The sequence below is a fragment of the Aplidium turbinatum genome, chromosome 1 (assembly GCF_918807975.1).
Source record: "Aplidium turbinatum chromosome 1, kaAplTurb1.1, whole genome shotgun sequence".
NCBI lineage: Eukaryota > Metazoa > Chordata > Ascidiacea > Aplousobranchia > Polyclinidae > Aplidium > Aplidium turbinatum.
This window is the reverse complement of record NC_137472.1, coordinates 45,588,156-45,730,050: the sequence shown is the minus strand read 5'-3', so window position 1 is coordinate 45,730,050 and position 141,895 is coordinate 45,588,156. Positions and strand designations below refer to the sequence as shown.

General features: G+C 37.2%; 6 protein-coding genes across 7 annotated transcripts; 4 read left to right on the top strand and 2 right to left on the bottom strand.

The window, feature by feature from the left end:
• The first annotated feature begins 20,017 nt into the window (after positions 1 to 20,017).
• On the top strand, positions 20,018 to 34,043 carry LOC145780978 (putative E3 SUMO-protein ligase RNF212). Its single transcript, XM_082592670.1, has 14 exons — positions 20,018 to 20,179; positions 20,642 to 20,703; positions 21,086 to 21,169; positions 22,872 to 22,928; positions 23,180 to 23,259; positions 24,110 to 24,172; positions 24,874 to 24,911; positions 26,026 to 26,131; positions 26,352 to 26,394; positions 26,524 to 26,599; positions 30,730 to 30,811; positions 31,117 to 31,169; positions 31,681 to 31,732; positions 32,732 to 34,043. Exons 1-14 carry the CDS (start codon positions 20,068 to 20,070, stop codon positions 32,808 to 32,810), a joined length of 987 nt encoding a protein of 328 aa, XP_082448796.1. The 5' UTR covers positions 20,018 to 20,067; the 3' UTR covers positions 32,811 to 34,043.
• An 8,016-nt stretch (positions 34,044 to 42,059) lies between these two features.
• LOC145766343 (low-density lipoprotein receptor-related protein 2-like) lies at positions 42,060 to 67,432 on the top strand. Its single transcript, XM_082578038.1, has 24 exons — positions 42,060 to 42,141; positions 43,275 to 43,492; positions 46,182 to 46,369; positions 46,678 to 46,909; positions 48,122 to 48,175; positions 48,875 to 49,054; positions 49,468 to 49,670; positions 50,195 to 50,335; positions 50,919 to 51,057; positions 51,421 to 51,583; positions 51,851 to 52,026; positions 52,289 to 52,469; positions 53,632 to 53,794; positions 54,154 to 54,308; positions 55,354 to 55,451; positions 55,611 to 55,821; positions 56,232 to 56,369; positions 56,848 to 56,990; positions 57,443 to 57,554; positions 58,023 to 58,150; positions 58,647 to 58,731; positions 59,240 to 59,278; positions 61,212 to 61,317; positions 63,305 to 67,432. The coding sequence occupies exons 1-24, from the start codon at positions 42,060 to 42,062 to the stop codon at positions 63,393 to 63,395; spliced, it is 3,426 nt and encodes a 1,141-aa protein (XP_082434164.1). The 3' UTR covers positions 63,396 to 67,432.
• A 6,274-nt stretch (positions 67,433 to 73,706) lies between these two features.
• On the top strand, positions 73,707 to 103,266 carry LOC145778596 (fibrinogen-like protein 1). 2 transcript variants are annotated; one of them, XM_082590120.1, is made up of 10 exons: positions 73,707 to 73,820; positions 85,152 to 85,201; positions 85,817 to 85,958; positions 87,933 to 88,026; positions 89,148 to 89,207; positions 90,237 to 90,400; positions 94,695 to 94,794; positions 97,667 to 97,766; positions 102,604 to 102,671; positions 102,981 to 103,266. In XM_082590120.1, the coding sequence occupies exons 3-10, from the start codon at positions 85,833 to 85,835 to the stop codon at positions 103,241 to 103,243; spliced, it is 975 nt and encodes a 324-aa protein (XP_082446246.1). In that variant the 5' UTR covers positions 73,707 to 73,820; positions 85,152 to 85,201; positions 85,817 to 85,832; the 3' UTR covers positions 103,244 to 103,266. The 2 variants fall into 2 exon arrangements, with proteins under 2 accessions (XP_082446246.1, XP_082446254.1); XM_082590128.1 differs by having other exon boundaries at positions 85,152 to 85,253.
• Positions 103,267 to 104,087: 821 nt separating this feature from the next.
• On the bottom strand, positions 104,088 to 113,820 carry LOC145780613 (sonic hedgehog protein-like). The gene is made up of 4 exons (XM_082592242.1): positions 113,455 to 113,820; positions 109,148 to 109,274; positions 108,474 to 108,608; positions 104,088 to 105,332 (listed from the first exon to the last, which is right to left on the bottom strand). The coding sequence occupies exons 1-4, from the start codon at positions 113,755 to 113,757 to the stop codon at positions 104,656 to 104,658; spliced, it is 1,242 nt and encodes a 413-aa protein (XP_082448368.1). The 5' UTR covers positions 113,758 to 113,820; the 3' UTR covers positions 104,088 to 104,655.
• Positions 113,821 to 117,958: 4,138 nt separating this feature from the next.
• Positions 117,959 to 124,625, top strand: LOC145774513 (spermatogenesis-associated protein 17-like). Its single transcript, XM_082585771.1, has 5 exons — positions 117,959 to 118,148; positions 118,443 to 118,540; positions 119,994 to 120,098; positions 121,394 to 121,581; positions 123,303 to 124,625. Exons 3-5 carry the CDS (start codon positions 120,024 to 120,026, stop codon positions 124,225 to 124,227), a joined length of 1,188 nt encoding a protein of 395 aa, XP_082441897.1. The 5' UTR covers positions 117,959 to 118,148; positions 118,443 to 118,540; positions 119,994 to 120,023; the 3' UTR covers positions 124,228 to 124,625.
• A 5,082-nt stretch (positions 124,626 to 129,707) lies between these two features.
• LOC145766326 (matrix metalloproteinase-21-like) lies at positions 129,708 to 140,101 on the bottom strand. Its single transcript, XM_082578016.1, has 10 exons — positions 139,971 to 140,101; positions 139,290 to 139,637; positions 137,016 to 137,253; positions 136,236 to 136,401; positions 134,116 to 134,312; positions 133,683 to 133,830; positions 131,607 to 131,736; positions 130,976 to 131,127; positions 130,444 to 130,616; positions 129,708 to 130,345 (listed from the first exon to the last, which is right to left on the bottom strand). Exons 1-10 carry the CDS (start codon positions 140,078 to 140,080, stop codon positions 130,025 to 130,027), a joined length of 1,983 nt encoding a protein of 660 aa, XP_082434142.1. The 5' UTR covers positions 140,081 to 140,101; the 3' UTR covers positions 129,708 to 130,024.
• Between the last annotated feature and the right edge of the window lie 1,794 nt (positions 140,102 to 141,895).

Genomic DNA, 141,895 nt, shown 5'->3' with positions numbered 1-141,895 from the left:
GCTTTCACCTTTGATTCGTGACATTGACTTTCAGACTGAAAATATGACTTTGCCATCAGCGAAGACATTGGGTTGTGTGTGGCAAACCGAGTCTGACGAGATGCGTATCGCATGTTCCTTAAAGCCCTTAGCTAAACACACGCGCCGAAGTATGCTCAGTCAGCTTGGACAAAATTTTGACCTGCTAGGCTTTGGAGCGCCATTTTTTCTAAAAGCACGCCTTATACTTCAGCAATTGGCGATAGACAAGTTTGATTGGGACACCGAGGTCCCTGATAGCTTTGTTAAAGAATGGGAGTCGTGGCTTCGCTCTTTGGACCTGCTTAAGGATTTTTCGTTACCGAGATGGTATTTTGCAAACTCTGGTGTGTGCAGTCCGGATGATATTGTTTCATATCAATTGCATGGGTTTAGTGATGCTTCGAATCAAGCTTTCTCTTCTGTTGTTTACTTACGTAGACTGGTTAACGGAGTTCCGAGTGTGTCTTTCGTTCTGGGTAAATCTACCATTGTTGTAAAAAATCAGTTTTCTTGGCCGATAGCTAGGAAAGAGCTTGTTGCCGCTTTGAATACAGCAAGACTCGTGAAGCAGGCCTACGAGGCATTGAAGATGCCTGACTGCCTTAAGTATTTTTGGTGTGATTCTCGTACTGTGTTGCAGTGGGTTAAAAACCCTGATTTACGTTTGAATAAGTTTATTACGCGTCGAGTTGAGCATATTTTATTGTTGTCTGGAGCCCAGGATTGGCGTTTTTGCCCTACCGATATGAACCCAGCTGATGTTGGCACAAGGCCAAATCTTATTACAAAGAAAGAATTTCGAGAGTTGTGGTTAAATGGTTCTAGTCTTCTCTACCAGTGTGAGGAAATTCCATCTGTAGAAAATGCCACTCCAGTACCTGTCCATAGCCTATATCTTCGTGACGAAGAGGAGTCGCTTGACGTTGGACAGGGTGGTCTACACAGATTGATCGAGGCCGCACCTTCTTTGTATGTTATGAAAAAGAGAATCGCTTATTTGGTTGCTTTTGTTGAATTTTTGTGCTGTAAAACGAGAAAGCGTAGCTTTGTGAAGCCAAAACTGGATGCATCTTATCTTAACAGTGCTTCAGAGTTGGCTGTGAAGTTTGTTCAGAAGAGCGTGTATGGCGATGTGGTACATTTAATGACCAAACGATCGCCGGATGCCCTTGAGGAAGTGATAAAGCGAGGTAGTGTTGGCGCTTCGCAACGTGAGAAGGAACAGTTGAAAGAATTACGTTCACTTAAAAAGTACAGACCTTGTGTAGATGACGCTGGTGTAATCCGCATTGAAGGGCGCTTAAGTAATTCTCCCGAGATCTCTCTTGAAGCAAAGCATCCGATTGTTTTGCCTTCGAAGCACCCCTTCACTAGGCTTGTTGTACTGTCGCATCATAATGGAAATGCGCACTGTGGAGTACAGCACACTTTGTTGTCTACGCGACAGAAGTTTTGGATCGCTAATGGTAATGCCTCCGTGAAGAGGTATCTTAATGACTGTGGTGTATGCGCGATTGAGAAAGCTCGACCAATAAGGCAGCTCATGTCTGATTTACCTTTGTCTCGCACAACTGCGCATAGGAAACCCTTTTTTGATTGCGGCTTAGACTATCTTGGACCTTTAACTTTCGTTGAAGGTAGAAGTCACAAAAAAGCTTGGGGACTCTTGTTCACATGTATGGCATCTCGCGCTATTCATGTTGAGCTGGTTACGTCATTGTCGCTGAGTGATTTTTTACTTGCCTTTACAAGGTTTACAGATTTACGTGGGCAGGTTAATGCTATCTATTCCGACAATGGAAGTACCTTTCAGGCAGCATCTAAGAAGTTACCCGAGTTGATAGAATCAGCTGAATTTCACAATGCCCTGAGACAGAGAGAGATAAACTGGGAATTTATACCTCCGTATGCTCCGGCGCAAGGTGGCGCCTGGGAGGCAATGGTTAAACAATTTAAAATCGCATTTTTTCACATTTTGGACTCTTCAATACGTAAGCCCAGTTTTATTGAACTGCTTACGTACACAGGCAGTGCCGTTCGGATCGTGAACGAACGCCCTTTGGTACCTTTGAGTGACGACCCTAGGGATTTTACTGTCATCACCCCTGCCTCACTTTTGACCCCATACTTAGACCCATACTGTGCTGTTGGGCAACCACATGATCGTGACCAATTAAGAAGGGATTATCGGTTCAATTTGTCACTTTCTCATCAGTTTTGGAGTAAATGGATCGATTTTTACTTGCCAGGTCTTCAGGGCCGGAAAAAATGGCTAAAAATGGCCGAGAATTTGGAGCCTGGTCAACTTGTAGTGGTAGGTTCTCTCCAGGACATTGATAAACGTGGGAAGTATCAACTTGGGAGGGTGCATGAGGTAGTTCCACAAATTAGGAAAGGGAAACCTGTGGTTCGTAGAGCCAAAGTTGCCGTCTGCAACTATGATGAGAGTACGGGGAAAGTGAAAGTAGACTATGTGTTGAAGGATATTTCGTGCCTCGCCCCCGTAAAGAACACCTAAGTGTTAGGGTTTGAGCCTGGTTTTGTCTGCGGTGGCCGACACTTGTCTGAGCCCAGAACAGTCGGTTATTATCGCAACCATGGTATATAGCGTCATTTTTTGCGTGTACCTACTACCTATGGTACCAATTTCATGTATCGTCGTGTTTATTTTTATTGCTGTTCATTCTTTGCATGCCCTTTGTATTTGCGTATTAACTTAAACGTGAGTGATTCAAACAATTTGTGTATCATGTGTTTTTATTCATTGGCTCACAATTGTCGTCAATTCTTTTTTAGTTATGCCATGTCAGACTGTCATAACTAGGGGCCGCTATGTTACAGACGGTTGTTCGCCTGGTCAAACGTCATGTAGAAACCGTTCGGGTCTACTGAATATTACGTCATGGAAATTCCTAAAACATGAGCCAAAATTGCACCATCGTCCGTAAGACTCGTGTCAGACCGGTTCAAACCCGTTTCAGTTTGAGACCTGTTTGGACATGAAATATTGCGTCACGAACTGCTCTCTTGCCTTTGAGTTATCACAAATTTTTCTGATTCATTCTCGAAGTTGTTTGTTGGATGTCGGTCGCACATTTAACTGGTTTATTTGGTGCTTGCTAGCTGGACAAATTCTCCGTCTTTTATCCAAGTAATCTGTATCGTAGTGACAGTTTTAGAGGTGTAGGCATTGCACCAGTCATTTCGATAGCCGCGGGCTAATTTTACTGGAATACACTTTGAATAGACGTTTCGAAGGTGTGTTTATTTTTCGGTCATTACGTACAGACAAACGGATCCGGGAACTTTATGTTACAATTTTCCCACGAAGAATTATGGTTTACCGTTGTGACCACTGGTACAAGCTAAGCTCTCTACCAAGGCTCAAACATATCATCTTGTTAAAACATACCGTAATCAACATAGGCGCCGACTTTTCAAAAAACCTTGGGGGGCGAGAAAGGTGATGACGTCATAAACATAACGCTATTTTACTCAATTAAAATAGTCTTTTATTAAGCTTACTGTCTTGTTTATTGACACCTAGGTCGCCAACCGAAATTATTAGAACCGCTGCTTGAAACGATTAATTAGTTTTACGCATGTAGTACGCCTATAGTCGTAAAAATTTTGATATTGTTAGCTCATAATTGAAACAGTTAGAAAACAAGCCGATTCATTTCCTTTTCATGCGAGTGAATAACAACGATCAAGACAGTGAAGTTATCGAAATAAAACGCAAAAAATCATGATCTAAAGCAGAGTGGAAACCCGCTATCAGTTTTATTAACCTCGTTTCGCTCGTTTTGCTAATTACTTATCTTCAAAGCGCTAACAACGGCGAAGTGTTTTCTCTTCTGTTTTTTATCGAAAGTCGTCACAGTCTTTTATATACTCGAGCATAGGTCGAGATGTTCGCAAGTGATTTTCACCTCAAAAAGACAGGTTCAACTTATACACGGGACAAGCTGTTGTCTCCAGCTCGGCAGTTTTCAAAATGAACGCATTTTTGCTGCGGCAAAATCATTGCCGACGTAGATTACGGAGTTTGAAATGGCGTCGTCCTAAGTAAAAGTTTTCAATACGTTTATTTACAGTGATTTCAAATTTAATGATTTCTTGTCAATTCTAAACTTTATGCACTTGTTGAGCAATATGCTAAGCTCACCAGACAAAACAGCGGAAAGAGCTGTTTTAAGAGATCGATTTTTTTTATTTTTGCGTGTAGCGTATGATTGATTGATTGATTGATTGAATCTTTATCCTCGGACTGGGAAAGCTTCTTGCAGAGCTTAATCCTGGCAGTTTCGCATACTTGTAGAGGCTTCGGATCACTGACGCAGGCCCGGTCGCGAAATTTTTTTTCCCACGAGATTTCTGTATCATTGATTCTAGTCACTTTAAAAGTAAGATTTTCCGAAAGTGTTAAGAGATTGGTTGATTCAGATTGCGAAATAACTATTTACCAATCAAATTCTGCAATGATAATAAAATATAAGCTTTCCCTAACCCTACTTTTTTTGAAAAGCTCTTGTGCACCGCAAAAATTAATTTAAAGAAGAAAAAAAGTTTGACTTCGTCGGGAGTCGAACCCTCGTTCTCACGATCACTAGGCGAGGATGAAACCACTGAACCAACCGTGCCAACGAAAAAATGTTGCATTCACACGGTTTTAATCCAAACTTTTACCAACATATGTAAATGAGACAGAAATCTCGTGGGAAAAAATTTTTCGCGGCCCGGTCACCGAGATTGACAGAGTGAAGTTTCGATTGTTGAAGTCTTGTTGCCGGGGAACTATTCCATCCATTAGATGCCGCTGAATGGAGAGCAGTCCTTAACGTGCGTTGCTCAATCGTTCTTATTACGTAACATTCCATGATCGTTGAAGTCGATGTCAAACCTAAGCGGCCGCATAAAACAGTGATGTCAGGCGTGGACGTCGCTATAACATGCTATTATGCGACGTCCACGTGTCAGGTTAGCTAGGTGATAATAGCGGTAAGAGACGTCGTTAATGCAGGCAATATCTGCGTCCAAGACCATTTAAACACTTTTTCTTTTATTGGTTTTCAATTTAATTCTCACACATTGCGAACTAAACAATGCATTCTGTTGAATCATAATTGATCTCACAGCGGGAAGACCTCGTTGAAAATAGCGCGTCTAGTTTAGCTGGTTTACTTACTATTGCAGTGAATACTAGTTACGTGACTATTCCAGCAGCGTAAGTTACTCTACCATCTACTTTGTAATTTCCATACGGTATGAGAAAGCCATGCGATCAGCTGTTGTTTTGCGGGCAAGAGCAACGTAGGCTGTTTTTTCGTTTTCGGCATTCTTAAAGTCCGTTTAAATGATCTAAATGTCTTTCGCAAAGTGTTTTATCTTTGAAACATCACTTGTAATAACCATTTTTGTTGCCCCTCAACCATAAGTTTATGGGGGGCGCCGCCCCCCAGCCCCCCCGGAAGTCGGCGCGTATGGTAATCAAGTCAATCATCTGACTAATCCTAATCCCTGTCCTAACCTTTATTCATTAACTTTTGCATTCACCACATGCCCAGCACTAGCAGAGGTGAACGCAAAAAAACACTTTTTTGACTCCGGCTTCGCTCCTACTCCGAAAGTATTCTCCGGCTTCTGCTCTAACTCCGAAATTCATTTTGAAGTGAAATAAGCGTGAAACTACCTTTGTCAAATAGTTTTTAAAAAACACAAAAAACACCCGGGCTTTTTGCATGAGTTTTTCTCAAACCTGCTTTTGCTACACCAGGACACTATGCCCCTCTTCGGACATTTTTGCACGTAAAGCATTAAGTTACTACTTTGGGCCCCTAATTTGCTCGCAAAGCACTCGATTACCTTTCTGGGCCTTTTTGCTAGGTTACGGCTACGGGCCCCCCAGGACTAAAGAATAACAAATTTTATGCTTGAAATCAGTCGTTTAGGATGGTTTTAACCAAACATTTTTGCGCTTAAACTATAAAACCACAATTTCGGGGGCCCCCAACAAACACAGGCCTGGGCCCTCAAGGGTACGCCGTACCCACCGTACCCCCTTCGCATAGGCCTTGATCATTACTATAATATACTGTAATGTTCAAATAATAATTACCGTAGTGTATATTCCTGAACCCATTAGTCATCGATTCCTGTTTTAAAACTACACCACCGTCGTTGCTGCGAACAGTTCATTTTATTTACAAACGAAACACTGTATATAGTTTTTTGTATAAGCTTACTGTACGTTTATAAAATGCTCGTATTTTTGATTTTTTTTTTTTGTATTGGTTGTGAGATTCAGTCGTCCCCACATGGCTTCATCAACTGCCACACCTCCAGTTGCTTTAGATATGTTTGTTTTTCATATCTTTATCCTGCATTGCGGGAAAGCGGACGAGCGCTATGCATCGGTGTACGCCTTTCCACGTACACGACCTGACCCACGCTGCAGCCGACGATAGCTTTGCTTAATTTACATCGCATGCACGTTTGTAGTTCTGTGGTTTTGCGCCGTTTCCTTCTATTGGTTTGTTCCCGTAAACTATTAGTAACTTTATCATTGCTAATGTTTTCCGACAAAGAAAAATAAATTGAATTGAATAGAAGTCAAGTGTGTCATGATTTGGAATTTGGAGCGCTAGCTAGGTATTTGAATGCTTCTTAGGAATGTGGAACGCTAACTTATAAATTGAACACATTCTTGCAGTCGGTAGTTTGATACATATATACGTAGTTTGATGTATTTTTAGCGTTGTGCATCTGCTGCATGCGATAGTGCGTTTGTGTGTTGTGATTAAGTGCAACTCTTAGAGCATTCATCCTCACTGGGTTTTCTCTTAAACCAACGTGTCTAAGGTTGAAATTTTGTTATTATGATTTTTTTCAGTCATTGAGTCGTGGCATCTTTCTGTCAGTATACCACGTTTTATTTGCAGTTATGGAAGCAGCGAACATCTTTGCGTCTGCCAATAACCTAAAGACGCCTGTGGCGCACGAGAGCTAATTTACTCTGACGCAGAGCGCGTCACTTCTATGATGTTGCTATTTCCAAGCTTATAGAAGGATCCCCGAGTGAGAAAAACTCCAGCAAGATTTCAAAACACAAAGAAATCGGATGCTTGTCTGCTGGAGAAGGAGCGTAGACACGGCAATACATCAAAGCCCTTGATTTGGTTCAAGCTGAGCTTGATCGAAGATTCGACCAGGCTGTTCTGCTTACAGCAGCCAAAGAGAGAAGGCCCTTCTGAGCTGTGCAAACGGTAAGGAAAAATCTGATACTGACATCAGCTTACCCGATGCCATCAGAAAAGATCGCCAAAAAACAGAACTTGCCTTGCTCAGCGATGTTGTACAGTAGAAGTAGAAAAACCACAAACTCCATTCAAACGGTTGCTGAGACACTATCGCAACTAAACCTTCAAACACTAGACCTTTTTAAAGAAATGTAAAATTTTGTGGAGCTCTGCCTTTGTCTCCCGGTTTCAGCTCATCATCAGAGCGTTCATTTTCTGCTCTAAAACGCTTGAAAACGAGGTTAAAAAGCTCAACGACAAAAAAAAGACTTACTCATCTTGCGTTGATGCATGTCCACAAAAAATATTTTGGACACTGTCAATGTCAAACTCATGACACAGTTCATAGAGAAAACACCTGAGCGAAAAGCAGTCTTCGGAAGCGTGTGAGAACTCATTTCCACAAGCTGTCGTTTTTCATATCACTGCTTTGTTGTTGCCGTTTTTCATTTGCTACAATTTACAAAGTGTGTTGATTTGGCGTCATTTTTGACACAATAGGGAATCCAACGCTTACTGCCAGTTTTAAATGTTTCCCCACAAGGGGGGTCTGGGGGCGAAGCCCCCCTGAAGCTGACAACACTACGGCAGCTTCAACCCCCCTGGAGAAAAATAGTTCCCGCGCCACTGGTTACGAGTCATGATTTGATTCGGTTTATTACGTTCTGTTAGTTAGGCATTTGTTGGTTGCAACCCCGTTAGCTCAGTGGCTGCGCACCCGGCTCATGATCACCCGGTGCAAGTTCGACTCTCGGGGTTTGCGCTTGAGCTACGCATTTCAGGCCTGCTCTCCATTCAGCGGCACCTAGTGAATGGAATAAATCCTTGGCAACAACACTTCAACAATTGGAAAACTTCACTCTGCCAATCTCGGTGACCGGCCCTGTGTCAAGAGTCTCTACAAGTAGCTTATGCCGCTATGCGAAACTATCAGAAATAACCAATCAAGGCTTTGTCAGTCCGAGGATAAAGATTCGTAATCATAACCAACCAACCAACCTTTTAACTTAATGCGTCTTGACTCTTGATGGTTTGAAGGTTTGTTTTCTGCAATAAACTCGTACCGTTAGGCTACATGTAGACATCCAGACATCATTCTCGGATCATCCCTACCACCGATGTGCTCGGCGTGTTGATGCAATAATTTGTATCTATATTTATATTCATATTCATGATACATTTCTGGCAAAATTTATGTGAGCTCTAAGAAACGTCAAACTGAACATGATAGCTTGATCTAGGCCTAATTTGGACTTGTCGTGCATTTCTCTTGAATAGGCTATACAACTTTGTTTATTTGACAGCGCCAGAAAATAAAGCAAATATAAGAGTACGGTAGGTTAAATAACGTAATGAAAGGCAAAATCAGGGTGGGGGCAAAGGAACAAAGCGGTCATCGACATCGAGTCAGCCACAATCTCCATAACATTATCTATATTACCGGTAGCCTACTAGGGCAAAGTAGGGCGTGTTGTCACAATTTTTACAAATCAGCATATATCTCGTTCTGTACCAATGGTATCGAAATGCTAGATAGTGCAATTGAAAGAGGTATCATTCGGCTTCTTTTAGCTACAGTTAAAGTTTTTCTGGATTATTTCGTTTTTACGTAAATGCATGTTTAATGCAAGTGAATGGACTGTGACAACACGCCCCACCCCGGGGCGTGTTGTCACAAAATTTCTGCACATGCTTTATGACTAAAATATGACAGAAACCAACAAAAAATGGTTTTAATACAGGCTGAACGAATAAAAAATATGCGAAATGCAAAAAAATTTAATTTACAACATATTGGTAAAAATTTTATGCCCATTATCAAAAACAATAAAAATGTCATCTTGAGAATTATGTGTCACTATCGAATTTATGTGTGTATCATTATCTAATATTAATTTTTATTTCCTAAAAAAGCGTTGGATTTTAGCAAATACGCATATTACCTCGTTGTATAAGCACAAATAATTTTTTTATGTTTCTTAATATTAAAAATGCACACCTCGGGGCGTGTAGTCACAGCTGTGACAACACGCCCCGTGGTATGAAATCAGGTGGTTTCAACAAACATGTGTACATTTCTACTTGCGTGTCTTATCTGTTTGGTATGATGAAAAGAGCAGGCTTAAAGCTAACGAATGATATCTTTTCTGATCAGTTATGATCATACCTTAGTTTTCCAGACCATTTTTAGTTTAGTTATAAAACCTGATTTTGCCCAAAATTCAATGGCACTCCTCATAATTTCTGCTGTGGTGACAAATTTATTAATCTTCACTGCTTGTAGGAAAGAGAACTAAAAACTATGCCTTCCATTGAAAACTCGTGGTTGTACGCTTGGGTTATCACATGGAAATCGTGCTGTGACAACACGCCCCTGTGACAACACGCCCCACTTTGCCCTACATAGCCTACACACTCATAGCCTACTAAAGTTCCACCAACTACCATAGGGCTGTTTGAAACAAACTTTTTCAAGTCGAAACGAAATATTTTACATCTAATAGGTTAAGCCTATATTGCTTTAGATGTCAACAGGCAATTTTAAACATCCTTTTTTGCAAACAAAAGTGTGGCATTAAGAATTTTCTCACTTTCTTAGTTAGCCTACAAGTAAGTTTATCATCAAACCTTTGAAAAACATGATGCAAAATTTACTTTGAAGTGTGAGTGTTTGCCACGTTTTCAATCTCCAAATTCTTGCCTATGTTTTGTTTCGAACGCAGAACGAAACGCAAAATTCTTCACTCGATCAGACATCATTTCAAAACAAAACGAAACGGAATTAAGACGAAGAATTTCGCTTTGAAACGAAATATTTTAAAATACTTTTGTTTCGAACAGCCTTACCAACTACATAGCTTCAGTTCAATTAGCCTACATTACAATTCCACCAACAAAATGTTTAATTGCATTACAATTAAGTTACATTGTTATGAATTTTTTACTAAATCTTTATCCTAGGACTGACAAAGCCTTTGGTATGTTCTTTCTGGTAGTTTTTCTTACTTGTAACCTAGAGGTTTTCTACTGCAGACCCTCTACTGCAGCCCCTCTACTGCAGACGTTACTCCAACTAAAAAGTAGCGCCGCTACCGCTACTTTTACCAAAAAAGTAGCGGCGCTATAAAAGTAGCGCGCTATTGCCCACCTCTGCCTACAGTAAAGCAAAGGCGTAAGAGCAGCGACGGCTCTCTTTACCAGACAGGGATACACTTGTGCCAGGAACACCAGAATTTTTTAAGATTTTTCGAGTTGAATTCACTTCATAGCATTTGATTCAATTGAACTTTAAATTTAATCTGAAATCTAGATTCGCGTTAAATTGCTCGTTTAACCAATATTGTCTTGTTTCATCCAAAGTTTACTTGTGTGCTGCCATAAAATTGAAATACATCTGGCAACACTTTTTCTGTGTTGTCTGCTCTGCTCCGCTGTTGTAGACTTGGTCTTGTCTTGTGGATATGTCAAGTTGCAAGTTCCCAAGGCTTCCACTGGTGAAGAAATTAGAAAATTGAGAGTTTTGAATCTTTATCCTTGGACTGACAAGCCTTGATAGCTTATTCCACTTACTTTCGTATACCTGTAAAGGCTTTTGGTGCTGGGCCGGTTACCAAGATTGACAGAGTAAAGTTTCCGATTGTTAAAATGTTGTTGCCGAAGAATTATTCCATCCATTAGGTGCCGCTGAATGGAGAGCAGTCTTCAGAATGCGTTGCTCTGGCGCACACCCCGAGAATCAAACCAGAACCGTTTAATCTTGAAGCTTCTTTGTTTACAAAGTCAGGTGCTGGTTTAGGATCGGCCGCCTTGGTTAGTGACGTCACAAAAATCTGTGACGTCATGCAAAAAAACGCAACTACTTGTAGGAAGGGTGCAAAAACGCGGAATAGAAGTAAAAGCGGAAAGCCTATTGATTTTTAAATATTTGTAGGCATTATTATTGATCTAGCGCTAACTTAAACTGTTACTATTTTGTACCAATTTTTACAATAAAAATACTTGCTTTATTAACGTAACAACTTTCATCGTGGTTCAGTATAAGCCGCCCACAGTTTGCTGTGATCGATGAACACTGCCTCCACCAAATATGCTGTAGCTTTCTCATTTCTGCTTGGATTCTAACAATTTTACTATCGTTGGATGGCATTATGATTCATCTACTCGAATGGATTAATTGCCAGTCTAAAGTAGGCATTACATTTATGTAGCGCTAACTTAAACTTTACTATTTTGTACCAATTCTCAGCAATTCATTTTTTACAATAAAAATACCAAACCAACACAAATTAAAAGAGTATGTCTTGGTTTATTCATATGTTAACTTTCACATTTATATCTAATCCACAAAACGAGCAATCGTTGTTCAAACGTAACCGCTCGACGAAGCTTTTTACCAAAACAATGCAAACACAAAGCGATCAGTTTCGAGTGTTCATTACAAGCCGCCCACAGTTTGCTGTGATCGGTGAATAGTGCCTCCACCAAATATCCTGTAGCTTTCTCATTTCTGCTCGGATTTTAACAATTTTACTATCGTTGGAAAGCACGATACTGCATCTATCCGAATTAATTGGTTGCAAGTTTAAAGTAGGCATTATATTGATCTAGCGCTAACTTAAACTTTACTATTTTGTACCAATTCTAAGCAATTCAATTTTTTACAATAAAAATACCAAACCAACACAAATTAAAAGAGTATGTCTTGGTTTATTCATATGTTAACTTTCACATTTATATCTAATCAACAAAACGAGCAATCGTTGTTCAAACGTAACCGCTCGACGAAGCTTTTTTCCAATGCATTTTTCAAGGCGATTCGATCGTGGTTCAGTATAAGCCGCCACAGTTTGCTGTGATCGATGAATACTGCCTCCACCAAATATGCTGTAGCTTTCTCATTTCTGCTCGGATTCTAACAATTTTACTATCGTTGGATGGCATTATGCTTCATCTACCCGAATGGATTAATTGCCAATCTAAAGTATGCATTGTATTTATGTAGCATTAACTTAAACTTTACTATTTTGTACCAATTCTCCGCAATTTATTTTTTACAATAAAAATACCAAACCAACACAAATTAAAAGAGTATGTCTTGGTTTATTAACCTAACAACTTTCACGTTTATATTATATCTAAAAAACGAGAAATCGTTGTTCAAACGTAACCGCTCGACGAAGCTTCTTTCCAATTCATTTTTCAAGGCGATTCGATTGTGGTTCAATATAAGCCGCCCACAGTTTGCTGTGATCGATGAATACTGCCTCCACCAAATATGCTGTAGCTTTCTTATTTCTGCTCGGATTTTAATAATTTTACTATCGTTGGATGGCATTATGCTTCATCTACCCGAATGGATTAATTGCCAGTCTAAAGTAGGCATTACATTTATGTAGCGTTAACTTAAACTTTACTATTTTGTACCAATTCTTAGCAATTCATTTTTTACAATAAAAGTACCAAACCAACACAAATTAAAAGAGTATGTCTTGGTTTATTCATATGTTAACTTTCACATTTATACCTAATCCACAAAACGAGCAATCGTTTTTCAAACGTAACCGCTCGACGAAGCTTTTTTCCAATGCATTTTTCAAATCGATTCGATCGTGGTTCAGTATGAGCCGCCCACGGTTTGCTGTGATCGATGAATACTGCCTCCACCAAATATGCTGTAGCTTTCTCATTTCTGCTCGGATTCTAACAATTTTACCATCGTTGGAAAGCACGATACTGCATCTATCCGAATTAATTGGTTGCAAGTTTAAAGTAGGCATTATATTGATCTAGCGCTAACTTAAACTTTACTATTTTGTACCAATTCTAAGCAATTCAATTTTTTACAATAAAAATACCAAACCAACACAAATTAAAAGAGTATGTCTTGGTTTATTCATATGTTAACTTTCACATTTATATCTAATCAACAAAACGAGCAATCGTTGTTCAAACGTAACCGCTCGACGAAGCTTCTTTCCAATTCATTTTTCAAGGCGATTCGATTGTGGTTCAATATAAGCCGCCCACAGTTTGCTGTGATCGATGAATACTGCCTCCACCAAATATGCTGTAGCTTTCTTATTTCTGCTCGGATTTTAATAATTTTACTATCGTTGGATGGCATTATGCTTCATCTACCCGAATGGATTAATTGCCAGTCTAAAGTAGGCATTACATTTATGTAGCGTTAACTTAAACTTTACTATTTTGTACCAATTCTTAGCAATTCATTTTTTACAATAAAAGTACCAAACCAACACAAATTAAAAGAGTATGTCTTGGTTTATTCATATGTTAACTTTCACATTTATATCTAATCAACAAAACGAGCAATCGTTGTTCAAACGTAACCGCTCGACGAAGCTTTTTTCCAATGCATTTTTCAAGGCGATTCGATCGTGGTTCAGTATAAGCCGCCACAGTTTGCTGTGATCGATGAATACTGCCTCCACCAAATATGCTGTAGCTTTCTCATTTCTGCTCGGATTCTAACAATTTTACTATCGTTGGATGGCATTATGCTTCATCTACCCGAATGGATTAATTGCCAATCTAAAGTATGCATTGTATTTATGTAGCATTAACTTAAACTTTACTATTTTGTACCAATTCTCCGCAATTTATTTTTTACAATAAAAATACCAAACCAACACAAATTAAAAGAGTATGTCTTGGTTTATTAACCTAACAACTTTCACGTTTATATTATATCTAAAAAACGAGAAATCGTTGTTCAAACGTAGCCGCTCGACGAAGCTTTTTTGACAATTTTACCATCGTTGAAAAGCACGATACTGCATCTACCCGAATCAATTGGTTGCATGTCCAAGGTATACAGTAGCCTACATTTATCTAACGCTAATTTAAACTTTACTATTAAAACATCGATTACTCCAAAAGTGATAGGCCTATGACATTTGGACAACACCATGAACTCCAAACAGACTTAAGCTATGATATCCATAAGCAGACAATAGGCAAAAAGTGTTTACTAATTCCCTTTAATTGAATCTTGCTTGAACATTTTTAATTATTCCAGACTTGTTGGATGAATGTGCTTGGCCTACGCAGTTTTTGAAGTCAAGATTCAGTTGGTCAAGCAAAAATAGTAGGCTACACATTTAGCCAAACGCAGCAGCACCACTTTTCAAGATTGAACAATAGAAACCCTTTAATGATGCAGAAATCAGTAGTCTTAACAGCATCAAATTTTACGTCTTGAAGCAGTTTAATATCGCCTATCTTAATACGAGAAGTAGAATGGGGTGACTTTGGTCCAGTTATGAGACACCGCTTACTTTAATTTTACAATGGTTCTGGGAGAAAACTTTAGTTTACCCATATTGAGGGCTATCAAGAGCCCTTACATGTTACCAAGTTTGAAGTCATTTGGTCCATGCGTAGAGTTTAAAAAAAAAAAAAAACTATTAGTAGTTTTCACTCCAGTGTTTTAAAAAAACTATAAGCAGTAATCTTTTTTCAAGACATGCTCATTGCCAACCCCAAAAAGGGGTGTCACTGGCCTCTTTCAGAGTTTTTAAAATACTTTGGTTTGGTATTTTTATTGTAAAAAATGAATTGCGGAGAATTGGTACAAAATAGTAAAGTTTAAGTTAACGCTACATACATATAATGCCTACTTTGGATTGGCAATTAATCCATTCGGGTAGATGAAGCATAATACCATCCAACGATAGTAAAATTGTTAGAATCCGAGCAGAAATGAGAAAGCTACAGCATATTTGGTGGAGGCAGTATTCATCGATCACAGCAAACTGTGGGCGGCTCATACTGAACCACGATCGAATCGATTTGAAAAATGCATTGGAAAAAAGCTTCGTCGAGCGGTTACGTTTGAAAAACGATTGCTCGTTTTGTGGATTAGGTATAAATGTGAAAGTTAACATATGAATAAACCAAGACATACTCTTTTAATTTGTGTTGGTTTGGTATTTTTATTGTAAAAAATTGAATTGCTTAGAATTGGTACAAAATAGTAAAGTTTAAGTTAGCGCTAGATCAATATAATGCCTACTTTAAACTTGCAACCAATTAATTCGGATAGATGCAGTATCGTGCTTTCCAACGATGGTAAAACTGTTAAAGTCCGAGCAGAAATGAGAAAGCTACAGCATATTTGGTGGAGGCAGTATTCATCGATCACAGCAAACTGTGGGCGGCTCATACTGAACCACGATCGAATCGATTTGAAAAATGCATTGGAAAAAAGCTTCGTCGAGCGGTTACGTTTGAAAAACGATTGCTCGTTTTGTGGATTAGGTATAAATGTGAAAGTTAACATATGAATAAACCAAGACATACTCTTTTAATTTGTGTTGGTTTGGTACTTTTATTGTAAAAAATGAATTGCTAAGAATTGGTACAAAATAGTAAAGTTTAAGTTAACGCTACATAAATGTAATGCCTACTTTAGACTGGCAATTAATCCATTCGGGTAGATGAAGCATAATGCCATCCAACGATAGTAAAATTATTAAAATCCGAGCAGAAATAAGAAAGCTACAGCATATTTGGTGGAGGCAGTATTCATCGATCACAGCAAACTGTGGGCGGCTTATATTGAACCACAATCGAATCGCCTTGAAAAATGAATTGGAAAGAAGCTTCGTCGAGCGGTTACGTTTGAACAACGATTGCTCGTTTTGTTGATTAGATATAAATGTGAAAGTTAACATATGAATAAACCAAGACATACTCTTTTAATTTGTGTTGGTTTGGTATTTTTATTGTAAAAAATTGAATTGCTTAGAATTGGTACAAAATAGTAAAGTTTAAGTTAGCGCTAGATCAATATAATGCCTACTTTAAACTTGCAACCAATTAATTCGGATAGATGCAGTATCGTGCTTTCCAACGATGGTAAAACTGTTAAAGTCCGAGCAGAAATGAGAAAGCTACAGCATATTTGGTGGAGGCAGTATTCATCGATCACAGCAAACTGTGGGCGGCTCATACTGAACCACGATCGAATCGATTTGAAAAATGCATTGGAAAGAAGCTTCGTCGAGCGGTTACGTTTGAACAACGATTGCTCGTTTTGTGGATTAGATATAAATGTGAAAGTTAACATATGAATAAACCAAGACATACTCTTTTAATTTGTGTTGGTTTGGTATTTTTATTGTAAAAAATGAATTGCGGAGAGTTGGTACAAAATAGTAAAGTTTAAGTTAACGCTACATACATATAATGCCTACTTTGGATTGGCAATTAATCCATTCGGGTAGATGAAGCATAATACCATCCAACGATAGTAAAATTGTTAGAATCCGAGCAGAAATGAGAAAGCTACAGCATATTTGGTGGAGGCAGTATTCATCGATCACAGCAAACTGTGGGCGGCTCATACTGAACCACGATCGAATCGATTTGAAAAATGCATTGGAAAAAAGCTTCGTCGAGCGGTTACGTTCTAACAACGATTGCTCGTTTTGTTGATTAGATATAAATGTGAAAGTTAACATATGAATAAACCAAGACATACTCTTTTAATTTGTGTTGGTTTGGTACTTTTATTGTAAAAAATGAATTGCTAAGAATTGGTACAAAATAGTAAAGTTTAAGTTAGCGCTAGGTCAATGTAATGCCTACTTTAAACTTGCAACCAATTTAATCGGATAGATGCAGTATCGTGCTTTCCAACGATGGTAAAACTGTTAAAGTCCGAGCAGAAATGAGAAAGCTACAACACATTTGGTGGAGGCAGTATTCATCGATCACTGCAAACAGTGGGCGGCTTATAGGCTACTGAACCACGATCGAATCGCCTTGAAAAATGCATTGGAAAAAAGCTTCGTCGAGCGGTTACGTTTGAACAACGATTGCTCGTTTTGTGGATTAGATATAAATGTGAAAGTTAACATATGAATAAACCAAGACATAATCTTTTAATTTGTGTTGGTTTGGTATTTTTATTGTAAAAAATGAATTGCGGAGAATTGGTACAAAATAGTAAAGTTTAAGTTAACGCTACATAAATGTAATGCCTACTTTAGACTGGCAATTAATCCATTCGGGTAGATGAGGCATTATGCTTTCCAACGATAGGAAAATTGTTAAAGTCCGAGCAGAAATGAGAAAGCTAGGAGGCACTATTCACTACAAATATTAAAAAATCAATAGCCTTTCCGCTTTTACTTCTGTTCCGCGTTTTTGCACCCTTTTTAAAAGTAGTTGCGTTTTTTTGCATGACGTCACACATTTTAATGACGTCACTGACCAAGGCGGCCGATGCTAAACCAGCACCCAAAGTCATGCGCTAACCAACTGAGCTATCGGGGTGGTGTGCTGTAACAATATGAGTTTCTCGCAAGCAATAAAGTTGTGTGAGTAGAGCTTAAAAGTCATGTAAACATTGATGAGTATTTTCAGATTTTTTAAACACCTTTAGGGTGAATGTTATCCTTTCAAAACTGTAAAGAAAAGCTTACGATACCGTACTGTAATTGTTAATTTATAATTAAAAGTTCAAAAATGCATTGTAGGCCGCACTAAAATGGGTCTGCTACTATTCGGCGAGTTCCCTATTCGACGATTTTTTGAAAATCCAACAACTCCTTCTAAAAATCCAACAATTGAATATTATTCAATATTCAGACATTGAATCAATGTAAATACGAACTGTTAGGCTAATTGGGTTCTTTGAATCCTACGTCACTGTCTGCATGCAAACTTAGAATATATTAGTTATTTTTGTCATCAAATTACCTAACTACCGTATAGTTTTAGAAGTAGTGCTGCCAGACCTTTTTATTTTTTGTACTAAAATTCGTATCATCAAAACTACTTTACTTCTGTAGCTTTAATATTTTATACAAATTGTTGCAACTATAATAATCTTTCTCTTTAGTTTGCTTTTGACTACAATTTTTTTTGCATTTTTATCACTATCTTTGGTGAAAATACAGTATAATTACATTTAAATCGCCATAAAATTATTTCATTTGTAACTTTTGTAAAACTTTTGAAAAGTGAAATTGATTGAACAACGTTTATTTGAACAGAAGTAGGCTAGTATGTCTGTATTTTATTATATTTAATTATATCTCTATTGTTATTTACTTTTTTCTGAATCTGCATGGTCACACCGAGTCGGTTTCCTGCAATTTTTATTTTTCTGAGTCTTTTATGACGTCACAACCAAGTTTTTGAATGCGAGACTCTCAAAGTAAAAACTTTGGGAAACTTGTCACTTTTTGAATTTCTTTTGTGTTAAATCGCTTTTTTGCTCTTGCAAGTGTTACTGTTAATTGTAGGTGTATTTTACAATTGACGAAATAAAAGTTTTCTTATTTCGCTTTCTTTTCTAGGTTTGGTGGCTGTGCATTTTTGAGATTATGTTTTTCAAACAATGTTTCATTGATGCATATTTTAAACCATTTGGTTTTGTCATCTTTTCCTTTTGTTATAGGCCAACTGGGTGATTCAATGTATTTAGATGTAGAATCATGTAAAAATAAACTGTTAGGCTAACTGGGTTCTTGGATCAAATCGAAGGGCTTTTGTGAATGATTCTCAGTTTCAACGTATCCTAGTCAGCAAAAGTTTCCTTTTCTACACGATTTCAATGTTTAGCAACGTTAAAACGATGCAGCAATTTTTGCTGGTTGGGATAACTAGGCTACGGTACCCAACAATTTCCTTTCAATCCAAGCTGTAGGCCACACATTCGGTTAGCCTTTTCATTCTGTTGCTAAGCTTTGGCACAAAAAATAAACCATGGTTTTCAAATTGAAATATTTTGTTGATCCAAACTAATCATTTTAACTAATCAAAAGTACTAACTCATAGGCTGTGTTTTAAAAATTCAGGACAAAATGACATAAACATGACAAATGACGCATGAGCAAGCAAACATTTTAATTTAATAGTTCAAACATTTTTCGCTAAGTTTCATTTATTTTTTATTTAATAGTTCAAGATATTCAAAAAATTGCCGAATAGGGAACTCGCCGAAAAGGGCTGTCGCCGAATAGGGCACTCGCCGAAACGAGCCATTCCGCACTGAAACGTCCCCATGTGCCACCTGTTGGAGACCCTTGGCTTGAAGGAACATAAGTACTACTGTACTGTCAAGCACCCGTCCTTGCATTCACTGAAAATATCTATTGCTCACTGTATTATGACGGATGTGCACACAATAAATAACCAACATGCTACTTCACGCCTAGCTAACCTAATTTTACACTGGTTGAACTTGTCAGGCTTCCAAATAAAAGATAATGTTTATTATACGTTGCAAACTTGGAACATAAATAAAAATCATTTAGCGGACCACACATTAACTAGGCCAGCCATATCACTGATGAAAAGTTAACGACTGTTATTGATCGCTCGCAAATATTTAACATTTTTGCAACCTCCATTGGGTTTTTACATTCCAATAAGAGTGAAATTCATGTTTTCTGTGAATAAAGAATGTCATCTAAGATACGGTAACTTAAGTGTTTTGGAAATGAACATTCAATGAGTGAAATTTGAATAAAATTGGTACTGTTTTATTAGTATGGTACTGTTTTATTAGTTTTTTGTGTTTTTTGTATTGTTTATTATTACAAGTTTATCGATTATAAGACATTATTTTGATTTTTTTTAATCACCACAAGTAGAATTACAAGAGAAAGGTGATTTTTTCATGACTTAATTGCTGCTTGTCTTCTGTCATGTTATAGACTTATTGTAGGTTGGTTAACTGTTTTGTACCAATATTTTATTTGGCATCAATGTTATGGATTTATGGTTTCACTGCAATCAGTGTAGCATCCCTTTTTCCAACCGGTGCTCAGCATTTGTTGTGACAACATGTGGCCATGTCTTTTGTAGCAAATGTGAACAACAAGGTAAGTGTAAAGTTTTGAATAAAAAATTGAAAAATGTACATTTTTTCAGCTTTTAATCTGTCCTAACTTTTTGCCACATGTTTGTGTAGGTACTATAACATGCTTTTACTGTACAGGTCTTGTTAAAAAAATTGCAAGGAATGTATTTTGGATGACAAGTAAATCATCCCTTGAAAAATTTAAGATAAAAAATGGAGCAAAGTTTTGCGCATAAAATAATGATTTTTTCCACCAATTTGAAGTTTACTGGTATTATATTTTTAGGATATGTTGCCTGTTTAATGTTTATGTGATTTGCTGATCCTCTTTTGTCATTGAAGTAGTGTGATTGTCTCTGGACAATTGTATGTGTGTGTGTATTTAGATTTGTTGTTAGAGAATGGTGACTGACTCAATAAATTGATCAAGCTATGATGCTCAGCTAGAGTTTGTTGTCTGCTGCTACATTCACATCTTTTTCAGCTACAATTCCTTCATGCGCAATTTGCCAGAAGAAATGCTCTTGTACTAACTTAAATAACAAGGTGAATTTAATGTAAATGGTTTATACAATGATTTCTTTTCAATAAAGCTTTATCCTATATACATATATTTGTGATTACGGTAAACAAACATCATTGTTAAAGCAACACTCACTTGTAGGCTTATAGGTGCAAGACAATATGAAAACATCCATGGACGTAAAATTGTGGATGCTAACATTTTGTAAAAACACATGGTGTAAGCTAGGCCACCACTTCATGTTAAATTTCTTTCTGTAATTGTTTACATACATATTTTTTGAAGTTCTGTATCTATTTGGCGTTTTACTTCTTCTTTCTAAATGTTTTTACTGGAAATGTGTGGCATTAAGTGTGGAAGTCTAGTATTATGACAATGTGCAATGCACCATCTTTTTTTCTGCAGACTGATCCAAGCGTTGCAGTATTTTTTAAGCCTCCATCGGAACTGGAAAAGAAAGCAATGGATTTGTTGAAGAAAGCTGATGAAGTGAAAAATAAAATTTTATACATAACAATTGTGTGTATTGCAAATTGACATAGAGATAAGTTAAAAGTGTTTGCTGCAAAAAAAAATAAAACTTAGCAAGAGCTTATACATAGCCTACTTGAAAGACATAACTAATTTCTAGAACAGGGGTGGGGAACCTTTTTAGTATTGCGGGCCACATAAAATGAGAAATAACACAGGCGGGTCACTAAAAATTTCGAAATTGTATTTAGCCTACAGATAAAAAATGCAGCAAAGCAGACAATGATTTATTTCACTTTTACAGCTAGTGGGATGGCTGAAAGTTTTTATTTTTGGTGAGTTGTGTGATGTCCGCTGACACGGAAGATGTTGCAACTCTTAACTGCATCTCCGCGTTTTTATCAGTCAGTCTGGAGCAAAGCCAACTTTTTGTTAGATTTAATTTGGAAAAAACTGCTCGCAACGGTAGGTAGGCCTACTTCCAAACAGAGACAAATATTTCAAAGCATGTTCCGCATGACTGGAAAATCATCAGCATTTATGTAGCGTTGATAAAAGTTGAGCAGTGAAATGTTTTGTTACATCGCTTTCAACGTAGGCTACCGTCACTCTGGAGCTCTACTATTTCATGTTGGAAATGCCCAAGAAGAACGTGGAAACTACAAGTGAAGGATGAATTTAAAAAAATCGGACTGAAGGAGGAAGATGCAAGGGACAGGGTGAAATGGAGAAAAGGGATAAAAACAATTGCTGCGCGGAAACAATCAGCCACCCCCACTAGTGGGGAACAAACCGACGATGGATTATGATGATGATGATGAAGTTACCGGTAGCCTACTAGGAACATCAGTTGCAACCACATTGAAAGGAGAGGCAAAAATATCTAACTCCATTTCTTTATAATACTCTTTATGTCCAAAAATCTTGCGTTAAATGTCTCCATAAGATTGACACATACATGGGCATATTTGGCTGTTGTAGAAAGTTTTTGCTCTTGCAAGGTAGGGAAATGTGCGGTGTTATTGTTTTCAAGCTGTACTTTCCACAGATGTAGTTTAGCTTCAAATAATTTCACTTTTGCAAACAAGGAGTTTCAAAGCTGACTCGGTCCCTGCAACTTGACGTTGAGCTCGGAGAGGGTCTTGCTAATGTCAACCATAAACGCCAGGTCACACAACCATTGGCTATCAGTGAGTTCAACGACATGGTTTTCCTGATTATTCATAGAAGGCCATTCGCAATACGGTATACCTAGAATGCAGAGCCTACTCTTTTTTGAGCTGTTGTTTCAATATATTTTGGGAAAAAAAATTTTGACGTGGCCACATGGAACAGTCACGCGGCCGCAGGTTCCCCACCCCTGTTCTAGGAAGTGCTTCATTGCACACTGACAGTAAACCAATAGAAAACTTTTCCACTAATACTACTTTTCCTGCTTAGAGCACGTTCTTAAAGATAAAAATATGCATTCTTTTGTTAGTTCATTTCTTGTTCAAAGATTTTAAGGTGAAATTTGTCGTTGATCTATAATATATTATAAAGCTGCTGAAATTTGTCTGATTCAGTGTGCTGTAAATTGAATGAAAATCAATAAAGTTTTCTGTGATCTACCAATACAAGTAAAGTAATCCTAACAACAATAGCATTTGAAAGGCTCCATACTTTCGACTCAATTGCTTTAGTTCCTGCAAATAATATAACAGTACAATGGTTCTCACAGGTGAAATCATTTCAAAACAGCCAATTGAAGCTGTTGAAGAAAAGTGAATGTGCCAAAGTAAGCTTAGTGGTTAATAATGTGTATTGAGATCACTTAAAATGTTGGAGAAAAATCGTTCTATCCTGCAGGCTAGGTTTGATTGTATTGGGGACTCAAACATAGTCTGCGGCTACAGTATGCAGCGATATTTTTATACATATGCTTTAACGCAAAAAAGATTTAAACATCGTTTAAATAATGATTATTGTGTACATAGCTACTACTAAGGAATAGATCTTTGTTTTACTCATCGTATATTTTGTCTTCAGATGGAAAAGCAAAAACGTATATTTCACCTTCAGATGGAAAAGCAAAAACAACTCTATACCGCTGCCGTGCAAAGAGTAGAGTATGAACGTCAAAACTAATTTATTCTTTCATTGAATTTTAATTTCTCTCCTGTTAAACTTCAGCGCTACCTTAAGAATCGGAGCACGTTTTTTAGGTGCGCTGCGGTGCCTGCCAAATAGGTGCACACATTGTGACGTCAGGGTATTTAGGTGCGGTGCACTGTGGCGCCGGTCAATTAGGTGCTATTCTCAGTAAAGTATATTTCATTAAATGCTTGATGCTTGGTAAAATACTGCAGACAGTGACGTACGCAGAATTTTCTCAGAGGTGAGGGAGGCATTCAAAATGCTTTTTGAATCAAAACGAAAACAAAAAACGCTTATTTATGAATTATAACTAGCAAATTATTTTATATAAAATTAAGGAACCATACTTAGCTTGCATTAACGATATTTTGTTAGCTTGCAACAGCTAGGTGTAACTCAGCGGGGAGAAGTGTCATATATTGAAGAATTTCTAATAAATGATCATATAAGTGTAATTTGACACACCGAATAGCACCTACACGACCGGGTGCCGCACCTAAATATCTTGACACCACAGTGCGCTCACCTATTTGGCAGGCACCTAACTGTCTGCACCTAAAAGACGTAAACCCTTGAGAATTGAGCAGTTTACAGTCCAAGATACTGGACAATGTTTCGGTGTGAAGGCAAGAACACTTTGACAAGCTGAATTTTTTTAAACTATCAACTTGAAACTTCTAACTAACTCTGTGACCGTGCCTCTGGCAGAGGTTCCAAGCAAGATGCTGTAATCAATCAACCAATCCAAAGTGTGTTTTTTTTTGCAACGGTATCTCGAGTTACGTCAACTGCAAAGAGATATTTGGTTACATTCTCTTACAGGCAACTGACAAAAGAAAATAACGACATGAAAAGGATTTTAATTTCTAATAAATCCAATATTTGGTAAGTTTTCTATTTACTTTCTTAAAAAAACAGTTGAAAAAAAAAGGAAAGTTGACTTTTAAATGCCTGGTTTTTGAAATCATAAATATTCTAATAATCCACAGATTTTGTTTGCTGTTGCTATCCTCGTCAGCAAACGAGTCCTTTTTCTTTGATTCAACGTCTGCTGACGTTAAATGAAAGTAAGAAAAGACTGAATTGCAGATTGGGATTATACGGTATACACTATAGCATACAGGGTGTCCCAAAATAAATGCAACTCAATATGTTTATATGCAATGTTGTGGGTTTCATTTATTTTGAGACACCTGTGCATTTGCATCTGAAAGCATTGTAGGCTGTGTGTTAAGATATTAGATAAAAGTGCCTCTACAATGGCCACAAGGATGTAGGTTTAACGTTCATCGAGAACATGTAGGTACTTTGTCTCTGGGTCTGCTACTATTTGGTGAGTTCCTAACCTCTAACCCTAAAACGGCAATGACAATTAGGCTACGGTACCCGATAATTTAAAAAAAAATTGAAAAAATCCCCCGTTAAGGGATCGGACTCACCGAAACGGGCCATTCCGTTGTCTCTATGCTTTTTTATTCACTTAATTTAAATGTTTAACAATAAAATTTGGGCAGGACACAAGTGTTGAACAAAGTACTGCTAAGAAACTTTTACTTGTGCATTTTTTGCTTGTCTTTGTTTTCCAGCGTTTCTCCAAACAGTTCATTTCTTATGCCAAGTCCAGGTATGCGTTTTACCACTTCTCTCAAACATAAAATGATTCTCTGCACCTGATAAACTTCGAGGATTGATATTTTTTAAAGATTTTGTTATACTGTACTTTAAACCGGGCATTTTTTACGTGGTCAGCATTCATTTGTTTGCTTCGTTTGAAAATTTGGTTTAATCAGTCTTAGTAGGCTTATTATATCATGACATTGATTCCATTTATTCTTAGATAGCCTACAAGTTTTATGCTGTTGGTTAAACCGTATGAACACTTATCATTTTTTGACGATAAGTGTCTAAAGCCACGAAATAATTAACTTTTTGAATTATTGAATGTAATATTTTGGTATCATCCACATAGCGGCAAATTAAGATTGGAGTTTCAATTTCAGTGGTACGAAGTAAGGCTTGGTCTATTTAGTAGGTCCATGGTCACCTGGAGATGCGGCCTAATTTGTCACATTTTACAGATTTCTATTACCGCTACTGCGAGTGTTTGACTGACATTTTCTGAGGTGGTTTTACTTTTTGTTGTCTCCTCATGATATAAAAGCTTTTTGTTGCCTTGGGGAAGCAGTAGCAAATGAGAAAAAGTAAGTTGAAAAACGCTGAATCAGACTGTAATTAAAAAATTAACAGTCTGACTAAAATCTTCGAAATCAAATTTTCTTTGTTTTCCAACATCTGAGGATGTTAAAATCTATTGTGTCATCTGGGGAAAAGAGTAAAGAAAGCGTAAAAATACAATTTTTAGAAAAACTTATTTAAACTTTCGCCCAAAGTTAAAAAAGTTTGGAAATTTCTGCAAAATGTGACAAATCAGGCCGTATCTTTAGGTAGCCATGGTAGGTCATTAAAACATCGGCCACGAGTGACGCAAATGTACGACCCTTCAGTTTAATGGAAAGTATATAGTACGGAAGAAAGTACTATATGTCCTAACAGATGGTGTAGTAGTGGGAAGTCCCATTGCGCGACGTTTTGCGCGACGCGATTGCGCGACGATTTTGCGCGACGCGATTGCGCGACGCGACATCACTCATGCGCGACGTTTTAATGAAAAGCATTGATCACAATCACGATCAATGCTTTTCACGATCACGCTCGATCACGATCAATGCTTTGTTCAGATCGTTCCCCTCATTCTTCACCATCGAGCTCCCCTCGAAGAAAATCACCAAGTCACAGCCAAAAGTACAAGCAGCTTCCTCAGTATCATGGCAGCGCACCATGCTCGTGAGTTGTTTTTGAGTGGTGTCTGCAATTTCTCAATCTTTTTTCGACAAAGAGATTATTTAGATTAGGCATTGTATAAGCTGTTGTTGATTAACTATTAACTATTGGCGCAACATCTCTTTTATTCTTTTTGTTTAAATCTTTCAATAATATGTTAACATACAATGTTTTTGGTATGCTGTGTTTATTTCTGCACGTATTTTGCTCCTTTTTCTTTCAGGCCGAACAAAGCAGTGATAGATTGCCAGCAATATCCCTCAAATGTAAGTGATGATGTGTTTTCAAAGAAATTTATTTTGTGATTTTTTAAAGGCCAAGCCTGGTAAATCATCGCAATCCCTTTAATTTGTGGTAAAAATAGTATGAATCGTTAATGATCTTTTTTCGTTTAGAAACACATCAGTCAATCACCGAACGAACGAACGAAAAGAGTTTCACTGCGATCACCGCCCGTGGATGGAAAACTATGTGAGTTTATTCAATAGATTGAGTTTCGGTTTCAGCAGCATGATCGTTGTTTACTTCACCAGTGTCGGTATAAATGACTTGTTTTTACATGATGCTGTGGTATTAGCTGTTTGCACTAGCTTTCAAAACACCGTTCCTAGTCAGTAATGACCAGGTGGGTGCTATGTGGGTTTACTCTATCGTTTAACCATCGTGTTATAGGTTTTTTTCATGTTATCGAATGTTATCAAAAATATATTTAAAATTGTATAAAAAAAATACTTTATATTATTTCTTTTAAATTACTTGATAAACAGTTTGCATGCTCCAATTCCTACAGGTTTGGTTTACCATGAGTACGTTTTTATGGCATAAAAAGCGTTGAGAACATTTTCGCACATCTGATCAAAACAAAAAAGACACGTCATTGCACATAGCTAGGGAACTGTGCTCCTGGAAATGAGCAGTTGCTTGACATTTTCATAATCTTTTTTCATCTGAATTGAATAAGCAAATGAAATTGACGGATATATGTTGCCATTGTGAAGAACATCGCTTTGTTACTTTTGGTAGAAGTGTAATGCAACTGATTAGGACCATGGTCTATTTTAAGTGACTATTTCTGTAAGCAGTACTCTGAAATCATCACCAAGCAGATTCTACTCATTTAGCCTGAATGTTAATAACTGTGCTCCAGATTATTTAAGATCCAGATCACGTATCAATTCATACCATTCGTTAGAGCTGAAAAACGAGATTCTAAGATTGCTGGTGCATATCTCGTATTAGTGTCTGTATTTTTGCTTGCTGCTGAGTCTTCACTGAAGTATATTAATTTTCTATTTAAAGTACGGTAGGCCTACACAGCATATAAGAAATTGACTCCAGTCTAAGAACATGTCAATAACTGTTAGTGATTCACAGGAAAAACTAACATTTGATGGTGGGTTTGGAACTGGTAAGGCTGAACTGTGATAAGCATGTGCATTGTGCAATAAATGTGGGTTTACTTGGATATGTTATAACTGCTTTTCCACTGATCTTGTGATACTTCGATATCTTTATGATGCAAAATCATGATGATGATGTGCGAGTTACTCAAATTCACGGAACTGCAAATGACATAACTTTTCCAGAACCCATAACCATCCTTCAAGGTTACATCGGCAGCTGCCACAGAGTCCATGTTGTGCTCATGACTTATCCTGATCACCAATGTCTATCTCAAAATATAGTCTAAAACTAGATGCTGTCGAAAAGTCTACTTTGCTTCTTTCACAATTTTATATGTGGCGTGTTTAGTCTACTGCTGATGTAGTAGCCACATACATAAGAACAACCCAGTAATTTTTTTGAGATAAGAAATAAAAGCACTTTTTCTGCTAAATTTTACTCTACCACATGCCCATTTACTTCCTCAAACAAATAAGACGCCAATTTACAACATGATAATGCTGACAGACACATATCATAGCAACTATAACCGCATAAAAAACCTGGAGTTTACAGAAAATCACAAAAAACGGAAATCATTGTATCTTGAAAACGATCGATCATAGAAAAAAATATATAGCATTTTTGGAATCAGCGCTTAAATATCATACAGATACACTTAAAAAATGTAGCCAAACAAAAAAGTTTTTGAATTTTGTTACCCAGTGATTCTACCGGAAAGCTTTCATCACATTTTATTATCACGGAAGATGAAAACTGTATGGTTTTCGAAACGTTTGCTGATCTTAGTATCTACTACTCTACATGTTGGGCTCTTTTTTTTTGGATTAGATTGACTAAGCGTTCCTGCTCCTAAATTTTCGCATATGATTTCCACCTTTATAAAAGTCCAGGGTTGTGAAATCTGGCGAAAAATATACGAATTCGACTCCTCGGTTTTTAACTGGCCGACTTCGGACCAGGCCTGGAAAAAATGGGGAATCCGGGAATGACATTCCCGGGAAATTTGTCGGTTCGCGGGAAATTTTTACCGTAAGAATCACGTTACTAACGTCTTTCATTCACCGTCAACGTCATCGTAACTTGCTGACACACATTGCAGTTCCGACACTGATTCGTATATAACTTTCCCGGCGGGTTATATTGCGTAACAATGGCCAATGAGAAATTTACATTTGTTTGTTTCACATTAATTCGACATCTAGCGACGTTGAATTATCATAAAATATGAAAACGTTAATTGCTCAACCAGGTACGGTAACAAATTAATAGCTTGGAACCTGCAAGAAGATTGCCTCGATTTACGTATAAGCTAACATGATTTCGGCACAATTGGGACACTGCGAGCAACACAAAGTCTGTTTGATAAAGAACTAGTCAGAATCGGTATCATCAGATGCTGTTTCAGCTGGACGAGATAACGGAAAGCAAGGCGCGATAAGGAGTAGATGGTTACAATAATTTGACGTCTACTGGCGTTAAATCAATGCAAATAGGGTGATATTTCTACAAAAGATTCAATTCTTCCAGCTGGGCACCCGGCGAAGTAGGAAGTAACCCAAAGAAAACATCCTGCAATAGTAAGATTGAATCAACATCCTAGTCTGGTGTAGTCTAAGAAAATTAGTTTTTTTTGTAATCTTGTGGTCCTGACGCGCGCTCGTGTGGCGTCGGCATTTGTATTGCTGACGCTAATGCGCCATTCATGCATCTGCGACGCTAATTTCACAACAAGAAATCGTCACCATTTATGTCTCGGTAATGTATTTGTAGTAATTTTGCACGGGCAAAACTTTCTTGCGGTTTCTTTGATTGACAAAAACAGCTGTTTTAGCGTCGTAATTTTGATTTTGTTGTCAAACTAATTAATGCGTTTCGTTATTTTTCGTGTAGCGGACTGGTTGTTTTGTAGGTTACAGAAGTAATTTTCGCAATTTCTTGTGTTCTCACTCAGCGAAACTTGTGCATTCAGTCGTTTGGCCGTTTTTTGTGCTATATGCCTATATCGCTTTTCGTAATTGGTTATTATATTCATGCACATTGCACATACTATCAACCCGTTCGAGCATGAAGTGTTGTTATTGTCAACTTGTCAAGTACGTAACAAGCGGCTCGTGATGTACGGTATTGTTTCATGACATTGACACGGTGGTCTTTGAGTCAGTGGATCTAATTTGTGAGCATGCGGCGTCTAATTTATTAAGCCTAGCCTATTGTTGTTCCAACTTATTCCGATCAAAGTGGGCACATCAGGCACAAACAGTGCGACATGCCTGGTTACGAATAAAATACGATATCGAGACTGTTTATTGGAACTATGAAGCTACAAATGGCTGTCTATAATATATTTTGTACTTGAGGCTTTTCGCCGGAAAACTGTAAACGGTGTAATTATGACGTTATTATCGTGATTGTAAGCCGCGGGAAATTTTTTCGCTAAAAAACAGATTCCCAGGAAGCTAAACATTTTTTCCAGCCCTGCTTCGGACACGCCATTACATTTGATATAACCGCTTCCAGCAGTGAATCTTCGGAAGATGAGACACGAGGATTAATTCTTGATACTCGTTTTTCTTCGGGCTCACATGGTGTATGACTCTTGATTTGCCAGACAATGTATGTGTGAGAGAAATTGTATGATAGGAGATGAAGGTACAGTATTCTATGCCAAGCCAATCCTGAAGGGAAGTCTATTGTTGTGTAAAATTTGATGCTCATTGCTTACTTCTACCATATGCCATAGCACATATGGTTTGTTGCTCTCTATAACTTGTCATCATTGTGGTTACTGGAAAGCGTTTTGCTTCTGCAAAACATCAAAAATATAAAAAAATATAGTTTTTTCCAATTAACTTTTTTCCGTTGCAGATAGGGTAGTAAAATGTATTAAGCACAGATAGGAAGTTGGCCATTCCGCACAAGTTGACCTCTTATACGACTTCCTATCTCCTTCCGTTACAGGGCTGTCGCATACTTTCTGCAAATTTTTCTCACGTTTCAAGTTTTCAAGCTTTGGGGGGCTGCGCACCCTCTAAAAGTCGCCCAATCGAAAAAATATTTTGGATCAGCTGTATGTGACCGAAATTCGATCTGATTAGATTTAAAGCATTTTTGATTTCAAAAATTGTGACAAAATAAAACACCCTAATCTGCATTATTTTGCAATGTTTAAACTTATCAAATGCAATAATGTGTAGACGGTCAATCGCCGCCCAGCATATCTCCAAACCGAGCCCACCCTTACAAAACATCAGAAGGAATAATATCAAAGCAAGCCACGTAAGTGTCTAAACGTGACCTTTATTGTTGAACCATTCTTTATTGTGATGCCATTGAAAGTTATATCCTGCATGCCGTCTCTTACAAAAGCATCGGTTCGTGCTTACGTTCATCAATGTGCATTGTGAAAAATTATCTATCACATTGTACTTCAATTTTCCGCTTTCTTCTTGTCATAAGTGGAAACCATTGATACATTGAAGAAAGGAGTAACATGACTTTGAAACGATTAAAAAGTTGCCGTACTGTAAGCCAACAACAAAGCTTGTTAACTGGATGCTTCATGTAAACTCGTATCATTTCAGAAAAGTGCCTCTTAGTCCACAATCACAAGTGTCGCGGCTGTACCAATCGTCAAGTAAGTTGAATGATTGATTGAATCTTTATCCGCAGACTGAGAAGAAGAAGAAACTTCTTTGAGAACTTAATCCTTACAGTTTCGCATACTGTAGTAGAGGCTTTGAACCAAGGAAGCAGACCCAGTCAAAAGGTTGACAGAGTAAAGGTTCCGCTTCTTGGGAAAGTGTTATCTGTGAATAATTCCATCCACCAGATGCCGCTGAATGGAGAGCTATCCTTGGAATGCGTTGCTCAAGCGCACACCTCAAGAATCTAAGTAGCGCCGCTTGATCTTGAAGTTTCTTCATTCATGGAGTCTGGCGCTTAACCAACTGAGCTATCGGGGCGGACGAATCTATCGAAGTTGCATCTATAGAGGCTTTGCTTAGCTCATAATAATGGCATTCTTCCATTTGTTTCTTTTTCATACAAAATTCTGGATTATATTATCCTCATTAACTATTTCCACCTGAAAGAATTGCAAGAGGTGTTTTCATTACTATGTTCCTATAGCCGCTATTCTGTTACAGAGACTTGCGGGATAACACCTCCAACCACACCCAAATATTCGCACTTCAGAGGGTGAGTGGTAATTTACTGTACATTATAAGGTTTATAACCGGGAGTTTAAGTTAAATATTCGGTCTTGGGTGTTTGGTATGTGGGTTCAGCTTGTTGTGTTGGATGACGTTACTTGCATGTAAAAACCCACGAAACTACACTTCTTGTTGAGAAGTGTTGTTTATTCAATTCGAGGCTCTTTGAAACTTGACAGTGCTATGCATTGCCGAAATTTAATTTACTTAAAAAACACAAACTGAAAAGAAATTACGAGTTTGCCATTTTTTTCTTCACTTGTTGTAGAGTTTAGGACAATTTTACTGTTATAAATGCATCGACGATAAGTTTGCAACAATTGTCAAGACTTCAGTGCAATATTGCATAAAGATATTAGTTTTTTCAGCCCAGTAGACTAAAGTTACAAATACCACCTTAGAGTTAATAAAAAAAAGTCACTATGAAATAGTTTCGTGCGGTTTTCTAAATTTTAGGAAGTTGTTCACAGGCGGGCATTGAGGCACTTTTGGGTTGGTTGAAACTGGAAAAACTTTGTTGGACCGCTGGTTGCAGACCAATCAACAAAACTATCAGCAATGAAACAATAGTTTTATTGCATTTTAAACTAGAAAATTGTACATCTAACAACACTACTGTTTAACGGACTTCCCCAGGTAGTTGTTTTGCATCTTGTGCTCCTAGAAATCCCAAACGTGTTCTAACAACATACGAGGTTATTATTTTTTCGATGATTAAACTTGTGCTACGTCGCGATTATAAATGACGGTTTTTGGGCTTTTTGACTATTTTTTGTCGTTTATTCAACCATCACTAAATCTATTCTTTATTTCTGAAAGCTTTTTTTTTCATAAACGTCATTCTTACATGAAGACAATTGGCCGCCAAGAAGTCTTAAAGGAAGTGTAAGCTAACAGACCAGCTGCCAATAAGAGTGCATACTGCATAAAATTATACTCCAAACCTGCAGTAACATTCTACTGTAATTTACAGAAACTTTTTCAGGTACAATTCCTGTCCTGTGACACCTGAAAGCAATAAAATGCCTGCTTTCTACGCCATGATGCAAGGAAGGAAAGTTTAATTAACATTCAAGATGAAATAGATTTTTCCTTTGCTGCGGAAGGTTGAATTGTCATCCATTTTTCAACCTTGTTATTTGCCGGTAGTGTTCGTGATGATATGATTTGGGAGAGAGATCATGGTGAGAAAAGTACTTCGTGGATATGAACAGTAAATTGACTTGAAAGTATGCGAGTGAAAAAAAGAGTAGCTTATTATCCCATACTTTTGAAAGTATTTGTAAGAAGGAAAATCTAGGGTAGGCCTAAGATATCATTCAAACACTGTTTTGTTATCAGTTTTATTTGTTTTGAAGTGTTGGAATAGCAACAACTGGAGCATAGCCACACTTACCATTCACTTATAGCTAATTTTATCGCAAAACATTTATTTTTTGTCGACATTATTATTAGTATAATTTTATTGCAGACAAAGATCTGTCCATAGTTACCATACAAAGACGTTTAGCAAATACTTTGTGCATTGTTTTAATGCGTCTTACTACAAAAGTGCATTGTTTTATATTTGTTTTGGAATTATTTATCGAACATCCGCTGCAGTGTAATTAGCATCACTTGAAGATTATAAACACTCTGTCAGTACATGAAAATTACTTCAGCATGAATTAAAATCTTTGATTGATGCTCAATTCTCAGAGCATAGTTGAAATTTAAGCCTGAAGGTGTAGCCCACTAATTTAATTATCAGCAAACCGGCTAAATCTATTTCGCAATCATTCATGCGACTATACGTAGCAAACAAGGTTGTGATTGTGAATATACAGTACACTGGTGGCAATAAGCTGCAATGTTTCTGCATTAGTAAAATAAAATCTCAGAAGCGTACTTTCCTCACAGCCTAAATCTATTTCACCCCACGCTGCAGACCAAAGTTGAATTTCAACTGCTGAGGTTGCTGTAGTCTACGATTTACAAAGCTACGTTTTTTGTAAACGCAGTTTGAAGTGCAGTAGATTTCAAATATTCTATTGCATGTGTCAAAGCTAAGTAGAGTAGACTAACTTACTGCACTGCAACGCCTACGTTTAAATCGTTTGGAAACTTCTCAATGTTCAGAAGAAGAATTTTATTTGTTGCATTCGCCTAGTTCCAAAACGTTTTCCTAATATCTCCGTTTCTTATATTTATTGAAACGTTTTTAAGTTATTGTTTTATTTTACGTTTTTTTATAATATTGCTTCATGACTTATTTTATTTAAAAGTGCTCACTACATGAATAAAACACTTCACAGATATCTGATCTGGTTACCACAACTGAAGTAATGTAGATTGACCTATTTTAGATTAGGCTATTAACCGTATCGGTTACTGCTTCCTTTTGGCGGCAAGAGTTACTGGTCGAGACCGTCAGGTCTACGTCTCTCTTATTGCTAATTACTCCGTCGGCTTACATCAAATAACAATGGGAAAAAGTATGCCATTGGTCAAAAGCCTTATCTATCACTTCAATCAATATATTTCGGAAAATATATTTGTGATTGTGTATTTTGGTAAAAAAGGTGATAAAGACTCTGTTTTTAACCTATTTTCGCCATTTTTTGGTCAAATTTCTCAGTTTACATTTCACTTTGAAAGTCTTCTTGCATTGAACACAGAATTTCATCAATTTTGTTTTTCCATTTCTGTGCAAACACTATTCCATGCACTTTTTGCACTACAAAGCAATTTGCGCAAATAACAAATTACCTTCCTAATTATTGTCTGCCAGCAAAGAATGACTCACATCGCCTCAGAGACCGACTCCCTACCCAGACAGCAAAATCGACGTTGAATTAATGTAAAAATGACGAATTTTGCTGCTTGGGTACAGAATGGAATTTTAGCGCCGTCGCATTATGAATGACAAACACAAAATGGAACCGCACGCTAATAGTAAACTGTCAATCAAGCTATTGAATATCAGCAAATTTCTTGCATTTCATAACTGTCTGTGACAAAAGGTTTATTGTGAACTTCACAATTATCCGATAGCAACATAATCGGGATTAAAAGTTGGGGCAAGAAAAAAAGTAAAAGTCAAGAAATCTCAGGTTTCTAGCGTCACTGCTTCTATGTGAAATTGCTGAATTAGCAGAGGGCGAAACCATAGGGTCTACGCCAGTAACAGATACGGTTAAAGGGAAATTGCCAGCACATGAAATAATGGTTTATATGAAAGACACTTCCACAAATTCAAATAGTAGGCTACAGGCCCAATAACCTACTGGGCTACGCCCTACGCATTAGTCTACTAGCCTAAGTGATTAGGTTTAACTACGGTATGTAGGCTACGTAGACTAGCCTACCACGATTATATTCTACATAAGTTATTCTTAATTTTTATCTATTAAAGCCGGTTCCAGAAAAGATTATGTGTATTGTTTAGTCTTTCATCGAATGACGGTTTGGTGTTTATTCTTAGGAAAAAAGATCATTGCAGCTTAAACGTTTCGCAGCAAATATAGATGATAGGCCCACGTTGTAATTCGCATGGAATAAAATGATGACGTTTTCTTTAGCAGCAGTTACCATAATAAAATATACAAAATGATAAATCAATCTCACAATTAAGACGTTCCCTTTTACTGAATATGGTATCAGCCAGTGGCGTATCCATCAGAACAAGTAGTCTTGGAGGAAGGTGATTTCAACAAAACAAGGATGTGTAGGTCTGCATTAATTCAACCTTGCAAATAATGTAAATAAGGTTACTTTTCTGTGTTTTAGAGGGGAGGGGCGATCCCTCCCTGAATTCTTCAGATTTTTTTTATCTTGATTTGTCAATCTGGTGATTGGTATCGAGCGCAGAATCACCCAGCTGTGTTGTCACCTGATTGTAGAGGCTTACGTGGGTGTACGAAGCCATTTCAGGATGTGACGCAGTATTGGATATAATACGTTATCTATTTGTTGCAGAATGTATACGGCAATATTATTTTTAGCTTAGAGAAGGCATCAGTTCTTTTGTCGAAATTATGCAATGCACATAAGATTAATTTTGTAGTGCTGCTGTCCAAAAATGAAGCTCAGAGTTGATTTCCGCTCAGAGCATATAGGCTGTTTAGTCATAGTGGTCTGTTTTCAAAGATACTTTTACACATCACGCTTTACTGTAAATCAAATGTGAATAAACTTTTTAGGCTAAAATGTTCCAAGCGGTCGCCTGGTATCAACAAAAACGCAATTTGCAGGGAAGACTTTAAAGCAGATCATAGGTTGCTGCATAAAAAAATAAAACGAAGCTTTAGTGTTTGCTGTTGACTTGAAGTGGGCCTAGCACTGGTTGCATATATGATACCCTAGACAGCAGTGCCGGTCTTAGGGTATTTTGGGCCCTGTGCGGAATATATGCTTTGCGGGCCCCAATGACAATGATCCAATTCAGTAGCGTAGCTTGGTATTTTGAAAGGGGAGGGGGGAGGTTTGACGGTCGGTGGGCGAAGTCTGACGGCGTGATCTCCGAAGGCAACACCCAGCAGCGAGGGGCCTCCCCTAGAAAATTTTGAAAAATTACTTTGAATTTGGGGCATTCTGAGAGCATGTTCAACAAAAATTTGGGTATAAATATTACTGTAAAATGGTGCTGTCCGGTGGCATAGCAAAAGGATAAGATCATGCTTTCTTTGGCATTTTTTGAAAATAAAGCTATGTCTCTATGTTGAGTATGGATGCAAACTATTTCGTCTCCTGAAAAATTCTTAGGCTACCCCGATTTCGTACCCTGAAGTCGTGTAATAAAAAAAATTTTTGACCTATTTCGTCCCTGAAAAGATCGAGAAATTTTGAAATGTTTGCGGCAACTCCGATCAGCGACTTCGGCTCTGTTGTTTTTTTTTCTCGATCTTTTCAGAGTACGAAATTGGTTGCACCCGTTGAGTTTTTATGTTTTCTTGTTGCTAATTCCTTATTTGTTGAACTCACTTGTTGAATTTTTCCATTGGAAATGACAAAATTACTGCAGTTTCTGAGTAAATTGCGGGCCCCCTAATTTGCGGGCCCTGTGCGATCGCACGGTTTGCACACCCCAAAGACCGGCACTGCTAGACAGCCACTTTATCTGGTCCAGATCGGGTACGGATCTGGGCCAGATAAAGTGGCGGTCTGGGACTTTACCAATTTGTTGAAGTTATTGATCGCGTCATTCCTCGCACTAGATCGAACAAAAAATCCGTAAGTTAGGTCTGTATCAGCATGTACAATGCTTGATGATCTACGCCTAGAGCCTGGGTCATATCAGCCACGACTGAGCTAGCGGCTATAACCGTTCTTTACGACGAGTATAGCATTGGGATAATCTAACAATACAAGCCTATATAGAGCATGCGAAATATCGATATATGGAGCAAAATGCGCATCCATAGTTGCGTGAGTACTTTAGCCTGAAGCACTAGCATATATAAATTTAGCCTACATTTTTTTCAGTTGCTTTTTTCTGCAAATTAAAAAAGTTTTGCTCCTGTTCTTCTGGCTGATTACAAAAAATTTGGACGTTGAATTATCGTTAAAAGAGTTTAGAAGTTCAAATTTGCATTGAAGCGGCTGCAGCAGCAGCGTTGATAGATGGATCCAGGGAATACCTTTTTGACCGAGATAATTTCATGTACCCGAAACACTTCTAAAGGCTCGGAAGGTTGAAGAAAATTTTTGTTGTTGTAGATAGTGCATCTTCATTAAGTAGCCTAGTCTACATTTTATGTTACATAATTTCTGGTTTTTGTGATAAAACTGCAGTAGTTTACCTTTTTCCTCTGGGTAAATTTACTAGTAGGCTATTTCCCTTCTTTTGGTGTGTTTTAGAGTCGTTTTGTTTTGTTGGCTTACCGTATGAATGTTATTGGTAAACTACTTACCTCAAATTAGTCTCTCAATGGAACCTGAGTGGCAATAAGCGTCGATTAAAATAAAGTGCAAGCAGTAGCATCGCAGGTTAAAGGAAATGTTTCCAACAAATTCATGACGTTTGTTCCAATCATAGTTTTAATTCAGTAATAGAGAACGTTGAAATAAATACGCCATGTTTGCGCTCTCAGAGTCAACCCAGCCTACTGGCTACGCTGCAATTAGGCCTAAAAGCTTGCACCGCCCTAACATTACACATACAGTATATGAAAAGATTATCATTAATGGTGGTCGCGATCCTTAAAACTAACAAAATAAACTATAAGGAAACACAAGCAGCTACTGTTTCATTCTTTGGTCTGTAGCCTACCCCATTTACCTAAGATCCTTGAGAAACGCCCATATTAGGTAGACACTTTTACGTATTGCACTGCCCGAAAAGGTAACCGCAACCATGCGTGACATACGACATCGCTGACGTTGGTAGCGCTATCATGCGTGACATGACTCAACACGTGATTAACTGGTCGTCTTTATCGAAAGATTTTGATACAAAGAAATTTAACTGCATGCATCGCCACAACCAACATTGCCTAATGGTTAGGGCAGAGGAGTAATAATTTCGATTGCATGGGTTCGATTCCCACCCTCTGCTAATACTATTTTTTCTTCTTCAACTGAACTGAGTGCAAGAAGAATCGTAGTGACTGCAAACAATGGAGTTTATGAGAAAAGTTGTGACTAAAACACCAGTAATGTCATATACGATACGCATGGTTGCGGTTGCCTCTTCGGGCAGTGCAGTACGTAAAAGTGCCTACCCCCATATTAGGCCTACAGAGATTACGCCAAATGGAGTGGAGATTTTATGTCATAGCTTTTATTTCCGATTCTACGTTGACTGTCTGCTAGCCCAGAGGTTCTCAACCTTTTGAGATTCAAGGACCACTTAAAAAAATTGTGTCTCAATCACGGACCACTACTCCCCTTCCCTTCCTCCCCCTTTGTAACGAATAAATATGTCGAATAAAACGAATAAATATGTCGAATATAACGAATAAAACGAATAACGAATAATAATGTCACTTATTGCTTGCTAAGTCATAAACAGTAGTTAGTACTCAACAAAATTCGTATTTTTACATTGATTCAACGTCTGCAGACGTTGAATCAATGTAAAAACGACGGATTTTGCTTTCTGGGAAATGTATGTGCTTGCCAACAGTGGTGTTTTTTAGCATTTTATTTTGGGCGGAGGGGCTATCAACACCTACTGTAGCTGTTTTGTTATAGGCAAAATATGAACAAGCAATCGGTGTAGGCTAGGGCAGTAGTTCTAAACCTGTGGTCCGCGGACCACTACGGACAATTTTCCTGGTGGTTCTTGTGGTCATTAAGCAAAAACAATAGCGGCACCTAGTGAATAGAATAATTTCTCGGCAACAACACTTCAACAATCGGAAAACTTCACTTTGCTAATCTCGGTAACCGGCCCTGCGTCAAGAGTCTCTACATCTACAAGTATGCGAAACTACCAGGAATAACCTATCATGGCTATCAAGGCTTATTGTCAGTCCGAGGATAAAGATTCAAAACCAACCAACCAAAGTCTGAAATCGTTGTTTTTAACCCTTTTCATGAAAAAGTTAATTTTATCAAGGCTCATCCACTAAATTGTCGTCTCTTTGCTTCATTATGTAATGTTCGAATATCGATCTTAATCATGAACAGCTGCTGATGCATAGTCAAGTTTGCTGGTTATTAAGAGAAAAGTGTTTAAAAGACTGTTTGAGTTACATGACGCTGTGAGAGAGTTTCTAGGAGAAAAAAATCCAAGCTTGTTGCCATAGGCGTAGCCTGGGGGGGCGAAAGGGGCCATGGGCCCCCCCCCAAATTTTCAAAGTTTGGATTTCGAAGTTGAGCCCTTTGTTGAAAATATAATAAAATTTGTAGAAATTTATAACGTTTTTCAAGACATCTGGCTATTAACACCCCAAGGACTTGTTTTAGACACACAGAAAGACACCAATAAATTTTGCAATTAATCGTAAATCGCGCAAAATTTACTCGATTTACGTTTCTTTTAACTAATTTGTGGAAGCAATTTCAGAATGGCTTAGCCTACTCTGTTGGGTTTTTGTGTAGCTGAGTTTTTGGTGTTTTCTAATTTTAGCCGCAGATTTTGCCCGTTCGTGTGTAAGAGCTACCTTTAATAAGTTAATAGCTGTTTATCTGCTAATAAATTTCATACAAATATTACCCTAAAAGTGTTTCCAGAAAGCGCTATAATCCATTATTTAAGTGTAATTTTGCAAAATTTTTCCGGGGGAGCATGCCCCCGGACCCCCCTAGAATACGCGTGCCTTCGGCACGCTCTAACCCCCACCAGCTTCATTGCTTCCCCTTGCTCAAGCCACCAGGATACGCCACTGCACATCAGGTGGCGATGTCTTAAATCAAACACTTTGTCGTTCTCTTCAATTCATCAAATATTTGGCCTTCCAAAATTTTTTTCCTGGCTACGCCACTGCTTGTTGCTCATTTCAACGATACTTTAGCTTTTGGGTTGCTGTTCTGGTTTAAAGTAAAGCACACTCAGGCATCAAGTTTTCCGTTTTCAAAATCGAAGTTACGTAGGCTAAGCCTTAAGTGCTCAGTTTAGAACAAACTCTCGTTCCAAGCTATCATAACAGCTTTAATTCCGGCTGCTTCGCGGAGTTCGCGATGCAGCGACACTAGGCAATGGCAGATGGTTTCCCAACTCTTCTGCAGTGTCCCAGCCAGTAAATCAGACCTTTTTACACTGATTCAACGTTCGCATACAAAGAACCAACATAAAAAAGATTGATTTCCCAGCTGGAACATCGTAGCCTATTTATACTTTATAGTCAAGCGTAACAGCGATTCTACAAAAAGGAGAAAAACGAAAATAATACAAAAGAAAACCCGGCTCAGAGTTGCAGAAAAGAGCTGGTTGTTTGATCAAGTTCGCAGTAAAAAGTTTAAGGAAAGTCAGTAAATTCGGCGCCTTTGCATAGCCCAGTTCCAATTTTAATAAATGCGTAATCTTACAGTGCTAGGAGAGCGCATTTTATGTTTTTTAAATACAACAACAATCGCATGTAGAGTTTCAAATCGAGTAGCCTACTAGCCTATCTTCTAAATAAACAACTTACGTCACAGCATTTCACGCTAACACGAAATGTTAAGCTCTATTCACTGTGCATAGGCTTACAGGCGCATTATAACCTGTTGAATCCTTCGCACAAGTCATGGTAATCTTATAGTTGCTCGGTTTCAGTAGGGCTGAGTCTCTGAGTCGATGTTGAATCAGACTAGTGTATATGCCTGTGTATATCCCTGAATAAGCGCAGGTTTGTAAACTGCAGTGCCAGGTAGCGTATGTTACTGTACAGTAAGACTGTAGATAAGTTTTCTGAGACGGAATGTTGTTTATAAGTTTCTACATACATGTTATCTGTTTTCATTGTGTTATTTGATTAGCATGTCATTATTTGATGGTACACCGAACAACAGAGTGCTCATAAATAACCAGTAGCAAATTATTACTTTCTTAAACTGAATTAACGTTGAATCACTGTAAAAAAAAAAGGAGGTACTGATTAGCGGGTTGGAGTCGTAATCAGCAATAAGGTTGTACGCCTGTGCGGTGCATACTGCATAATATGGCCAGCGAAAGGAAGTATCAGATCACAGATCGTTTAAGGTTACATTTAACTCATAGGCTAGTTAACTAGTCATAGACACGAAGCTGTGGCACCACATTTTACGCTTAAAATGCACAGCTTTATTGAAATTACCTTGTGATATACCGTAGTTGTAAACTTGTAATCAGGAGGTGAAGAGAAATGTGGCGTGGTCGTGCCGAACATTCCAACAAACCATGGCTACTTTATTCTGGACAAGACCATTGATTTATCGGCAAAACTATGCTTTATCTATTGACTTTGGTGTTATTCAACATTTTCATATCAAGCCGAACAACGTTATCAAGTTTAACATATTCAAGTTTATTACATTTACAGAAACACAAAACTACGCAACAAATTAAATATCAAACGTTTTCGACATCACAAGATGTCCTCTTCAGGAATAACATATAAACAATTTAACTACATCTGAATAAAATACAATGGTTTATTAAAACTATAAAGAGGAAAGAACAAAAACGTTTTTGTTTTTTCGAGTTTATAGTTTTAATAAACCATAAATTAAATCCTCTATAGCTTAGGATATTTCAGGAAGCCTTCTTGAAAAAAGAATGAGACATGCTCTACTTGCTTTGCTGGAATATTTTCTGGCAAATACTTCGATTAAATGAACTGAACGAAGAATGCCTATAAATAAAATTTCTTCTCTTTTAGGCTTTTGTTTAAAGTTGTAGCCTACTTTAATTTTATTGTATTATAAAAATGAAACAAAAGTTATTAGTAATTTTTATTCTTGATTTTGTCTCCCATTTATCTGCTGCAGAAAATCTCACAACCACAGCAGGTATGAAGTATTATCATGAATTTCGAACGTGAAGACTAATTCTATGGTAGCCGATAGAGGAAAACGGACAATTTTGGTTTACTCGAAAGAGTAGTTGCTATAGCCCACATACATTATTCATACATGCGATCAAAGCAGGAAGCCCTTTTGTAAAATATGTTCAGCAATCAGCATGTTTTATGTTTTCGCATTTTAATGTCAAGGCATCGACATCGCGAGAAAATGTGGGTGGGAATCTTCGCCACAATAATTGTTAAAATACGAGACAGTGATATGATTTAAATTTTAAAATGTAGGTATTTTTTTCAATTTTCTCGAAATACTGTACCACAAGTTGTCGTTACTTGGCATTTTTTTGGTTTTGGTGTCCATTTCAATACTTGCTAGTTAGCACAAATACTAACTGTTGCATACAAGCAACCCAATGTTACATAGTCTATTGTACTTTATATAGACTCAACTACTGTACAGTGTACACAAGACTTTTTATAAATGATACAAAATATGATGGAGTTTATAGTAAGTTTGTACACCAAAGTCGCATCATGATCTGTCCTAAGTTCGGCTATTTCGGAAATATGGCTCTTTGTCATGTTATGACTAATTGCAGATCTGCTGGTATTATTAAAGTATGAGCCTAGTTGTACAAGCTAAGATGAAAAAGCTACAGTAAACAGCTCTGACGTAAATTTCATCCATACAACGCACTAAATATTGAGGTCATCACACGCCTTGATTTCGTCAGCTTTCGGCCGAAATTTCTTCGAAAATCATAGCCTTTTCTTGACAAAGAGGTCTTTTGTAAGATATAAGTTTTGCCAGTTCTCTTCTACTGGATATACGTAAGCCTATACCCCGTCCCAAGTATAACTTATACCAAATCATAAACAAGGTATGCAACTGAGCAAAGGTATACGAAAAGTAGGCTATATACTGCCTAATTTTGGGCTTCTAATATCATTTTTATACAGTTTGTGAAAAATTAAAAAGATAGCCTATGTATCAACGCAACGAAGTTGACGTTTAATATGTTTTTTTAGCCTACGGTATTTGATATGTTAGTTGTTATTATTCAATTGTGGGTTATTGAATACTCAAACTGTTGTTATTAACACATGTTTGTTTGATTTCAGATTTAAATAATTTTACAACCACTACAACAACTACGAATTCTTCCGTCGCTACAACTACTGCCACCACCGCTACTGTGTTATTGGATACTTCTGCGAGCGGTGCCACGACAGCAGATTCTACTGTTGCTACTGCGATATGGGACACTACAACTTCCTCTGTACAATTAAACTCCTTCACTACTGCTGCTTCTAACATGACTGATGCAAGTGCCACAACGGTAATAAAAGTCAATAAATCTGTTTGTTTCATACTGTGAATTCATTTCACTGTGCAACAAAAAAAGAGTTAAGAGGTTGATGAGGATAACTAGTTGATTTTGTCACTTTTGCTTTAGATTGTGTTGATTTTATTCATGATAGTCATGTTTATTTATATTCTCCAGCATAATATAGAAAAAATTTGAAAAGCTTTTTCTTCGCAATATTCTGAGGTAAACATAAAAATTTCCCTGTGCAATCACGAGTTTGTCGAGTTTTTTAAAATTTAAGTTTTGTTGCATAGTGTAATTATTTGTTTGGTAAGCGAAATGGATTTTACCCAGTGCTGTATTCGAGGATATACGGCGGTATACGCAGTGTACTCTCTGCTTTTTTCGAGCAATTATAGTATACCCTCTGGATTTCCAAAGAGAGAGCATATGCTTTCCTTACTGATTCTTGACAACTACTAACTAACTACTTATCCAATTGAGGACCAATGGTAGGCTACACGGGTGTACCATGAACTTAATTCCGTACCGAGGTACAAAAACAATTTTGTACCTCTCGTCCAATTTTGGTGTTGATAATTCATGTTATGGTAGAATAAAGATTAGTATTTTGAAAGTTGCGTATTATTATCATTTTGGCAAATCTGACAGTATACCCTGTGCTTTTTTTACGAATACAACGCTGATTACCAGAGGATACTAGGCTTCATATGAAACGTTTGATTACACTGGTCTACAAGAAGTTTTACAAGACAAGCTAATAATCATTTCCAAGTAATTCTGGTGCGCTGAGCTCTAATCTGAAATCAGAATTTGGCTATCACGTCAGGAATTTATGATAATCCACTTTTTGTTCTTTTTCCAGCAAATAAAAAATATTTTATAGAGTTCATGCTCTCCAACATTGTGGATATAACGTAACAATTAGCTCAGCATTATGATGTTAAAGTTGTAATTGTTCGAAAAAAATGCATCGGGTCTTTCGATTTTGTGACATCATACCTGTCATAATTGACTGCTGGTTTTATCCCTTTCAAGGTGTTATATCACCAGGGGAGTGTCATTGTCTTTGAGGTTGTTGCCATGCATGTGCGGTAGCAATACTTAAGCAATACGCTTACGCAGCTAGTGCTATGCTTGGTCAAAATTAGTAATGTTTCTACAAGCTTAAGCGGTACAAGCCAGCTTTCAAATTGTTGTATTTTGTTATTAGTAGGGCGATTTTTGTCACTAAAGTTACTTTCTTTTAAGATGTAGCAATTAACAAAAGAAATGTTAAGCCAAAATTTTCATAGTTGTGGGGTCAATATTTAAGAAGTTATAAAGTTACCAAAAGTCACTTTTTGTATTTTCAGGTTACTTTTCATTTGTTAGGTCACTTTATTTTGCATACTTTTCTGTCTAACTCGTCTATTTATTTATCTTTCATTGCAGCTGGAGAGATGAATTTACATTCTATGTAATGCCATAAGACTTAATATATCTTCTACTATGGTACGGATTTTAGCTTTGCACGAGCCCATGCTTGTTCGTATTGCGTGTATTCTCGAAAACTCGTAAACTAATTTTTTTCGATAAAACAAATTGTGTTATCTATATTTAACCACTTGTTTTCCCTGCAACAGCTGAAGTGTTTGATTGACAGAAACTTCCTGTCAGAGAATGTAAAACATTACATATGTGTGATTTGAATGTGTAATTCTAATTTGAGCACAAATTGAAACTAATTTAGATGCTTTTTTATGTTGAATTGCTGCTATTTCTTTCACTTTCTTGTTTTTGTTGAATAAAGTTAGCCTACTTTTTGGTAACTTTTTCACAAAATTAAAGTCACCGTTTTGAGTTTTTTAGGTTACAAAAAAATCGCCTTAGTTATTAGCATAGCTGGCAAGAGCGGCTGCAACAAACATGAGTACTAGAGTAACTACACCAAGTAGCCTAGCTCATGGCCACCTGGAGATGCGGCCTGATTTGTCACATTTTGCAGATTTTGATTACAGCTACTGCTAGTGCTTGACTGACATTTTTTGAGATGTTTTTACTTTTTGCGGTTTCCTAATGACATAAAACTTTTTTGTTGCCTTGGGAAGCAGTAGCAAATGAGAAAAAGTAAGTTGAAAAACGCAAAATCAGACTGTTATTGAAAATTAACAGTCTGACTAAAATCTACAAAATCAAATTTTCTTTGTTTTTCAACATGTGAGGATGTTAAAACCTATTGTGTGATCTGGGGAAAAGAATAAAGAAAGCGTAAAAATCTAATTTTTAGAAAAATTTATTTAAACGTTCGCCCAAAGTTAGAAAAACCTGGAAATTTCTGCAAAATGTGACAAATCAGGCCTTATCTTTAGGTGGCCATGCCTAGCTCAAGACTAGGTTGGTTGAACATCCAACTAAATTTTTGCTGCATATGCGATAGTACAGTACACTTTACCTTCTGATTCTGTGAAGCTTTTCAGCAGGCACATACTTGCCTGCAAGCAAAGCACTACTTTGGATATGAAGTCAGTGATCGAAACGAAAGCCACACTCTACATAACGCAATTGATGCAACACAGAGCTTCTGTTGTGGCTTGACAGTGAAAGAAAGGTAGATGCCTTCAGCTTCTGCTCTGTCAGTGGTAGGCTATGGTGTGAGTAAACTACAATCGCTAGGAATAGTTGCTTTTGCATGACAAAATGTAAGGTGTTTGAACAGAAAGGAGTCTGTAAGTTGAATATTCAGGTTGCCTTCAACGTTCCATCACCAATCCATGGTTCTGAGATAACTAATGAGCTTCTTCCACCTAGAGAAGAAGCATTCTTATTGATTGATATACTTGTGATTTTCTTGCAGTGCTATAAAAGTTTGGCCTCCAAGGAAAAGTCCTACAATTGGGAGGAAGAGTAGATGTCTAATTTACCCAAAAATTGTATGCTTGTACTTTGATTCAGATTGAGGTTGGCTTGATGAAAAAGTTGTGAAAAAAACTATTGGTTCAGACCAGGCCACGGTTTAGACCAGAGGTGGGCAAACTACGGCCCGCGGGCCGCATGCGGCCCGCGAAACCATTCTATGCGGCCCGCCGGTACTTGCGGAAACTTGCAGAAAAGTTGAACGAATTGAATGTAAAACTTCAGGGCAATGGTTGATTTGCACACGAGATGTGCGTCCACGTTAAATCATTCCAAATGAAGCTGTCATTGTTCCTCAGACAAGCTGGTAACAACAGGTTTTGTCACATTCCTTTGCTGAAAGAAGCAAACATTTCTGGTGAACTTGCAGCAAAGTATAAAGTTCGGTTGGATACCTTGGCTATCGAATTCGGCAGAAGGTTCCAAGACTTAAAGAACCTGGAACCACAGTTTAATATGCTCAGCTCTCAATTCACTACAGAAGTTTATTCGGCTCCTGAGGATTTACAGCTGGAACTGCTGGACTTGCAAGCAAATAATGACTTGAAAAAGAAGTTTAAGTCAGATTCACTGCTTAACTTTTACAAGTCATTGTCTGACGATTTGTTTCCAAACTTAAAAACTTTGCTGTTAAGTTTTTGACACTGTTTGGATCCACATACACACACATGCGAACAAGCATTTTCTTGTTTAAAAATAAGCACGTCGTAGAACAGGTCTTTGCTGACAGACACCAACTTGCATGATGTTATGAGGATATCTACCAGCAAACTTGCTCCCAATTTGCAGAAGATTGTGAAAAACTGTGAACAGTTGCACAAGTCTCATTAACTTTTGTGATGATGATCGCATAGCTTTAAACGTAACTGAATGTGAAATACAAAACTGTGTTTAATATGAATATGCGTTTATTTACACACCGGGTAAATTTTCCTACTTTGTAATGAGAGTGTGCGGCCCCCGGCTGCAACATTTTTTCAAATGTGGCCCTCAGTACAAAAAGTTTGCCCACCCCAGGTTTAGACGGAAATGGAATTGCTTAAGTTATTTGAAAGAAAACTATGCTGCTATCAAAACTGATGTCAAACTCTTTTTCTTATATCTTATTGAACCAGGAATCAGACACCCTTTGCTTGATGATGGCTTCAAAGAATGGCTAAGCATCCCGTTCTATAGCAACACGTGTTCGATTAAAGGCAGCAATTGACAATTGTTTTGAAAGTGTCAAGCATGAACAGTTTTAGTGACATTGTTGAAAACATACTCAAAGCATTGGTTTGCTTGTTAACATTCCTGTTAACTTTTTATCATTAGTTTTGGCTCTCGAATTTTTAATGCATGCTGAAAATAACCATATAGGCCTACTACAGTATATGGTGCTTACTGATATCTTGAAAACTTGACGTGATAGAGAAAATTTGACTTCAGATTTGAGATTAGCAGCCGAATTTCAGCTAAAAACACATATCTTTATGTTTTGTATAAAAAATAATTTTTTTTTTGTAGACCAGTGTTATTTAATAAGTTTGTAGGCCTACTGTAAAACAAGAGAATATTAATCAGTCTTGTGTTAGATAGCCTACGGTAAGTTAATTTTTTTTGGACGGCTGCACGCAGTTACAAAACATAACTGCACTTTAAAGTTGTGGTAACCTACAGTAAGCTTAATTTTCATTTGTGACTTCTATTGTGCAGTGCAGTTTACGTTAAATTTAACAACTTCTTTTATGATTTGTTTTATAGATTTCTTCCGTAACCACACAAGCCTCTCTGATATGGGTTGAAAAAAGTTTAAGGGTACGGTAAATGGACTGTAGTAGGTCGAATAGTGTTTAAATGTGGCTTGGACCTAGGACTATAGTTAGCTGTTGGTCTTACGTATTTTGCGATAACAGTAAGGTTCTCTATATTTATGGAAATGTGCCAGCCTTTGACAGACGGTTCTCTTCAAAAGATAAAAAAGCCACGAATCGATTGAATCGGTTTATGCTATAAATTAACCTTGGTGCTTTTGTGCACAATGCTTTCGGGTAAATAATGTAGGCTAACTCCCGATGTTAATTAATTCCACCGTCTTCTATGCGATTTTGAAACAAAGCCATGTCTTTATTCTTTCCAATTATTGATGGTTCCTTTACTTGTTATTCATAGCAGTTTTGATAAATTCAGAGTAAACAAAATTGATTCCTGCTTTTAAAATAATATACTAAGAAACGGGCCATATTAGGCTACTACAAAGATCTCAAGGCCTCTCGTCCAGGTCGAGCTGGTGAAATATAATTTGCCTGCACATGCCTACATCATTAGGCCTATACTATACTGTAGCAATTCCTTTAAAGCCCGGGTCAGACTTACTTCATCTACTGCTTTCTTTAATACTTCCTCCGCTACCACAATAAGCTACTTGTGTCTTAAATTTAAGACGTCCAAGAAATTTCTTTTCAAATGTACTTTTCAATTTTTTCCAAAATTTTTAAACTATAACAAAACTTTCAGGGTTTTTCTGAGAGTTCTTTAATATCGATGGATATTGATGCCAGCTACCTTCGTAGAAGACAAGTGCTGTTCAAGGGTGAGCAGTCGTCTCAATTTTGGGCAATTGCAATGGATTATCACCGGAATCTAATCTACTACACAGATTATAGAGAAAACTACTTTGGAGTATATAACGTACAGGTAATTTGCTTCAATCTTCTGGTTGAAGATTTTAAGTAATTAGTTGGTCGTTATTTCTTTTTTGCACTTAAATTAATTTGATTAAACGATTTTACGTGTACTTTGGAAGTACATGCGTTTTTAATACACTTTTGTGAAGTTGTTTCATTTTTAATGCAAGCGTTTAGTACTCTTGTTCAATCTTATTCACTTTCATCAGAATCAATGTGCTCACTAACGCTGCGTTCTCATCCATAGAATTTTATCAGTGCTGTGAATGCAATATCAATATTATTTTTTCGCTTGTTTACATCACAGTGTCACCGATCCCAACCTTATTTTCTTGTAGAGACATTTTTCTGGACAAATAATGTCGCCGCACATAAGTTATTGAGAAGCATTTTCGCTGCCTTTCGAAAGCTTTGTTTTTTCAGTTGAAAACTCACAAAGTTCTATTTCGAGGATTGAGTTTTGGAATAGACGGGTTGGCTGTTGATTGGTTTACTGGAAACATATACTGGACTGACACTGATCTGCATCGCATCATGGTGGCTGATCCTTCTCTCTCTCACTATCTTCCCATTGCCACGATAGACAGCTTGGTTCCTGCTAAGATAGCAATTGATCCTCTACAAAGGTGCATTAAACATGATGTGACTCATTTTCCACCATCTATCTAACAAAAGATGTTATGTTTGGTAATGTGGCTGATGAATGAATACTTTACACTACGAAGTTGTTCTTTGCGACTTGGCACGTATGTTTATTGACTTCCGTCTGTTTAGTTTCAGTCAAATTTATTTCAAGTTTACAATTTTTTTCCTAAAGCTGGTCAAGTTTTATAGAACTACAAAATTATATCGAAAAGTCGTGCACTACCCAACATGAAACAGTTGATTTTGTATCATGAAACAGCAACGATCCATCACCAACGACGAAAAAGTCATTTGAAACTCAGTGTTGAAAAATTAAAATACGCTACTTTACAGAATAACTATAGCAAAAAAATAAACAAAACATTTTCATAAATTATTTTGGCAGCTAATGACTTCTGCGTTAGTCTGCACTTTTGTGTTTATACACCAGCAAAACTCGACAAAAATGCAAAAAAATACGCATTTCCGAGTCAATGCGATTATTTTCAATTTCTTTCACACACAGGTCACTGTTTTGGTCAGAAAGAACTTCGACGTATTGTGCCATTTACAGAAGTGATTTAACAGGAAATAATCGTACCCTTGTCCATAATTTAACTGATACCAAGTCCATTGACGAAATGATTGTAGATGCTGTAGAAAAAAGGTAGGCAATTCTTATACGGGGTCGAAATACTGTACAGCAATGGGCCAAACGGATACTTGCCATTTTACACGGTAGCATCACAGCCAACAAACCACTCTTTTACACTGATTTAACTTCTAAAAACGTTGAATCTGGAGTGAATTTTTAGCTGGGGTAGTGGTTGTTTTTTAACGTCGCATAATTTTTCGTCAGAATAGTTTAGATTTGTATTTTAAATTTTTTTTATTGATTTTCTTACTCTCTGGTATTTTGATTGATCTTGATCGGGAGAAACAGATTGGCAGAAACATTGATAACGAGAAACAAAGCACAGCCATTTTTTATCATTGCCAAACTAACCTGAATGCTGTTTGTTTGAAATTGGTCAAAAATTACACCACAAACTGTAATTATTATTATTACAAGTTTATTGTAGGCAGAACTTTGCCTAATAAACTAAATTTTAAAATAAATTTATTCTATGTGTTTCTTTTAGAAATGCCTAACAATTTACAAACAAAAAAATCATTCACTTTGAACATGGCTTTTGAGCAAAACTTACAATTACATATCGAATCTGAAATAAACAATTAGCAATTAACAGATTATATTGGAGTGATCGAATAATGAATTCTCCCACGAGAAGTGCTCGTATTCGATCTTTTGCTCTAGATTCTCCCACAAGCATAACCACTCACTTCACCTTGACATTTGGCTGGATTTTAGGCATCGCTTCATTTCAGGTACGGTAAGAATTGCCTTTACAACAGACAAAAGATTATTACTATCACGTTATAACGTTTTTGTGGATTTTATAAATTTGTTTATTTTACATCTTGAAAATCCTTTGAGAAGATGTGTAGCCTAAGCTATGCCGATACGCAGTTATAGTCAAAGTCAATACAGAATAGTCTAATGAATCTTTCGTTTCTTTGTGAAAGTGGTCATGGTATATGGCGTTTTATAAAACTCTTTCTTTCACAATTCACTATTTGGATACAACAGTAATTTCGTTTGTTCATCGAATAGTGTCACAAACGTTTGGATTGTGCTGTTACAATGAAAAAAATGATATAGACATCTAAATCTTAAAATTATTATTTTAGGGAAATTTGTTTGTGACTAACCAGCAGCAAGGGCATCTCATGAGGTATAACAAAGCCAGTCGTAGGTTGTTGGTAATTTTACCTAACCCAGGAGCAATTCCCCGAGCAATGATCGTTTTTCATCCAAGCATTCAGCCGTTGTCGGATGGTCAACATCAAGCTCGTAAGTTATATCCAAACTGCAGTGTAGCTTTTGGTATTAATACCTTTAATTGCCAAGTTCAGCGTTGACCTAGGCAGCAAATCAGTTCTTTTTACTTTAATTCAACGTTTTGAAACGTTGAACCAAACCAAAAAAAGGACTGAGTGGCTGAGTAGGGATACATTGCTGGTGACGTCGAAACCTTTTTTAACTCTACCACTGTTCCACACAGTGATGCATAAGCTCGGTTACTTTTGCCAGTCATAACAACAGATCTTTTAAATATAGATCCTTGTGATGATAACAATTGCGAACACCTTTGCTTAACGGACGGTTGGGATAGCCATCTATGCGCATGTGAACTCGGTTACCAGCTGCAAAGTGACAATTTTTCATGCGGGGTGAACTTGGTCGATGACAAGTTTGCTTTGCTTTTGGACGAAAAGCGTCAAACTATTTATCAGGTGAGATGCACAAGAAAACTGGTAAATTTAGTCGTTCGTATTGTGCAGTGTCGAATCTAAACAACGAAGTTCGTGCATTTCAAACCAAAGACTTCGGCGATCAGTTGTGGATCCAGATCGGGCCAAAATTGAGCTCTTATAATAACATACGGTTGTCAATGGTCTGTAACTCACGTCAACTGGAATTTGTATGTTTTGCGAATACTTACCTTTGAACTGCAAAAGGAATAAGAATATTAATTAAATTATGCTTCTTAATAAGGTATCTTTGAACAATTCTGAAGAAGTTTCAGCTCTTCCTATTGAGAACGTAGGCACAGTTCACTCGGTGGACTATGATTACAGAGACAGAATGATATACTGGTGTGATACCTCTTCAAGAAGGATCTTTCGTAGTCAATTAAATGGCGATGGTCGTGAAATATTCATTGACGATGTTCGAGGTAAGAAAACATCTTTTTCTGTACACCTTCTTTACATTATATAGGATCGATGGCTTAGCGGTTAGTACGTCCCCCTCTGAATACGTAGGCATGGAGGCGATACCTTGTCGGTTCATAACAAAGACTTTTTGAAAGTGGCACTGAATCTTCTTTCTGCTTGGCACTCAGCAAAGGGAATAAATTCAGGATAATAATATACTGCGCCTCTATACGGCTGCATTGACACTGTCTGCTTTGCGCTGAGGAGTAACGTATCTGTCATAGACGGCGCAACTAAAAACACACAGTATTATTATTATTTATTTGTACATGGACTGAACCAGTAAAGACCACGACTGGTTTTAAGGACCACGACTGTGTTTAAAGACCACTTCACAAATTTAACAAGATACTACTTCCTTTTTCCATTGTAACATGCGCAACAGCTTTTTATTTGCAGTATTTTTGTCTACTAAGGAAAGAAACTAATCTAATGTAGTGGGTATCACCTGATTAGAGTTGTTCTTACACCAATGGGGTTCGGGTGACTAACAGCTGTCTTCCGGCATCATTCTGTCAATGGTTGCGCGGTGCTTGTCGTTATATACAGTTGTTGTTTGTTTATGCAGTCGTTATACTGCAAACGATAGAATCTCGGAGGTTGTCCATTTACAAAATGTCGCTACTGCAGGCCTTTTTGCTTTTACAGTAACCATTAATTTCTTGATAAGCCTCATGTGTGCGAAGGGATGGTGCAGCGGTTAAGGCGCTCGCTTTCCAACGATATGATTCTGGTTGTTAAAAAAATATCGCTCACCCCCACCCGAGGTGTAATAAATTCGGTTGGCGTATTGGCTAAAGGAAAGGGGGCCGAAAGAGAGGAACCGGCCACCCCACTTTTCTTGAGGCCAATGGCTTAGTACGATGAGAACCTTTTCTTTTTATTCCCCAACGCTTGGTTCAAGCAAAGGAACACCTTTATCATACATTTTTGAAGAACTTGTAGGTTACAAGTTGGCAAACTCACCAGCGCATTGATTTTTATTTTTTTTAATTTAAACTGATTATCTCGTTACTATTTGTGGCTTACTGCTATAGTTTGTCAAAACCGAATTGTATTTTCGGTTTTCAGTCGTCTTCTTTTCAATATTCAACGTAGTTAAAATTTCGTTTCTGTTGGTAGCGTTTTCCATCGGTATTGACCATGTTACTCGAAATCTGTACATTGCTGACGCTGCCTCTGATGCTATACTTGTCGCATCTTTGCACCTTCCGAACATCACGGCAACCTTGCATGTGAACGATATACACACGGTCTGGAAGCTAATCGTCAGTCATAGTTTAGGGTGAGTTAAAAATAATTAATTAAATGATATTTTATAGCGTACGAAAGCAGCTGATACGCTTTCTAAGTTCTAGGAGATGTAAGTCACAGCTTCCTCAATATACGCCACAATTTTCATCCGCAAAGCATTTCTCCACAACTAATTTTCCAAGTCAAATTCGTTTAATTTCTGTGCTGAACACTGCACAGTTGTGACATATTCATGACTTTTAGTTTTAAGGCTTTGTGTATGTAAGTTTATATGTAAGCAATATTATTGTAAACTTATTTGACATTCATTAGTTTATGCAAAAGGTTCGGAAGTTAACTTGTGCACAATACATTAGGCTTAGTTGCTTCACGAAGTCGATTTATTTGTAGCAAAGTGTTTTGGGCGGATTGGGGTCAATTGGATTCAAATAATCGAGGTGTACGAAACTCAGGAAGTATAGAGTCGATCAACCTAGACGGCAGCGGAAGAACCGTTCTAGCAAATGATTCGTTAACTCCACATGGACTCACATTGGATGAGCAATGTAAGTTTGAAAATCAACACAGCCGCTAGACACTAAAATCATAGAAAATATGCAGATTCAGTACTTATATCAACTGCTTGGCCGAGAGGTAAGAGCGTCCACACGATGTTTAGATCATCTTTCAACGCTTATCGAGGCACGCATTTGAAATACATGCTTGAAAGCCTTTTTTTTTGAAGCTTAAAGGCTGATTACCATAAACGACATTACGTCGGCATAAAACAAAAGTCTTTCAAACTGTTTTTTGTAAGCAGGATTTTGGATCGAAATTTACCATATCTCCCATAGTCAAATTAAAGAAAACAGACTTGGTTTGGCTTATAAAAAAAAATTGTGAGACGTCGAAGCCATGTTATTACAGTAGACAAGATCTTATTTATTAAAAGAGATGCTTTCCCGGCTTTTTGGGTCTACCCAGCGTATATACTGACTTAGTGACTTTATAAGAAATGCAAAAATAACAATTGACTATAAACTGAACCTTTTCTTATATTTTTTGAGATAAATGTCATGCATAAAAGATGCTTGTAATTTTTATAACTCGGTTAATTTCTGAAACAACGACTCAACATAAAACGAAATCTGGCTAATTTGTTGAGATCATCTGCCATCGTCGACTGCATATCGGCTAGCCTAGTGGTGAGAGCCCTGGTACAGAACTCGAAATGGTGCTGGTTTGATTCCCCTCGAAAGAATGCTGCTGTGTTTTTGGCGAGACACTTCACAGCATGCCTGAAAGCAAACACAAAGATTTGACCTCTTTGCTTTCCCACCTCTTTGCACTCAATCCAAATCTTCAACCACCGGGCGAAAGCCTGGATATTATTATTTATTTGCGTCAGACAAAGCCGTCCATATCCCAAAAACACAACGAAATAATACACAAACTGCAAAGAGAGAGGCGGAAACAAAGACTTTCCATGACGTTTGTGCTGCAGCAAATCAGTCGTTATTTTACATTGATTCAATGTTTCCAGAAAATGGTGAAAAGTAATTCGTTGGTTGATACACACTGTCATGAGTAACGTCACTCTTTGCTTTTCAGCTTCTACTTTGTTCTGGGCCGAAATCGTAGGCGCTTCCATTCGGTGGCACAATATTGAGACTGGGATGAGTGGAAAGTTTTCTTTGAAGTTTGACGGAGTCAGTTTTACATTTTATGTTTTAAAGCAAAGCAACTCTTTAAAAGATTTTAACTAAATTCTAACGTGCGTTTTGATTTAATTGGAAATAGAACGATTTATTGTTGAAACGTCAATTTATGTATGTTTAAAGTACGTAACATGAGCATTTTTTTCACAGGTAGCCGTCAATTTTGTTGTGGAAATTTTACACTACAAAGGTTTTCTTTACCTCACTGATATCGAACTGCCCAGTGTTTATCGGGTTTCAACCAACGATGTTCTCGCAAATTCTTCGCTTGGTGGAACTCAAGTAGAACGGTTTGGTCCATCGATATTTTACAGCCTATCTGGAATTCGTATTGTGGACAGCTCCGAAGTCGTCCACACTGGTAAGTGATGTGGATTTTGTCCAGTCACTCGAATTACCTAAAGTAGGGTTTCCAAATTATGAAAAACATTTACATTCAAAAATTAAATAAAAAAGATAGACTCATGGCCAAAATTTCAAAAATTATGGAAAAAGGGCCCAAATGCAAACATTTATTAAAAAAGCCCAGCTGGGGAGAAACAGCATAAACACTTTAATTTGAAACACAAGAAACCGAACACCTTAAAACATCAGAAACGGGGTGCCAGTAGGCTACATTATTAAATTCACTTCTAAGCTAGCAACATATAGCCTATTTATACGATAAATTATGTCAAAACACTTTTGTTAGAGTAAGAAACTATATTTGTATGATGCTTCAAAGATTTCAAGTTAACAATATTTTATTTCGGAATGCTTGTAATATTTCAGGTTCGTCCACATGTTCAAATTTGGCAGAAACCTGTCCGCAAATTTGCCTGCCAAACGACATAGATCATATTTGCGTATGTGCTCACCATTCTGACTACATCGCCGCCAACAACACCTGCACACAAGTTCGCAAATCTGGTAACTTTCAATAAAGCACAGCATTGTGATTTTAATTTCTTTTTGAAAAGTATTGGCAGGTCGTTGTGTTGCTTTCTAATGACGTTAAAAGCCGACAAGCGAGAATGTTAGCAATGTTTTTTTTTAATTAGAAAAGAGAATTGATCAAAAACTATAATTTTTACTGTAGTTTTTTTTGCTGATATTGAAGCAGCCAATAATGCCATTGCTTTATTTTTTATTTTTTTCAAGTCTCGATCAATAATGAAGGTGCCATCATAACATCATGAAACGAATCCTTCTGACTACTTGTTTCAAACATTGCTTGTGATAAATATTCACAATAAGCAGCTTTATATTTGTATTTTAAATTACTTTCTATTTAAACACACAAATCAAGTTACTGTGTATGAGTTTAGTTTCCCATGACGCTCCTCATGTTTAATGATGGAATATCAGTAGCTCTCCCCCTCATATTACATTAATTGTTGTTTTTCAGATGATATCACTGCGCCAAGCTTTGGTAATACATGCCCTACATCTACACTACGTCTTGTAGATAAATGTTCAAACACAAGAGTATTCAATTTTAGCGTACCACAGCCAAAGGACGAAAATAATGTTACGTCTTTTAAACCGGCGGTATGTCTTTGATTCTTGATCCCGACACTCAAGGTCTCTATCTAACGTTTAGCTCGTTTATTTGAACCTGTAGGTTTGTTCATAACTTGCGAAAATGGGACAACTTATATGCATAGATTAGAAATACTCTTGAAATTAACAAACTGATAAATTTATAGCAAGAGCCACGAAACTTCAAGCTTTTTAAAGTTACTGCTTGTATTTTCACAATGGTTGGGAGATTACAGTAAAATAGCCAAATATAACTGCTTTTGTCTTATCCAGGCTGCGTAGTGTAAGTCTGCGGAATAAAAATTTAGTATAGACAGGAATGCAACTAATCCTCTCTTCAAGCAAGTGATTAAGCATATTGCCAAGACAGGGCTCTCAGTAGATTTTAAGCCAACATCCTTTCGTGAGCCGTGCTAGCACACTCTCCATTCAGTCAATGATAACTTTAGTTTTTTGTTTAGCAATCTGGAACTCCACCATACAATCTATCTACAGGAATAACAGCATTTAGCTACAGAGCCTTTGACGCAAGTGGAAACGTCGGAGTTTGCTCATTCTCCGTTTTGATTATCGGTAAATAAATAGTTGTTTTGTTCTGACAATTTTGTTTAATGGCCAGGCTTACGTGTGAAATTCGAGGCTCACACAAAAAATGTAATTACGTTCCCAAGTTGCCGTTTACAGAATTGCTCGGTTTGGATAGTGGCACAGTTTTGACAAAAGTTTCAAAGAAACAAGCACATTTATATGAAGTCTGGGGGCTTGTCCCCGAAAGGTTTGATAAATTCTATCCTGTTTTAATCGTTTTTATTGTAATTTGTGATCTAAAAATTATGGATTTTGTTCAACGCGCGCTTTTACATTTGATCATAAGTTCATTCATCAAAGGAAAACTAGATTTAAAAGTTTTTGTTAAAAATCTCAGTTAGGTTAGAAATTCCTTTTTGAATAGCAAATGCTTCTTTCCAAAATCCGCTACAGCTATGTCTGTACCATCTTTGCTTTCCAACCTCTGTTCATTGAATCGTTTGTCTATTTTAGGTGTTCCTCCTTGTTCCAACCTTCCTACTCTTCCTGAAGGAGCGCAGGTGCGTTCCACCAGCTGTGGATCACAATATGGTTCCGTGGTTGCCGTATCTTGTCCAGGAAGCGATGATGTTCGATTTCAGGTGTGAACAGTGAAGCACAACAGTTGCTGGTCCAAAAATATCCAAATGGTTTGCTACTTGAAAGAAAGTTGTTTAACGTGCTAATTTATGGCTTTTTGACAATGATATTTTTTTTAATGTACTTTGCTTTCTTTTTCCGTGTGTTACCCAGTCGATATTTTGCTCTGCTTCTTCTTTGTTTGAGCTACTGATGCCGAGGGTCTATCGATAGTTATTACAGCTGTTCATACTATTACAGTATATGGTCTTGATTGATATAATCATATTAACCTGTTAGCAAAGTTAGCCAAAGTACTTTGATGGGGTATGAATTTAAAAAAATATTTTCTCTTAAAATGTTGTTACTGCAGGAAACAAATGGCCTACACATCGTCTATGTGCATAGTGGAACACGTTGTTACGTTTTCATCTTACTTGTTTTATATCGTCTTTATAGTAAGTTTAGTTTTCTTGATATTTTAAAACCAATCAAAAGGCAATTTTTTTGATTTTTTAGTATGAATGTGATGCGTTGACTAATTGGAAAGTTGTTGGTGATCCCGATTGTTCGTCGATGCCGACGTCCTCCCCACCAGGTACAGGTGAGCCATCGACCAAACTTTTCTGACAAATACCTACAATAATGTGTTGTGCTCACCGTAGTGGTAAGTTCTCACTCCAGTGCTGATGCCTTCGTATCAAGACAAACTTTCTCTTTCTACAACAAAGATTATTAAGAGCAGTGATATTAACCACAACATTATCAATTGTATAATGTTTTAGATGTAGATGGCAATGCTTTTAGAAGAAAAAAATAACGAAGCCAACTCAGCACATCTATATATTTTTTATAATTGGGCCAGGTGAGAATCAGGCCAAATTGGTCCAGTTATCCAAGTGTTTTTATTACAACGGGGTCAAATTCAAACGATTTTAACTGTGTGATGGAATTCAAATCATTTAATTCAAAAAGAATGCAATTTTTTTTTTTTTTTTAAAAAAACAAAAAAACAAAACAAACATAGAACTTGCATGCAGCACTAGTTTAACTTAGCTTGTTATAAGCATGGTGATGTTACAACGAATTGACTGCAGTTATCAATTCTGCAGTGTTTGTTACCAATGCTACCGCAGTAATGACTTCTCATGGTAAGTATTAGCTTGTGAACGCAATCGAACCTAACTTGCAATCAATTTATTTACTTAACAATATTTATATAATATTTACTTAACAATATTTATTTTCTAAATCAACTTGTCAATATTTACTTTGTTGCTAAATTCAATGCCTTGGTGAATTCCTTCAGAGAGATTTATTTGATAAAAACAACCCTCGTGGTGCAATCAAGGCTAAGTCTTAATGATAGGTAGGCCGCACAAGTTACCCCATGGTAGACTAATGGGGTAATGTTTGCTAAAGCATTTGTAATATAGTGTTTATTTCGTATATAACAATGTGATCAAGTCATTAGTTTGCATCTATTTTTTTGAATTGATATAACTTTGATGCTGCCAATAGAAAACTGATCTATTTCTCATTAAACTATACTTGGCCATTTTTTTCCCAAGTTCTAACACACTACGATAATTCAACCAACTTCACAAATAATTAGCCTATACAATCATCGTAACTAGAAAATGAAAATACAGCAGTTGTTATCACATGCAACTGAGCAAAACAATTTTATGAGTGGTTTTTGCACTTTTAGTATTTCGGTTCTAAGAAAACGTTTTTTCACTCCATCCTAACAAGCAGCGTAGACTTGGTTTGAATTTTTGAGACGTTTTGTTGCAGGGAGACACAATGTTTATGTCATAAACAATGAATTAATATTTTATGTTTGATGATGTTGGTTACATGCACTCAATTTTATAACTGAGTGGTATTTGCGCTTGAAGTTTTTTCAACGATAATAAGGTGTAGCAAATATCACATCAACGTTTGCCCGTAAGCAAAGTCGCATTCAGGTCAAAAGAAGTCCGTAAAACTATTGAGAGCTCCACATCTAAACAAAAATTATATTTTACTGTACCACAATTTTTTGATCTAATAGAAAACTTCGGTGTGGTTGAGTTTTGTCGAATATTTTGATTACCAACACTTTTAATTTCAGTTGAGTTTATTTTGAATGTCTGAAAAAACGAAAAATATCGTTTGATTTTTTAAATGTATAACTTTTTTAGAGCACCTTATTTATGCAAATTTTGTACTTTGCTACGTATGGCATGTATTATTTAAGCTGTAAATACACTCTCATTGAGCACTCTTATCTTATTGTTGGAATTATTTGAATATAATGAGTCTGCATTCATACATTTATTAATGAAGATAAATAATTACTGACATAATCTTGCAGTAGCCTACAGGCTACAGAATGCCATTAAGTGTTGTTGGTAATTTCACATTGGACGCATTTACAGTCATTTGTTGTTGTCGATTTGGGTTAGAGACCGGAATCTACGACGCATTGCAAATAAAACATCAAAACTCCGGTCTCAACAAGCATTATAGGCTGCTACGCTTGGTAAACGTGTTTTCTTTTCCAGCTAAAATTGAATATTGATGGATTTTTGTTTATTTTGTAGCCTCGATTTTACGGTTATATCGTCATTGTTGTCGTTTGTGTTATCTTTTCCATCGCTGTCCTGGTCTTGCTGCTAATTTCTTACAATGGTAGCACCAAGGGTAACCTACTGTATAATCGAGATAGTTTGCATGCAGTTGATTAGATTTAAGTTAAACATAACAGCTTTCACATAGCCATATGTTTTTACTAATTTCTTCATATTTATTTTTATAGTTAATTGTTTTCCAAGTGCTAACGCTGTACTGCCTCAGTGTTATGATTAGTTTTGTTGTTGATTTTATGATGGTTTGAATAGTCTGATCAAAAAGGCCAATTTCTCTACCACTATCAATCGCACGTGACAATGATTTTAGATTTACAATCCTTATGCGATAAAACGATTGCAGATATCGCTAAGCGGTAGGCTAAACCAGGTTCATTCTCAGGTTGTTAAATTTCAATACAACTCTCAGTGTTTACTTCCACAAGTAGCAACTCATCATCGTTTATTTCAGGTGACAATAGACGGGGTGGAGCAAGTGGATTGAGTGGTGGTGCTGTAGCTGCCATTGTCATCGTTATTATCTTGGTTGTAGCTGTTGGCCTGTTCGTAGGAAGAAGGTAAGAACTGTTTAATATTTATTCAACTGCAGTAATGACTGCAACTACAAACGACTGCAACTAAGCTGCAAGTCTTCAGTAACACTAGCCAGGGGTTCTTAAACTTTTTTTTAACGCGGACCTCTTAAAAAAATGTTTGGTTTTCATGGACCCCCTTTATGGCCTAGTCCGAGAAACTTTTTTGATCAGCACGAATTGGACATAACGCAATAAAATTTAAATGAATTGGTAACAAAATTTATTTCTATTTGAATAAGGACCTTCTGATGATCCTCCTTTTAGGGTGAAACAGGCTGTCAAGGGTTTAGAAGAGAGTAGTAGCTATATTTGATTTCAGGTAACAAAATTTATGTTTCATTAAATTTAAGAAATAGCGAATGCAGATTGTTTTTCAATATTTTCGATTTAAATTCATTAATGTGAAGGATGCTGCTGTTTGTCTTCAACAAGAACATGAAATTGTGGCTTCGTCTTTGATAGGGCAACACGCATGTCATCCTTTGCATCCAAACAGTTTCGACTTTTTGTTTTGATAGTTACTAAGGATGAACATCCTGGCTTACATAAATATGTAGACTACGCAAAAGGGATCAGAGCACCCATGGCTCTCTTTGCCAAACGAATATATGCGTAAACCTTTCACAATCTTAACCTAGCATAGCTGACTAGCTTAGCTGCAGCCTGCAACTGATAAAATTTTGCAATGTTCAAATAGCGGCAAAAACAACAATGTGAAAAGTGACGTAATAAACGTACGTAACAATAAACAGTACAACGCGATAACAATCATATGGAAACGCCAAATTAGAAATCATCAGCGTTGTTTGAACTTAATCTCTTTTCTTATGAAAAATTTATTCAATTTTTGAAATTATACACTAAGATTTCCATTGGGCCTTCATGGACCCCCTAAAACTAGTCCGCGTACCCCTTGGGGGTCCATGGATCCCAGTTTAAGAACCCCTGCACTAGACTATTTGGGAAAAGTGATTAGATGTTTACGCACTTACAACGCTCCAAACGTAAAACAAAGCGTATAAGTTTAACTTTTACAAAAGGTATCTGTGAATGCGATTTGTTGAATTGTGTCTACTTAAATACAATTATTAAAGTGTGCTTTAACGAAAAGCATTATCAGAGTCTAATAACGACCAAAATAAGGTAAAAATTTGTTGGGGCAAGCTCCCAGATCCCAGCCTATTTTAATGTATTTTCTTACCTCAAATTTTGTACTGTCCATTCTTTTTTTACAAGACATTTTTGGACGGAGATCTGTGGCCCCAATTTTTGCTTCTACATCCGCTACTGAGTGATCGTCAAATCTGTCCTGAGTAAATCATCAGAAATAATTCACAGATGACAGTGAAATGAAAAGTGTGTGATCACTTAAAAAGCGTGAAAGCAAAAAAGAGCTGATTGAATTAAGTTTGTAATTTTTTCGTTCTCTTTTATAATTTGAGATTACTTATAAGTTATAACAATTCACTAAGTTCGCAATTCACTTGCGACTTTGCAAACGCAGCCTTAAAATATGTTAATGCTCACTGAATAAATTTATTGCAAACTGGAAATTTTTCTTTAAGGAACATTGGAGATTCTGTTAAGTAAAGTAGAAAGTTTGCGAGTCTTGTATATTCCAAAGTAGCAGCCTGAGATAGTAAAAGAATATATCCTCCGGCACACCTGCTCAAACGAAGATGTAGAATTGTCATATCGAGACGAATGCCGGTGGTTTAAGATTTCAGTTAAGAGGACTCAAAAACAAGGAGGTCAATTTTCCTGACCACCTTCATGCATATCACTCAGCCGCACAATAGGTGTCAAATTTACGCCTTTTCGAGCTCTGGTGAGGGCCTGCACTGCTCACTGTTTGAAATCAAATATGTTGAACTCGGTATTGTGATGTGGTTTTATATATTTGTGGTAGGCCTACAACAAGGGTAACTCTCTACCAAAACTCCATTAACAAAGAACCTTAATTTTGCAGATATCTTTCGAACACCTGGTTGTCGATGAAAGTATTTTGGAATAGAAGAGATGACACAGTAACTTTGACAGACGGCTACAATTCTTTTTGATCTGAAATAAACTTTTGGTGTTAAAATTTAAGAATTTATTCATAAAAGACAAAACTGTATTTTATCTTGAAAAAGCAAACTATGCTCACACTTTTTTACCACTTTTATCTAGCTGTTTTTAAAAGACGCATTAAGAGATAAAGCCAGATAGATAACTGTCGATAGCTAATTTTGATAATAGAATTTCATACCTTTCAACATAAGTCTGACAAAACGAAATTTCTTCACAATGCCTTGCGCTACATCTCTGTTCTTGTGATGTAGTCGGAATAATGAGGTCGGTTTTAATTGTATCAAGCCTTGCACCAACGTGATGGCTGTAGAACAGATAGAAATTATTTTTGACGTTCCACCCAACAATATCTGGCTTCTTTACTATCCTTTATTTTATACATTTTTTGATCAGAGTACTACTGTAAGTCATGTGTGATAAACTCTGCTGCTTTTTCCATCCTATATACCTACTATTACAGGGGAGGATTCAGCAAGTCACTTTATGGAGGTGATTTCAATAAATCACAATGATGTGTAGGTTACATTAATCCGACCTTGAAAATACACCATAAATACATTTATTTTTAGGGGGCGATCCCCCCATTCTCCCCCTCCCCTTGAATCTGCCACTGTACCATTGTGCAAAGGCTACACATTTTATATATTTACTTATATCAATATTTATTCGTTGTTTTTGTCAGTGTGATAATTTTTTTTTAGATTGTGTTTGCTTTCTTTTTCTTACGACTGTTCTAAGAATAGTTTGCGTCGTCGTCGTCTGAGCTTCTGGGGCCGAGGGTCTATCCTTTTACCACCCCAGATTCACGATGTTCCCGGACTACACTGGAAGGCTGCTAAAGAGCAGCCAGTCTTTAGTTTCATCATCCGTTTGGATTTTCATCATCAATAGTTTGCGTTTGGAGTTTCATCATCAATAGTTTGCGTGAACACGTTTTATCAGCTTACGTCTTGTTGATCTTAAAGATGGCATATAACAAAAATATGGCAGTTTAGTATCGATCCCTTCTCGATGATGGTGATTTCTGCCTATAATTGCACTTTTGTGTCGGCATCCAGTGGCGTATGCTACGTCGGATTTTGTGCCTGTGGGCGGGGGGGAAGGCATTCGATTTAATTTAACATTGTTTGGCAAATGGTAGACTGATACTTTACTATCTTATAGCCTGCTCAAGTTTTAAGGTGACCTATCGTTTGGAGCAATATAAATTCTCTCTAACTTTGCGTATGTTACTGTTTTTATGCTTAACATATTAAATTACAGATGTGTGATTTTTATTTTTGAAAAGGGAGAGAGGTCATGTTCCAATGCCCCCCGCCCTTGCGTACACCATTGGCTGCATCACTTGTTGTTTTCTATGATGAGCGCACTGTATTTTTGCTTTGTGTTACTGCATTTTTATTGTAATTATGGCATTGTTCTTCGTCACACCAAGGATCAAAGGCTCTGCCTTTTACCATCTTTGATCAGTGGAAGTGACTCAGGCTTGATGTTTGGGCAAGTGTCGAGCAGCCATTGGATTGATTGGTCGTCCCGTTCTTGCAAACCATACACACCATTTGGGCTGATGATAAATGGTGCTGTGGCTGATGGTGTGGTCTGTGATATGTTCCTCCTTGCCGCACTCATAGATTGCGAATGGTGTCATTCCCCATTTATGCATGTGGAGCTGAATAGTCCGAAGCCAGTGAGCAGGTAATTGAGCCGCACTCTGGCAATTCTTGGCAAAAGAATTCCGTTTGGGTGAGATCCAGTGTCGGGATGAAACTTTGAAATTTTGTGGAGCTTTTTACCACTTCAAGCTTCATTGATGGTCCGCCTGGAAAGCTACACTGATGGCTTTGTCTTCAGCAGTTTTCATGAGAAGTTGTGCGGCCTGTGCAAATTGGTGTCTCGATTTCAATCGCCGGGGTTGCTCACTTGCAGGCTCAAAACGCCTTGAGTTGAGCAAGTGGTTAGAATTTATTACGCTACGAGAAAGAGACAGGATGGCTTCGCGACGAAGCTCAGCTGGTTGGATGCCAGCAAGAATGTGGAGATTGTCCAATAGTGTACGACGCAGGCACCCAGTCACAATACGTAAGGTGTTATTTGTACCAGTGTCAATTTGGTAGCAGAAAAATTGCACTTCAGACTCCAGGTGCATAGTAAGCCTATTTTGCCAGAGCGTAGTCTGGCGCAATGGTGGTAATGCGCAGGATGTAGACTCCGGAGCATCATTCAGAGCCAACAAACCAAGTTAAAGAGTTAAAATACACTAATAAGTAAAAATATCTGCAAACTCATCTTTTTTTTTTAAATTTATGACAGATATTGATTTTTGTTGTTGCAATTTTGACGCAGTAATCTTGCTTTGACAATTTTATACCATTGAATATTAGACTGAGCTGAATGCGTCAAGTTGCTACAAACTTGGCTTTCTTGTTTATTCAACAAATACTCAAATCATTACACATATTGTGTTTACTTTAACTTTGACATGTTACCCAAACATAATTTTAGCTATCATGCTTAAAATAATCCACATTTTTCAAAATTTTGAGCATGCTGTAGAAAAACGGTTTCAAGTTTTCCTTAGGACTAAAAGTTGAATGGTTTTATAAATTCTTTGAAACGTGTGACAACGGTTGATTGCGTTGATCAAAATTTATATAACGTGACCTTAACATTTTAATTTTTTAGTAAAAATAGTTGTAATAATGATATCTTCTGTACAATTTGCTGCATACAATGACTTCCTTTGTTTTAAGAGTTACCTGGAAAACTGCCAGCACAAGTTTTGATTACTCTTGCTCTTTCTTCCCAAATTGTGGGAATTCCACTTAAGGTCGTAAAACAGTAAATGCGTTATTGGTAGTGGCGGTTGTGGGTTCTATATCGCAGAAGCTCCAGTGGCCTATGCTTTTGCTTAATGGTGACATTTTTATGATGGAGGGTTGAAATGGCGTTTTTGTGCCAGATAAAGCATCAAACAAGCAAACAAAACAGTCTTCCCAAAATAGTGACTACAACCGCTACTGCAGGGGTTCTTAAACTTTTTTTTAACACGGACCCTTTGAAAATTTTTTTTAGTTTGTGTGGACCTCCTTTATGGCCTAGTCCGAGAAACTTTTTGATCACCGTGAATTAGACATAACGCAATAAAATTAAAATGAATTGGTAACAAAATTTATTTCTATTTGAATAAGGACCTTCTGATGATCCTCCTTTTAGGGTGAAACAGGCTGTCAAGGGTTTACAGAGTAGTAACTATATTTGATCTGAGGTAACAAAATTTATGTTTTATTAAATTTAAGAAATGATAAAATTGCAATTGCCTGTAACTGATAAAATTTTGCAATGTTCAAATAGCGGCAAAACCAACAATGTGGAAAGTGACGTAATAAACGTACGTAACAAAAAAATGCAATGCGGTAACAATTATCTGGAAACGCCAAACTAGAAATCATCAGCGTTGTTTGAACTTAATCTCTTTTCTTTTGAAAAATTTATTTCAATTTTGAAATTATACATAAAGATTTCCATTGGGCCTTCATGGACCCCCTATAACTAGTCCGCGTACCCCTTGGGGGTCCACGGACCCCAGTTTAAGAACCCCTGCGCTACTGGGATGCGACTTTTACTAGACAATCTAAGGACATTTGAGAGAAAGGTTTCATTTTTATTCGATTTATTAGATTGTGCGTGTAATCCATGTGTAATGTGTATTGGTATTATCAAAAGCAATTGCTTTCAATCATTTACGACCTTGGTATTTGTAATTTGTGGCTTCGACCGAGATTTTACAAGCAATTTTGTTTCTTTGTATCTTGGAATAATTTCTGCATATAAGGCTTTATACCTAGGAAATTGAAATGTGCTTGAAAATGAAAAACTATAAAGTTTTGTGGCAATTGGTAGGCTACCATAGTATTGGAACATCTTCAATAATATCATTGAATTACATGGTCCGCTGTAGAAGCTGTTCCACAGAAAGATTCTCTCTTATTAGCCTACACTACAGTGTTGTCTGCAAATATACAGTTGCGTGTAGTTGCATTGATGTTACTGTATGGCGTCTGAGGGAGCCGATGGACTTGTTGTAACGGCCAGGGCCGTTAAAAAAATAATTTCGGTACCAATGAGATCCTCAGGCTCAAATCAAAACACTTCTAAAAAGTGCACATCCAAAAAATACACGGTGGCTTCTTTAAGTTCTTGGGGCCCTTGGAAAGTTTACGCGGGTTAATCCCATCCTACAAAGTCAATTGTGTTTGATTGACGATAAATCGTCCAAAAACAAATGTCGTTTAATGTCCGTTCTGAGCCTAATCGATCAGGTGCCAAAATTTTCAAGTAGCCTAAACGACAAAATCAAAAAACCCTTCAAGTCGACATTTCACTCTGACCGGCCTGAGCCAGTGGTTCAAAGTCTCTGCTAGTAAGCAAAACCGCCAGGATTGAGCTTTCCTAAAGTTGTTCTCAATCGGAGGGTTTCCACAATCAATCAGAATACATGCATTGCAGATGTTAGTGTAGTTCAGCGTGGTGTCGATCTCTACAATTCGTCCTTTATACGGTACGTTGATGTTTAATCAATGTATTTATGGAATACTGATTTATTGAATTGAGACCAGAAAAATGTTGATTCAACTAAATCTGTGGTTGAAGGTAGCAAGATAGATGCTGACTAACTGAATGGCCAAGTGGTAAGAAAGCGCCAGTGTGACGTTTGAAAGGAGGTTTGACATCTGTTTACCCACTATAAGTTTAAAAAAATAGCCCATATGAAAACTTCAACTGATTTTTTGGCAAAAACATGTAGGGCTATCTAAAACGTATTTTTTTCTTTATAATTGAAACGAAATCAAGATCTAAAAGTTAGCGTTGAAAGAAACCAAATACTTTGATAGTTGGTCTACAAACAGTTATGTAGACGTAACTTATCAGCTATATACTATGGTCAGCTTAACATGCAAAGAGAGAGCAATAAAATACTCTTATAAACAGTGAAGCAACTATGCCACATTGTGAGACCATATGTTGGGCTAGGTCGGTATCAATATACTCCCTGATCTTAACAAAACAGTCAGCGCCCTTAAAGTCATCCAGGGTCTAAAAGTAGGCTGCACCCAAGATCCTTCGGTCAAAGCCACTCTACTGCCATGCGGACTGCGGTTATTTACGACATATAAACGACATAACTACGTCAATAAATAAATCGAACAAGAAATGAATCACATTTTAAATTGAATTTATATCAACTTTGAATATTATTATTTTTGTCCTAAATTGCAGATGTTCTTCTATAGTGAATAAAAGAATAACAGTTAACCTCTCAAGTACATGTAGCTCCACACAAAGTGAAATTAACATGCCTTTTGACTCTTTTTATTATTTCTTTAAAAGTAATGTCTAAAAAGATATTAGGCTACTGTCCAAAAAGAATGTCTAAAAAGACATTATTAAAAGTAACTACGGACAGTGGCCAGTGTTTCGATCTTCCGATCTCTTCAGCGTAGTAAAGTGAAAGTGGAAAGTTGTCTTGAAGTGTTGAGATGATGAATTTAAGAGTGATTGTTGTAAGACAATGAGAATGGATTTAATTTTTAATTTCGGACCCTAGCGAAACTCCTATAGCTTTGATTGTTTTCAGTCTCCTGGATAGTGACTTTGTTTTAGAGTGCACTAAGTGTAGTGATTCTAGTGAAGGAGAGGACAAGAAGAAAAGTATAACTTCTGTTTTTTTTTAAACTAAGTATTCATTGGAAGGTCATAGGTTCGAATCCCGCTGGAGGTAACAATTTTTCTTTGCTTGTTTCTTATCTTGCAGCAGTCATTCACAAGAGCACTGGTAGCACTTTTATCTCCATGATTTCTCATCTGTATATTACGCTGTTAGCAGCTAATTTACTAAGGTCCGGTCCGGTGATTGTTTAATAAACTTAATACCGGTACCACTAAAATTGTGTATAAAAATATGCATCCCCCAATGTCCAAAACCGTCTAAAATTTGACATAAATATTGATTTATCCCCCCCCCCCCCAATCCTCAACTAACTTCGGCACCACTGTGTGCAACCTACTGTTTTAATCATATTTCTTGCAAGTAGTTTAACAATTTTTAAGGTTGACCATTTCTTGTTGAAAAAAGTTAAGGCTTGGCTACCTGGAGATCGTGCCTGATTTGTCACATGTTGCAGATTTTTGCGATCATGGCAGTCTGACGAGGTATTTTTTTCACTTTTTGCTGACTCTTAGTAATATAAAATCATTTGTTGTCTTAAGGAAGCACTAAAAACGAGAAAAAATAAGTTAAATGTTCAATCAATATGTTTTTCTTGTTTCACTTTTGTTTTTTTTGGGAACTTTTGCTGCGTAGGTCGATAGTGTACTGATCTAAAATGATGTAAACGATTCTTCAAGCGTAAAATTCTACTTGCTGGCGAAACATGTCCTCTTTATATGCGATGAAAATATGGTAGGCCTAACATTGGGTCACCTTAATGTTCAAATACTCAGGGCCGGATTTAGCCTAAGTGCTGCTCTAGGCAGATAAGAAAAGTGCTTCCCCCCAAAAAAATTTTTTCGATGGTGATTTTCGATTTTTCGATACAACTCATGCACTTGTCCTCATTTGTCCTCAATGCCACCATTTTTATAAAACTTCATGAACCTAAAGTTCTTTCGCAAATTAGTCTTACTTTTTGGCTTGTTTTTATACTTTAAGCATCAAGGCAAGTACACAAAATAGCCTGCAACTTTTCCATCAACCTAACATTGACTAAAAACATTTTTTCTAGGCTCCTTTAAATTGAATAATAGTGAAACAAACCAAAAAAAGATTAATAAAAACTGCACAGACAAAGCCTAGTCCTCCATACTAAGCGAGACAGATAACTAAAAGAAGCGCTAAGCAGCACATATTGTTGAAAACCAATCAAGCGTGAAGTACTCTAGAGGCGATGACTTGCCATAGCCTACATGACTTGCCGCACTGTTTATAAATGTGTGTGATGTGATAACATATTTATTAATTGCTATATATCTGAATATATCTGTTGTGAATTATTATATTCACGTACAGTATTATCAACAGGGCCCACAAGAGGGGGGGACAACCGGTGCATTGCACCGGGGCCAGGTGAGTTCAAGGGGGCCCGACAAAATGTCTAAATTCACGCGATAAAAAGATTGACTTCATTTTGCATAAAATATTGTTTTTATATTAGTTCCGTATGTCGAATGGGGCCCCCTTATGGGTAGCCTAAGCTATGCCCTTTTTTAAAATTACAGAATTTTTAATTTTTTGAGTTTAGGGGGCCCGACAAAATGTTTAAATTTGTGTGCTCAGGTCGATTTTGCATAAAATATTGTTTTTTACATGAATATTAGTTTTGTATTTTGAATGGGCCTCCTCATGGGTATGCCCTTTTTTAGAACAACAATATTTTCATTTTTTTGCGTTCAGGGGGCCAATAAAATGTTTAAATTTGCGTGTTAAGGTCAATTTTGCATAAAATTTTTTTAATATTTTGAAGTTGGTATATCTTATATGAAGTTGGTATTTCTTATATTGAAGTTGGTATTTCTTATTGTCATGAACAATAGCAATGCATTCATCCTAAGTTTGCTGCCCTAGTCTCTGCAGATTTCAAGGTCAGAAATGGTATTGTATGTTAATGTAAAGCTGTAAGCACACATATGCAATGCTATGTCAGCCATGTCGGATAGTACCGTATTGCAATTTTTATCTTCGAAATGGCTGATTTTACCCACTTGTTGCCATGGAGGTGTTGCCAGAGTTAGGAAGGGTTAGAGTTAGGAAAGGTTAGGGTTTTGATCTTTGCCGGGACTAAAAAAAATATCCAAAATTGAAAATACAAGTTTTTGTTTTCAACACCTATAAACTTTTCCTCAAATTAGGACAGAATTCCATATCTGACAACGCTATTGAGGCTATATTTACACTATGTAGTGTTTTAGCATTTTATCTTTGTGTATAACTAGTGTGTATCTGTGAATTTAAAGTTATATTTACAACAGTGCATTGTTTGTGAAATAATGGAGTGTTAATACTTTAACCCAATTTATCCTTTGTAAGAACGCGCACCACAAATTTTGCTTGTGATTGGTGAGATATCACGCGACATGTCGCGCTGGGGGGCCCGGCAGCAACATCTGCACCGGGGCCCGGCAGGGCTCTTGGAGGCCCTGATTATCAATGTAATATATTCGTATATTTTGCCGCCCCCAATAATTTCCCGCCCTAGGCAACTGCCTACTCTGCCTACTGATAAATCTGGCCCTGCAAATACTGCTGACATTTCTTGAACAATTCATTCATTTTCTTATTTGAGTAACTGTTTAACCTGATATTTGCCGCAGGAGTCATAGCCGCAATGCAATATGACACAGTACAGTAGTTGAATAGCATAATATTACAAGAGTCAATAGTATGTTAATTAAGTTTCAGGCAAAATTTAGGTAGGGGTCCGCAGAATTAATAATTTGTCTAAAAGGGTTCGTGACAACAAAAAGGTTGGGAACCACTGCCCTATAGCGTCAGTTTAAAGTTAAACTAACGGCGCAAGAAGAAGAGTTGCTAGCATAGCCAACTGATGGGGATAGGAATTCAGTATTTGGGTTAATCTGATAATGAAGAGTCTAGCGTTTGATTTTTTCAAATGCTGAGTTAAAAGCTATCGCGATAATTACAGCAGCCTAAACTAAAAAAAGTGCTTTTTTGCATTGTTCTAAAAATTAACCGCTATCAAACGGCTACGAATAAGTATAAAATTGAAAAATTGGCACACGCAACCGAAAAATATCTCATTGAAGCAATTCTAAGGGACAAATAAATTAAAAATAGCCTTACAAAAGTCTTGTAATTGTTTTATAGCCGTCAGTTTAAACTGACGCTAGGAACAGGAGGGTTTAGCCATGTACTTCTACACTAAGTCTCTATGTTTTCTTGTTGTTAATTCCTGGCTGAGATGTTTGAATGTTTGGTATTGGCAAAACTCGCTCTTTTAATGCAGTTTTGTTTAAAATTAGGCAAGTTTTTTTTAGACTGAAAGCATCATTCCCAAGCATAAAGAGACTGAAAGCATCATTCTCAATATCGTGACGTCACACGCGTGCCAAAGTGGGGTTGTACCCCCCCTCTTGGCTACGCCACTGGCCATTGATATCCTAAACGTCTTCATGATATCCCATTATGGTTTTTTTAGTTTAGACTTTATCCATTTCTCTCTCACTAATCACTATAATAGGCTTACAGAACACTATTCTACATTGGTATACCTGGGGTGGGGTAGGTGGATTGGGCCATGTATTTCGTATTGGCTTAGTCTATAAAACAACATTGTTACAGTGATTGCTTTGACAGAGCAATGCAAAACATATTAAATGCCTTAATCTACGTCGTTAACTACTAAACCATTTTTAAGGGGGGGGGGGGGCATGGCCCAATGGGCCCCCCCCCCTGCGTACGCCACTGTGTGTGTGTATTAGTTTGTTTTTGTGATGTTGTTGGGTTCAGTCGTGTTCTCATTGCTTTAAGAATTGACGCTCCAGTTCTTTCAGGAACTAGGAGGCGACTGTTTCTTAACAAATTCATCTACTTGTTTTAAAGTATCAGGTTTGGTGGCCGTGCTTAACTATATTTATCGATGCATATACCGAAATATTAGATCCTTTCATGCACGTCTTAAACCATTAAGGTTTTGCCACCTTTTCCTTTTGTTGGTTTTGTTACTGTATTTTCTTTTTCACAATATCATTTCTTTTGCATTCTGACAAAGAAAAATAAATTGAATTGAACTGAATTGACTTAGCTTTATTTCTGAAAAATGCCGAAAAAAACATGATCTTATCCTTTTGCTATGCCACCTGACAGCACCATTTTACAGGAATATTTATACCCACACTTTTGTTGAAAATGCTCTCAGAATGCACCAAATTCAAAGTAATTTTTTTAAATTTTCTGGGTTAGGCCTCCCAGACCCCCGCCGCTGGGTGTCGTCTTAGGCGAAAACGTCGTCGGACTTCGCCCGCCGGTCGTCAAAACTCCCCCCTTTCAAAATTCCTCACTACGCTACTGTAAATGCCCCCCCCCCCCCATGAGAAAATCCTGCGTACGCCACTGGGTCCTGGCTACATGTACTTGTGAGGTTAACTGTTATTTCTTTATTCACTTGTTGATTTTGAGGTTGGGTTGGATCAAATATATTTTATCATAAACGTCTTTGTGACGACATAAAGTTAAATGAGTAAAAATAATACTGGATAATATGGATATAACAAAAAGAAACCCCATAGTTTTGGCAAAAAGAAAGACAGTAAAGAAGCTCTTTCAACTGTTGACATAAACTTGGAGTTGTGTGGCCTGGGAGTAGATAAACGACTATCAAAAAAAGACTATACGACAGGTAATTTTTTAAAATAAGGGATTGAACATGAAATAAATTAAAGCGATCCGGCTCATTAACTCAATAAATGTTTTATTGAAAGTGTGGCAGCCAGAAAATAGTTTTTCCAGACTAGTAGACCTCATACAATTTTTTAATGTGGGGTATTCGATTTAATTTGGCACTTTTGACAAAGAGTAACACTATCTTTTAGCCTAAGTAAGTTTTAAGGTAATCTGTCTGTTGACGCAGTACTGTATGGATTCTCACTGTAATACAGAGTTAATACTTTACTTCACGTTCAATTACAAAAATATTTTTAAAAAGTTTTGGAGCATGCGCGTACGCCAACCTCTGTTTGTTTGTGGCCAAATATAATTGAAAGAAAGTTGGTGGTGGCGCTTGAGTAGGCTATGTTATCACAACAAGAATTATTACTTTTACGGTATTACGTATTTCAAACAAAAATAAGTTCATATGTCAGGTAATAATTAATGATTGTTATGCAATCAATGTTTTTAAGGACAACACAAAATATAATCACAACAACGTTAAAGCTACGATTGTTACGGCCAATCTCTATACAAATCAAACGTCATATAAAACCGTTCAGGTCTACTGAATCTTACGTCATGGAATTTTTCCTAAAAGTGAGCCAAAATTGCACCATCGTTCGTAAGACTTGTGTCAAACATGTTTAAACATGAAATATTGCATCATCACCTTTGAACACCTGTTTGAATTGTGTGACAATGTCTTTCACTATTACGTCACAGTACTGCGTACATGAGTTTGAGATATTGATATCTATTCTGGTCATTCATTTTAAAATTGTTGCTTGAAGAGGTTGGTCGCATGTTTAACTGGTTTGCTTAGTGCTTGTCAGCTGGACGAAAATTTCCGTCTTTTATCTAAGTAACCTGTTCTGTAGTGACAAGTTTTAGTGGTGTACGGCGTTACATCCAATTTCGACAGCCAGGTGGCTAATTTTACAGAAATACAAATTTGAATAGACGTTTCTGTAATATTGGAAACGTGCCTTTAAACTTTTAATTTATTTGAGAACTTGCCCTTTAAGTTTGTACCTTGTGTTTCACATTTTGCCTTACGCGTTTTCCATGACCTCTTGATTGGCCGCTGGTAAATACGCTTTCCTGACAGCGATGCGGCATTCTCCAACTCGAGTTCAACTAGTTGTCAAAGTCAATCGTTTTAGTGCCGCAGCTATGTGGGCGTGTACATTGCCAATTGATGTTTGAGATTCAAATAAAGTTATCTGTTCGTCTTTGAGAGTTCGTCCGAAATAGTCAGACGTAAAGGCCAGCGCGAAACATTACATGGTGTCAGATGGATTCGACGCAAGCAACGAAGAATGAAATGAACTTTCAACGAGGAAACGTCGCTGATAATTTTAAAAAATGGAGGCAGATGATCGAGTTGACGTTTAGTGGGCCTCTATCTGCGAAGTCAAATGTCGAAAAATGCAGCTACTTGCTATTGTACATTGGACAGGAGGGCCGTGACATATATAACACATGGACACTGACAGACGAAAAGAAAAAATCCTAAATCAATTCTGGACTAATTTGAGCAGTTCTGCGAGCCTAGAAAGAACATTACCGTTGAACGTCACAAGTTATTCACTCGAAGTCAAGGACTGGATGAACCATTCGATTCGTTTGTTACCGATCTCCGTTTGATGGCAGGTCGTTGTGAGCTTGGCAATCTACGTGATAGCCTGATACGTGATAATGTGGTGAGAGGCGTACGGTCTGACGATGTACGCAAAAGATTGTTACAAGAACTGAATCCAACGCTGGAACGTTGCATCGAAATTGTGCAAGGCGAGGAGATTTCCCAACAACAAATCACTCACGTGTTCCCTGAATCCTCACACGTCAATTACGCGAAGTTCTCCAGCCATCGTCGTCACTTCAAGTTAGAAGATCGAAGACAACAAAGAAGTGGACCGAACTGTTCCAAATGCGGGTATAAGCATGGGAGGAAATGTCCAGCAGAAGGAAAGAAATGCCACAACTGTGGACGGCCGAACCACTTTTCTTTCGTTTGTAGAAATCGACCAATTCATCAGCTAACAATCGAAGACAACAATGGTGAGTCATCATATTTTATTGGCTGCATAGACAAAAATGACTCCAACCCTGATGAAATGTTTGTAAATATCTTAATGGCTGACTACAATTTCAATGTGAAGTTTAAATTGGACTCTGGAGCTCAAGTTAACATAATTCCAAAAAACGTGTATGAAAAGTTTTCTCACTTAAGTGAACTATCTCCTACCAACGCTACGCTAACTGCTTATGGAGGAACCATCATTCACCCACTTGGAAAAATATCCTTAAATTGCAAGTATAGAGACATCGTTCAAAACCACACATTTTACGTTGTAGATAGTCATTTACCGCCACTTTTTTGTCTAAAATCAAGTACTTCAATGGGTCTGATGAAAGTTGTTTTACAAGTTGAACATCGCATGCCGAAAGTCGCTGATAGATATCAAGATTTGCTTAGAGAATATAACGATGTATTTGATGGCATTGGTTGTTTTCCTGAACCTTATAAAATCGTAATTGAGGAATATGCCACTCCCGTTAGAATTCCACCTCGACGAATACCAATTGCCCTACAAGACAAAGTTAAAGCTGAATTAGATTCATTAGTTTCTCAAAAAATTGTTGAACCTGTGAACGAACACTCTGATTGGGTAAATTCTATTGCTATTACATGTAAAAAGAATGGCAAGTTGCGTTTATGTTTGGACCCGAGACCGTTAAACAAAGTTGTAAAGCGTCAGCACCACCAGTTACCTACGTTTGAAGACGTTGCTTGTAACATTTCTGGAGCTAAATATTTTTCAATTTTGGATGCCAGATCAGGCTACTGGCAAATACCTTTAGACGAAGAAAGTTCTAAACTTACAACATTTTCAACAAGCTTTGGAAATTACCGATTTTTACGACTACCGTTCGGTTTAAAGGTTTCACAAGATGTGTTTCAGAAGCGTATGGAAGAATCCCTGCAAGGAATTCCGAAGCAAGGCGTTATTATTGACGACATTTTGCTGTGGGCTGATACCGAAAAAGAAGCAGTCGAGAACTTGAAAACAACACTTGATCGATGCAGAAAAGTAGGTATAAAGCTAAACCTGGATAAATGCAAATTTGGTTTGTCCGAAGTACTGTATCTTACTATGGACATATTATTGGCGAAAATGGTATTAAACCAGACCCAAACAAAATCAATGCTATTACAAACATGAAGCCACCGAATTCAAAGAAAGAACTCCAAACTTTTTTGGGATTAATTAATTTTTTGAGAAAATTTGCACCACAGTTATCAGAGATTACAGCGCCATTGCGAAATCTCCTGAAGCAAGACACGTGGACGTGGAATTCAGAAAACGACGAGCAGTATCAACACGTGAAAGACTACATCACAAGGCAACCAGGTACACTCTTACAATACTTTGAACCGAAAAAACCTGTGTGTATTCAAGTTGATGCCTCTAAAGATGGACTTGGTGCAGTGCTATTGCAACACAAAGGACCAATCGCTTATGCATCCCGCGCGCTCACACCTACTGAACAAAACTACTCTCAAATCGAAAAAGAAATGTTAGCCATCGTTTATGGTTGTGTTAAATTCCACCAGTATGTTTATGGCCGACATTTTACCATTCATTCTGATCACAAGCCTCTACAGTCCATTTTCAAAAAAACACTTTCAAGTGCGCCACCAAGGCTACAACGCATGATGATCAAAATTCAGCCGTATGACCTCAACGTCGAATTTCGACCTGGAAAGTCTATATCGGTTGCAGACACGTTGTCTAGAAAGCACCCTGAAGAGTGAAGATGTTGGTGAGCCCCAATTTGATACAGACAGCCAAGTTTTAATGATAGCAGAATCGTTTCCTGTTCAGACTGACTGTTTAGAAAACATTAGAAATGCAACAAAAGATGACAGAACATCACAAATCTTAACAAAGTATCTATTGAACAATTGGCCCAAACATAAAAAGAGCCTTGATATCCATGCTTGTCCTTATTGGAAACTCTGATCCGAGTTATCTTTGCATAATGGTTTAATTTTGAGAGGTGAACGTATCGTTGTGCCATTTGCACTTCGTAAAGAAATGCTTGAAATGTTGCATGCTTGTCATTTAGGAATTGTGAAATGTACCCAAAAAGCCCGAGATCTATTTTATTGGCCTGGTATGTCCTCTGATATTAATGATTTGATTTCTGTTTGTGACATTTGTAAACAGTTGCAGTACAACAATCCCAAAGAGCCTTTAATTCCTCACGAACCACCCAGTAACCCATGGGAAATTGTTGGAGCAGATTTGTTTCACTGGAACAATGCGAACTATTTAATTGTCGTCGACTATTACAGTAGATTTTTTGAAACCGCTTTGTTAAATAGGACCACTAGTCAAAACGTAATTCATCACATGAAATCCTTCTTTTGCAGACATGGTATTCCAAAAACCCTCCGATCAGATAATGGCCCTCCATTTCACTCAAAAGAGTTTGCAAATTTTTGTGATAGTTGGAAAATTAATCATAAAACTTCCAGCCCATTATACCCACAGTCAAATGGGCTTGTAGAAAAGTTTGTTCAAACTGCTAAACGTTTATTAGACAAAGCCTTAAGCACCAACCGTGACCCTTATCTCAGTATTTTAGAATACAGGAACACACCCATTGGACCTGAAGGATCACCTGCTCAGTTGTTGATGGGGAGAAGATTGCGAGAACTAATACCAATGACAGAAGACCAATTACAGCCCGTCTCAGTTGACCCCGCTTTTGTGAAGAAACAATTTGTAAAACGTCGTACTCGCAACAAAAGGTATTATGATCGCTCAAGTAGACCCATGAGACCTCTTGTTAATGGCCAAAATGTTCGCCACAGAGTTGGAAAAAAATGGGAGCCAGCTGTCGTAACCGGTCGTCACAATTCACCGCGATCCTATAATGTGCGTGATTCTTATGGCAACACCTACCGGAGATATTTAATTAATGTAGAACCGACATTCAAATTTAATCCTTTGGTTCCTGATGCACATGTATTTGATCAATCTAATGACGAGCCCAATGCGCCACGCCAAAATAATATGCCAGCACCGTATATGACCCGTTCTGGCCGGGTAGTAAAGCCTCCTGAGAGATATGGTGTCTGTGCAACCTAAGTAGTAGTGCACATAGTGTGATAGTATCGTGGTACGTTTAGATTTCGTGTTGTGCAACGTGCTATAAGTTGTTCTTACTGTTCATCCAAGTTTTTTGAAAGTAAATCGTGTAGTAGATGTGATTTCGTTAATTCATGTGTATCTGGCAGTGTACCACTCTTCATAAGTTCATTTTAATCTGTTTGTGTATTGTGAAATAGTTTTCTTTCTTCAGACAAAGGGGGATGTAATATTGGAAACGTGCCTTTAAACTTTTAATTTATTTGAGAACTTGCCCTTTAAGTTTGTACCTTGTGTTTCACATTTTGCCTTACGCGTTTTCCATGACCTCTTGATTGGCCGCTGGTAAATACGCTTTCCTGACAGCGATGCGGCATTCTCCAACTCGAGTTCAACTAGTTGTCAAAGTCAATCGTTTTAGTGCCGCAGCTATGTGGGCGTGTACATTGCCAATTGATGTTTGAGATTCAAATAAATTTATCTGTTCGTCTTTGAGAGTTCGTCCGAAATAGTCAGACGTAAAGGCCAGCGCGAAACATTACAGTTTCGAAGGAGTGTTTCTTTTTCGGTCATTGCATGCAGACGAACGGATTTGGAAATCTTACGTTACAATTTTCCCACGAAGAGATTATGGTTTACCGCTGTGACCATAAAAAATAAAAGACGTAACTTGTTAGCTGGTAGGCCAAGAAGCACTAGAAGCACATAAAAAATAAAAGACGAGTTCTTGTCAGTTGGTAGGTCAAGAAGAAATTAAAGCAAAATAATAAAAGAAGATCGTGTTGGTTGGTAGTCTACAGAAGCAAAAGAAAATTAAAGACATTTCTTCTCAGTTGGTACTGAAGAACTTCAAGTTAAAAATTAAAGGCGTTTCTTTGTTGGTTCTGAAGAAAAAACAACATTGACATTCATTTGAAGAAAAAAGATTAAAGACAATCGATCTGTGCTTGAAGATTCAAGTGAACGAATCCAAGCAAGTTGTGTGGAACTTTAGGACTGTATATACCCCTACAACTACGGTATTGTGCATTTAAATTCTTTACGGTCTTTGAAGTTAAGTTTTTTATAACTTAATTTTGTGTGTTTGTGTAACTTAATTTTTTTAATTGTTAAATTGAGCCCCAACATTTATATGTCTACACTCGGTGGCGACAGGGACTCGACCGCCGTCGACTCGACTGAGTTTAAGCCTGATGATGTTCTTTGCGGTCGGGCAGGCCATTCTGGGGAGGGACCCAGTAACGATGAGGCTAAGTCAGTTCGAGAGGCCCGGCATCTTAGAAGGGATATTTTGACTCAAATTGGGGAACTTTCTGTAGCCTTAGGTTCTTTGAGTGATAAGCAGGAACTGTTAATTTTTAGATCTAAGTTCTCTACTTTGGAAGAGGATTTACGGCATTTCCATGCTCTTTTGACTAAAATTTTTAACTCTGCAATCTTGGCAGAACTTCGTGATAAGGTAGACCCCGAATTTAACTCGTTAAAAAATAACTTTGAACAAAAAGAAAGTGAGTTCTCAGATATGTTGGATGCTGACATACATCCTGAGGATAGCGCCTCAAATGTAAGCACTAGGATGTCTACGAGTTCGTCTCGGATAGTGGCACAAATTAACCTGCAGCTAAGACGAGAGGAGCTCCAGATACGAGCTGAGGCTGAAGCGAGAGTTGCTGAGGCCACCGCGAGAGCTGATGCCATACGAGCTGAGGCCGTACGAGCAGAGGCCGTCGCGAGAGCTGAGGCTGAAGCGAGAGCTGCTGAGGCCACCGCGAGAGCTGATGCCATACGAGCTGAGGCCGTACGAGCAGAGGCCGTCGCGAGAGCTGAGGCTGAAGCGAGAGCTGCTGAGGCCACCGCGAGAGCTGAGGCTGAAGCGAGAGCTGCTGAGGCCACCGCGAGAGCTGCTGAGTTTGCACTCAAAGACGCACAGTTGAGGGCTGAACAACGTAAAGAGGTAGCTTTGGCTGAATATCGATCAGATGTGGGCTCCCGGCGTAGCTCCAAGGGCTCTTCTAGGCATTCCAGAAGTGAACATCAATCACAGTTTAATTTACATAACCTTTTCCAGACGCCTGTTCAATCTGTAAGTGGACCAGTGCAATCCACACGTTTTCCAGCTGTTTCAGGAGGTCTCGGGGCCGCGGCTAAGGGTCTTCCGAAGGCTGTAGAGCCAAGGTCTGCGAATTATAGCCGAACTCCTTCCCCAGAGCGTGCAGGTCACGGGGCCGCCATTAGCAGTAATGCTTTGCCCCCTTCACAGTTTTCTGCGCCGCTAGTTTTTGATCGCCCAGCTACACGTAATTTGGGTGGTTGTGAGAGGCGTATCGCGTCTCCTGATTTTAACGTTTGTGAGGATCGTGATCGGGCTGTGCATGTGACTGAGCCCCCTCAGCCCCTTAAGGGATATAGCTTGTCTTCTCCCGCTAAATCGAGTTCTCAACAACAGGATAAATTTTTTTAATACCAAAATAGTAGGACGTTTTTCGATAAGGCGGCCTTGATTGGTTACGATGGTAATAATATGCCATTTATCTTCTTTAAAAATCGTGTTACGGCCTTAATGGCAGCTTCGCCCTTTAAAGGAACTCGTTTGACTTTGTTACAAGCAGCTTGTGTTAGAACAGCTGCGCAAACGATTGCTAATTTGGTTTCCGACACTCCTGGCTTGTCAGAGGAAGACAGGATAGAAATGTCGTTAGCTCGCTTGTCCCAGCGTTTTGGGGTTCGTGGAGGTCTTTTCGCCAAACCGGAAATTAGAAAGTATCGCTATGGTAGCAAATTGACTTCGATCTCTTCAAGTGATTTGAAAGAGTTTAAAGATGAATTGTCGCAGTGTTTGCTTTACGCGCAAGCTTATGGTCAGCGTGATAAATTGGAAGGACGTTTTGTTTTGGATTTGGCTAAGCGACTCCCATTTGACGCTAAGCAGCGTTATCTTGACTTTTTAGGTGATCAGTATGGTGGCACTGATGAGCCTACTTTTCAGAGTTTGTTTGAATTTGTAGTACGGGAGGAAACGCGCAAGTCGACTGATTTTAGCATTATGCTAATGGGCGATTCTGGTGAGTCGCAGCATTTTAAAAAGTTTGGCAAAGGAAAATTGCCTTCTTGTCCGGTTAGGCAGACGTCGGTAAAACCCCATCATAATGTGATTTTAGGAAGTTCGCAGTACTCGACTGCTGTTGGCGCACCACGTGGTGGTGTGGCCAGACGTAGTGACATACCGGCATGTTTTTATTGTTCGTCACGTGGTCAAGTTGAATATCATTTTTTGTCTAATTGTAAAGAATTTTTGCGCTTGACACCTAAAGATCGGAGAGATGTCATTGTGAAAGCTGGCAAATGCTTGAATTGTTTGCGCCAGCATATGGTTAGGGATTGCGTTTATGCAAACAACTGTCGTAAGTGTGGCCCTAACAACGATAGGAAACACTATTTTCTTCTGCACGATTTTTATGTGACGTCACGTGATTCTCTGGATTCGGTCGGCAAAGGTGATGCTGGTGCCAGAGTTCCTGTGCGTAATGTTAAGATTGGAAATGTTAAAGCAGCCTTAAATCGCGTTACTGCTGCTCGTGTTTTGAATCCAATGACTGGCAAATCGAAGTTGGTGTATTGTCAGCATGATCCTGGTTCGCAGTTGACGTTTGTTTCGAGTGATTTGGTGTGCAAACTTGGCCTTAAACCGTATGATAAAGCGTCGTTTAAAATGGATACTCTGGCTGATCAGAAACCTACTTGTGCTAACCTTGTTAAACTCAACATCCAGTTGTTAGAGACAGATGAACTGTTTTGTGATATAACCTCGGTGGTTAACCCAGCTTGGGCTGACGATGTTAAAACTTTACCGCATAAACAAGATTTAAGTGGTTTCCGTCATTTTCATGACGTGAATATGTTTTATTTGAATGATTGCAGTACTGTAGATGTACTGATTGGCAACAACAACGCTTATTTGATGTGGGCAAAAGAAGAACGTGTTGGTGAAAATCGTAGTGAACCGCATGCTTTACTCACTCCTCTCGGTTGGTTGGCTTGTGGTGGTAAGTCACCCTTAGTTGAAAGCGTTGCTAAAGTGTGCAGAGTGCAAACGTCTTCAGAGTCGGATGTCATCTCTGGCTTTCAGCGTAAAATTGAGTTTCGTGATATGGAAATAGCAGACCTGAATAAAGTCATTCAGGATTTGACCTTGCAAAATGAAATCTGTGAATTGTCTCGCAATGACATTTTGGCTAGAGAACTTGTCGAACCGAATATTGAGTTGAAAGATGGTCGATTCGAGATACCTGTTCCGTTGAAGGAAGATATTGATCTACCTAACAATTTTGTGTTGGCGTCAGATAGAGCTGCTGCTTTAAGGAAGAAGGCTTTAAAACAACCTGAACTTTGTGATTTCCTTACTGACACCATGAAGGATCTTAAATCTAATGGCTATATTGAGCGTGATGGTGAAGCAGAAAATGTAAAGGGATTTGAATGGTATTTACCATACTTTGTGACGTCACAATTAAAAAAGCGCATTGGTTACGACGGCAAGTCTGAATTTCGAGGAACTTGTGTTAATGATGAAATGTTTTCGGGTTCTGACTTGTTAAACTCTCTGGCAGATCTCTTGGCTAGATTTCGGCTTGAAAGGTTTGGCTTCATGGCCGATGTGATTAAATACTTTTTTCACATTTTGGACTCTTCAATACGTAAGCCCAATTTTACTGAACTGCTTACGTACACAGGCAGTGCCGTTCGGATCGTGAATGAACGCCCTTTGGTACCTTTGAGTGACGACCCTAGGGATTTTACTGTCATCACCCCTGCCTCACTTTTGACCCCATACTTAGACCCATACTGTGCTGTTGGGCAACCACATGATCGTGACCAACTAAGAAGGGATTATCGGTTCAATTTGTCACTTTCTCAGCAGTTTTGGAGTAAATGGATCGATTTTTACTTGCCAGGTCTTCAGGGCCGGTAAAAATGGCTAAAAATGGCCGAGAATTTGGAGCCTGGTCAACTTGTAGTGGTAGGTTCTCTCCAAGACATTGGTAAACGTGGGAAGTATCAACTTGGGAGGGTGCATGAGGTAGTTCCACAAATTAGGAAAGGGAAGCCTGTGGTTCGTAGAGCTAAAGTTGCCGTCTGCAACTATGATGAGAGTACGGGGAAAGTGAAAGTAGACTACGTGTTGAGGGATATTTCGTGCCTCGCCCCCGTAAAGAACACCTAAGTGTTAAGGTTTGAGCCTGGTTTTGTCCGCGGTGGCCGACACTTGTCTGAGCCCAGAACAGTCGGTTATTATCGCAACTATTGTATGTATATAGCGTCATTTTAGCGTGTACCTATGGTACCAATTTCATGTATCGTGTGTTTTATTCATTGGCTCACGATTGTCCTTAAATTCCTTTTTAGTTATGCCATGTTAGACTGTCATAACTAGGGGCCGCTATGTTACGGCCAATCTCTATACAAATCAAACGTCATATAAAACCGTTCAAGTCTACTGAATCTTACGTCATGGAATTTTTCCTAAAAATGAGCCAAAATTGCATCATCGTCGTAAGACTTGTGTCAAACATGTTTAAACATGAAATATTGCATCATCACCTTTGAACACCTGTTTGAATTGTGTGACAATGTCTTTCACTATTACGTCACAGTACTGCGTACGTGAGTTTGAGATATTGATATCTATTCTGGTCATTCATTTTAAAATTGTTGCTTGAAGAGGTTGGTCGCATGTTTAACTGGTTTGCTTAGTGCTTGTCAGCTGGACGAAAATTTCCGTCTTTTATCTAAGTAATCTGTTCTGTAGTGACAAGTTTTAGTGGTGTACGGCGTTACATCCAATTTCGACAGCCAGGTGGCTAATTTTACAGAAATAGAAATTTTAATAGACGTTTCGAAGGAGCGTTTCTTTTTCGGTCATTACATGCAGACGAACGGATTCGGGAATCTTACGTTACAATTTTCACACGAAGAGATTATGGTTTACCGCTGTGACCAACGATCGCTACAAAAACAAAAAGTGGACGTTGCGAAAAACTGAAAATCTCAATGGAAAATTTGTTTGATTTCTTTTTCGATCTCCATGAGAAATGAGAACGTCTATACATGGCAAACACGTAACCCGCTGTACTTTACAGGTTCTTGTTGACGATTCTGTTTGTTTTTCTGCCAAAAGATACGTCACGAGGTTAGTTGCAGTTCTGTTTGACTCTTGGAATATACTTGTATCACCAAGTTCAGTAAGTAAAAACCTATTTAACAAGTAATTAGCCTATGCGAATGTATGAATTGCCTTGAGAGTGGGAGAGGTCAACTTTTTCAACACGCGTAGAAGCCACTTCCTGCTTGATTTTGATTAGAAGCGCCTCGCAGTCCTGCTTCAGCCACACTTGAGATGCTGTTTCCTGAACTGTAATTAATATCTCCACCATTCTCAATGCAATGCATGTTGTTATATTGTTATTGATCATTGTTAGCTCTAGTTATAACTTTCAATCTGCTTTTCAAGTTCACTAGACTGTGTCCTGTGAAGTCTTTTCACAGAAAGTTTTAAATAAATATAAAATTATAGCAACCAAAAAATAAATAAATGCATTAAATGATTAATTGATTATGTCAATGAAACGATGATGAATAAAAAAATTACGGTATTTATTAATTCTGGAAACGTATTGTCCACTACAAGGAAAATGCAACGTGCCTAGGGACAGTGGAATAGGCCCTATTAGGCTACTTCTAGTAATCATAATTATGTAAACCTGGTAAAATCAGAGTACGGTATAATACTTTTGTTTTAAAACAGCCCTTCATATGCGCTGATGTCTTGTTTAAAAGTGCTTGAGTTTCTGGCAGTTCTGCTTGCCGTTGGATCCATTGGCCTGAATGGATACAATATCATGATTTTTTTTGATGCTAAAGGAAAACTAGATACTGAAAACGCACAGGTAAAGTGTTGAGATTAGCAAGTTTTATAATTGTGCACTTCGAATAAACATAATACTAATAGTTACAACAAAAAACAGTTAAATCGGGTGAAGGAATGTAGATGGTAGATTTGTTTTATTTAAACATCTTGTAAATTTGTGACAATACAAAGTTTAGTTACCAGCATCTTTAAAATGAAGGCTACTGACTATTGTAGGCTAAGTTACAAAAGTTCTAACAATATTACGGCATGGTTTGGCAACGTAATAAATACTGTGTTTTGCCGACTTTACACTCTAATTTTCATTTTCTTCGGCTGTTGTGATATACACGAACAATACTTCTCAACACTGGGTCTTATAATATTGTGAACGTAATAACAATCATAAAGATTGACAACTATATCAAACAACCAGTAAAGTGGAAAAAAATAATAACGCCTAAGTTTCCAAAATGATCTCATTGGACAACGTCATTGAAGAAACAAACAAGACGCTTCGCGTAACTCTATTTATATTGTGAAATGCTGTAACTTGGCATTGGTTTTCATCAATATATAGTTATACAGCTGCAAAGTTTTCAAGATTTTTCCACCAGCGTTATATAACAATAACAAGGCTCTCATTGCACCGTCCTTGATAAACATAGCACAATACTGAAAAGTTTGGGTGTTCACCAGGACAATTATCGTTTCTAGTACTAGTTGCTACGTTCATCTGATGAAATTGAAAGTAAAATTAACAACAAACAAGATGGTTTATTGCTTCACTGACGTTTCGCGCACCATGACAATGCGCATCCTCAGAGCGAATAACATACAAATAAAATTTCACCATCTTGTTTGTTGTTAATTTTACTTTCAATTTCATCAGAAGAACGTAGCAACTAGTGCTAGAAACAAACATAGCACACACGATGCGGCGTTTGATAAACTAGATCCTGAGCTCGCAAATTTGTGTAAAGCGGAGTAAAACTAGTCCTAAAGGTACAATTCCGTCCAGGTAGAGAAATTCAGATAGCCTACTTTGGAAAGTGCTAGTAGGCTGTCATGGTAAATCTTGGATTATATGTTTATTTGCATCAGAAAAAATAATTTATGGAGGTTCTTTTTGGACTTGAACTTAAGTCAACAAAATAGTAGAAGTCATTTACGAATACAACTACAGCACGCCTTTTACTGCAAAAATAAAATTGTCCTTGAATTGATAATTGACCTCGTAAGTAGGTTGTCAATAAGGAAAAAAACAGATTAAAACGCTTTTCCAGTTTGACTTCGAGCTGAAAATAAAGCAAGCCTACTGAGCTACTTTTGCTATACGGACAGGAGCAAACTTTGCAACATCTGCTCGAATGCCCTGGTTTGAAAGGAAAATGCTTTGCAAAACACTTGGCAAAGTTCAATAATAAAGCAATAGCTTGGCTGATGTTCTGGGCTATGGTCGTGAGACACATGAAGAAGACCGTAACTCTATAATACTTTCAAATTTTTGATTTCCATCGTTTTATTAAGAGACGGAGACTTTGCAGGTGGAACGTTATGACTAGGAGAATTTGGCGCAAAATTGAACAACTTACCAATATTTTATGCAGTTTATCCGCTTCTGTTTTATTTACAATTTTTCCTTGGTGGAGCAAATCAGCAACTAAAAATTTTATGGCGATTCACCCATTTTTACCGAAGTGGCTCCGTTTTGACTCTGCCTTGATTTAATAATTCTAAAGGCATAAACAACGTTCACGTTTTTTTAAATAATAGAAAATAGTTTAAACTGTTGTTTACGGCTATGTTTTGTCAACCGCTCAATCACTGCAGCAGCTAATTTACGGATCAAACCATTTTCAAAAAGTGCAAAAATCAAATGGAAAGTTTAAAAAAGTTTATAAAATCGTCTTTCGCGCTATGAAACTGAGCATACGACCACAAGCTTTTCATTGTCTATTTTGAAATAGATTTATTCTGATAGAAAATCTTCAAGAAAGTTGTGTTTTGTTAGGTTGTGGAAATCATATCGTCTGTTCACAATAACACTGGAGATCTTGACAACGCTCTAGTCCAGTTGGACACCAAGCTCATCAAAACAAGAGACGGTACTGTAGACTCTGTAGTGGGTATTTCTTTGGAAAGCGCAAAGTTTAAAATGTTGCTGAATATTTCACTTAATTACATTGCATTCTTCAACTTAATGAAACAGTAGTTCCACTGCCACCTGCCTCTGTGAAACATTTGCAGATCTAGACAATTTTTTAAGGGTACAACAGATTTCAATGTCGCAAAAATTCAACCAAACAAACGATGTAAAATTTGAAATTCAGACTAAAGCAAAAAGGTTATAAAAAGGGGGTCTGTTCGTTTTTGGCGCAGCACATTTGTTTGCTCTAATATTTTGTAATTTTTGCTTAAAAATCAAACTCTGTATTTGACTACATTCATTCTACAAAAGGATTCCAATAACTTGGTTTTTATAAAGTTTTGCCTCATCTTGTATCGTATAAAATAATACTATTTGGGTAGAGAAGTAACTCATAAAATGATATAGCCTAATGATTCCAATACCAATACAATGATACGTTTGAAAAAATGATTTCCAAACGTATAAAATGATTCCAATAAAGAAAATATTTTAAGATCGAACAGACGACACACAATTTGAAGTCTGAAAAAGTGAAGATTTTTGCGGAGGTTGTGGGTTACGAATTCAGAAAATTGTGAAAATTTCATTTGGTTTCGGACATATTTGAGCTTTTTGATGATTTGTTAGATTCCTATAACTGTTAGAGTTAAAAATTTTTTTTTTGAATTTAAGGTAACTTTGAAACGTTTTTCATGTGTTTTTTTTTATAAGCACATAAGTTATAGCCTATCAATAATAATTTATTTTTGAATAGGGTAGGCCTATGTTTTAAAACCACGCTTTGTTTCTTTACCAGTATTGGATCTGCTGTAAATTCTAGAAAGTCCAAAATCAAAAAAAGCATGCAACTTTTCTGTTTTTTTTTTCTAGGTGGATAGAGTACGTGACCAATGGTGCCCTTGGATCTGCTACTGATATTAGGCTTATCTCTCACTTCTTTCACCTACAGCATAGTATAAAAAAATTGGCGCTTCGGTTAGATAGAAATAAACTGATTTGAAGATGTTTTTAAGATGTTATTTAATGTTTTCGAACATGTGGAAAATTGGAAAATAACTACAATTTACATTTTTGCAGGACCGGTTGCAGAGATGCAACAAATGACAGAGGATACAAAACTTCGGGAAGTAGATACTGGTAAAAAGTGTTACATTGACAAAACAATTTTCGTAGCTTATTTTAGCAAACTTTGTGAATCTCGCTTTATGCAATCTTTATGAACCGATGCTTGGATCAAATATCGGACTCATTTTTACCTTTTTTGACACTTACTTTCAAAAAGTAAGACCTATTAAAACAATTGGAGGTTTATTCTTTCAGTACCTAAAGTCCCAATCTCAATAAGAGATGGTACACCGCTATTTGTTTTCAAAATCGCTCGCTTCAGTTTTCCTTAAAACGTTCCAACTCAAACATTCCGAATCTTGCCTTTTGTACCATATGGGGCGATGGGCTAGTCGTAAAAATTCTAAAAATATTTTACAAACATACTTTAGAGTTGATAGAGCTGAAATACCGCCAAGTAAAATCAACACTAGACCGTCAGTGGTCTATTCTTTGTGCAGAAGACTACAAAGTGTTTCATAGCATGATACAAAGTATCTACCATCCCTCAAGTGTAGTTATCTCCAACCTTAACTATCAAAAATAAATTCAAAGTTTTTACCCAACACAGCAATATGGAGAACGATTTCTGCTAGTTGATCCGAGTAGTTGTGAAAGCTACAGACGTATGTCTTACTAATAATAATAATGTTAGTTTTTGTATAGCGCTGTATCCATCGCAGAATGCGTTGCTCCTCAGCGCTTTACAAAGCAAGCAGTGTCAATGCAGCCGTATAGAGGCGCAACTGAGTAGCCTACATTACTCAGTTGTACTCAATACTCAGTTTACTCATACTACTCAAAAGTACAAAACTTGTCAGTTTTTGCAGTATATTTTTATTGATGAGCCTATGAACAAAATGTGATGATTTGAGATAAGATATTGTAAATAATGATTTTCTACATGTGTTTTAATTTTTGTAATTTTGTTTTGTCTTTATCTTATTGAATCTGCATCACTTCAGCAGTTAAGTTCTCCTGATGGAAGCAGATTCAGAAAAGCAACAGTTCTCATACTTGGTTTTTAATCTACTAACTGACCTTTATTTGATCTATTTGTAGCTTGGAGCATTGATCATATAAAATCTGGATTGGCGACTGACTGCAGGAAGCTTTTCCCCTTTGACGGGCAGTTAATAGTTGGTGGACCGAAAGAAATATCAATTGACAATGATCGAGTTAGAGTTTTCTGTGACTTTCTGCCTGATAATGGAGGAGGATGGACGGTCAGTAAAAAACAGAAATTTAGTTATTAGTTATTGAATTTAAAAAAATATATATATATTTCATGGAGAATATAGCCTATATACCGTATATGTTGCGTTTCATTGAACAACCGATTTGTTTTATGTAAAAAGTTAGGAAAAGTTATTTCAAGAATGTATAATATTCTTTATTACGTATTTTCTATTGAGTCTTTACTTAAAGTACAATAGGTTAAAGGAGCATTTATCAAAAAATAGTTTCTTGGTTTCAAAGATACTCAATAAATTAAGTTTGAGTTCTAGGAAAAAGTTAGGCTAATGTTAATGTGCGTTCCATTCTTTGGTGATAAAATTAATCTAAAAGTTGGTGTATTTTCCATTCTGAGTTTCTTAAGAGGAATTGCACATAACTTGTCGTTTTGATTAAAGAGTAACTGTCTTAGATATTTTTAATATGGTTACTTCATTTTAATTTGGTTATTACAACAACTTTGACTTTTAATCGGTTTCATTTACTTTATCATCCGCCTTTTCACTTTAAAAAAATGGGTGGACGTTGACGAACACGATTAAATTACTGACGATGTGGTGTCTTGCGATGTAATTACAGTGCGATGACAATGTATGCGATGTAATTACCATATGATGAAATTACTGCGATGAAATTACCACGATGAAATTACCGCAATGAGATTACAGTGAATCACTTAAAGGGTTGCAACCATCTTTCCAAGAATAGAACTCAATTCAAATCATAACCTAAACTCGTCACCACAATTAATCGTTCTGTTTCTCTCCTTCTGAGTATCTCTCCTTCAGTTGGCGTAAAGAGAGCCGTGGATTCACCATGACAATTGATCCTTATGTATGGTGAATATGTTTGAATGAAGTCGTCACAAAAGAAGTTGGAACATCATGTTTACATGGAGTGTGCAAGGCGGCCATTGTGTGGAGTTCTGGACGTCGCCATTTCTGTTTTTTTGCCCTCTCTTATTTCAAGTGGTGATTTGCTTGAAACAATAGTAAAACGGGAAAGACTGAGAGGAATCTCAATACCTTCAGTAATGTTTTGGAGCAAGGTCAAGCTGTTTTTCTCAAAACCACTTCTACCACATAATGTAGTTAGAGGCAGCTGGAATCTTGGCTACTCATTTCGATCAACGCGGCATTCTTGGCTCCGAGGCCAAGATTACGTTCTTCCATAAAATTGGATAAAGTTCTAAGCAGCTACTTTACAGAAGAACATAACTTTACATTCTGTAATTATATAAATGGCCTTCGTACCTTGATGGGGTGTTGCTCAGTAGGCTTAGCCCTACCATAATATAGATGTTAAGCAAAACAATGTACGCATTTTGTTTGTACTTAGTACATTACTTAGTAAGTCTGATACTGTTAAAGTCAACAAATATCATTACGCAAAGCGCAAGTTATATATTCTACATCTTGTATTCTTGCTCCTCAGACTTGCTTCACATCGTATTTTGATTGTTATTAGGCCAGAAAAACGTTAAATAGCTATTTGTTTGGATTGTAATCAACGTGATTGGTTCCAAATAGCGTTTATACAACTCAGAAACGTGCCTGGGATTACTTCCAGTTTTGTCTATGTAATAAACGACACGACGTTAAATCTATAGGGGCTCAAAATTGCGAATTTTTTTTTTAACTGTATCTTAAAAACTAAAGCCAATTCGAAAACACCAAGTGCATTTTCGGAATCAGGGGCCTCGAAATACCCTAATATGACTCTCACATGTCGTGCCTTTACAAAAACATTTTTTTTGTTGGCCTGTGTTATGCCTTCTTGTTCAAAAAAAGTGTTACCTTACACATTTTGTTACCTTTCACATTTTGTGTAAGATAAAATCCAAAAAAACTAAAGATAAACGTTTACTGACGTGGTAGTTGTCACAAATTCTCGATCGCCCAGTCAGTTGAAATTTTCCGTTATGGATCCATCAGCCTCATGATGACCAACTGTCAACCTTGTGCAAACTGCGAGGAAGAACTCTCATTAGGAGCAAAATGGTTGGAACGCCTGGTTAATCTAATCAAAAAATAAAGAACCCAAAATGTAAATACCAAACTCATGTTCAGCAAACAAACGTTTCGAAAACTTTACTGTCTTCATCTTCAGTGTTATAAATGTGTTATAAATGAACTCTCCTTTTTACACAATACATTTCCTTGGCACTTGTTCGACTATTTTCTCACCAAAACGGTAATTCAACTGACTGGTGAAGGTGACGATTAAAATTCCGTGGCATGAATTACTGGTGCGATACTGATGAGCCCAGCCTCATGGGCGAAACATATGTTTATCGCTGAAAATTTTTGCTACAGTCGGCTGTAGAAAAACACATAGTTGATTAGATAGACGTAGGCTAATGGCCAGTGTGGATGGTACAAAGTGATGGTTAGTGAATCATCAATTGCTTGCTATTTTAGCGAATACTCAGCCTCGTGCAGACCGCCAGGAAGTATGCTCTTTTGTACGTAAACAATTAACTGTAACTTCAAAAAAGATTGAGGGATAACTTTATTGCGAGTGAAAAACATGTTTTTGTGCAACAATATGCTTATGGTCGGTAATAATAGGCTAAATCCGCTTATGGTCATTTTTAACAAAGTTATGTCAAATTGACTTTTAATTTAAGGTCCGTTGCTTCAATATTTATAAAATTAAAAGACAAAAACTGTATTGCTTAATTTTTCTACTGATAAATCTGAGCTCGATTCCAGGTCAGGTCAAACCGAAGACTGTAAAAACGGTACCGATTGCAATCTTTCTGGCATGATGCAGTGAGGATAACTCTTGTAATAAAGTGATCACATTCTAAATCTGACGCAAAATTAAACATGAGCCCTGTCGTTAAAAGACCTTAGCAGTTGTAGAGCGACAATTAATAAAACCATAACATCATTATTATTATTCATCATTGCAAATGACTACGAAACTGTGTTCCAAAAGTTTCGAAAGCAAGTGTAAACCGTTACTGCCATAGCGAGCCCGCAGCATCAGGTTAAAACAGGTGGTCTGTATTTACATTTGTGAAGCAAACAATGATCATGTTGCTGAAAGCAAAACTCAATCCATTGCCTGATTAATTAATTCAATAAGTTATGTGCAATAGTGCATACCTACTAGGTGGAACTATTCATATAAAGGAGATTATGCCATATTGAATAATAAACACATGATAAGGGTGTCACAATACTGTAAATTATTATGCGTAGCTGGGGTGGCAAGCTACATTTTTGTTCTAGAATGGGCGAACTACGACTGCTGACTTTTGTAAATTTACGTTTATTTTACAAATGGTAGTACGTTATGGTTTCTCTGCTCGGCGCGCTTTACCTTGATAATATTTTCTCTGTTTGCGCCTCTCGGCTCACTCAATCTTAGAAAGCCCGTTATCACAAGAGCTTTTCTTATAGTGGTCAGTTAAAGGGACTTTTTGTTGCTTTAAGTTCTGATCATGTGAGACTGACTTACTTTGTTCGTTTTATATTTATGGCTTGTGTTTTGCAGATGTACTTCGTTTCTTAGTTCATTAAAACCTAATAGCCTAAATGGTCGTTTCACTGACGGATAGTGATCTTTAGTTACGCAATCTATTATTGCAAAGTCTGCTTCTAGAAACATTTGTCTAAGTGACAGTCTGGAAACTTCATTGACTTGTTGTTTATATGAATGAATTCTTGCAATGTGATATTTCCCTAATCTCTGGAAACTTCTGGTTCAAGCAAACCTGCTATAAATAGGCGCGTGATTTGATTACAATTATTAGTATTAGAGTTGTGTTATGAGTTGTGTATTATGGGGATTAGAAGTTGTAATAAAAAGCATATTGAAAACGATTGTAGAATTCCAGCCGATATTGAATAGATTGCAAAAGTAGAAGTTATTGGTAATCGTAAAGTAGCTGTTGCCAATAGTAGTGTATACTGTATTTATTTTGAAATCGACGAAGACGTTTGCTGTTCAGAATTTGATTTCTTTATGTGTTGAAAGTGGTAAACCATTCGTTAGTTCAAGTATTTCATCTTTTATCTCACAAGTAGAACTATTCGACCATTTATCTGACTTTATAACGCTTAATATCGAAATAAACTAAGTAATCAATCTTTTTGAAGTCTCTTTACGTGTAAGAACTAGAAAGAATTGTGACAAAGGGCCAAAGGGGTGACTAAAAATATAACCCACTAACAACAAAACCTTAACCATTATTACACATAGAACGCAATAAGAATTACTAAATGGTTTTTTAGTAATTTGTTCTCAAATTTCGACGTTACTTCAATAATTTAGGTCATTCAGCGGCAGACTAACGTTGGTACCTTGGATTTTCGTCGAACTTTTAAAGATTACGTCAACGGATTTGGTGAAATTACAGGAAATCATTGGCTTGGTAAGACTAATATTATACGCAGGCTGTCACAGATTCTTTCGCCCTTCTGCATTGCACATTCATGTTGCTTTGATTTTTTTATTGCAAAAAATTGTCCATAGTAAACACGGTTACACATGGACAATTGAACAATAAATACTATTAATACTACAAAAAGTGCTCAATGCCAAGCAAAAAGCCAAACGGAACGAATTAAATCAAATATAGATCAAAAGTGAGAAAAACTAACTGGTAAAGGTGATCAGGTACTATGACACTTCCTCAAATGGGCGATCAACCTAACACAGAAAGCAATCATTAAGAAAATAAATCAATAGTTTTTTTTCAAGTCTAAACCTTAAACCATTTGACCAAGTAAACACTCTCAATAGTATTTCAAATTTTTTTTAATATAATCTTATAGGAAAGAAAACCGGTTCCACAACATAAATTATATTAAAAAAAATTTGAAATACTATTGAGAGTGTTTACTTGGTCAAATGGTTTAAGGTTTAGACTTGAAAAAAAACTATTGATTTATTTTCTTAAATCAAATATAGTTATAAGTCTCTAAACCCTTGACAGTCTGTTTCACCCTAAAAGGAGGATCATCAGAAGGCCCTTATTCAAAAGACAATTAATAATTATGCGTCGATTCTATTTGAATAAGCTTAACTGAAGATGATCTAGCTCAGGGCTTCCCGATTCATTTATCACCCCACACCCCATGGGATTGATGAAGCCAACCTCGCACCCCCTGTTTTGAAGCGGAGTGGTTCTGAGAAAAAAAATCAAAATACGTACGAAAACAACGCAGAAAAGCAGCTCACCGGCCTTAGCCTATATGGCTAACGAATAGGGCAGCCTTCAACAACGCAATCACACAAAATGCAAAAGCCAATAGATAAAGAAACAACACAAACTGAGAACGGTAATGGCGTTAATCAAGATCTTTGACTTTTCTCCTGCCTCTTTGCAATTATCTGTTCGAAACGTTGGACAATGCAATGCGTAGATCATTTTCGGGGTCCAGGGAGTTGCGGTATTTATTCTTCATGTAAAGTAGAGATGAAAATCTCGATTCATACAGCCAAGTGGTAGCAAATGGAATCAAAACTTGCAGTGCTTTCTTAGTCATAGTTGGATACCCAGTTTGAACGCTGCACCAGAAAGTTTCGAGCCACTACAAGCCAATTGTAAAGACAATAGAAACAACGCCCATTATCAACAACAAACAGCCTGGACCGTCGGATTCCTGACTTCGTTAGCACCTCCAAAAGCGTCAGTCAACTATTCGTAAAAAGCATCCCTTTATTGCAAGGGCCACCGGCGTGTAATGCCAATGGCCAACCAGCCCAAATTAGCTCACTAAAATCGACAGAAAAACCAATCCAGTTGCTGGTCAGGCCAATATCAATTCTGTTTTTAGTCTGATTAGTAGCTGACACTTACCTTTTCGTAAGTCAATCCACAGTCTACAACGTGAAAAACTTCGTTCGCGCTTAAAACGCGTTCTTTCCCAATGTGTACGATAAGAAATTGCCAACAATGAGCAACAATTGCAAACAATGAGCAAATTCCTAACACAATATTTTAATACCGCACTATCCCGCCACCAATCACGTGACATTCGGACCACAGCCTTTTTGTTATCAGCAACTTGTCGGGCGGTATTTTCTTGTTGTTGTGCATTGTGCTGTATAGGCCAACATAGAATGCTTTAAGAGATAATCACCACCTCCCTTGTTAAACAAAATCCATCTCTATATATGGTATAGCTCTTCTTCTTCAGTGGATTTTCGCACCCCCAGCAACAGCTACTCGCACCCCCAATCGGAAAGCCCTGATCTAGCTGATCGAAATCGATTTTTAGCTATATATGATTGAACTGACTCGTGTGAAAATAAATTTCTTTGCATTACAAGACATGTAACCGAGTCGTTTATACCAAGCATTGTTGTGGGTTTGACACCTGTCAGAAGATACTTCATTTTCTTGATTATGCGTCATGTAATGTGTTTTTGCCTTGCGCAATTAAGCGTAAAGTGATTTTGCCTACGGTACTTCTCTTTGTCTTGCTGGTTCATTCTTGTGCATTTCTTTTTTCTATTTAGTGTATATAGATAGGCTTAAGTTATGTTTTTCAATTTATGCATAACATCAGTTATTTTGTTACTTGATAAGAGCTAATATCCATGGGCATGGCCGAAAACGTTTGTAATTTGTAGTTTATTTTCCTGTTATTGTATTATGTTAAATGCCTTGTGGTTGCTATAGATTGTATTTGCCTGTGGTTCAAGAAAATCACCTCTTTACCAAAATTATATATGTATACAATACATTAAACAGATGGACTTTTGGTTGCTATTTTATAATTATGGGTAATTGTGCATACTTGTAGAATGTAGAGGCTCTTGGCGCAGGGCCAGTTACTCAAAATGGCAGACTTTGCCATTGACAGAGTGAAGCCATTGGTTTTCCATTTGTTGAACTAGTTTTCAGAGCCAGAGCCAGAGTTGAACTGGTTTTCAGAGCCAGTTTTCAGAGCCATTGGTTTTCCGATTGTTGAACTGTTGTTGCCGGGGAATTATTCCATTCGCTAGGCGCCGCTGAATGGAGAGCAGTCCTGAAATGCGTTGCTCAAGCGCACACTCCGAGAGTCGAACCAGCGCCGCGTGATCTTGAGGCGGGCGCGGAACCACTGAGCTAGAGGAGCTGATAGTAAAGTTGTTGCAACATAAGGCAGCAATATTGCAATTGTTTGGCCATTCGTTCTTTTTATTGACACTTTGATCAAAGTTTCAGATTGCTAATAAGATGTGGTGCTAGCATACAGTGACTATGAAATATTTCAGCAACCATCAGTTTCAAAAATCACATAATAACTTTTCAGGATTGAAATATATATACGGTCTGTTAAACAAGAAGGAACAATTTACCTTGCGAGTTGATTTGGAAGATTTCGATGGTAACACCGCATACGCCGTGTACAGGTCGGTGAAGTAAACTATTAACGTCATATTTAATTTAAACTTTCCATCATTGTTATTACCAGCTCACCTATCGAGTGGTTAGTAATATGGGCTCTCTTGCTCGTAGGTCCGGGTTTAGTTCCAGGCCAGGTTGACCTAAACTGTGCTACTTGATCCAAGCATCGGGGGATGAGAAGATAAAGTTATCATTAACTAAGCTCCAGTGCTACCAAGTGTCTTCGGCACTACTGAGAGTTGGGTGGCCACTGGCCAGTTCCTTTCTCACGGCCGCCTTTCCCTCAGCAACTACGCCCCCCAATTTATCACACCCTGAGTAGAGGTGAGCGTTGTTTTTTAACAACCAGCTTTAGCTGGGAGTCGAACCAAGATTGCATGATTGGAAAGCGAGCGCCTTAACCGGTGCGCCATCCGCCATTAATAACCAATAGCAATTATTGTCAAATCATGTTTTTGTCGTATTTCATGTCTTGCAAAGAAGATAAACAAGTAAGTTCTACAAGTGAACCAAACCATACCTTTGCTTGAAAATATTACAACAAGACAATATAAATTTCTCGGCCACGTAATAAGAAAGCAAAAACTGGAGCCTCTCTCTATAACAGGAAAATGTTTAGAAAGCCGTCACTTGGCAAACAAAAACCAACTCCTCTGAAACAATTTAACGATTAGGCAGAAACAATCATTCATACAACATATACTATAGGAATACTTGGTTTAACTATTCATCCAAGGCCGTCGATGCCTGGTTCAGGCAACCCAGACAACCACCTCATCCGGTCCAGATCTTTACCAGATCGAGTACGGATCAGATAGATCTTTACCAGATCTGGACTTGATAAAGTGGCTGTCTGGGAAGGCAATTGAAGAAGAAGGTTTACGCTGGGTGGTTGAAGATGCAAATTGAATGGAATGAAAGACAAGGGACCCAATCCTTGTTAAGTGTCCTGCCAAAGACATAGCTGCATGTTCTTGAGCGGTGTGAAACAAGCACCCTATCGAGTGTCATACCAAGGCTCTCCCCATTGGGCTATGCAGCCGATGCCATGATTCAAAATTCTTTATGAGTAAGTGTAGCCAAGTGTGGCCTAATAAAGATATTTTAACAGCAAAAGAGTTTATGGTAGTAGAAAGACTATTAAAAAAATGAGCACCTGAAAGATGGACCCTGTAAAACTTTATTTCCCTGACAAATGGTTATTTTTAAATACAGTTACTTTATGCTCGATACTGTACATTCCAACAAAGTAGAGGAGCTATAACGCAGACACCTTAAATAGGCTACTATACCAATAATTGCCTAATTAAACATAGGTAGGGCAATTTATGACATACGGTATGGTACCCTTACCCCAAAAAATTTGCAACAAAAGGTTTTTCAACTGATTTGATTAGTATTGCTGGGTGTTAGTATTAACATATTCAAAATCTTAAGGGATCCAACTTCCGGAAAGTGGTTACTTTCAAGATGGCTTCCAAGATGGCCGCTAAACCATTAAAATAACAGTCAATTGACCATAACTTAGTCATCATATGACTAAAACATGTAGTTTTGGTGTCTATATCTAGGTTTTTATACCCTGTGAAGTCAATGAGACCATTCTCAGAATTGTTGAACTATCTGATAGCCTATAAATTCAATATGGCAATCCAAGATGGCTGCCAAAACAATTAAAAATGAACAATAACATTGTAGGCCTATTGGTTATTAAAAAACCCGTTAAATTTCTGTATATATTTGGGTAAACTAAGCAGGGCATAAAAGAGTTCATACGATGTGGTCATGTACAGTAGACTCTTGACATAATCAGCGTGTAAAGAAAGCACATGGCTCAAGTATTCCAGTGGTGGATTTCCAGAAGATTAGCTTCCGGAACGTTAGTTTTTTACTTTCCAAGTGCGCTAGGTGCCGTAAAAGAAATTCAGAAATATGCCCTTATAAGACTTTGAAACAACACACTTGATGTACGTAAAACGTTGCTAAAGTAAGCATCATGGTCTATAGATGATATAGCGTTGTGCAATGCAAATTTTCGTATTTTATTGAAACAATAACCCAAAAATACAAGTTATAGCCTACAATTTTTCAAGACATTTATCGTATTCAAAACCATAATACCTCTGGCGACTTCAGGTCTCAATCGCCGGGTTACGTCCCTGGCGTAACCAAGATCCAACATAGGCTACTTCGCTGGTTAAAACTTTCTCAGTGTAGGACCGACCATTCGTATAAACTATAAAGAGTAGGCTAAACTTGAAACAGTTAGGCTACATAGCGTACACAGAAGCACGGTCAGATGTCACATGTCAAGATGAGGTTCATTTGTGAAAATCCGCGTTCAAACTCGCTCGATGAAATTGGAAGGGATTTTAGTGACGTTATCAAATTTTGAAGACTCTGGGATCTTCTATTCGTAGTTACATATTCACGAAGTCCCCTCACAGCTTCGCGTTCATCTAAGCGCAATCTCTTTGCCACTTCAATGATTTAGTTTTCTCCGTGTGTCATTAGGCTACTGCGCCCTCTGGCCAAGTAGTTGAATCAAGTATTTTGCAGCTGTTAATAAATGACAAGTCTGTTGAATTCAACAAGCGATCTTGGATGGAATTTCCTAAGTGATGATAGAAGATGCGGGGATTGATTAAAGGGCTATTTCTGCAATTGTTTACATGCAATTCACACTTTTGAACTCCAAGTTTTCTTCAGCATCCTTGGCAATGTGACAATGTTATCGGGGTTCGTTCCTACGTGTTTGAAATAGTTTTGCAAGATTATTAATTTTGTTATCTGCATCCCAAATAGTAGGCTACATGCTCTGTTTTGCAGTTCGAGGCTTACTTCGGATAACTCTTGCAAGGAATCGTAGGCTACATCAATGACAAGTCCAACAAGAAATCCTTGGATGTTATCTTCGACAAGAGTCCTTGATATTTCGCCCGTTCCCCAGAATTTCTTGTGTTTCTACTACCTCCCTTTTTGAAATGTTCGACAAGTGCTGGAAAATCATTCCAGACGGTTTTAATTGTGCGGAAACTCGAGGCTCTAGTACGGTACCTTTCCGATTTTCAGCAACTGCATTTCAACAGCCGCTGCACATTCACCCAATTCCCTGCTATTGTTAGAAGCGTGGTAAAGGCTATAGCGCTTGTCCATAAAAGATCGAAATCGATTCACATTACTGACTGATTTTATAACATCACGAACCGATAGTTCCAATCTATGGTTTGCACAACACCACACCACAATGTCTGGAGATTCATCACGAAGCAATTTTGCCACACCCTTTTTGCGACCTAACATCACAGCCACGCCATCACATACAAAACCAATCAAACAAAAAGATAAAAATGTTGTAGACATGCCATATGATTATAGACAGCTCTTCAGGGAATCAAAGATGCCATTCGTCGTAAGACTAGCGAGCTCAACAAGATCTACAAATACATTCACAAGTTCGCTTCCGTCAAGACCGGTACGAAGATATATCAGAGTGGATACGCGATTTAACGTTGTTGACTCATCAAGAATTACAGATATACTTTTATTGAACAGGGCAAAGCATAATAAGAGTATAAAATATTTGAGCTTCCGGAACGCCGTTCCGGACAAGCCAACTTTTCGGTCGAGCTTGCGGAGCGGCGCTCCGGACCGTTCCGGCTGAAATCCAGCCCTGAGTATTACTAAAGCTCATCGTTATCACTCTCAATGTCATCGTCTGTAATTATGTGATTGCAGTATGGGTTGACACATGAACCAGTTTGGCATGGTCCACATCCAGCATGGCATGATAGCCTATATCTCCGGCAACTACAGTGAGGTGGACACGATTCGCAATTGCAGTGTCTCATTTTAAGTAGGTTGTCCGGGACAGCTTTCATGTCCGTCATGATTGGAACCATCTGATTATTGTCTACTTTCCATCCCCAGTCTAGAGCATCCATACCATCTTCAGTAGCCTACCCACCCATCCAGACCATAATCTGGTAGTAAACTCTGAGGCAGTGGAATTTGGTAGAGGATGATGTAGGTGCGGCAAACGTTCAGGGTAAACAAAAGACTTGGATGTTGTAATTTTCTTGACCAATGTATTGCAGCGCTGTGTTTCCAGGTTACTACTGCAATCGTTGCCAAACATAACGGTCATAGCATTGTTTCTAAAATCTTTAATGATGTGGTCTGTCTGATTTGGAAGAATGAAGAATGAAAGGAGAATGGATTTTGGTCATACGATGACTGAGTTATGGTCAATTGACTGTTATTTTAATGGTTTGGCGGCCATCTTGAAAGCCATCTCGAAAATAACCACTTTCCGGAAGTTGGATCCCTTAAGATTTTGAATATGTTGATACTGACACCCAATACTAATCAAATCAGGTGAAAAACCTTTTGTTGCAATTTTTTGGGGTTAAACCATATATTGCCCTAACTAACATAGAATGAAGCTATTCAATTTATCAATAGTTCCTTTTTTTTCAATATATTCTTCGCAGACCTAACTTTAAAATTTCTTGTGTTGAGCTACTACTAAACGAAGGTTATAACATGTTATAAAAAGTTATGTTTAGTTACAGAACTTGAAAGTTATAACTATAGCATGATTCCTTTGATTTGTACGGTAATATGATTTTCGTGTGCTATATTGCAGCTAAACCAGTAGAATTTAGGCTACCTGTTCAAGCTTCTTGATTGAGTTAATGGCGCTTACCGTTGAAATGTTGGAAGTATACTTGGTTATCATTTTCAAAATCTTCAGGTTTGAGATTGTTATTTCTCTTATTTTAATATAATTTTATTTTGTCACTTATTTTAAAACTTATTATTTTATTTTTTCACCTCAAGCTCTTGTTCAATTGGACATGCAAACGGGAGTTACATTTTGAAAGTAGACGGGTATAACGGGACTGCAGGTGAGTTTTTTGATGATATTTATTGTTGAGTGCTTATATTGTAGTTAAACACCGAGATTGATTTAAATTAGCCTGACCTATTGGACCAGCTGTTCTTGCATTTTCAAAGTGTAACAATAAGTCAAATTTTTAAGTTCGCTTTTGGAAACTTTTTGTCAACTACAAGTAAGTCACATGGTCACAATATAACCTGCAACGTTGTTTGATTAAAACGTTAAAGACGTTTTTGCAACGTTTTTTGACGTGTTAGCTTTCACTCGTCAAAACAAGTGAAATAGTTGTGTGACCTAATATCAATATCTTTGTTAGGTGACTCGCTACCTGGCACAACTTTAAATGTCCCTTTCTCAACGTTTGACCGCGACAACGACAGAAGCTCGTCCCTCAACTGTGCTGAAGACCACCAGGCCGGATGGTGGTTTGATGACTGCGGCCAATCTAACCTCAATGGAAGATACATTACGGGGGGAAAAGTAGATTCGACTGGGATTTTTTGGTATTCTTGGAAGAATTCTTTTTATTCGTTAAAAAGGGTCGAGATGAAAGTGCGACCCATAACCATATTATCATAAAATGTGAGCAATAAACAATATGAAATAGAGGTTTGTTCAAGACAACTTCGCGCAGGGGCTGTGTTGTTGCGATATCTGTGTTGCTGCGATAGTTTTTTAAGAGAGTTCATACCAAGAGTTGCTAGAACCACAATTGGTTACCCCAAAATGAAAACATCGCCTGGCGTGAAAAAGCAAGGACTTTTCTGTTCAACTGTGAGGCCAGTTTTGCGCTTCTTCAATATGTCACCGAGAATAACGTCAACCTATGTACGCAATATAAGGGCTCTAATACTTCACTTACATTTACAGTGTCACATAAAGTAGCTAACATTTGGATATCTTCTTGGTACATCTCACCCTGTTGACAGGATATGCAAAACCACATAGCTTACGTAACATGACAACCATTATACTGTTAAACTTTTGAAATTAAAGCAGGTAAAACAAACCATCAGATTAGTTGACAAATTGAAGTGCTGAACAATTGATCGCAATGATTAAGTAAATGGCAAATTCACTCATTTATATTTTTGTGTCTGCTTTGTAGCATTTTGATCGGTTTATTATCAAGTTTAAAAAGTATTTTATAAAGCAGGACCGTAAAGTTCTACGTGATTAACAATGTATAGGCTATAACTTACTGTAAGGTACAGCAGTAAGCCATTACTAAACTGTGAAAGCCTGTTTGAAGCAAAATCTTTAACGTTTTTCATAAGCAAGTTATTTACACGTTTGATAATTATAATAATATTTTATTTTGCGCCCATTTCGACACCACTGCGATCACAGATGCAAAGCAACAAACAACAGGAAGCAGCGAAGTAACATATTAGTCTTCGAGTCAGCTGCTCCCATTATTTTGGCTTGCCATTAGGTATCTTGCCGAGATAAAGCGCGTGCTCTGGAGCGGTGTCGAACCCACGTCCTTTCGAACGTCGCACAGACTTTCTTATCACTCGGCCACGCAAACGACTGAACTGGTACAAGTTTTAATTCAAGGGCTTTAAATTAAAAACTGAACGAATTTGACTGTTCACTTTAGCTTTAAAATTGTTTTTCAGTGGGCCTACATGAACATGAAAAATAATATCTACTTCTCATGTCATATAGTTTAGTAAATTTTACTGGCTTCATCAGGTTGTCTTCGTAACTTGTCAATCCTTTATTCTGCCAGATTTCAGTTCTTAGCTGAATGTCTAGCTTTCTTTATGTATAGTCTATAAACAATGAAACAATTTATGATATTAACAAACACAGTGTTTTTATTTGTTTTCGAAGCAAGTATCGATATTCAATAATATTCTTTTTAACCAATCACAACATTTGCTTATTTAGGGTAGTTTCAAAACAAATGCAAAAGTTGATCAATGGCTACAGATCTTAACAGGAAGTCTCCAACGATAGTGCAAAAATCAATAACATACAAAACATCAAAGTAAACGAAAAAACGACGAAGGAAAAATGGATTTGGCAACTCTGCTTAATGCCTGTGTATACCAATGCATACCAAAAGTATCATCGCTTTTATTCATTAGAAATGCAAATGTTCTCACTGGTAGAAAAGCAGCGTGAGCAAGAGGTTCGTGCTTGAATACGCTGTAACAAGAAGCGATCACTCCATCAACAACTATTGTTCCTTGACGGGTAAGAGGAGCCACTAAACCCCGGCGGGTGACCTCTTGTACGGAAGTTACTCTGGCAGCAACATACGCTTCATCTTGAGCAAAAATGTACTGCCCGGCTTCAATATCTTCGGCATAAGTTGGATAAGCGCATCTTGACCACGTGGTTGAATCGCCATTACGAGATTTTGCTTGAAGCATGTTATTGCTCGCGCAGACACTGTTCATTGCGAAAAGCATGTGATTAGGAGTCAGGAAAACATTTCTGTTTTTTGTTGAAATTTCGATAAATCTTCCCAAGACGTCAGCCTGGTTATCCATGAGTAGTATGACGTCACTATAAACCAATCGACCAGTGCCACGATCAGCAGCGAGGATTCTGTCACCAACAGAAACATCGCTGATCAGCACTGTACCGTTGCTTTCGGAAACGATTGAACTGTTTGAAGGAAAGCATCCACCGTACTTTGCAGAATCTGAATTATCTGGAAAGGAGTAACTCGATAAATCAACACGTAAAAGAGATTATTTTGATCTTAATCTAAATTAGGCGATTTAATGTGCAATTATAAGATAAACTAGCATGTATTGAAAGCAATAATCTGTATTTGTTCACACATTTGTCAAAAAGATAACTGACTTCTAAAGGAAACTAGATCAGGTCATAACTTCATCTTCATCCAACAGAGCAAATAATGGCATGGAAAGGCAAATAAAATATTTATTAATGCTAAACTATATGTTTTATTAACAACGGTTGACCGGGTTGACCAATAGGTTTTTAACTACAAGGAATGCTGTTGGAGGTTAACAGAATTGCTACGATGATAACAAATATAAAACAGCGCAACTTTCAACACAGTTTAGGCTCGTCAGGTTTAAACTAAAATTAATTTGAATAAAACAACGTTAGTTGGACACTCTCTAGGCTTACCAACCTCTGAAGGCATAAGGATAGCTCAGACCAAGCCTACTACATTACCAAACGGCAGTAAGAGATCTAACGCTGTGAACCTCACCACCCAAGCGCCAAAGCAAAAACATTCAAACATGATTACTGATTAGGTCTTTTGGCAAAGTTATTCGTTTTACAACGACATTTTATTTAATATACAGAGAAAATAAAATTAATTTGCGTTCTTCTGGTGACTATTTACTAGGTTACCTCGTGATGTTAAAGATGATAACTAGCTTTTTTTTTCCGACGTTTCGTCAGTCAGCACGACTGACTTTATCAAGGTGGCTAAAACAGGTTAATACAACCTGTTCAGCAACGATGGCACAACACAAAAACATACTGATAAAATGAGTAAAGTAAAGCAGCAAGAATCAGAATTAAAACACGCAACAAGATACCTAGAGGTTAAACTAAATGCAGTGAATGCCTAAAACCAGTAGGCTACTTCCCGCAGCGTAAATTTATCTATCTATTGGGCCACTGTCAAGAAACGTTGAAAAGACATCAGACAAGACAGAAAGCAATTTTACTACAATTTTAATACAGAGAAAAGTTTATGAAATTTGCCGGTATTTAGTAGCAAACGCGGTTAAATAGCCTATATCTTGGTATTGGTGTAACAGTTTCTATGATTTAAAATTTATGTTCTGCATTGTTTTCTTGCAAGATTGTCACGATTTCTTTCTATCTCTTACCAGGAAAAAGACTTGGAAAGGTTCAATGACGTAGTTTAATGGATCAAACCGAAAAGCAGTCAATTAAATGTCGAATGGTTCTACTATGAAATGATAATCTAACTTCTTGAAGGATTTTAACGAATGGTTTCTCAAATAACTCTAATTTCGAACACAATTTATATCAGCACCAATTCTCATCTACTTGTATTCGATTACTTCAACTCTCAATCAACAATAATTTCTGTACCAACTACCAATCCACAACTCATAACACAACTCTCATAATCAACTCATAATAATCATCATAATGCAAATTACACCACTATTTATAAAAGGTTTGTTCGGTCTAGTAACTTCGAGAAGGTTACGTAATGTTGCATCACACGAACTCATCGTTCGGTCACGTTGCATTGAGCGGCATAAACAAGCAAGTTTAAAGAAGACTCTAGAACTGCACGTAGCAATCGAATGACCTAGAATACACGTTACATAATACAGATTTTGTAATCAGAGGTTACTTCAGGATAATGACCGATGATAACCTATAGCATAAGAATTTTACAATCAAAACAGCACATTCTGTCAAGACGCAAAGCAGCCCGACGCGAGGCCTTGCACATTGATTGTGACAAAGATACAAGCTATCAATCTGTCCTAGAGCAATTTACTATAATTAAAATTGCCAGAACGACGTTGTGAAATCTCAAAATAACTTTTTCACAATATTAGAACAAAAGATAGCAGGCTCATCTCAAGATAGTTGATACTTTACGCGAGTACTCAGTTAGCCATTACTTGTCAAAGTAGTGGTATAAGCATCAAAAAATATCCCTTCGAAGCTGAAGTTGCCTCTGCGACAACTACCAGGTTTAATGGTGACGTATCTTCCAAGAACATTCAAAAGTAGACTACAAGAAAAGTCGACAAAGTCCTTAAAGTTTTGATTCACCTAAAGTGTTTACATGTACGACCAGAATTTGTATGTTATTAAGTCTGTTTCAAGAGGTGGGCTCATCCTAATGATTCATTGTACTTGATTCACCATATAAGGTGAAACGCATGTGATGACAAAATAGTGATTTGAGTTCCACCAAACATTTTCGATAAACAACTTAATAGCGTAGGAGCAAAATGGTTGGAACGCCTGCTGGTTACTCTAATCAAAAAATAAAGAACCCAGAACGGAGATACTAAACTTATGTTTACCAAACAAACGTTTTGAAAAGTATAGGCCTAGTGTCTTCATTTTCAGTTTAGTATCTACATTTTGGGCTCTTTATTTTTTTGATTAAACTAAATAACGTTTCTGATAAATTGAACATTTCATAAATAATCGTTTATAAAAGTAAATTCTAACGAAAAACCTTTCATAAAACTTTTGGCCATTTTAATTGTAAAACAAAGTAGAAATAGGCTCACAGATGAAATACTGTAGGACATGCAATAAAAAATCACTCGGACTACGCCTACTATACAGTGTATATTGATGCAGCGTGTAAAGTTATAGCATGTTAAATGTTAAACATGTATTGGTCATTTAAGACATTTATTTTAACCCTTTGAGGACCATTAATTTTCCCCAAAAAAATATTTATGTAGAATTTGTTTGTTTACTCTTCAAATGTCATATAAACAACACCTACACAAAAAATAAAATAAAAAAGGATGTCTATCCTAAAATTAAGCATAGATATCCAATGCTAAGGGTATGTTTATCTCTAAGATGATGTTGTTACACTTTCATTCTAACTAAACACAGCAACCTTATCACAGGAATCTCGATCTTATAGGAAGGCTACCTTTGAAAATCAAAATACGTTTAAGCATTAGGCCTAATAGAAAATTATTGCAGTCCATAACCTCAATACCGACCAAAAACTTCATAAATTTGATACTTTTTGAGATGAAAGCAGTCGTCATTGTAATAAAAAGACAAAGAAAAGTTGTTGATAGCGTACTTCAGAATGAAAATTAAAAAACCGGTAATCTACCTGCTCTTACGCTGGCATGCACATGAAATTCATACGTGTAGTAAACCCAGTCGAAACCAGCTTCAACTGCCATTCGAGCAAGAATTCCGTATTTTGATATGTCTCCATCGCTTGTGGTAAAATCAACCGCTCGTCCTGTTTTTTTAAGAATAAGATTGTTTAGCTCACAATAGTTTTCTACTTCAAGGTTTCGATGGTTCTAGAACTCAACAAGTAATAATCAGTAGCAATTAAGTGCTGTAGGTAACACGCAACATGCAGTTAAGAGAATGTTTAAAATATGACTTTTACTGTTTTTTTTTTATATTTTTTTATAAAAATGTTTATAACTCATGTCATACTATGAAGCAAAGGTTATCTGCAGTATAAGAGCGTGGCGCGATAACTTGGAGTTTGACAAAGGAGGAAGGATTGTTTGCATAGTCCGTCATTTTAAAAGTCAAGCATGCGAGATATTTTTTTCTGACAAATATTTTATCTTTCAAATTTACGTGTTATTTGCATTCATTGTCAGGATCATTCGATTTGCTAACAGTAGGCTGAAATCGGTCTAATGCTTTAATTAATCGGTAGTTTACTGTTTACCATGAATGGACGCTATGAAAAAGAAATACGTTGTGGACTACCTATCCACCTATAAGTTTATTTGGCCAAAACTAGTATTTTGTGCTTGCCTTCATAATGCAAGGAACCTTCTTCGTGACGTAACTCAGAGTCCCATGCCTCTATCACTCGCAACTTTAATCCTGACCATCGATTGGTCACCAAAACTGCAAGAGTGTCCAATCTGTCTTTGCATCTCTGTAATAATAACAAGTTTTACTTTACCCCTATTGCAACAACCCTGCAAAGCGAATCACTTGTAGGGTCAGTGGCGTAGCCTACGCACGGGGCATTGGGCTTTGCCTCCAGTTCAAATAAAAGTTTCAGAAATTTAACGAAGTAGAGTACGGCATTTAATATGCTTTGGATAGCACTGTCAAAACAATTAACAATGCCGTTATACACTAAGCAACTACAAAATCTATGGCTCAATGCCCCCTTCCCCGGCATACGCCGCTGTATGTATATAGCCTACAAAAGTACGGACAACTGTAAGCAGACAGATGAAGTCATGAAATCAGCTGTTCTTAATTATTTTCGGCAGCAGTGGCCGAGTGGTTAGCGCGTTGGGCTCGCAGTCGAGAGCTTGCATGTTCGAATCCAGCCACCCGCACTTGCTGTTGTTTCTCTGGGCAAGAAACTTCACGATAATTGCCTCTACCCAGTGATCGATTTCGAGTAATGGGTAGTACCAAATTTAAGTCAAAAGTAGAGTAGACAACCGGAAACAGACATTGTCGTCGGCTGCAGCGTGGGTCATGTGTACGTCGGAAGGCGTACACCGATGCATAGCGCTCAAGTCCGCTTTCCCGCAATGCAGGATAAAGATAAAACAAACAAAACAAACAAACAAACAACATTTTGGCATGGTATGAAAGTGTCTTGTCAAAATACTGTCACGTGCTGCGTCGAGCCTACGTCCTTTCGAGCATCGCTCTCGCTCTCTGATCTCTGATGGCCATGCAGCCGAAAATTACAATTAAAATTTGGCAAAAACATTATGACTTGGAGACAACAATACTTTAACATTGGAATAAATTGCACAAAGTTCTGAATATTGGATGGTATGAACAAGATTTGGTTTACCTTATATCAAATTACTAAGGCTTGACACAAGCGCTGTTCACACTAAAAAGAAAATAAACTCAACTAATCCTTAAGTCACACAGTTTTTAACTTATAACATTGAGATTGTCGTGAAATGGAAATCTCACGGCACTTTCGTTTAAAAACCTCTTGTAGTCATTTCTCAAGTGTATTATGTGTTCCTGTTGGCTTGTGGTATTATAAGACAAGAGTATATAGGTGTGATATTTTTCAAGGGCTCTTTTGAAATACGACGGCATAACTAAATTGTTTTCTACCTTCGTAATACTTTAACTAAACTGTTTCAAAGATAAATGTTGTTGTTTCTCTTAAACCAACAAGGTTTACAAAGTCTGTTGAACTTTGTTTGAGAAAATTTTAAGGTTAAGCAAAAAGCATTGTGCCTACGGTTTAAAGTTATCGGTTGATCCAGAATTGTTTTTTACCGACCATTTTGTTGTGTGAAAAAACAAAGTAACAATGTATTGTCAAACCAACTGAAATTTTGTTTCCAACAGCGCAAGTAGCCTCAACAACAACCATACCAAGATTCAAATAGTAGCTTATAGGTATAGCCTACGTCTGTCAATGAAACCTCAAGCCTTGGTAAAACATGGACACTTAGCCGATTTCCTCACAGTTAACTTTAAAAAACTTGCCACTGCTGATACCCAAACGTAATATTGAATGTCTATCCTTCAAATTAAATAAAACAATATTTATTTTTTTTGCGTAGTTGTGTTTTGTATGACATATGAAGTGGAAGCCAACAAATTTTATCTAAAAATTTTTGCTGGAAAATTAAAGGTCCTCAAAGGGTTAACAAACGATTTATTTTAAGCGTTCCTGATTCTCACGTTCGATTCTACTCATTGCACCAAACACGTTTGTTTGCCACCACACTTGTTCAGTTTGATAAGCGCTTCTCTGAGGGCTCACATCGGAAACGAATAAAACGAGCTGTGCAACCAATATGTCAATGTTTAAGCAAAGAATGTGTATTCATGTTCAACACTGAACAAGATCCCATCCAACAGAACTGCAATTTTTAGTTCAATCCAACGTCTGCAGACGTTGAAACATTGTAAAAGCAACGGATTATATTATCCGGCATGCTTTATCTTTCACAAGAAGTAAATGATTTTACTCCGCGCTTAACAAGCTGAGTTTGTACCTATGTAAATGCATCCGGTATAAGGTGATTACACCGCTTGCATTTTCATAACAATGAAGTGGTGTCTGTGGTCTTGTCAATTGGCTTATTAACAAACCGAACACACAAGATATCAGATAGCAATGTTGTTTTAACACACGAGAAGGTGCACTTTACGTAATGGCAAACAACTTACCTCAGATAAGAATGTAACACACTGAAAGACTTTTTAAACAAAGGAATATTGTAGGCAGGCTGCAGTGGACTACCAGATATCCACAAAACAATTTTGCTTTTTTTTATTTGTGGCATTTAAACATGCGTCTTAAACTTAGACACTTAATTGCCGACGAAAAACTCTAATCAGTATTCGGAGTATTATGCAAAACCGATGTGTAGGGCACTTATTTTTCTGAAGCTTTACACTTCAAATGCATTAATCTTATTATTGTTACTTTTGTTAAGCTTCGTAACCAAAAAATCAGATTTCAGGTTGTTTGTCATATTACAACAGCTAAGGGTTTCTCAGCGACTGCGCATGTTTCACGTTTGTGATATGCTATCGGCGTTTATTTTCCCGCCGTGCTACAGCTATCTGCAACTTCAACTTCCACATTTCGAAGACTTTCAGACTACAGACCATTTTGTCTATCAATGTCCAATATACCGACCCCAAGAAGATATGGGGACCTTACAACACTCGATGAACACACAGTTCATTAGCTGATGTGCCTGAATGCAACAACGTTACTTGCGGCTGTTCAAACGCAAAGAAAGACAAAGAAGACGATCTTTCTGTTTTATGCTTTGAGCAAGCAATGAATATTAATGCTTTGTATGACTGTGACATCGAATCGAACCCGAATCTGTTTGACGCTGAGGCAGATATTAATTACTATGGAATTAAGCTGATAATATTTGTGTACGAAAGTCTTATTGGACGTGAGTTGAAACGAAGATTTGCGGACATTGAGTTTGTTTCAACATGGCAAACAATGATGCACAAGTAAATTGTTGACTTCCATAAAAAAATTAAAAAAACGGTATTTTTGGTTGATTTTAGGTTTGCCAATTTTGAAGGAAAAGCAAACTAAATTCTCATATAGACGACTGTAAGCGATTTTGTTGCGACACAATGGCAGCAAAACGACTTGTTCATTAAACACATATACTTGTTTTAATCTGACTTCTAATCGACAAGTAAAAGATTACATGGGAAAATTGGACCATAGTCTGTTCACAGTTCGAAGAAGTATATGCCGCATACGCTTAAGGAGTTTAATAGTAGAGCGAAGAAATATCGTGGTTGCTTCGTATAGGCCTTTGCCCAATAGCGTGTCTGTGCACATGTGTGTGTGATGGGATGAACCATGGATGAACCGACTAAAAACCTCTTCCCAGACCAACTTAAAAGAAAGTTCTTCCGCTTAGCTCAACTGGAGAATATTATTCAGTTGTGTAGGATACGTTGATGAGGAAGTATAATGTATTTGCTCAATGCCAAAATATAAGTTTTATTTAATTTTTAAACTGACGTTTACGAGAAATAATGAGACAGGTTTTATTGTGCAATGTAGCAAACTTTTATCCTTCAGCTTCCCTTCCCTAAATTCATCACTTTTTCTTCAATAGGCCTATTTCATAAAGCACTACGTGAGCAAACAGTAATTCTTGTCTTTAATACGCATTGAAGTTTTTATAAAAGATAACTGAACTACAACAAATGGTAACGTTTTTTCTCAAGTCATTATTACATAATAATTAACGAATCCGTAGCTTCACCATAAACAAGTTTTTACAACACGAATAAGATATTGCAGAAGAGCAACGTCCGCTTATACCGTTTATTGAGGGCATCTCACAAAAAGTAGTCTTATTGTGTATGCATGGGCTGTAGCCTATTTCAGCAATCTTCAGCAATACTTCAGCAATATGAAAATACATTTTGCTTTTTCTGATGCTCCTTTGTACTGGTTTGAGCTGTGCAAGCCTATTTTAGCCGATGGCTGGAGATATTACAATAGTAGGCGACATTTAAATTATTTCTGAAGTCGAAACCTTCAAAAATTGAAATAAATTACTAAAGTGTTTCTTCTCCTAAAATACTAAATTACTAAAGTGTTAAACACAATTCCTTACCTGAGTCATTACACGATCACTCCCATCGCGCTCTTCATCAGAAAAAATGATGTTTGTATTATAATTGTGTACAAGACTGGCAAAAGCCGCACTATCTTTCTTAATCAGTCCTTCACTTGGTCCGCTTGCCCCGATGGTCTTTTCAGACATAGCAGGAATATATTGGCCTCGAAGGAGAGGAGAGAGACGCCTGAGAGGGTGCCGGTATCCGTATCGTGGTCCGGGGGAACAAGCAAAGATGGCGGTGATAAAAAATAAATAAACAACTCTTTTGATCAATGGCAAATGAAATTTGCACCGCATTTTGATTCACTATCAGCTTCAACCTTTTCTAGCAAACCATTTCTTAAAAAAGGTCACTTTCACTTCATCCAGTTGGATTGATCATCAAAACGACAAAGATTTTATAATCACTCCTTAAAACAACGATTTCTCAAGCTTTTTTCCAAAGTTTTTTCACTAAATTTTCTTCTTACCTTAAAATGTCAGAAAGTAATCTCTTCAGACCACTTTAGACTAAAGGGTTTACTCACAAACTACATAGATTGTTGACTTTGTTCACTTGTTTCATGTATAGTTCATAAGACTGAGAACAAACAAATGTTGGACATTTTCTGCGACCAAGTGTTGGCACAAAGTACTTTCTTTCGAATTATGCGTCGACCTCACTCACCAGCACAATAGTGTGATAAATAAACATGTCTGAAAAAGAACTCGGTTGTATTTGAAAAAGTAGTTCTAAATTTCTTTTTTATAATAAGTTTTGAATTAAAGTTCATTGTCCGCACAGGGTGCAAATGAACTAAGAAACACAAAAGTCACAATTTTGAAACCTTTTCAACTTGCTTTGAAACCTTCCGTAAAGTAAATCAAAACTTGATCTCTAATGCCACCTAGAAAAGCCTGACTTTATCTCAGTCGGTATTTTTCAAACGATTTTAACTTAGCCTATAACATCACTGTCAAAAGGCCTGGTATGAAGCTACCCCGATCGACTTGGTTTAAGCTTAATAGAATTCGAGCAACAGTTAGCCGCTTTCATTTCAATACGCACAAGTGGGGTCTGGTTCCATCATCGGCCTGCAAATGCACGTGAAGGAACAAAATCATAGGCCTACATCACTACATCACATCCTGTGTTATCTTTTTTCATTCAGATGTATAATTGCAGGCACATAAGCTGAGCTACTACATTACACAATCAATGTTGTTGCTGAAATAGCAATGCAGTGCATAGGATTGGCGGAGTAGCCTACGTCTTGTATATGCCATGATTCATGTCTCATTGCACAGAATGCACACCAAAGTGTAGGCATGAAATGTGACCTAAGCTTTACGCAGTAACCGAACGCACACAAACGCCATGGTTTAAAACTTTCTTCGGGTTCGGAAACGTTGCCAAGAGCTTATTTAAAATTTACGTTTATTGTGATAAAATTTTTAAGCTGGTGCATTTTAGGATCGGGACTTGATTCAGTTCCGGCTTCGGTAATCGAAACGAGACCCAGACACGATCTGAATCCGTTAAAAAATAAAAAGATCCGAGTCCGGATTCTGTAGGCTACGTTTACACCTATGCAGTTATTAAGTAAGTTTAGCACAGGAGTGCCTTGCGTGCATTGCTTTTGCATCACTGATGAAAGATTCCATATAATTTAATAGGCTTATGTCCGAGATAGATTCCCACAATCAATTTTCGATACTGAATCAATCGCGTTTTGTTGCATCTACATTTTTCTAGACCTCTGCAATGTTTGGCATAGGCCTAGGCCTATATGGTTTTTTATTGTGTTAATCAGAAATAAAAACAAACTGAACTGGATTTTATGTGTGCCAAAATCAACATGATACAATTGTAAATAGCCTACATAAAATAAATAAGACTTTGTTGTTTTTATCATTATCTACAGAGATGTACGTATACGTCGCAGACTTGCGGCGTAGACTTTTTGTTTACGCTAACGCTTGCGGCCACATTTTTTTGGATAGTTTGCGCTTGAGGCTACGCCGTAAAGTTTTCGCGGTTTATTAGCGCATAGCGTCAACGCATACTTTTTAATGCATTTTTTTCGCTACAACACGCCAATACCTTCCAGCGCTGCAGTTGAAAGAAAGTTTGCAATGGGCAAAGACATACTGGAACTAAAACACAGCAAAATGTCAGATGAACACTTTCAGATGCTTGTGTTTCTTTGTGGAAATTCAAAATAAAACTTGTTTGTTTCGAGTGGTTTATACTGTGTGAATGTTTGGCACCTAGCAAACAAGATTAGTTTACGCTAGTGTATGCGCTGACGCCGCCAACTTTTTTTACAAGTTACGTTGACGCATACGGCGTATGTTTTTTCGAACGTTTGCGTTTGCGCTGACGGCGTCAATATTTTTTGTATGCGCGTACATCACTGACTATCTATACAACATAGATGCAAACCTGCCAAATGAAAATGCCCCCCCCTGGTTAGGGTAAGGGTAACCAAAAAGCTTTCCTTAAATCATGCTGCTGGTAAAGACAACATTTTTGCTGAGAACCTAGCCAATGCTGACCCAATAATTAAAGTAGGCTACATTTGAGTATTTTTTTCAACATGTGTCTCGCCCATGGTTAATTGGTTATATTCTGCAATTAGCCTATATGTTTAAACACAATCATTGTTCCCATTGTCAAAAGTAGGCTACTACTGGTGATGTTAGGGACCTAAATAACTATAGGCCTACTGCTTTAACCTCAGTAGCCTCTGAACTGTTTGAACATGTCTTATACGACATAAAGGTCTTTCTGTATAGTAGCCTACGGTTGAATAAACTAAGATTTAAGCAAAATCATATCACCGATATGTGTGTGTTTTTTATTGAAGCAAACTGTTTCTTATTATGTTGAACACAGTAGTTCTGTATTTGCTATATTTGTAGACTCCTCTAAACCCTTTGGCTAAGTCAACCATAATTTGCTTTGCAAAAAATTAATTGAGCGAAGTTTAGCCTACCTATGTGTTTTGTCCGTTTATTGGTCCACTGGTATGATTAGCAAATTATGTAAATAAAATAGGGGCCTCACTTTTCTCGTAGCTTTTCTGTGAGCAACTGGGTAAAACGGAGATGTAGCCTATGTTGAGCCCATTTCTTTTTTCTGTGTAGTCTACATGGTTGATGTATCGGTGGCACTGAACAAAATTACAGCAGGTTGTTTAATTGATAATTCAATCGAACTGATCAACAATCATTTATTGTTTACTGATGATTTGTGTTCTCTTTCCAAGTATTTTGAAGGTGCGAAATTTCTTTCAACTTGATAACTTATTTCGGTCAAGCACGTTTTAACGTTCGCGTTTTGTCGCTTCTGCCTTCTTCTCGACTTTTGCTATGTTGACGTATATTGTTTTTGCTGTGATGGTCAGAAATAAAAACAACTGAACTGAACTAGTGGCATGAAAAGTGGCATGAACAATAGCCTATGCTCAATCACATGATATAGTCTTTAATTGTGGCATGTCCCAAGCAATGTACTTTCCCACCAAAGGGCTCAAACTGAATATAATTCCTAAATTGTCTCTTTTTAATTTCAAACTTAATTTTGTTGATCGAGTTAAGTAGGCTACTAAATTGTGCATTTAAGAAGCGACTTGCATGATGATTGTGATATCACTAGACAAGCTCGTTTCATTTATTGCTCTGCAAATAAATTAAGAGCTAAATTTTATAGGTGTTCTCAGCTGGTCAAAAATACTTTATTTCTATCCAACCATGGAGTAAATTTTTGTGTTTTAGTATTAATCGTCTTCGAGGGGTGTATAACAATTCGTTTGGTATTTTATATGGACTGCCTCGTCACATCAACATCAGTGAGCTTCAAATCTCTTGTGGTATAACCAGAGTCACTATATACAGACTCTGGTATAACTATAGTGACTCTGGTATAACTATAATAATATAACTGGTGTTATTATAGTTATATAATAATAGCCTACCTATATAACTATAATGGTATAACTGGTATATAACTGGTATATAGTGACTCTGGTATAACTACATTTGAAGCCTTGCTAGGAAAGGCTCTTTTTGCGTTCATTAAACGCTACAAAATCTCAGCTCATAGTTTAATTTCGTCGCTCATGAAATCGAATTCTTCCTTATTGTCATCGTTTCATAAACACTACAAACAAATAATGCATCTCTGATAATCTTATTCTGAATGTGTCTTATACTGGCATAGCCTGTATCTCATAATGCATGTTGCATGCAAGTGAATTTGTTGAACTGTTTTTTCGCTTCATATGGATCGCAAAGGTCTGAAATAAACGTTTAATAATAATATGATAAGAAAAATGTGGCAACTCAAGAAAAGAAATCAAGCGTGACTATTTTTAAGTCTGCTGCAGCTGCACTGCTGGCGCTGCAGTCTGCACACTGCAGACAAACTTTGTCTGACAAAGTTGCCAGTTCTGCGGTGCTGCCGTGCTGGTGGTGTGGAATTGGGTTAGTTTTGTTTCGGAGTCGTGGGAAAATTTTAAGCAGTTACGCTATTTGATTGCTTTCGTTCCATTTTCACCATTTTTTTTAAAATTGTGACTAAAAAAAGTTCCCACGCTTTTCAGGTAAATCTTTACTCTCATGGTTCAAATATCAAAATCAAGACATGTAGACACGACAAGATCAGAAAAATTGAATAAAGAATAATGTTTGCAATCACTTTAATGGTAAGTTTTTTGAAATTAATCAAGAATTGGCAAAGAAACAGCAGATTAAAGAAACTTTGATTTAGGGTAGCTACAGCATATGTATAAAACAAATGAAATCCCCAGCCTTTTATGTGAAGAAACTAATTTATCAAAACCTAAAATTTAAAAGAAAAAAGATCAAAACTGGACTGTAATTCTTTGGATGTTGCAACTCTTTTTTTTTGGTTTAAATTTATCTTCTTTTTCTGTAATTTGTAAATCTGTACCGTACTGCACATCAGTTGGCTGGTAACCTCACTGTATACTTTTCAGTGACAATTGGACTGGAAAAGTTAAAACCATCTGGCAATCTTGCGTCAGGAATTGCATCAGTCAGGGCTACCACTAGTGAGGAAATTTCTTCATTTGAGGTAATCTGATTTCAAAATGCATAAATAATGAGAAAATGCAAGAATTTGAAAAAGCACTAAATGTAGGCCTAAATAAAAGCAAAATTTATGCTCGTTATTTAGAAAATGCAAGAATTTGAAAAAGCACTAAATGTAGGCCTAAATAAAAGCAAAATTTATGCTTGTTATTCAAAATTACACTGAGGCCTAGTTGTAAGCACAAAACTTCATATTCCATTGTCTTCAAACTTCAGCTTTTAGGTTACCTTATTTGCTTTGATAACTTGGTGATTGATTTACTGCTTGTAGAGATAGTCGAACTAGAGATAGATGAACCAAAAGCGCATAAGTTACCGTATGCAAGTTGGATACTATACCTTAACCATCAGTTTATTAATTCACTTTGAAGTTTAAATGCAGAATTATTGTGTGATAATTTCTCTGCTTTGAAAAGAGTGATAAGTGTCTTCCTCAGCTCCAATCAAGGAGGTTGTAACTTATAGAAGAGATTTAATCTAACCCTTGAGATTTAAACTTTCATTTACATTGAAGGAGTTGTAGCACAGTATAAGCTCATAGTATTAAAAATATCTTAAAGGCTAGATGTTAAGCTGCCCGTTTTATTAAAAAAAAAAACAGTCAATTAACTTTTTAAAGGTTTCACATAATAGAAATTAGGCTGTGGCTATATTTACACTATATAGTGTAATAGTAATAGCCTCAATAGTGTTGCCAGGTAAGGAATTCTGCCCTAATTTGAGAAAAGTTTAAAGCTGTTGAAAATAAAAACGTGTATTTTGGAAATTTTTTTTAGTCCTGGGCAAAGATCAAAACCTTAACCTTTCCTAACTTTAATCCTAACTCTGGCAACACCTGATTGTAACCTTGGCATTAAGTGTGGAAAAATAGCCATTTCCTAGAAATTAATGAAACCTCTGTAATGTAAATTTGCAGTTTTACATTTTAGAACTTTAAAATTGAGTCAAATTGTGGGCTTGAATATGCATAACTGAAGCATAGAAACTTCATCTTGTTATGCTTTGTAAAATTGATGTTGCTGCAGCTTACTTCCAATCAATCAATTATTTAACTTTCAGCCATACTACAAGTATGCAAAACTACCAGGAATAACTTATCAATATCAAGGCTTCGTCAGTCTGAGAATAAAGATTCAAAACCAACCAGCTGAAGCACAAGCTTCTTATTTAAAGTTCAATGTAATTAATCATTCTTTCAGGCTATTACAATGTGTGAATGTAACTCTCTTGTTATTATATATTGGTTTGTTTATTGGCCGCTGCGAAAAATATGTACAATAGCCTAAATCAAAACACAATGTACAGTAAAACTGTTAAAATTATTATTTGATAGGCTAGCGATTGTTTGTGAAACAGTGCTTAATTTTTGTACATTGATGTTGTAACAGTGCTAACCTGATTAAGCAGTAGCATGTAATCCTCTTGTTTAAAAATAGTGACACATGAATGCCATCAATTGATCAACCATGTCAAAGTATGCTCAGCGTCAACAAACTGTACCTCAGGAAGATGGAAATAATGTTGCTAGAAAAGCCATTCAGGTAGATCTGTTATTCCAAAATCTAACTTTTTCTAAATATGTTTAATGTATTTAGGGCTATCAAATCTTCTTCTTCATCGTGTGTCACACGGCCGTAGCCCAGAGCATCACGCAAGCTCTTGCTCTATCGTTGAACTCGGCCAAATCCTGTACAGAGCACCTTGCGTTTAGGTCAGGGGCAGGGCATTCGAGTAGATGTTGCATCGTTTGCTCCTGTCCGCATTTGCAACTTGTGCTCGCCATGGAATACCCCCAGTGTCTCATCATAGTTTTACACCTGCCAATCCTGGTTCTTAAGCGGTTGAGGCATCGCCAATACTTCCACGATCCACACTTTCCCGAGCTCCGTGTTGGCCAATGTCGGTCCGCTGCCAGTCCCTCCTGCCCTAGTTGAACCCGCACATTGGCGGCAACACAGTTTGACCTAATGGGACAACTGAGGTAAGGAAACTTTTTCTTGACTTCAGACGCCTGTCTGCTGGAGTTTGACCATACAGTGGGTGTCTCAAATCCATGCCCTGGCAAGATCTTTCCTTTCTGCTGGTCACGCTGCTTCTGATGTTGGGGTGAGCAGTTCCAGACAAAATGTGCAGCGACGTGATGTTGGTTGGTTTGAGACAACCTGTAATCAAACGGCAGCTTTGGTTCAATATGGGGTCAATTTTCTTGGCATGTGCTGAGCGTTCCCACACTGGGCAAGCATATTCTGCAAACGAATAGCATAAGGCTAAAGCAGTTGACCGTATTGTGTCAGGGAGGGCACCCCAATCAGAGTTTCCGAGTTTCTGTAAAATATTATTTCTAGAAGCCACCTTAGCTCTTACTTTTTCGATATGGGATTTGTATGTGAGGGACCTATCTAGTTTGACACCGAGGAATGTGAGATTGATACAGTGTGCAGTGGTTGGGATATATGTGTGGGATTGATACAGTTGGCTATCAGTTAAATTAAGTTTTGTTTTAGTGATACAGTACATGTATTAGCTTTAGTTGGTCGTCTTTTAAATTGTATAATTCATATTTTATCATTTTTTTGATAGCCTACAATAGTTTTTTTTTTCTGGTCGTTTTTATTGTCTTTTTTAAAACAGTTCTGTTCCCTGATGTATGGGGAAAGGCTGTAATATTGTAGGCTCAATTATAGATACTGGCACTAAAATATTTTACTTACAAAATTGCAACATTTTTTTTATCACTGTGACTACAGACTAAACTTTGATATGGCAATATGACTGTGTAAATGGTTTTATGCTCTTACAATAATCAAATTCAATGCAAAAAAATCTATCTGTGCAGGTTCAACAGTGTGACCTTATTGGCACTTATTCAAAACTTGTGAGTTATATCACATTGACTCCGAAAGAGATGGCTGAAAAGACCTTCCAACGCCAGAAGCTTGCAGAAGATGCAAGAGCAGTCGAGCACAGATCAGCTGTTTTGATTCAAGCATTGTATCGCGGCATTATCGCAAGGCGATGTCTGAAGTAAGACACTTTGTGCACAAAGTTTGATTACTTTTGTCATGATTCAGGTTGTAAGAGTTGCATAATTATAATTGCATTGAGGAAACATCTTTAAAAAATTTTTGTGGACATGAAATGTCTGGATTTGAAAACTTGTCTTTTTTAGTTGATTGTGACGTGGATGTAACGTATCTAATTTCTTTATGTCACAATATGACGCCAAGGAACAGAAAAATATGAGAAAAAATCTTGAAGGTTTAATGCGTGCATGAATAATGGTTTCAATAATGAGGCGCATATTTAGTAATTAGCGTAGTCAATACACGCAAAAATATACACACAAGAAAAACAACAAATGCAGGCAAGGAGAAGGCGATTTATAGCTCCGGCCTCTTAGCACTCTTTTATTTATAGGCATAATAGGTCAAACTCTGAAGTCCAATTAACGATATTGAATCGCCCTGGAAGGAGGTGACTGGACTACTTTGCGTTAAAAGAGGTTGCCAACCAAGCGTTTATGTTTTATTCAGACTTAGGGATGTGAGTCCTTTGTTTTGCGCTGGTTTTTTGCTTGAAAAACATGTTTTTTACAACAACAACAACAACACGAATTAAAAACATACCATCGTTTTTTTTGCGCAAACAATCTGTCGAAAATTTAAATGCTGGAACAAGGTTTGCACTTTTGCTTCTCTGAAATATCTGTTCTAAAATAATGAAAACATTGACAAGTTAACTAGTACAGTAGGCCTACCAGTCAACTAGACCGCAGATTCATCAATTACATTTTAAAGAACGTTTTCTCAACACTAGGACTATTTCCCAGGATTCATCATCGGAACAGTTCTCAGGCACGTGAAGATGGGTGGTTTATTGAGCATGCGCTCACACTTCTGACCACAGAAGCAAGTCAAAACTACAGTAGGCCTAATCTAATTTATAATAAGTATTCAGCAGCTGCAATATTGCATTTACTTTTGCAGTTCTTTATTTCGATTATAGAGAACAAAAGTTACTTGAAAAAGTGTATAAAATGATTGGAAAGAGTATCAACAACGAAAAAAAAACAACGACTTAAAAAACGTTTTTTTAACATGCTTATTCAGAATCGGCATCACACTGTGAGGTTAATGGGAAGCTGTTTTTTTTTCGGTCATTTATCGGTCATTGACCGATTTTTTAGCAAAATGTCCGAAAAAAATATAGTCAATTTGGTCAAAATGTCCAAAAAATATATAGTCAATTCGGTCAAAATATTTGAAGAAATGTTTGTCTGTTCCAATTTTTCTCAGAAATTATAAAACACGACAACGTTTCTCAGCGAAACTTAATGTTGTAGCTAGTCAGGAAGTGCAAATTTTGGTTTGTATCAGCTACTTGAAAGGAAATATTTTCATCAGAAAAAATGACCGAATTTTTTCAAGTCATTTCGGACAAATGACCGAAAAGTCTCAGCGAAGAAAAAAAAACAGATCGGAAGTACGTATAGTCAAGAATCAGGTTTTGATAATGAATTTAGCAACTAAATTTAACAGTTTTCTGGATAACCTAGATCTGGTAGTGTATACCAATCGAATCAATTTATACAGCCTTGTTGGAGATCTTATATCGTACTTCTATATTAGACATTTTCACTCTTAATGTTTTTTGAATAACTTTTTGTCGGTAACGTTGTCTTGCATTTGATCATGTCTTGTTGTTTTAACTTTGCACCGCACCCTAATACATTTGGTGCTTTTCAGGAAATGGAAAATTTCTGCCATCGTCATTCAAAAGGCATGGAGAAATTACTCGGGTCAAGTCCAAAGCAACAACGAAATCAGGAATCTTCTTGAAGTTTACAAGATGAACTTTTATAACGATATGGCTACAAAGGTTCAAAAGACTTGGAGAGGTTATTATGTTCGAAAACACGTGCATGATTTTTATGCACGCAAACGCTATTTTCAATTGCTTGATATTAAAAACCAAATTGTCAGAAGGGAATTAGCAAAGTTTGAAGAGCAGAGTTTTACAAAAGAAAGGTTCCTAGAACGAAAAAAACTGGAAATCAATCTTCAAGAATTCGCCAGAAAAAAACATTATCTTGTCAGCACGTATCTAATACCTGGCATATACAACTCTCCGTTTAGGAAATTTTCCCACGAGATGGAGAGTCGACTCCGTAACACAAAACCACTTTCTATGAAGCCGCGTGTTTTTCCCAAGTTTAATTGCGGAGATGGTGATACGTTTGTGTATTCCAAAAAGCCTCACCCTCCTGGGGATTCTGTTTCTCCTGTCAGAAAAAGGTTGCAAGGTCCGTTCAAATCAACAGCACAAGTAAGAGAGCAAAGGTATCGTCCTTTCAACCCGTCCTTGCGAGCGTCTACTGATTACAGAGCTGTTGAAAATGCAAGAATGACATTTAAAAAGCTGGAATGGTCAAAGATGGTGGATGATCTCCCATTCACGTTAGCCACTAAGTCCGATTACCAACACGAGCGTTGTCTGCACACAGATTCGGATTACTTGCATGATATTCAGGAAAAGAACAAATTTTGCACGCGGCTCGAAAAGCCAGAAGAAAATATTTCCAACACGCGGATGCAAACAGTGGTGTCTTCCGTACCAGTGTTTGATAGGCTAGGTCAAACATACACGAAAGGCGCTGTTCTTCTGCAATGACGTCTATGAAAATGCAAGCTATGCGTTGGATGTCGAAGTTATGAGTTGCTCTTCAGAGTTGTATTGCCTCGGATATTGCTCATGAAATGACATGTCTTCAAAGATGGTGCGTTATGGCATAAATGTCATGTTGACATGAAAAAGAGAATAATCTTCAGTTGCCAGTTTCTGATCGAATACAAGCTATAAGGGTGCTCGACTGATTATCTCTCGTTGTGTCGTTAATTTAATAATTTGTTTGAATGTTTAGTTTTATTTTCTTTGTAGCCTATTTTGTTAAACAATTTTTTTGATTTTTGTATTTAGGCTTCGATGTAGACTTATAGACTATACGGTAATAACAGTAATATTTATTTTGCTGTGAAATAGCCTAGGGACAATAAAAGGTCTGTCAGCTACCTAATATTGTGTTCAGTTAGAAATTGTATTTCTTGCTTAAATCGCAAATGCAGACCATTTTGTTTGCTGTTACTCAGTTTACACAATAGGAATATTTCCTTACGAACCAGGGATGTACAGTAGCCGGACTCTCGGTTTTTGATCGGAGTGGACCTGGAGCTTGAAATTATTGGCAAAACATAGGCCGGACTGGAGCCGGAGTCTGATGTTTTTTTGCCAGTTTATACTTTAAACATGCAAATATTTATGTTGTAGTCTACTTGGCGCAGTTATTAGCCTATTTTTGTCTATTTCTATAGTTTTATGTTCCAAGCAGTCATGTTTTCATTGAATGAAAATATGCTTTTGTTATCACAGGAGATAGAGAAGGTATATAGCCTGAATGGTAAGCCTATACCTAGAAGGCTATAATAAATCCGGATTGTGGTTTATGTTTTGCGTTTGGAGTCGATATTTCTAAAATATTTGGAGCAGGGTGGTTTTGGAGTCAGAGTGGAGCAAAAGTTAAAAAAACCTAACTCCTTAGGCTACACCTTCGTTGCGAACTGAAAATGTTTGTGAGATGTCGTATTTTGTGTCTCAACCATAGCCGTACGAGACCAAACCATTTTGGGGGCAGAACGTAAATTTGCCCAAATCTGCACGCTTTTATAGAAATTGCCCAAATATAATGTATGCGGTGCATGATAATAGTGAAAAACTAACAGTTTTATAAATAGACTATGATCAGATAATTTCATATTTTTTTGTTGCCGAAATCTAAACGATACAGTTATGTAAATGGAAAAAATTAATGAATTTGTTTATTTTGGGGAAACTGCCTCATGCTAATTTGGGCAGTTGCATAAACAGACTAATCAGTTTCATCAGATAATTTCATGTTTTCAGCTGCCCAAATCAACAAGATGCATTTGTGAAAATTAATAAAATTAGCTATATATCGAATTTTGCGTTTTGATTTGGGCAGTTTCACAAAAGTATTAGAGACATATTTTGGTGGCTGCCCAAATTGGCATGATGCAGTTGGTTAAATGCATTTCGTACTACAGTTTGATCACAATACAATACATCAATACGGGTGTGCCAAATGAAAATTTTGCGGCACATTTCTTGTGCAAATAAGAGGCTGTACTAGTGTACTTATAGTTTTATAGGTAAAAGATATTAATTTATAGTTTTTTTTAATTCTTACAATTTTGTAGCTTTTTATATAGCAATTTTTGCCCTAATAATTGCAAGATTTTGCCCGAATTCGCGACGTTTTGAAACAACAGGGGGGGGGCGGCTGCCCCCCTGGCTCGTACGGCTATGGTCTCAACCAACAGCTACTGGATTAACAATGACAGAAAATGTACAGCAGCATGTAAGATTATCAGTTTTATCGCTATTTGCAAGTTATTGTGTAATGACTAGTGTTGTACGCGTCAACGAAATACATTGTCAGCGTCAGCGCGAATTGTCTAAAAACTTTACGGCGTAAAGTACTGCGTCAGCTTTTAGAGAAATTGACGGCGTTAGCTCTAATTTCTAGCGCTATTTTAGCCAGGGTCTCACAAAGCGGAAGTATTGCAACCAAGTTTAGGCGAACAATGGCTATAAATAAAGAGCAGGTTTTATGTTTTGAGACTGTATTGTAATTAGCTGCTTAGCTTATTAGTTATTTACTTGTAGAAACACAATTAGCATTTCAAAACGTTTGTCTGACAATCTGCTGCGTTTGGGACGCATGATGTTCTTTCCAAGTGAAAACGTGCGTACCACAGCAGCGCTGAATGGTATTGGTGGGTTGTATTTTAAAAGCAAGTCTTGGAAACGTTTACTCGGAAAGGGATCACTATTTCAAGCGTGCTGTGATGGCTTAGCACATGGTTTCCCAAACTGTGGTCCGCGGACCATTGGTGGTCCGCGACGACTGCACAGGTGATCCGTGGCGATATGACAAGAAATTAAAAAAGTCACACATATACGTTGTAGCCTACAGTACTTACCTTGTCAAAGATAATTGCCGCAGTTCTTTACAATTTAAATGATTTCGAAAGCTTTTGCTATCCAGTATCGTAAATCTTACTTGTTGCATCTTCGTTGCAGTTATAAAGTTTTTTACAACAAAATAGTGGTCTGTGGCCCAAAAAAGTTTGGGAAACCCTGGCTTAGCATATACAAATCTTTTAACGAGGTCCATTGCGCCAGCATCGCTGTTTTCAAGGGCATAGAGCTCTTGAAATAAAGTATCTTCAACTTCCGCGATGATTCCATTCATTGATTTTCCTCTTTCTTTCTCTGATCTCTCATTCTCGATACTGCTCACGATATGAGTGATCACCATTTGGCGAACTTCTTCCGCTTGTATTCCAGGTACGGTAGCCATTCCAACCAACGCGAAAGCGGGTAATTCGGATGAGTCGCGCTGGCCAGAATACAGTACATCGTGAAACTCCGAACGCAAAACGAGATTTTCCATGAAAACAAAAAAAATGACGCATAGCGCTTGACGCTTAAAATCGGCAAAATAGTTGACGGCGCTATCACTTCCGTCAACTAAAAAATAAACTGACGGCGCTAGCCTCAGCGTCAACGTACAACACTGTTAATGACGTCATCATCTTTCGGAGTCAGTACACAATGAATTGGATTCTCCTAATTAAATTGAATCTGTTACGCATAAATCATCTTTTTACAATAAGAATTAAGTAAGTTATGACGTTTTCAAATCTCGTGAAAACAACTTCCTATTAAAAACAATGCATTTTCAAGCCTCGAAAAAATCGCTTCAGTACCTTTATGAATCGCGATTTTTGGAAATGAAGACGATGTCCGATCTAGCTTAAACTTTCAGGAATGTCGTTTTATGACTATTTGCAAGAAAGAAAGTTTGCAGTAATGAAATCGGAGAAAAAGTCCAAACTTGGCCAACTGGTCTTTTCGCTGTCTCCTCGTCATATGGCACATAATAAGTTACTTTATTGCATACCGGTATCTCTTATTGTTCTTATGTTTGTGTTATATGACAAATAAACTGATTCTGGTATCCAGACATACGCCCTTTGGTTGAAGGTTTTTCTTTAACAGGCGAGAAGCCAAACTTCATCTCTACTAAGGTAGGCTACATTCAGCTAATAAGGCCCACCTAACTTTGATTGCTCATATTTCACAATTGCCTTAATAATGTTGGTTGATACGCCTACTTGATAGGAATATAGTAGGCTACTGGTAGGTATCTACCAAATATTTAAACTTGAACTTCATTTGTTACTTCTAATTCAATTTATAGCAAATACAAAAAATGAGCATCCTGGCCTTAATACTCTCATATGTTAGCAATAAGGCCCACCATATTTTGGGTTAGAGTATGCTGGAAATACAACTCTTTGCTTGAAATCAATCAGCTTTCTCCACTGAAAGTAATCAAATGCATAAACCAGGCTTTGTTTTAAACTGCTTAGCAGTAACAGTGGAAGGTTTTGAACTGAAAATAATGTAACAATTAGAAGACTAAACAAGCACACTATGAACCAATAACACTCTCATGCTGCTTAGTCAGAATTCCAGTAGGCTACATGCTGGGCCTTATTACCAGTAACCTACCTACCTTGTCAGGCAAGTTAAGCTAGCTTCAACATAACACTAGAAAACAATTTCCGCATAAAAGCAGAATTTTCCTACGCTTTTATGATTGACAATGTGTCACAACCCTCCAAAACCTAATAAAAAAAACGCACAACTGCAAAAGCCCGCAATTTCCCCCCCCCCCCAAAAAAAAATGGAAATAATAAAATATTGCTTGTTTGACCGTAGGCCTACCAGAATTCTCTTGTATTTATTTAACTACTTGAAGTTGGCCAGCTCCACTTCAGCAATCGGTGTTTAAAATATTTTGTGCAGGCCTACGGCTATCCTAAAATCAGGGCTAAAGTTGAAAATAAAATTAACATCCCCCTTACTTACCAGACTTGTCGTCAACAGCTTTTAGGCTAGGCTACTCACAAAACATTAGACAATATTTGGAAATAAATTACAATTTATTGTAGATTTTCCAACATGCAACTACTTTGAAACCATGTTGCCTGCTGTGTCGATAAGCGGCGGGTCTTTCATGTAGGCTAGTCCTAGCATACAAAACTTAGAATAGACATCACATCTGTATGTTCAGTTTTGTGCCAACCTGCACTCAGGGCCGTTGGAAGGATATTTTGAGTCCGGTACCAACGAGATTCTTGGGCGTCAAAACAAGATATTTATATAAAAAAAAACTGCAACTAAACAATACGCTGTAGTTTATTCATGTTTCCGGGCCCCTTGAAGAGGTTTTGAGCCCTTAAATTATCCTGGGCCGAGGTCCAAAAGTAGCCTACCCCCTGCCCCCCCCCCCCCCGTTAATGCTACTGAGTAGGCTACACAGTTGTGTGAATATAGAAAATATCGAATGGGGATTATTTATTTTTTTCATCAGAATGGGTTGTATTCAGCACAACTTTTACACTCATCCAACGTTTGCAGACGTTGAGTCGATGAAAAACGAACTGGCATGTTTGCTGGAAATCGGCATGGTGTCGCATTCGTTATCACCTGTACGTAGCCTACTGATCAGTTTAGTTGAACATATTCTCAAAAAAATCGTACAATGAAATTCAGCAAAGGGAATGTTCAAATATTACGTAACGCCTTCGAGGGGGAGGGGGGGTTTATGCAAAACGTTACGTTAGCGTCACATCGGGGGGGAGGGGGTTCAAGCAAAACGTTACGTAACGCCTTCGACCACGGAAAGGTAGTTTTTGTGCTGAATTTGTAGTGAAAAAGCGTTACATGGGGGAGGGGGGATTGAAAAAAGCGTTACGTTGGCGTTACATGGGGGAGGGGGGGGGTCAAAAATTCGGAAAAAATGCGTTCCGTAATATTTGAACGTTCCCAAACTTCATGTTTCGCTGAATTTATAAAGCGATGCAATAACGAACGTAAGTACAACAGTCAAAAATCAAAAGGTATAAAACTATTATAGAATTAACTTGAAAACAGCCATATCTAGCAGCTGTGAGCTCCAACACTATCATCTTACACAATTTAATTTTCCATCGCTTTATCGTCCACTGCCATAATCAGGGCTGTGGAGTCGGAAGGATTTTGGCGTGACCTGAGTCGTTAAAAAAAGGCTGACTCCGACTTGATACAAAACGATAAACAATAAAGTTTTTGTTTACATATTTTTTCGATTACAATTTTAGTGAATTTAAATTTTAAAAGACTGAAAGAGAACAAAATTAAAAAAAAATCTGGCAACACTAAAGGCGGAATCGAGTGTTATGAATTGTTATGCACAACCCGCATAACAATTCATCATTCAGAAAAAAATATTAGTAAACTAGCTTACTGATTCTTCGTCAGTTGTCGTTTGCTGATCTAGTCAACCTGAATTTGGTGGTAAGTTCATGATTAGTTCAGAATTACCAACATCACAAATATATCTCCATTTTGATGAAATCTTTCGTCTTGGACCCACGGCTAAGTAAGGGATACGGATACCTTCGTTTCTTTCTCTGTCTCGCCAGTCTGCCAACTTCCAGTAGTATTCTCCTTTGAAAAAGTACGTCGCTTGGTAAGCATAAGAATAGTATGCGGCATCTATGTTGCCAGGTAATGGTGCTGCTTCTCCCCAGCCGGGATAAGCTTTAGAGATTTCAGCGGAGTCTACTAATTCCCCTTCGGTCCAATTGTACCTGTATACCTAAAGAATAAAATAATTAATTTTGCTTGGGCAAGGTTCAAATTTAATCTAATTATTTAACTTTATGTTTTACTCGCGATCCATTGAACTTAGCCTACCTTGTTTGCTTTGAAAAAGTAAATAAGCTCTTCTTTAAAGTTATAGTAAACTGTGTCAATTGGATATGGAATTCCGTGAAAATCATCTTCTATCCTACGAGGATAAGGGCGTTCAAATCTGTCGTAACGCTTTGTTTGGTCTCTTGTGCTGTCGTATTCCATATAAATATCCCCTGAAATAGCATCAACGTACTTGAGTTGATCAAGTAGCTTTTTTGCCAAGGTTAGGGAATTAACCGATTACTGTAGGCTAATTGTAATTATTTCTATCGATAGTATCTCAATATCTTCATAGTTAAAGAGGAATTTTGTTCACTTGGCTATCTTTGTAGCTGTTGTTCACAATTTCAAAGCAGATTAGATAGGCCTACTGTAGGCTACACAATAGACAGTTAGGTATTTCACTTGTTGTATAAACCTGAGCAGTGAGCACATAGCCTACTATGTAAGATACGGTACTCTCCACTTTAGTCCTGCCCTTTGGGCGTGGTAATGATCTTAAATAATATACAGTACTTTTACACAAGCTCACCTTTAAAAAAAAATGTTGGGCCATAGTAGCTCCTCCAACTCCTGATGTGCACTGCGCCGTCGATCTTACTGTGGGGATCCACAGGATGCTGCAGCAATCCTCTCCAGTATTGAGCCGTAAGCTTCGGATCTCCATATCGGGGTCTTCGAACTCTACGATTTGTGAAAATATTTAATTTTCAAACAATTTAGCCTACGTTTATACTGCATGAACTTGAGTGTTTAAGCTTGAGTGTTAACAGTGTAGACACAAAACAACAGATGTGTTGTAAACAATCATTATTTGCTTTGGCTCACCCACACGGAAACTAAACTTAACAAGACACTGCGCATCAACAACACGACACAGGATCCATATTTTCTGAATACCTAACTTCTAAGTATCGTAGCCTTTTGTTGAATGTAACAATAAGTAATTTTACAGTGATTTTTAGGTTGTCGAAATCACCACACAATCACACAGGTCACTTTGTCAAAACAGTAGGCTAAACTAAAAATATCGTAATCCTTTCCAGACTAATTAATTGCCTACTTGGATAGAGAAGATAGTTTTCTTATAAAAACAAGCAAAGTTTTTTTAAGTTAACCCTTTGATGTTCTACCGGACGCGCAATTGCAATTGTCTTGTTTACCTATTTTCATAGAGCCAGTACCAGGTTTTCCGAAAGAAATATGTGCTGTATTTCCATTGTCTTCGACCGCTGGGTGACCGGTCCTGCCTCACCCAATCAAACACAACATCAAAAGATAAATCACAGGCACCTACAATAAACAGTTTTTTAACTTTTTTGAAACGATTCTGTGAAGTTGTAGTCGATTTCACAACTCCGGGAAAAAATAGTAGGCTATTATCGTTTAAATACGGTAGCCTATAGCCTACCTAGAGATTTGCCGAAAGGACTATTAAGAAAGCGTAAGGAGCTAAAGCAGTGGTTCCCAACCTTTTGGTTGTCACGGACCCCTTTAGACAAATTATTAATTATGCGCACCCCTACCTAAATTTTGCCTCAACTACTGTACTGTGTCATATTGTATTGCCGCTGTGACTCCTGCGGCAAATATCAGATTAAACAGTTGCTCAAATAAGAAAATGAATGGATTGTTCAAGAAATGTCAGCAGTATTTGAATATTAAGGTGACCCAAAGTGCCATGCCGAAACTTTTTCAACGTAAGCAAATTTAATGAGACGGCTGTTGTTGCCTTTCCTGAACTAAACAACTGAACTGTGGTTGAGTTTTTGACAATGCAACACGCATGTCATCTTCAACGTCCAGGCGATTTCGATGTTGTTTTTATTGTAACAAGAGCTGAGAATCCTGCCTCGCAAAGGTTAAGTGGTTATGAATGGTAACAAAACAATAATCGCTTGCTTTGCCAAGAATGGGTAGGTTTGCAGTTGTGAGCATCAAAATTCTTCCACAGTTCTTGAATGAAATTCAATGCGTAATAACTCTTTTAATCTCAAATCAATTAGGTCATCTTTACTGAGATCGTCATCGCTGATGTTGGTCAAGTCAAAAAAAAAAGGATTTCGAATCCATGTTTCAACTTCCTTCGGCAGGTGTTCTAAATTAAAATAACGTTGAAATGAAATTTGCAGGGTTTCCAAGTGTGCGCAAAATTTTTCTCTCATAGAGATCAAAAGAATACATTCTCTTTGAGTTTCATCCATCAAAATAAGATCTTCTAACATTGGAAAGTTAGCGTAATTACCTGCTTCCAATCTGCTTTTTCAAACCGGCAACTTGGCTAAAAACGCCTTCAGTTTTTCAGGTGCCTCAATTATTGTCACACCTGGTCCTTGATTATGCCATGCAATGCCATGATTAACATTTTTAATATGACCCAAAATATCGGCTAAGTAGGCCATGCCGTATAGAAAACTTTTACTCTTAAATAATTTTGAGAGGGGAACTTCCTTTCGCTTTCAAAAGAGTTGATACCTCATTTTTTAGCTGCCGCAGTCATTTTAAAACTTCTTCTGTAGATAACAAACGCACCTCAAAATGATACAAAAGTACTTCGTAATCTGACCCTACTTCTTGACAGAGCGCTTTAAAAGTACGGTGTACTTGACACATTTGCATTTAAACAGATAAATGAAAGTAAAAAGATCGCTTTTCTTTTTTTTCCCAAAATTCGTCAAGGTAATCACGGACCCTCAAATGCTTTCTCACGGACCCCCAAGGGGTCCGCAAACCCCAGGTTGGGAACCACTGAGCTAAAGCATTTAAATTTAAATACATAACTGCAGACAGTGCACACCGTTTCGGTCTTCCAGCTTCCTACATGAATGCAAGAAATGAAAACCGATTGTTGTGCACAGTTTTTAATAGATTTAGCAACTGTTAGCCATAATACAGTCAGCAGCGATAGGCCTACTCAATTATACGTAGCCTATAGGAGTGACAGAAACTCGTCCCCCAATTAATAGGCCCACCCGCTTAAGGTTAAAATCGTCCGGTCCCAAGGTGATTTTAATAAGCGGGGACTACTGTATTATGTTACATCGATAGCAGAGTGTCAAGTGTAGGTCGTTAGTCTACGCTTTGCCTTAGTACAGACACTTTACATAATTTTTGAAAGCTCAGCCAACAAAAGCTTTAAATTTTACATGCGACGTTGAAACGGAGTAAAATGGCAACTTTTGCTTGCTGCGAGGTAGCCTAAAAACCAGAACACTAGAAAGACTTAAGAATTAAAATACCGTAAATTCCTTTTATACTTTCGCGATCTAGAATGCTCAGTTCGATTACACTCGGAGAAGGATGTGGTTTGTAAACAGGATTCATGATGGAGTTTCTGAAAGAATTATGCGGAAGACCGAGGGCATGCCCAGTTTCATGGATCGCCACCTCAAAAAAATATCAGCTATAAAAATGAGGGTTTTACACAAATTGAGCCTATGCGGTACACAAAATTTTCCGTCTACAATCAAAAACATAATTGTATGACAAAAACAAAGTACAGTGATTTCGAACCTGCATGAACTTTAAAAGTTGCACCAAACAAAAGTTTTGAGTTTACGAATATATTTAATAATCAGTACAAACAACATTAATTTGTTTAATTATTCTTATTTAATCTTTGTCAATATATAAAAACTACATTTACTGTATATCTACTGGTAATTTACTCACTTTGAGAAGACTAATGGGTCGATGGTTGGGTAGAATTCCAATAGGTAAAGTTTCGCCGCCTAGAGCTAACCAGTTAATTGGAACCAATTGGTAATTATCATTGAAATGGATCTCTGCTTTAGGTAAGGGCCATGCATGAGCGTATACTCTAAAGAAAGGCGCATCTTCAAACTTTATGAGACATCTATTATGAGAGCCTAAAAATTAAAAAATAAATTATGTTATAACGTAACTTACGGTGGGTCTATGTCTTTTTGTAAGTTAAAAAAACGTAGATTAGTGCCGCACCCTTGTCTCCTATAAAAACTAAAATGAAGAAGTAAAAGCTGGTTGATAATTAATTAATAATAATGTTATAGCTTATTAATTGTCGCTCTACAACTGCTAAGATCTTACAGCGACAGAGTTCTTTTTTTATGCGGTGCCGTTTTTAAAGTCTTTGGTTTGAGCCGACCTGGAATCGATCTTTAAACTGCCAGAGCCGAAGGCGATAACCACTCGCCCACTGAGCCAGTTGAAAGCTTGTTACTGACAACGATCTACAACGAATTAAACACGGAAGATCAACACGATCAACACTTAAAACATTTATTTGAGAGAGAAACAATAGCCTACTTCCAGGCTAGCACAAGAGTGACCAATCAATCAGTACAGGAGCATGTTGCATCAAATTGGGGTTGCTTCTACTTTGTGGCATAAATTGAAGGTGCGATACTAATGAAGTCAGCCGCACAACCAATGCAAGTCATCGAGTGTCATTTGCAACTCTTGCTACACTCGACCCTCAAATGCTTTAAAAAATATGTTATGTTATGGTTAAATAGGTATGTGAAATCCCATTGCTCAGTAGTCAACAGAAGGCTACTTCGTCCAAAGAGGTACTAACTGTGAGGTTTTGAACAAAAGCGCTCATTTAGAAAAATTAAATGAAAGCAAAAATTGTCAAATATGTTTGAGTAACATTCCTAAATTTGACGGTAGGCTATTCTTTTCTAGCTGACTTTGTCTTATTTATCATTTCTTTTAATGTTTATTGGGGGAAAGTTGGATTTTGTTCCTAAAATTTTTCTGCACCAATGCAAAAAATTTGGGTTTGATTCTCCGGTATAGCAAGTATGGAGCTTCAAACTTTTTTAGCTTTCAAGTTAAATAACGAAAAGGAAAGAAACAATAAGCAGCTTGCAAATATTTACTTCATAGGATGGATCTGGGCACAACAACAAAAGTTAACTGCAATTAACTAAAGAAGTCACTCTTCCTTTCCAGTTTCATGCTTGAACTGCCGGTGTGTGTCTCGCCGTAGCACAAACTTACAAGGTAAAGAAGATAGCAAGCATTTTCTGAGTAATACAAAATTTCAGAAATTTAATGGAAATATGCTTTAAGCCGCTTTACTAAGTGATGAATCCTTTTGAACTATTTTGTGGTTTTTCGTTTGCCATGTAATACAAAATTAAAAGATTTTTTACCTTTTGTATTTACGAAAAATGCAAATAAACATGTATGTGTGGCTTAACATATTATAACCCTGCTAAACGGTGTAGAAAACCTGGATGCTGGATACAATATATAGCTTTACATAGCTATGAAATATCATCAAACCAATTTTATTTGAAATATCTTTAAAAGAATTTTACTATTTTAACAATTGTAGCGTAAGAATTTATATGTTGTCATAGCCTATATGCAATATTTTTATGAGTCAAAAATGTTATATTGTTCTTTATCTTCTACAGTATATCTACACTATATCTACAGTTTTGCAACCACTGTTTATTTAATGGTTTATACACACCAAAGAAGATTATAAAATTGTGTATCTATTTTAAAAACAAATTCTGATGCTCAAATAATAATTAAAGCTTGGAAGCATGTTATCTGCATAAGCTATTAAACTTCAAGCATAGTAGAATATCGGCTCCAACAGCCGTCTGGGTAAAATATGTTAGCATCCTAACAAACTTGCTCTTGTCTAAGTGTATATTTTTCAAACTTTTTATTCTCCATGTAACACTCTGTGGTATTAAACTACTTGCAGTCGAAAAATTAACCAATAATTCTCAGCTTGCAAACTAACTCTGAGAAAAATTGCATCTTTAGTTCATAACATATTTTATCACCTGTTCCGAATCCGATAAGGACGTCCACTTCAGCTACAGGAGAATCATTGTCTTCCATAAAATTTCTCGGGATCACTTCGCTCCACATCCTAAAGGCCAGTTTCAAAGTGAACCAGACTTCACTGTTGCTCAGCAAAGGATTCCGACTGCTTGGCCATTCTGGAACCTAAATCCACAGGGGCCATGATATTCCAATAAAGTGTTTAAACTTTTAGATTTATACTTGATATTGTGCAGAATGTTCAATGAAATATGAAAGATTGTGATTTATGGTCGTATTTAGGCTAATGCTAATTGAATAAAGATTGAGTTTGAATGGACGAGATGGCAACGTAAGCAATCATCGTAACCACCATCCAGCATGTCACTGAGTGTCTTGTCAACGACACAACCGAGTGTCCTCGATAGGTGTCGAACCAGGGACTATGGTATTTGGCTATGCTGAAGACTGCAGGTTCATAATGTAAATATAAGATTGAAGCATTTTACTTATTGGATATTACATTACTCGCCAAATTTTCAATCTGTAAGCAATGAAAAAATACTTTGCAGAGTAGATTAATTTTCATTTTTTAAAACTTCTTAATTCAACTATCATTTAAAAAAAACTTTGCGGTTGTTTTTAAATAATGCTATTCCAACAAATTACAGTAAGTTGTTATCGGTCATCTGTCTATGGTATTCCAGAATTGCTTTTCTCCCAAAGCTATACAACTCAAAAAAATTAGCAATAAAAAGGAACAAAAGTTTCTACCAGCGTGCGCACAATCGCTTTCTTACCAGTCGCCAAGTGATAGTCTTTTTAGTAAAAGCCAGTCCCCACCCATTTCTTTGATAAATTGCTGATCGCTTTTCCCGTTGATTTTGTATTTGGTTGTGTTGAGTTACAGTGAGCATGCGGCTAATTAAACTTTGGTTTTTCATTGTAAACATCTTCTTTTCCTCAGTTTGTTGCCTGATTTTTTCGTGTAAGTTTTCTTTCCTTAAAGCTTCCAAGACCTGTTTCATGCTTTCAACTCTACAAAGTAAGTAGTAAATTGGCTATTTAACAAACCAAACCAAAATAACTTAGTGTAGAAAATGGCAGAAACGAATACGATGTATGAAGCAGATTTCACTAATTTCAATTATTGCCAGTCCTTAAAAATTAGGAGAAAAAGTTGTGGTCGTGACAAAAACGATCTATCTCGTTCTCTCCTTGTAAAATATTATAACTGTAGCCTACTTGAAGTGCAATTAACATATTTATTCAGTTCAAAAAGAATATTTCTTGACACAGCAGCATTTGCTATTCCAAAATTCATACCAAAGCAATGATGATTGTTTTGTTGTAATTGAGGGCTGTGCTGGAATGTCAGGTGAAAGTTATGATTTCTATTAAATAAGTTTAATCTCAATCATCAAGATTAACTTCTTGACAGCAATATCATTTTGTTTTATTGGAAAAGTATCATGATCTTTGATCAAAAGCAGTATCTATTTAGATCAAAAATAGAATATATTCTATTATAGTAAAATCTAATCTATTCTATTTGAATAAAATTATACTGAAGAAGCCACACTTGTGTGGCGAAATTTCTATATTTTAATAAATTGATTTTGCTGATTTGATATAATGCTATTTTATTTATTTTATAGTGTTAAAGGTCTGCAAACGTGCGTCGGCGTCAGAAGTTTCGTTGACATATGCGTCCAAAAATACTATTTGCATGTCGTTTCTTTGAAGCATCGCAAAAGAACTGTTGTGCCAAAAATTATATCATCTTTCATGAAAAGATCTTACAAGAAGTTTAATTTTGTGATTTTATTTTGTAATTTTGTAAACAATTTTGTAAACAATTTTGCTTTGTTGCTGAACACGAGGCGCCTACTACATTTATGGGTGTTCCGTTTTCTCACTGCTATGTAATGTTACTGTTTAGACTGGTGTGAAACAAGTTAAACTGGCAGTCGGTATAAAAATATCAAAATAGAATAATTGTAGTCATGTATTGTATGAAGAGATTTGGCAATTAAAGAGGAGATTTAACATCAATTGAGTTGGAATTTTTTCAATGATAATAATTTAATTAATTCAGGCTAATTAGAACAGAAAAACAATTTATTTAAACTTTATGAAGTGATGACGAGACAAAACTGTAGATTAAAACTTTAAAATAAAGACAAGTCTTGATAGCACCATCGAGAGGTAGTCTATCGAATGTTTTTAAATATAAACAAAGAGCTAAAACTCTTAAAAATATTTCAATTAGCAAATCACAGTTTGATTTTTTTCCACGATTTGTTTGTTGGCAATTACTTTTGAAAATGCAAGTTATTTGTGTATTTTAGAATTAATGAAATCCACGTTGAAGAAAAAATTTCACCATTTCCTTTTTAAGAAGAAAAGCTCTTAGAAAGGCAAAAAAATCCGCTTAAATGTTCTAAAAATAACTTTAAAATAGCAAAAACATGAGCTTTTGTTTGTATTTGGTTGCGAAAACTCTGCCCTACCTTTGGTTTGACCTTATGAAAACACAAATGCGATATTGGCAAAGCAATTTGCTGTAGCTAAGCCACTTCTACTTTGTCGCCAATTCGTTGTTTGACACAAAATTTTTGGCCTTTGACTGACGAAAAAAAAATCGAAAAAGGGATTATTTCAAGCACCGAGCAATTTAAGTCATAAGACGCAACAATCAACAACTACAACATTTTTCTTTACAATTGGCTCCAAACAAAAAAAAATATTGGAGTTGTTGGTTGTTCTGCGTTAAATGTGCACAAAGTAGACTACGTCAAAATTTTTCTTCGTTCGAAAGACTTTACTGATTGCAAACACTGCAAATACAGTCAAAGCTTTCCGCCTAGCCTGGACAATAAAATCCTTAGGATTTAGGCTTTCGGCGTTCGGAGACAGTTCTCTTAATTTTGTTATTCGAAACATTTATGTGTTTTTGTAAAATTGATGAAAAGTAAAAGAATTTCACTGCTTTGCCATGCATAAAACAATAACACAGTATGACCTATAAATAGAGTTTTATAGCACCATAGACATTAGACAATTGACATCACCTGCTTTGCTCTGGTAATATTTCTTCTAAAACTTCTTCAGAAGCTTCCTCATTTGAATTGGCATCAAATCTGCTTTCGGCAACAGGAGCTGGAGAAAAAAGAGACTCCTGGACGTTGAGATCATAATGAGAAACTGTGACTCTGCTTGTCAAACTCCTCCTCCTCAACGAGTGAGCTAGTGTTGATTCTTCCATAGGCTCGTTACTCATATCTAGCAACATCTCATCTCTAGGAATGTTTAAGTTGCCAACATGCTGCTCTAATAGTGAATCTTTAGCAACATTAGTGGAATTATCAACAAAACCACCGCTGGCATTTGATTTTTCAGTTTGATCTGGCACTCCGCATCTGTGAACAAGTAAATATATTTTGATATAATATATTTATTATAATATTATTATGCTAATATTAAGTAAAATATTATTTAATCATCTGAAGACAAGATGCTACTGTGCTTGAAATTTTTTTTTTCTGCAAATTTACTTCAAACTTGAGTTACTGGACGTGCTTTGCAGGTCCAGCTTTGGGTTCTTTGTTAAACTTTTTGAGTTAAAATTCTGACGAATTTTCTCAGTTCAACAGTAAACGTTGTCTACTAAGAGTGAATAAATAAAACCGAAAGCTGATGCCTTTTTAAAGTACGAGCACAAAAATTTTAAATCTGCTATTCCATGTTTTTACCTTAGCTGGGTCATTATCAACAAAGTCGCTTCGTCCAAACTGCCAGTGACATCCAAAGTATTTGCTTCTTGAAAACGTCTTAATGCGTTTAGAAATTGGCCGTCAATCATCTCGCTTGCTTTACCTTCCTTGCCCAAGGCGGTGGTGTTGCCCTGGGATTCACTTGTCCGGGTGTCTGCAGCAAAACGTGGGACTTTGCCTTCGTCAATGGTTTCATTATTTCGCGGAGAAAAAGCAGTCCAATCAGTTGGTGTAACCCATCCAAAGCTTCCCAAATATTTCTACAATTTGAAATATAAATCGTTCTGACTGCGCGCAGACGAAAGTTAACAACAAAAACAGATGCTATGTGTAAGAAAAAATTAAGTATTTGCGGTAGTTAATTTTAGTATGCTGTGGCTGCAGAAAGCCATAGAATTAATGTTTGCCGTAATAAGTCAAACAAAATGTAACAGAAATAAAAAAGCATGATTTAGATTATGTGAAGAAACTCTTGAAGCTCTTATGCTTGTCGTTTGAAACATTAAAAGAAAGATTTTGCCAACACTATGTTTTCAAAAATTTCATAAAAAAATTTAAATAACATTCAGATAACAACCTTTTCCGCATGCGTTGGTCGCAAGTCATTTTTGTTAATAACTAATTGAAACAATTTACAGTGTAGGTTTGTACATTAAGTAATATTTTGATTTATCTCTTTTATATTATCATGATCTTGTAGCTACTCACCTTAACCGATAGAAAAGTTGAATTGTTTATTGGGAATTCATTGGTGTTGTTTACAGGGACGGATTCAGATTCGGAGGACACTAAAGCCGCGCACAAGTAAAAGATGCAGGCAAGAAGCATAGGCGCACGTTGAATAAAAAATAGGTTGAAAATTTTTTTGCTTTTTATCATTTTAGTTGCATTTGATGCAGTTACAAGCAGAAAATGGCAATCGCCTAGTAATCAATACGCAGCTATCAGAACGAACTCTTCTCTCTTTGTATTCCAATTTTTTCTTTGCAGCCAGAAAGGCTTTGTGGAAAATGAGAGCTAGTTTCTACAGAGCTGGTGGTCTGAAACACAAAACTTGTTTTGCATCTTGTGTGTGTTATCAGTTTTATAATATTGACAATATAACGCTGTGATATATACAAACCTTTCGCTGACACCAATTGCAATACAACTTCTCAACACCCAGTTGCAACTGCGTTCTCAAATTTTTACATCGACTTTATTTTCATTTTAGCTTTTTCAAGGACTTAGATGCCAACACGAATTCTATTTTAATTAAGACAGATAATGACAATAATCTGCTTGCTCAACCGCTGTTTAAAACGATTTTGTTTACAAAAGTATCTTATCTGAAAAATATTCTAAACGTTTTTTGCATTATTTCGGGATTTCTAAGCAACATTTCTATTTTTTTGCTTTTATCATTAAAGTAGTCGAGCGAAAACGTTAGGCCTACTGGCTACCAGTATTGGATTCCAAGAAAATACATGGTCACGTGCCGTCCAAAGAAATCGAGCAAATTGTGCAAATGCCTGTGCCTTCCTGTCTCGTCCAACGGTTAGTAAGGCAGCCAGGCTTCCATTTATCTCAAATGTAGTATCTGTGGACCCAATTGGGGCATTTTGCATCAAGCATTGGATATTTTTATTTGAAAATGTCGATCAGTCTACCCACTCTGCAACGTTCAAATACCAAACATCGCTGTTTAAATATCATGATCCAGTGTCAAAATCCAATTTATCTTCAAAAATAGGTTTATCGCTGCTTGATGAGCCACCAACTCAAGAAATATTAAAAAAAAACGAAAACTGGAAAGAGATCACCGATTACGAGGACGTTTCATTAATGCTATTTTACAAACTGTGCTACTTTGCATTGTACAGTAGTCTCTTAGCCTACTATAATTAAAATTATATCATTATTAA

Excerpts from the sequence above, each read along its gene's own strand:
- LOC145780978 (XM_082592670.1), top strand. The coding sequence starts at position 20,068 with ATGGATTTATGGTTTCACTGCAATCAGTGTAGCATCCCTTTTTCCAAC. Across the intron at positions 20,704-21,085 it reads GTACTAACTTAAATAACAAG|ACTGATCCAAGCGTTGCAGT; the intron begins GTGAATTTAATG and ends TTTTTTCTGCAG. Across the intron at positions 31,733-32,731 it reads AAATATTCGCACTTCAGAGG|GTACAATTCCTGTCCTGTGA; the intron begins GTGAGTGGTAAT and ends AAACTTTTTCAG.
- LOC145766343 (XM_082578038.1), top strand. The coding sequence starts at position 42,060 with ATGAAACAAAAGTTATTAGTAATTTTTATTCTTGATTTTGTCTCCCAT. Across the intron at positions 46,370-46,677 it reads TCCTACAATTGGGAGGAAGA|ACAAGCTGGTAACAACAGGT; the intron begins GTAGATGTCTAA and ends ATTGTTCCTCAG. Across the intron at positions 49,055-49,467 it reads TTGGAGTATATAACGTACAG|TTGAAAACTCACAAAGTTCT; the intron begins GTAATTTGCTTC and ends TTGTTTTTTCAG.
- LOC145778596 (XM_082590120.1), top strand. The coding sequence starts at position 85,833 with ATGTCTTGTTTAAAAGTGCTTGAGTTTCTGGCAGTTCTGCTTGCCGTT. Across the intron at positions 88,027-89,147 it reads GCTCATCAAAACAAGAGACG|GACCGGTTGCAGAGATGCAA; the intron begins GTACTGTAGACT and ends ACATTTTTGCAG. Across the intron at positions 94,795-97,666 it reads TACAGGAAATCATTGGCTTG|GATTGAAATATATATACGGT; the intron begins GTAAGACTAATA and ends ATAACTTTTCAG.
- LOC145780613 (XM_082592242.1), bottom strand. The coding sequence starts at position 113,757 with ATGCGGTGCAAATTTCATTTGCCATTGATCAAAAGAGTTGTTTATTTA. Across the intron at positions 109,275-113,454 it reads GTGATCGTGTAATGACTCAG|AGATGCAAAGACAGATTGGA; the intron begins GTAAGGAATTGT and ends TTATTATTACAG. Across the intron at positions 105,333-108,473 it reads GCATGCCAGCGTAAGAGCAG|ATAATTCAGATTCTGCAAAG; the intron begins GTAGATTACCGG and ends ACTCCTTTCCAG.
- LOC145774513 (XM_082585771.1), top strand. The coding sequence starts at position 120,024 with ATGTCAAAGTATGCTCAGCGTCAACAAACTGTACCTCAGGAAGATGGA. Across the intron at positions 120,099-121,393 it reads TTGCTAGAAAAGCCATTCAG|GTTCAACAGTGTGACCTTAT; the intron begins GTAGATCTGTTA and ends CTATCTGTGCAG. Across the intron at positions 121,582-123,302 it reads ATCGCAAGGCGATGTCTGAA|GAAATGGAAAATTTCTGCCA; the intron begins GTAAGACACTTT and ends GGTGCTTTTCAG.
- LOC145766326 (XM_082578016.1), bottom strand. The coding sequence starts at position 140,080 with ATGATTGACGGCCAATTTCTAAACGCATTAAGACGTTTTCAAGAAGCA. Across the intron at positions 133,831-134,115 it reads GACCCATTAGTCTTCTCAAA|GTGGCGATCCATGAAACTGG; the intron begins GTGAGTAAATTA and ends TATTTTTTTGAG. Across the intron at positions 131,128-131,606 it reads TACTGGCTCTATGAAAATAG|AGTTCGAAGACCCCGATATG; the intron begins GTAAACAAGACA and ends CACAAATCGTAG.